Here is a 121,896-nt window from a genome sequence, read left to right as displayed (position 1 = left end):
CAACATATTTTTGGGCTGTGGGAAGAAATTCGTTCATTCATTCATTCATTCATTCAGTTTGCCAGCTGTCATTAGGTGAGCCCCCGATCCCAAGTCGATGACAAGGGCACATATAGAGAAATTCAACCAATCATGGTATAACTAACAAATAAAAGTACAGAAATAAAGGATTTGAGTTAGAGGAGAAAATTATGTTTTCTTTATCTTTTTCTTCTATAGTATGGTCCACTTGGAGCTGCAGCGGGTTGAGTCATATTTCTTGTTTTTCTCAGTGACTAACGGTACATGAAGTATGCTTCACGCGGACGCTTGACGGTACGCTGTCTGGAAGCAATCGCCGAAAAGCTGTTTTTTTTTTTTGTTTTTTTTTTGCCCATCGTGTCCGCACAAGTGGAAAGCTGCTCCCCCCGGGGGGGTCACCGCTTTCTCAAAACCATCCACGCTCTGAAACTAACTTAAGACTCGATCAGCACGATAGCTCTGTCCTGCATCCTGCACCGTTACGCTTACTTGTGAGATCTCTGCCAAGAGGTCGTGTCAGATAATTAAACTGAGGAGCTGAGAGAAATTCAATACACACTCTTTTACAACCATGGGAGTTTTGGACTGGATTGGTCTGAGGCATTCAAAGACTGGATATAACGCTCCAAGAGCTGCTCAGACTTCCACTCCATGTCACAAACTATTTGTTATTGTCGCGCTACATTTCTGCAGCAGTAAAAAAAAAAAAAAAAAAAAGAAGTTTGCGTGTCAAATGACAGGTGAGGCTTTTTCATCCATTTCCCCAAGATTTCCGATCAATATGCAGCCACTCGAGAATGAGATAGGGGCTTTTCGTGAGAGTCCAATTAGCATGATTTCAAACAACTCGGATCTACCGCACCTTTAAATAACGCGTTGCCGGCCGACTGCAAAGATCGCTTAATATTTGATGCATTACCGCGAATAAATTTGAATGATAACTGTTTAAATGTCATGCGTTGCTGTTTTATCCTGACTGGAGCAAAGGCCTCGGGGCATGTCAGTTCACTCCCAGATAAAGTGTATCACTTTGTTTGGGAGAGAAAGATCAAACCGGCAGTCCAGAGGGATGAAGAGTGGCTCTGCTCTCATTTGCAGCCCTGTGGCTTGGGCTTTTTTTTTCTCCAGTCTGTCGCTCACTCGTAGCCTTCTTATTGCACCATACTTCAGAATTATGAATTTTTTCTTCTTTTGGGGGGGACCTCGCAGCTTGGATTGCCGCAATCATGCAGCCTCCTGCTTGCACTTGATGGCTTTTGGAGCTCTTGTCCACACGCGGGCCATCAAACCAGATGCATTCCTGTCACGGTTTCAAGAAGGGCAGCTTAATTTCGCGAACTGGCTGGAGAGCCAGCTCCCACGTCGGTGTTGAATTGTACCAGATCTTAAGCTGAAATATCCACTGTGGGAGACTTCCGGAGCAAGGCTCTGGTCCGGCAAGCCTGCCAGAATTTCTGACCCTATACAGTCCAGCTTCATTCAGGGTGGCCTCTGCTGAACTTGACTGCTGCGCACAGAGTGGGAGACGGACTCTTGACGGCGTCGCTTGTGCGAATCGCATCAAGAGATGGGATAAAATGGTCATTTCCTGTGTCTCTGCATTGAGAGATCAGCTGTCCTGAGGTCAGATGCACCGGCTTTTGGGATTATGAAATTGTGTTTTGGCTTGGACACTACAGTCAGTATCTATCGCAAACCTGCATATTTGGTTGAGATGTGATTTTCAGATATGGATATGATTAGAAGTGACTTAATTTAGCCGATATTGTTATAAAAGATGATACATTCATTCATTCATTACCTAAATGTGCTTCTCCTAGATTCAGGGTTGTAATTGGGCATAAGATTCACCTTGGATCGATCACAGGGACACTTGTAGAGACAGACAACGATTCACTTTTCGACTGAGGGAGAAAAACAACAAACGTATAGGAAACTCAGGCAGACATGAGGAGAATATGCAAACTCCGCACAGAAAGGCCACCTGTCAGATATCGAACCAGGGACCCTCGCGCTGTGAGGAAGGAGCACAAACCGCTATGCAACCGCACAAAAGACGAATGTTTTTTTTTTTTTTTAAAAAAAAAGGAAAATCTCAATTACAACCAAGAAATGACCTTTTTGCTAACTGACAGGCATAAAAAAATGAATTGTTACATTTATTGTTTCTTTTTTTTTTAAGCAGATTGATTTGAAAGCTTTGAAAACAATGATAAATGTATGCCATGAGTCATTTGGTATGAAGTGCCTGATAAATTTGAGGGGAAATTGCATTACATTTAGTTTTGATAGGCTTATTTGTGCGTGTGTGTGTGTGTGTGTGTGTGTGTGTGTGTGTGTTTGCATTTGCTTCCTTCATCCCTCAAGTGTTACCGGAGGAATTCATGATAAATTAATTTGTAGGGTTTCATTAAAAACAAATCCCGGTATCCAGCACAATCATCCCAATATCGAATACTGCTCGTAACACATGCTCGGTCGAAACCAAAATATACATACGGTTAAAATATTTTCAATTATTTTTCATTTAATTATTAAAAAAAAAAAAAAGCCACCGAAGACCGACTGCCAGAAAAGTGACCCGTCCTGCTGTGTTGGCCCCCCGGAGCAGGTCCCCCTCCTGGTGGCCATCGAGTCCAGCCAGTTAATTAACACCACTCAAGTGTGTCAAGAGGGGAAAAGAAAAATTGCTGCTCTTAGTGGTGTCACAGCCCAACCTGGCAGGCCATGAAAGAAAAAGGAGACGCCAGGAGAATAACAATGACACCCTCTAAAACCAACATGACCTATTACAAAGTAACACATGTGTCATAACATGTGACATGAGGACAGGGGAACATGTAGTGTGAAATCCAATATTAGCAACACTATTAATGTTAAAAGAGAATTGGGAGGTTCTAAATCTGTGATTTACGACATGGGGTCTCTTAGCTGTGAATATGAGAGTCGGATAACTTTCCCCTCCACGATACTTGATATACGTATTCTGAAGAAGTAGGGTTTTCTACACGCTTCCCTCTGCGATCCCGGGCGCCATGATTCACTTTGCATCCCAGATGGAAAGTGGATGCTACAAGAGGCCTCCGTTCGTCAAACGCCCGACGGCTCCTGATCCTCAATCCAGTCTTGGGGAAAAGCCCTTCCTGCGAATCAGACATAATATTTACATATCGAGTCCGCCTTGCTGTGAGACTCAAGTCTTCTGCGCAATCTATTTCAGTCCAAATACATGTGACCCAGTTTCACAATCGGCGTCAAGTTATTCAGATTCTTTTATTTATTTTTTTTCTACAAAAATATTTTACATTAGAAAACACATTGAAATATACAATCAACCTCGGAACCATAAAACATAAAAACGAAATAAATGTTCTGGTGTCTGTTTTCAAATTGTAAGTAAATATGCAACAACGAAAAAAAAAAAAAAAAGAAAAAAAAAAGAAAAATAAAGATTCCGGTTTCTTGCTTGCGAGGTTGGCTCGGGACAACGCCAGAAAGAGCTTTTGACGGATGGAAGAAAGTTTTCCAGAAATACCGAGCGAACTCTAATCTGATCAAAGTAATATAGAATCACGGCGCTATCCATATTCATTACAAAAATACAACAAAACTAACCGTGCCTCTGATAAAAGCTGCAGGGGGTGAAAGTCATGAATTCACGCACGAGCAGCAGTTCTGAGGGGATATGGTGGGTTTAAACCGTTAATAAATTTTGATTTTTTTGTCAACTTTCTTAATGACAACATCCCTGCACTTCCTGGTTCCTGGCGATGGCGAGCTGAACCGGATCCTCGTATGCCAGTCATGTCTTGAGTCGGCATCCCGGGAGGCCAGTCATCTGGAAACCTGCCTACGACTTATTCCGGTCTGGCTTTCACCCGTCTGCCGAAATACAGCCCAGGATGGTAGTCAGCCGTCCAGCTCAAGTATCGCTACCCCACATTGCCGTTTGCAGTTTGTGATTTTTTTTTTTTTTTTTTTGGTCTGGCAGTGTGAAATCTGTATCTGTCTGATCAGCCATTTATCCCTCTAGATCACTGACATGAATATAAAAGCAAGTCTCAGCCATTCCCTTGAATAAAACGAGCAGAAACGGTGATTTTGTTGCTCGATTGACATTTGAAAAAAAAAAAAAAAAAAAAAAAACACTTTATGCTCCCTGTAATTTAAAAATAATTTGCAGATTGACCATGGATTTCATTGGGCTTTTAGGGATGAGCTGTCTTCTCCTCGAGTTTAAAGTTTCTACGTGTAACTCAAGGCAAACTCTGTCTCCTAGGAAACAGGGACATCATCTTTTTCTATGTATCTTTGTATTTAATTTTTTTTTTCATAAAATATATTTCCTGTCAGTTTAACAAACACACTTAGCCCTCAGCCCCTCCCCCCAACCCACCACAACACACAAATTCAGACGCCATTCCATCCCACAGTTTTTAAGAGAAGGAAGAGATCCCTATGGCTAATATTTGAATTTTTAAAAATCTATTTGGATAAATAGCACTACAGGTGAGAATTGTATTTGTTTTATTGATTAATGCATTTATTTATGTACGTTATGCATGAGGTTTGCCTCTAAAGAAATACTCGATGCCTTTTGTGGAAATTATTATTTTACACTAGATACCGCTGCCTGGCTTGCACTGAAAAACAAAACATAAACTCTTGAACTCAACATGAAAACTGAAATTTCAAGAGACATCCTACCAAGTTCTTTGAGACATTAAAAAGTTGGCCTGATAATGACATTTTTCTCTTATATTTTGGATTTTTTACTTTAAATTATTACCTACATTAAGACCCATAAACATTTTAGAATGGAAAAAATGCCCTTGGACTTTTATTTTGGTATCACAAGAGATGGCCCAGACGAACCAGCGAGGTCAGGGAAAGCTCTACGGCCTCGTAGGGTGGAAAAATCAAGTGTGTTTACCAGCGATGTCTTCCTAATTAGCATGTGATGCTGTGCGCTGTGAAACATCAGCGGCTGAAGAGCGGATCCACTCAGGTCCGGCAGTTAATATTTCCAAGCTTCCTGATGTTATTCCAAGATGCAGATCCGAACGATGCACGCGTGGAGATAAACGGCGACCCCCGATGTGAAGAACCACCAAATTATCATCACTTTTTAGTTGAGATAAGAAAGTCCCTCGCGCTGCCGTGCGTAATTTAAAGATAATACCACCATGGAGTGAAATGCCCGTGAGAGTAATCGATTATTGAAGCGGCCAGACGAGAGACAGGGATGTGTAGGCGCCGCCTACACCTGAGTTGGGATGGTGTCGATGAAGATCGTCATGACTTGAACCTGATTGAGTGCAGACACAGGCAAACAACCATCTGTCAACCAATCACTTGTATAGCCAACCTGACTACTGACACCGTAAATAAACACATTCACGCACGGGGTTTCTGTATAGTATAGGTATTATAGTACTTTTAAATTCAGGGCTGTATGTTAAGGCTTAACTAATCTTATCTGCCATGACGTATAGGCTGTTTTTGCCGAGCGTGTACGACAAGGGTTCCGCGGCTCTCATCAAATGTAACTTTTGGCAAGAAGGCGTATCTCGGAAAAAAAAAACATCACCTTATTTTCCTACGCTAAAAATAAAACTCTTCTCATTTCAACTCATCTTTGCGGCTGCCTAGATTATGGATGGTTCCTTGTTATTGCTGTAAGCCTGGTGTGCACGAAGGATGTCATTATTGTTAGCGCTGTGTGAATAACTGCCCACTAATGCATGATCAGGCTCACCGGATCACAATCTTTTCCTGAACACAGGTGAGACGGTTGGAAAAAAAAAAAAGATACCAAGATCGAATTTATCTGTAACTTATTTTGCAAAGTGTAGTACTCCCATTTCTGCAAGTACCCGCGGATTGAAGCCTACCGGGCAAACACAAGGATTTAAATGAACTGTATTTACTATACATACTGCAAGGCGCTTTAGATGAGTGTAAAATAAATAACTGAAAAACAAGTGCAAAAACATACCAATTCATATTTATATGAGCAACATTTTCCAGTTTGCGTTTAGACCCGGTTGTCCACTGTCCACCTAAAGCGGAGTCACTCTCTCACAACCGGTTTGAGAACACCGTCCGAAAGTTTTGGCATCATAGCGGCCCGGAGCAGCGGACCGCTGAGAGCGTCCACAGGAGCGGCAGAAGCCAAAGGAGGGACGGCGTAGGGCGCGCGCCTAAAGGCGAGGCGGTGTCAGAGGTGCAGGAGCACACCTCGTATCCGTTCTCGGCGTGGTCCGGATGCTGGTGCACGTTGACTCTGTTCTCGGTGCTTTTGGGCTCCGTGTCCGGAGAGTCCGCTTGCATCTCGCTGCACAGCATCCAGTCCTTGGCGATGAGACGAGGGTATCCCGCCTCCACCTCCATTTCGCTGCCCAGCACCCGCCAGTATTCTTTCCCCTTGAAGAAGTAGGACGAACCTTCACAGGGGCGGATGAAGAGAGATGACACAGGGTTGAAATTTTTTTGTTTTGTTTTTTTTTTTTTTTTTTCCTTTTGACAGTGACGGTAAAATCCGGGGGAAAATGAGGGTGTCATTAAAAGAAAAATAAAATGAAACAAGGTGGACAAGTGGTGTTTGGCCTTGAGGCATACAGAAGCCAAAACGGATACAAATAAGTAATAAAATGCAGCAAAGACAAATGTCAGCAGGATCACTGAGGAAGACAATTGCAATAAAGTGGATGTTCTTTGTTGGTTCCTGTAAGTCTTTTTAGAAACTCCCCTGCGGTGTTTTTCTCATCATGCCATTTCTCTCCTTTCCACCGTCAACATCAACAATTCTCTTTTCTCTCTCATGTCTGTGCCTCACAGTTATCTCCTCACTCTGGGCTTGTGGAAGCAGCCCGAGGGCAGGAAAAAAAAAAGCCGAAAAAAAAAAAAGCTTTGATGTTCCTCACTTTCCCCTGGCCCAAAAATGCACGCGTGTGTGTGTGTGTGTAACTACGGTTGAGTTCATATTGAAATATATAATATAAAGTTAATTTGCAACATTTCTTTTTGAACCGCAACCGCTCTTTTTTTTTTTTTTCCTCGTTTTCGCATTTTCTCTTGTCCCATCACGGAGGTATCGTGGAGATCAGGTCAAGGCTTGGGAAGCTAACAAGTTCAGAAACCCCTCAAACACCCGATGGTTCTAAAAACGAAAAAAAAAAACAAAAAAAAAACAACAGAGATTTGTGCTTCCGCCTTGTTTCTTTGTGTCCCTTTTAACACTTGTCCACTCGAGAGTGATATAAAGTCAATGTAAAAGTTGACTGATGTAACCAATCTCAATTGTCACAGCGCTCAAAAAAGCAACACGCTGGCAAATTAATATCCAAGGATATAGCATGAAAAAAAATGAAAAAGTTCAATTCAATTATAAGGTAGCACAGAATTGTGCAGGTTACCCAGCTGCGTGTTTATGCACGCTACCAAGCAGCTGCTTCTCTTCCCTTATCTCCAAAACATCTACGCATGTTTACGTACGTAAACATCCCCTTTGATTGACTCATTCCTGATCTTATCCATCTCTGTCACTCCCAAAGAAAACCTCAACACCTTCAGCTACCTCCAGCTCTGCTTCCTGCAAGTTACCCAGCAGCATTTTATTATATTACACAACAGTTACTGTACATACTGTACTGTACACAGTCTTTTTGGAGATTTCTATGATTCTGTTTAATTAATATCAGTTTGTGAAAGAGAGCAAATAATATGGCTACGCTGATCGATATGCAGCACGCGATAAGATTTCGCATTTTAGAAATATTGCCGCATAGAAAAATCAACATGTGAGCCGCCACAAATCAATCAAACAGAAATTGTATTGCAGCGCGACGGCATCCGCCTTTCTGCTGACGGCAGATAAATATCCGAGATACCAAACTGAAACTGTGTCGGGGTCAGTTGTGAAGCTGTTTTTTTTTTTCTGTGATCGTGTTTTTAAGTTGGGTGTGGTGTTGCTGCACAACTGGTTATCTCCTTGGCTCACTCCCCCTCCCAATACTATCACACAGATTCTATGGCAAATATATTTATGATTTGATTTTACTGAATCCTGGATGATTTTCAACATTCCACTCAGTGATAGAATCTAGAGGTGACATGAACTTTGGGAGGGATAATTGACATGTTGGGATTTTATAGATACATGTTTTTTTTTGTTAATACATTTTACAATTAAACACAATCACACACACATCTGTGTATCCGAACCATGTGTTTGTATGTGTGTGTGTAAGTGTGTGTGTCACTGTGCACACTCTCAAGCGAGGGCTCTGTGTTAGCGGATGATGGACATTTATGAAGCAAACATCTATCTATCTATCTATCTATCTATCTATCTATCTATCTATCTATCTATCTATCTATCTATCTATCTATCTATCTATCTATCTATCTATCTATCTATCTATCTATCTATCTATCTATCTATCTATCTATCTATCTATCTATCTATCTATCCATCCATCTATCCATCCATCCATCCATCCATCCATCCATCCATCCATCCATCCATCCATCCATCTATATATCTACGTGCATGCAAGTATGTGTATATATATTTGTTTCTATATGTATTGTACATTATACACATATGCATAATCCATCCATGCACACCTGTATGAATGTAAGGATGTTTGGATGGATATTGCAGTATAAAATTTAAATTCCACTGAGTTTAATTACTGTTCTCCTAATGTGACTGTGAGAGCTGAGTTTTAGATTCTACTGAACAATTACATTGCCAAAGACAACACAGAGGTTGTGCCCCCTTTCACATCCTTCTCATTTAACAGCAGCAGAGGACGAGGCTGCAGTTTTCCCATCAGAAAACTCAGAGCCCATGTCCAATATCCTGTGCAATTCACGGATTGCAATGCCCATACAGACTGGAAATGGGGATGGGTGGGTCACTGGTGGTGAAATCGAACATCTTTGATGCCGAAAACATATAAAAACTGTGCAGAGAACGTAGCCGAAAAAAAAAAAAAAAAGATTTGTTGTCAGCAGTGACCGTAAGTTCTTTTTCGCCTGTAAGTATTTCCTTTTCTACAAAACCCTTGCCGCTAAATGCAAATATTGCCTAAGTAGGACAAATACTTTATATCTTCCTCTGTTCTTGTTGGCTTTGGATTTCTTTAAACCAAAAGCAAAGAGACCTGCAGTCCGTTAACTGGTGGATTTAATGAAAAAGAGGACGGATGCTGTTGAGCATTGGCAGTGCTCATGTCCTCCACCACAAAACACAACCCAGGGAGAAACAATTAGGTCAAAATTAACTACACAGTAAAATTTAGACCAAGAAACCGATGGTAACTTTACCCTGAAGCCACATTACTTAAAAGTCAGACCAGGGGATATTCATTTTATTGGCAATTAGTCATTTAAAAACTAGATCAGCTTAAAAGAGGGATAAAATGATTTATTGGCGATTTTTATGCCCCCATTGATCAGAGACAATAAGTTGTGGAAACAAATTGCACAGGTTACTTACACCAAAAGAACGGATTTCACAGCGTTATATCAGCACAAACTTGTGACAATTGAATAATGTCCTTAATTATGTAATAATCAATATCAGTGAATGCATTAAGTGCATAAAATCATTTATCCTCTTGTGCAAAACAGCTATTATTGTAGTCATTTCTTTCAGCAGTACATTTACATAAATTATTCACGTTATTGCAACATGCATTTGAAATGATTGCAAGGGATAATACTGTTCTGCGGGGGAATAATAATACGGGGCCAGCTGCAAGCTTGTATGCCCAAATATTTTGATATATTTTCATTTCGTAAAAGGTACACAACATTTTATAGGGGTTAAAAGAGAAAGAAGGTTGCACCGAGTTTGTAAAGAATAGCGGCAGGAAACATTCAGGCCTGACATGCTCCAGTAATGATAAGATTTCTTCATCGCGGACTATAAACCCTATCAGGGAGCAGAAGGTGTTAGAGGACAGTTATGGAAGAAGAGAAACCAACACACGAGCATGCGTGCACGCGCACACACACACAACTTAGAACTATTTTGACTCAACTCCGGTCTTGAGTCGATCTTTGCTTTATCGACATTTTAAATACACCTTAAACCTTTATGACATCGTACTCAATATCTCAATGTATAGCACATAAATCTGCTTCCACTCAGGTGCTTCTGAATGTCAACATAAATTTATTTTAAGCAAAAGGAGCAATAAAAGTTGTCTCCGAGCACATAGAACTGATTGATATATTAGCCAAATGGTCTCGGAGGTGAGAGGTCTATCTTCATTTGAACCAAAAATCGGGATCGAGGGTCAACACCGATTTGGCGGAAGTTAATGGACACTGGCTTGAAAACCCACGCTATCCTATAAGTGGAGTCATGCATTCACTTCCTACTCTGCTGAACACAAGAATTCATAACTGCAACCAATTTGAAGGTGCTGCCCATAAAATTTAGAGCCATCATTGATAACTGCTGTAATTTGAAAATGTGACTAATTTCAGCGGTTCACGGTAAAAAACGAAAAAAGACATTAGGCTTGTTTTTAATTCTCAAGTTCGATTTCAACATGGTTCTTTGTTGAAGCTCATGCAGTGTGTTGATGTTAGGCGGAATGGTGCGACCAAATGTCCCTGCAGGGCCCCTTTAAACTCGAACGGAGATTTGGGTTTTGCCTTTTTTTTTGCCCTGCACTGAAGCAATTCTTTGTGAGAATTTCCTCGGTTTCCTTAGTTCCCCAAAGTTCCTCTATTCTTAATTACATTTTGCTTTGTGAATGCCAAAAACTTTGAGAGCGCTTCAGCTGCATTGTGGTCATCAAGAACTCTCCTTTTTAGACAGTATCTTAGAGGTCGTTGCTGAGTGCTCACACTGGGCTTGAAGAACCTGAATTTCTATGAAGCTTTGAAAATCGCACCAGCTAACATTTCCTGCTAACAACTGTTGACAGGCCTAACAAGTTAATTAAGCTCCGAAACCTTGCAAGAAGAATTTGTGACTTCAAAGCATTTTACATTCCCGATCCTTGACTCCTGCCTCAATCAGAATTTTCTTTGTGTCGGTAAATTTTCACAACAGGGCACCGGAAGATATCGAAGGTACTGAGTTCTATCTGCAATAGTCTACGATGTCTATTTTATATCTTTATGATAGAGATGAGTTAGGTTAGAAACACATAACCTGGGGCTGCAGGGTGTACAACAAGAGACTCGTGCATGAAAGACTTGTGCAACCTGTTTGCCGAAAACACTCCAAGAGTACGAGACCTAAGCAGGGGAGCAGCTAGGGGTTCAGCGTCTTGCTAAACAACATTTCCTCTGGCCAGAAGGAGTGCGGGAAACGGTTCCAAGGACGATCGCTTTTGAGCTACCAAACTATACAGTGATCCCTCGCTATAACGCGGTTTACTTTTCACGGTTTCGCTACTTCACGGATTTGCATCGTGCATTGTGTTCTGCATTCTGATTGGCTAAAAAGTCACTCCGCTTCTTCTTTACCTGTGCGTCAATAGCGTTGCAGTTTAATATGTACACGTACGTAAAACAGCTTGCCAAATTTACATTACGTACGTGCAAACTCTCATGCAATTTCGAATTTCTCTAAAACCCATAATGTTGACAAAACGCTCTGGACCGACAAAATGCACCTGCGGCAGGGCCCAAAAGGCAGCGGAAGATGCTATCTATTGCAGATAAAGTTAAACTTCTGGACATGCTAAGGGAAGGTAAATGTAGGTCGGCATTACGGAATTAATGAATCTTCCGTTCGTTCCATAAAGACGGAAGAAAAAAACATCAGGAGGACAGCAGCAATGTATAATAGAGTATTTAATAAAAAAAAATAAAGGTTTCTACTTCACGGATTTTGCCTATCACGGGTTCTTTTTGGAACATAACCCCCGCGAAAAACAAGGGTATACTGTATTACGCTTGCGATATTAAATTTCGGTGGTTAGCACTTTTGGCTCACAGCAAGACGGTCCCTGCTTTTCTGTGTGGAGCCTCCATGTTCTCCCTGTATCTGCATGCATCTCCTCTGGGTTCATGGAGATCCTAAATTGTCCAAATGCGGATGAGAGCGCGGCCAGAGGAGTGCAGTGGTTAGCGCTGTCGTCTCACAGCCAGAGGGTGTCTGGTTCAGTTCCAACTGGGGGAGTTTGTTTTCCAAAAACACGCAGTAGTTTAATTGGAGACCCTGAATTGCTGAGATGTGAATGAGAAAGGCTCCTGTCTGCATGTCAAAGTGTCCTTCTGCAAGACACAAAAGTCTCTCCAATTGCTCCTGATGGATCACACTTTGAAACTGTGAGGTGATTAAGGTGCCACAGTCTACAACGTCTATTTTACATCTTTGCGATAAAGATGATTTAGTTTAGGAACCCATAACCTGGGGCTGCAGGGTGAAGAACAAGGACTCGTGCATGAAAGGCTTGTGCAACCTGTTTGCATAAAACACTCCGAGACTACGAGACTTAACAGTAATGTGATTCATATAATAAACTCAGGGGAAGCATTCAGAACCGCTGTGAGGGAAGATGGAGGAAAGCACTTGTTCATCCAATTGGCGCCAGCGCAAGAAACACCAGCAGGAAGTTCTTGTGAAGAAGTTAGCTCAGGAACTGTTACCAGATCTGTTACACTGAAATAAAGAGTGGCACTAAGGTGTATTGGCAAAGGAATGGAAAAGATGTTGTAACGCTTCTCCCTGCTGGCATCGACAGATTATAGATGACGGGTTCTTCCCATCACCTGCCTAAGATCCTTTTGAAAAGGAGCCGCCCTTTTACAAATGGTTAATAAACGCCCTTTCCAGTTGGTTCTGTGTGACGGTCTTAGTGTTTGCACCTCTTGCTATAATAAGGTATTTATAGTAGCGTCTCCATATAACCTTCTTCTTCTTGTTTCGGCTTTTCCCTTCAGGGGTCACCACGGCGAATCAACCCTCTCTATCGAACCCTATGCTCTGTATCCTCCTCCATAAAGCCATGGCTCTAAGATTAGATTAAAATAATAATGCTTTTGATATCACGTCAGAAACATAAGGAAACCCAGGTCAATACGAACATGACAGAAAAGGCAACAAACAGCTTCAATAAACAAAAATTGAACCATAAAGCGGTTGAGCAAAAGGACAAGAAAACAAAAACTTTAAGATGTGGTCGGGGTTGAAACTTTCTGTAATAGAATGAGGGGAGCGATCCACGCCTTCCTGAACAAGTGGAACACGAGATTGTTTGTCGGTGGAAGATCAATTAAGATTTCACCCTGGCATTATGGGTAGACTGTTCAGTGCGAAGAGTCAATAACCAGGGAAGGAAAAGTCCATATCTTGGTGCTCACAAACAAAGAGCGGGGTATTCAACCATACGCTGGAAACTGATTACAGAGATGACATTAGAAAAGCTACCCAGGGAAGGCGGACGACGACGAATCATAAAGTCGTTGCAGGTTTATATGTCATGGGAAATGTCAAGAGATGAAATCTTTGAATCTCCAGCATGACGATGTATCTTTACTTTACTGTTACTTGTATCTTTACTTTAATGTCCTCTATTGTAAGTCGCTTTGGATAAAAGCGTCTGCCAAATGCAATGTAATGGAATATAATATACTTTGCTGGGCTTCGGAAAACATCATGGTTTGGGCAAATGCAGCACAAACCGATTCAGTGCAACTTATTAACAACAACTTACGTCAAGACAACAGTTTTGTAGGTGAAGATGAAGGCAAAAATATCCGAGATCCGAAAACGATTAACTTTTTGGAACCGGTCAAGTGCATGGGATTTTATATTATATCAGTATGTCAGAATGTCTGTTTCACAACTGTAATTTGCAAATTAAAGGTTCATTAATTTATTCATGACATTACTCTCTGTGTGAATCATACTAATTCAGTCTTCAATTAACCTACTGCATCTTTTTGGACCGTTAGAGGAAACCAGAGAAAAGCACACACAGGGGCGGACGGATGTGAGAATTCTTAAAAAGAAAGGCCATTTTGAAAATTGCTATAGCGCTGATGTTTTGTCCTTGGGCGTCTAGTGATTTGCATCGCTAATGCCGAGTTCCTTTTATTTGTTGGCTCACCGGAAAAAAGAAAAGAAAGCGAAACACTAAAGGAGCAGCGAGTCCACAGTTAGGAGAAACAAATATCTATGATTGGTGGTTTCACTACGATAACTGAAAAGTACACAATGACCATTTCAGCCACGTGTCATTCAGACATACCTGGCAGATGGATGTGTCTACCTGTAACTGTTTTACACATATATTGCTTTTCCCTAATGAATACTTTTTTCTAAACTAATTTAAACATATTCTCAAATGCCATGCCTCAAACAGGCAGTGAGCTCAATAGGCCCCTAAGCTTTAAACGATGAAATACAGCGAAATAGGCTGAATATTGTTTTCCAGTGATTAAAAAAAAAAAAAATGTAGAAATGTCGCAACACTCTTCTGACTGTGAGTCATCTGTAAAGAAAAGTTCATAAATCTTAACTTGGTGATTTATGTTCAAAGAAGGTGACGTGTAACGATAGGTTACGGCTTCTGTCTCTTCACCTGTCATTGGTTGACCACGTTACATAAAAGCCATGTTGTATGAATTGGCGGGGGGACAATAGAAGCGTCATCCATCTGGCACGGAAACCTCCTCCTTGACGCGTCTGATAATTTTCCTGGTATTTTGGAACTGGTTGGCTACGTATGAACAGAAGGCAGCGCCATGCTGCCGCGGGGGAAGACACTGATGACAGATGAGCGGGGGTAAAAAAAAAAAAAAAGATTGTCTTGACTGTTGTCACCGTGACACGGAAATAAGGTGAAATCATTCTAATCACTGTCTGGGTCGAATCTGTACTTGGATAAAATACATATTCCATTTCACCGTAACCGCAGCGCCGTACAAGCGCATGAATGACGGGAGTTTCGGATTGGCAAACACACCGTTGTGAGAAGGAAGTGTGAAACCAAACCAAAAGGGACTTTGAGACATTGACTGACTGTGCAGAGGTTAATCCGGGGGGATGTTTTGCTGTCGGACCTCTTTGATTAGATGTGGCATCTTGTCATCTCATTTAAGTGATTCTCAAACGGGGCCTCCTATGATTCCGGTCTTCGATACTGAGCTCACAATCTCAGGGTGGATTAATGAGGGCGGCCGACTAGAGGATTAATAACCACCACGGCAGCAGTCTTCTGTGTTTGCAGTGTAAAGGTCATTGCTGTTGTTGGAAAGCCAAGACGCCAGTCTTTGAAACATCCTCCAGTAGATGGCCTCAGCTTTTGTTGTCTAGAACAAGTTTCTGAAAACATATTGTTTCTGTGTCTTACGTTCAGTAACCACCGCTTGGATTTTACGGATCACTGATTTTTAGTAAATATACACCAATATTTTTTCCGAGGAATCTTTCTCTCTCTCCCTCTCTCTCTTGCTACGTGAGCATAATGTGTTTGAATATTTGCGTTTAGCTAAAACCTTTTCATTTATGGGACGGTAATTGCTTTTAGCATTAGGAAGCGGACGTGTCAGACGAAACTGCAGGGCTGGGAAAACATCAATGTCTTAAAACTCCATGGCGTCCATTACACGACTGTTTTTGTAATCAGCATTTTTTCCTCAGCTGCACGCCTGAAACGTTTATAAGACATACATTCAGACATTTCAGTATTTTATTCAGTTACTTATGAAATTTTAAAAATCTGGCTTAATATTTGATTTGTTTTCTGGAGCCGAAGAAATTAGTTTGTATGTGTTCATAGTTTTGGTACATTTTCTTAACCATTGCTGTTAATCAGAACAGATACAGTACCTAGAATACAATCATGATGCGGCACTTTGGGTACTTAACCTTCACTCTCAAATCCATTAAAGTACTAATGATATTATTATCATCATTATAATTAACAACAATAAAAATAATAATAATAATAATGATAAAAACAATAATAATAATAATAATATATATTTTTAGAACACTTTTGATCAAAGTGATGTACAAGTGAGAGGGGTCAAGAGTAGGACTCAAAAAAGAATACACACTAATTTCCTGTATTCCACCTCTCCTCCACAGGACTGAAAGAGGTTAGAAACTTCCAATGAACCTACTCTTTTCCGACTGTTTCACACATCCTTTGAGAGTGGAGAGGCAGGTCGATCACAGGACAACATATCGACAAACAACATTCACTCCCTCATTCACAGCTCTGGGCAATTTAGGGCCTCCAATGAATCTGCTGCATGTGTTTGGACTGCAGGGGAAAAACCATAAAACCCAAAGAAAAATCCATGCAAAAACAGAGAACATGTAAACACAGAAAGGCAGCTTTGTTGGAATCAAACCGGGAACCCTTGAGGTCACCATGACACTCAGGACTCCTGTGCAGCGGTAAATAGGTGAGCACACTCTCGCCCCGAATGTGTCAACAGCCTGACGAATGTGGTAGATTCTCTTTGCGTCACATACCGACGCACAAGAACCCCCTTCTTGTCATTTTCATGACGAACTTGTAACATCATGTCAACATCTCCATCTATATCTATGCCTACCCTAAATAAAAGTGAGTCTGAGTTTTATTTTCCCGATATATATCTGTTCTAAATGACAAATTGCATTCCTCCACTGACGTCGCACCTGAAAATAGATGCTCGCCTAATGCGACATCTGAGGCAGGCTTGGGAGTGGGAAATTGTTGAGTAGGTGTGTCTTCGGCTTTGCTCCCATGCGTCAACAGAGCAGGCGTTTCCTGATGTCAAGAGGCAGACTGTTCTACAATGTTTGTGCACAAGAAGAAGGGGGTCCAATCACAAAATCTTTTCCCAGACCTTAGGGAGACAAATACAAGAACCCTGGGAGAACAGTGTGCATCCAGGCACACATGACTTCCCCCACATCATACAGCTCTTCTCAGGTAAACTGGATAAGAGAACCGATAAGAGTTACTAAGATGTAGTAAACTCTGGTGACCCTCTTATGTATGGAGGTTGAAAGAAAGTGTCCTGTCAAACACAACAAGGTGTCCAACTCTGTTGTTGCACTGAATAACACCTTTGCCCGAGGTAGCTTATACTCCTTAAAATAAGATGTGATTGGAAATAGACTGCGGCATAAGCCAAGCTGCCTTTGTTGCTGACTGTTGTTACCTTTTTTTGATTATATATTCAAATATCTTCCCAAAAGTACAGAAAAAAAACCAACTGCCAACTACTTAGAAATACCTTTATCGTCACATTTAGTTATACGTCAGCAAAATTTAACCCATCATGGATGAATTATTAGCAGGAGGCAGTGAAAGAGCAGCGCCAGGGGAGCAGTTAGGGGTTCAGTGTCTTGCTCAACAAGACACTGAACAAGACACTCAGAGACACTCAACAAGACACTTCGTCTGGCCAGGGGAAGCGGGAAACTGTTCCGAGGACGACTGCTTTTGAGTTACCAAGCTATATCACGCTTGTGATATTAAATTTTGGTGGTTAGCACTTCCGGCTCACAGCATGACGGTCGCTGATTTGTGGCTTTTCTGTGTGGAGCCTCCATGTTCTCCCTGTATCTGCGTAAATTTCCTCTGGGTTCATGGAGATCCTAAATTGTCCAAATGTGGATGCGAGAGCGGCCACAGGAGTGCAGTGGTTAGCGCTGCCGTCTCACAGCTGGAGGGTCTCTGATTCAGTTCCAACCGGGGGAGTTTGTTTTCCAAAAACATGAATGACCCTGAATTGCTGAGATGTGAATGAGAAAGGCTCCTGTCTGCATGTCAAAGTGTCCTTCTGCAAGACACAAAAGTCTCTCCAATTGCTCCTGACGGATCAGCTAGAGCCTTGCACTGTAGCTCTGCCGCCATAGGTGTGTGAGTTGGTGAATATGATCCAGTGTAAAACACTTAGAAACTGTGAGGTGATTAAGGTGCTATATAAGTGGGAACCATTTAGCAAATGTGTCCCTCTGATGTCCGAGGTGAACCCCACCTCTTGCCATTGCACCTCACCCCAATGACACTACTGTGGGATAAGTGGCATATATAATGACTGATTGGGTATTTGAACATATTTGAGTTCATTATTATGTGTAAACATTTAGGTAGGGAAGGGGGTGTTGCCATGGCAAGTGTTGCTTTTATATGAGATATCCTTCCTTTTCAATAAGATAACGTATTTTCTGCACTATAAGGCGCACCAGATTATAAGGCGCACCTTCAATGAATGGCCTATTTTAAAAAAAAAATCATATATATAAGGCGCATCACATTATAAGGCGCATAGAATAAAAGCTATGGTAGTGGCTGGGGTTTGTGTTATTCATCCAGTAAATGGAGCTGCGCTAAAGGGAATGTCAACAAAACAGTCAGATAAGTCAGACAAACTTATTGATAGAATACAAACCAACGTTCGGACACTCTGTTCTTTCCCAAAACAAGTTAGTGCATTCACAATACAGTACCGTACGTACCGGTAGCTCTTACCGGTATTTGCGCCGCCTTCAATGAAAACAATGCATTTCCAACTCCATTTGAGACAGATCAAAGCTTTTCATAAAACAAAAGCACCAAGAAGGACCGCCTCTAAATTCATTGATGTTAAGTTTGCGTCGTAAGGGTGTCTCTTGAAAGGAACCGTTTTGGGGTCTTCACACACACACACACACACACACACACACACACACACGGAAATGGAAATGCACGCTTCACGCAGTCATATATCCCAGCATGCACTGCGCGCTACTTCTTCTATGGTAGAGAATGGAGACGGCGGCTGCTTCCCGTTGTTGCAAGACCTCTTGCGGCTCAGTATTGATCCATATACAAGGTGCATTGTGTTATAAGGCACACTGTCGGTTTTTGAGAAAGTTAAAGGCTTTTAGATGCACCTTATAGTGCGGAAAATACGGTACATTTGAAAGAATATATCTATGGCCATTTTTGCTTCAGCTTTTAAAAACAGACACCCATGCTTCAGCTGGCTTGGCAGTTGCACGCCTTGAGCTGGAACATGGTGCAACAGTGATGTCACATGGTCTGTGAGGAGCTGAGATTCATCTTGTACCCTGAAAATTTAATAGTATGCAATCTAGGCCTCTAGACCATATGTGTCAAACTCTGGCCCGCGGGCTAAATTTGGCCCGTACTGTAATTATATTTGGCCCGCAAAGCCTTACCAAATGACTATTAGAGCTGGCCCGCCGGTATAGTCTACAGTGCATGTATCACTAATTCTACAAATCCCAGAATTTTCTGCTGGTGTTTTGGCATGAAAATCACAACAGGACACATAAACGCCCTCTCTTCTGTTGACAGTAGTCATAGCGACCTTATGCTAATACCCTAGTACTTAGGTAGAAAACAGGATTTTGCATGTGCGCAATATTAAGTTATATATTGTAAAGTATGTCTTGTATATTAAGCTATGCTTGTTCTATATTTAGTTTTCAAGCAAAACTTGTTTGTATCCATATGAAAAGGTTCATTGATATATCTGGAGGGAGGAAGATTTTTTTCAATAAATATCAATGTTGGCCCGCGACTGTCACAGTTTAGAATTTTGGCCCACTGTGCATTCAAAATCGACACGAAATCCAAGCTTTCAATGGATCGCTCCCTTATTATAATGTCATCAAGTTTGCAGCATTAAGAAATCTTGTAACTACTCACCATCGGACCACCTCATGGCATCGTCAAGATGCGGTGGGAGTCCTTTCCAAAGGGTGCTGTCTTTCGGATAGCCCAGATCCATACGTCTAAGGTGGTCATCATAGCGCCAATAGTGGTTGTCCTTGAAGAAGTAGGTTTTGTCATTGTGGAGCCACACGAAGGCTGCGTCCACACTTTCCATGGGCAGGCCAAAGTCACTGATCGGACGCGGATAACCCTCTTCTACATTATTATCTTTAAAAACCCAATACTTCAGACCTGGAAAGGAGTAAATGAAAAGAGTGATAACCGAGGCCGGGCATCAAGATTTATCTAGACAGATATCTAAAGCAACAAAGACAAATGAATAACTGATGGTAAGTGAGTTTAAGAATTAATCAAAGAAAGCTCCTCGGTTCACCTTTGAAAAAGACTATTTTGTGGTCACCAGGTCTTTCGTAGACGGCATCCACACTGTCCAGATTGGGTGGAAGACCTCTCCAGAAACGATGGATCTGAGCGGGACGAAGAGACACGAGGTGCTTCTCTCTTGTTAGCCGCCAAAAGTACTTCCCTGGAATGAAAAGAAAGAATGACAGCACATAAGGTATCTTTCTTTTTGTACAATATCAGGTAGAAAAATGATATTCTTTCAAAGCGGTGCTTTTGGAGATATGCGTGTCAGTAAGGAGCCTTTCACAGGTCTCGGCCATTCGTCACAATAACATCCGTGACACTGATACCTTTGATTTCTCTATAAACATTATAACGTAACTGGCAAAATCTTGGACACTTGGTGAGTAATCGCAAAGAGCAAAAACAAACAAAAAATATCATTTCAAAGTAAAGCAGTTAATAGGGTCAGACTGATAGTGTGAGCCCACCAGCAGCCTTTTTGTTTAGACTGTAAAATATGTGATGGTGTGTGAGACGAGCCCCGGGTGCAACACATGACATAGTTTTCTATTGATTGCTAAAAGCCACCAATCTGCTCTTAGCTCAGTACCCTGTCCCCTTGCTCTTTTAATTCATCTCTTCTCCATTCACCTGCTTCTCCCTCTTGTCTCTCACTATCTTTGGCTATTCATCTGTCAGCGTGTTTCTCTTGTACGCTCTTCCCCTTTTAGGGGCTGAATACCTTTGAAAAAGAAAGCCTCCCCTCGTATTTGGGCCACTGCATCAAAGTGATTGGTGCATCTGTCCGGGGCATCTCGTACCAGCCTAAGAGTGATGGAGATGAAAGGGGACAAGGAGAGAGAAGGCGGGTAAAGAATCAGAAAAAAAAAAAAAAAGAGGTTGGCAGAAATAGCATTCTTTCTTAATCTAGAAAAAAAAATGCAATTACTGAATGCAAAAATACAACAACAACGCTGTTAATCCGATTTGTTGGTGTTCACGCGCACATAGACATACATACACGCACACCGGAGAATGTGGTAATTACGATTAACCACCGAGAAAAGTCTTGCGCTTGACCACATGAACTTCTTAATTCGGTTTAGGTACACCATCATGCCATAATAGTAAGGGCGATCGATGAATTTCTCCGCGGGGATGTTAAGTGATTTAAAACACCAACGTGGTCTGCTTGCCAATGACCGAGCCGTCGGCACCACAGGGCCGCGACTGTGACCGAGGGGCTCCTCAGCCTTTGTATGGTCAACAATGATCTCCATTCATGACTCTGTCGACACGACGTCGCTACCTAGCGGCCGTTGCTCGTGACCCCTGTCAAGTATGATCCAGATATATGTCATATAAATTCCCGAAAGGGGAGTGGGGTTAGTGATAACGGCAAGAAAAGGGTCATAGTCGTGATAAAAAAAATGCATTTTATTTTGATGCTGCTGAGTTTCGAACAGGAAACGCAATCCCGGAATCGAGACGGAGAAAAGACGGTTGATGTACTAATGTTTAAATGTGGAGTTTACATGTCGTCCCTGTTCCCCTATTGGTTCTTTCCGTGCACTCCTGCTTTCCTTCGACCGGCCAGAGAACACGCTGTTGGTTAATAGAAGATATTAAACCGTCCATAGGAATTACCGGTGATTTCATGACCTATGCTATTTCACCCTTTAGCCAATCTTTACTTTTTAAGTTCCCCAAAGGGTTCAAATGGTACAATTTAAGGCTTGTTTGTTTTTTTTTTTTTTTATCTGGAAAACGGGCATTTATCTCCCTCTCTGCTCCGACATCTTTACTGAGGCAAAAGGGAAAATATAAGCCTGGGGAAACTTTGGAAGAAAAAAAAAAAAAAAAATCAAATCAGCAAGTGTATGCGTGTGTGTTTGAAAGAGTTAGAAAAGCACAGACAAGAGAAACGATGGGATGGAGCGTAATGGGGGGGGGGGGAGTTGATGTAAAACTATTTTATGTGTTTCACAACCAGAATTGTCGAGCTCTTCGGGCTGCACTAAAAAACTGAGACACTGAATTTTGTACTTACAACACCGTAGATCTGTTTTCAGGAAGATCTAACAGGATAGGAGCTTCTGCTGTCTGGGAGGGGCTGCCTGGTTGGGTGGTGTGGGACACGCTGTCTCTGACACCTGAGTACAACATGGGATTGAATCAATCTATGTAGTTAATCAGACACATTAGAAACAAATTATGTACTCACAGCTTAATGAATGAATTACCCGATTCTAAATTTAGCGGTGGACAATTATGATAAATGGTTGGGAAGATCACGAACTGCGTAATTGTATTCAAGAAACGATGATCTAATTACATAACATTTGGGAAGAATAGCACCTTTTTTTTGTGATTTTTTTTTGGAATGTTAAACAGAATGAATCATGTCAAAGGTGTGAATGATTTTTTTTTTGATATAAACATCCATGTGACATAAGTACAACATGACATATCATGTAAGAAATTCTACTTCCTGTCTCTTTGGGCTTTCATTAACTGACTTTTTTTTTATATAAACATCTATGTGACATAAGTACAACATGATATATCATGTATGAAATCCTACTTCCTGTCTCTTTGGGCTTTTATTAAACTGACTTTTTTTATATAAACATCTATGTGACATAAGTACAACATGATATATCATGTATGAAATTCTACTTCCTGTCTCTTTGGGCTTTTAATTAACTGACTTTTTTTTATATAAACATCTATGTGACATAAGTACAACATGATATATCATGTTTGAAATTCTACTTCCTGTCTCTGGGCTTTTATTAAACTGACTTCTGTTCATTACCCATCCCCTTCCCAGCACTTTGCTATTACAATCGCGATCATTATTCTCCCCTCGACACATCACTGCACTCTTTATCAGCAGATGGCCTGATAAGGTCATATTCCATAAAGAGGTCCAATTAACTTCATCCATGTTTTCATTAATCAATAAAGTTGCACTCTGCAGCACAGTCTCTCTCTCCGTCCTGCATAGACGGGCTCACAGAACGGCGGGTGGATTAACGGACGCACCGTAGAGCTGCCAGACGCGGACCTTGTCCTCATAGGGCAAGTCATATTTCAGGGGGTCTCCTACAGGACCCTGGTAGTAGGGTCTCATGATGGATTCAATGGCTGAGGTGTGCACCAGGCCGATGGCGTGACCGAACTCGTGGACGGCGACCGCGAACAAGTCCATTCCGTGGGCGTCTGAAGCGGACAGAAAAAGAAGGGATGAAGATGGATACAGCAAGACGGAGATAGAGAAACAGCATATTGTTTAAGGATGACATCGTTCCAAGTGCTTGGTTTATCCTTTTAATTATATTTGCTGTGTTTGGATACCGGCTTGACGTAAACTCGACATATTTCAGACAATTAACCCTCATATTATGTTAAGGGTCAATTTGACCCATTTCACCCATCGACCCAATGGGTCAAATTGACCCTTAACATAATATGAGGGTTAAGCTTATTTTTGCTCATGTCAATTAACTAAAATAATCCTTTATTTTGTCACATTCAGTTATACATGCAGCAAAACTACATTTAACCCATCGTGGGGAATAATCAGGGATTCTGCTTTGAAAGGCTGGGAGGAGCTCAGGAATTGATCCATAACTTTTTTTTTTTTTTTTTTTATAATATCTGAACCGTACCCTTAGAACTAACGTTACTGATTTAGTGTGTAAATCATTAATACAGAAAAAAAAAAAAAAAAAAAAAAAAAGACATGATGCAAAGGGAGTCAAGCTGAAACACACGCGGCTTCAAGTTTTATGACGTTTGTGGGGCAAACACCAAACCCGCTTACGTGTTTACCCCCTTTGTGAGTGATCTCTACAGGTTATAAGTTGAGAGACATAAAAAGGCGGCTTTGGTGGCCGGGAGGACTGTTGGGCATGTGGTGCAGTGAGATAAATATGGTAATACGGCCTGAGCCCTTGGGCTGCCAGTCAAAACCTAAGTGCGGAAAGACACCTCAAGCGGCTGCAGGCTATTGAAGCATATTTCCCTCCGTGTTCGACTAAAAAGGAAAAGGCAAACCCTCCAAAAACCTCCTTGTCTGGCTTCACCGAGCAAGACAAAACCTGGGGTTTAGAGATTTAGATTTGTAAAATTGAGAGCACCAGTGTGTTGAGCCAAGCTAGCAGAGAAATTCCTGCGAGGAAGTGCTCGGTTCTTTTTGTTAACTCTATGCGTCTTTGACTCGGGTTCCCGCGGCGTGTTCTGTCGGACGACGAAAGGTCGTCCGGGTGACGCGCGCTCGTGCTTACAGCACCCGGGACAAATAGGAGGCAAATGTCAAATCTTCATAACCGCGCGATGCGACGAGGATGCGGATAACAAAAACGGGATCGGGGGGAGGAGAGCCGGGATCCGGGGCAAAATGATGCACCGTGTAATTGTATTTACACTCTATTCGAGGTTCACAGAAAATACCTCACGCCCGCAGACAGAATCAGACCTGTGAGATTTAGGCTAAATGAATGAAATTAAATGAGAGGAAGGGAAGAGACGGAGCAGGGCGAGAGGAAGACAAATAAGGTAGAGAGCTAATAACCGCGCATGGAAAATAGCGCTGGCACGCGGCCCGAGTCGCCTATGGCTATCCCTTTTTAGGTTGTATTGAAATATTGCGAACTTGAGCCACTTACTGGAGAATTAGGCTTTTGCCGAGGGTATTTACTGGAGAAAACTGCCTGGATGAAACAGCATATTTGTTAGTGTGTGAAGGAGTAGAATCCAAAGTCTAGATCTAGATAAAGGGATTCCAGAAAAGAGAAATAAAAAGGACTGGGAACATTTTAGAGGAAAAAACAAACCTGATATGAGTGAAGCTGTTCAGCTACACAATCAATGGAAAGTCAAGAATTGTGTTTTACACGTTATAGTAATATGAAGTCTCAGATTCCACAAGAATTTAGGGAAAACATCAATCTCAGTTGACATCCTTATTGGAGGAAAAACGTCAAGATCCCCTTATATGTATTTACTTATTTAATCTTCATCCATCGCTGAACCTTATATTCGGCTCCAACTGGAAGCTTATATTTGGCGCCTGCGTTGCCTGAGTGGCAGCACTTCTCATCTGTGCCACGTTAATTAAAGCCTTCATTTTATTTTCACGGTCCAGTTGAGCTCGCACAGTAAGCCCTTAAATGTGACGGGGGCTGATCATGACAAGAATATCCCTGGATAGAGATCATCCAGTACGGCAAAGTTCACTTCTGGAGAAATCAATCCGTGCTCGAAGCAACCAATGACTTATGTGACATATTTGCCGGAGGGATGATAATGTAGGTGCTTTTCTATTCAGAAGCCAAATAATTGTGTCAAAGGGCTATTATCAGTTAACTCTGGCACTAATGTACAAGTAATGACAATAATAAAAACAACAACAACAACAACAACAATAATAATGATAGTAATGATAATAATAATGATAATGATAATAATGTATGAAACATGTACATGATACAAGTATTTTTGTATTCATGTTGATCATTTTTAAATCCTGTCCCATGGAGTATTTTCGGAAAATGTTGAAACTGATGAGAGGGAATTAAAAAGATAGAATGGAGTTTACCTTATATACACTAAATTTAATGAATTGGAAACTATAACATGGTAAGTTACACAGCCTCAGAGTCAAAGATTGAACATAGGGCCTGATCATTACTGCTTCCACAGATAATATTCACAAGAAAATGTGCTTGTTGTACACAATTAAAATGTTCTTTTAATGATATAACTATTTCCAAGGAGCTTGCATGAGACAAAATCCGACCGGGAGTGTGACATGCCCACAGACGTGTTCCAGGACGGAGCTATTGTGTCTGACGAAATAATACATTAAAAGGACTGGAAATCTACTTCGGGTCCTTCTGTGAATATCTAATGAGCGCAATTACAGAAACGACAGGACATCTGGAATTGTCACATCACTGGCTGTATATAATTGAAAAGTCAAATAATTTAAGATACTTTTGTGGTTTCAAATGGCGAGAAATGGCAGTACATCAAGCAATATACTTCTCAAGTGCATTATTGTTTTACTAGAGTGTACACAACACAATACACACACACAACACAAATATAACACAATACAAATATAATTAGTTGAACTTGAAGCCCAAAAGCTTTTCATTTTCATGAATTCTTAATCGGATATAAAAGTATTATGCAAATACACCGTTGTGAAGTAATAGAATGCAATATAATGTAATATAATGTAAGGTTAGGTCCATTCAGTATTGATTTTAACCACAACGTGAACGTAGCTCTCAAAGTTATTTCAACTCAAGTCACTGGATGGCACTGTCGGGTCACAGCCGTGATATTTCACCGAGCGCATTCGGGATCCGCTTCCTGTTTATCATGTGGACAACATGTAGGCCACCAAGGGCTGTTCTGACACACGTTGTGTAAATTACTGAGTAAATACACAGTTTCTTGTAAAACATCACAAAAAAAAAAGAAGGACAAATAACTATATGTTGGGATTCTTACATTAAAGGTAAGACCTTTGAGTTTGGCTTCTCAAGCTAGTGATTGCAAGTTGGCATTAAATTAGTGTTTAAGGTCATTTAAATAAGTTCAATTTTATATGAAATAAAGGACATATCAAGCATATCTTGTGATTTTGGTAAAAGTTAAATCTAAGTATTTTTTTTTTTAAATCATTTAGTGTGGTCTGTCAGTAACCACAGCTATTTTTAGGCAGTACTTTATCTATATGACTATATTTAATTTTCCTCAAATATTTTTTTTTGTATTTTAAACACATTCTTAATTCCTGGCTAGAGATTATCCAACCACATGGTTGAATCTAAATTTTAAAAGACGGGAGAACCGATTAAGTTAACCGTTCCCTTGTGATGTCTAATTCCACGGGCTGATATTCATACTCATAACTCTTTCATTAATGATTAGAGCAGATTTAAGAACTTACACTGGTCAAAATATACACCTTATGCATTCTGAATTTAACTTGAAATCACGGGTGTTTAACCCGTTGCTTTATAGTTTTTAGGATTTGATGAGTATACAGGACTGTCTCAGAAAATTTGAATATCGTGATAAAGTTTTTATCTTCTGTCATGCAATTACAAAAACAAAAATGTCATACATTCTGGATTCATTACAAATCTACTGAAGTATTGCAAACCTTTTATTATCTTACTATTGCTGTTTATGGCTTACATCTTAAGAAAACAAAAAAATTCTATCCCAAAATATTAGAATATCATGAAGAAGTACTTTTTTTTTAAAATTGCATTACAGAAGATAAAGAACTTTATCACAATATTCCAATTTTCTGAGACAGTCCTGTAGTATTGTCACCATCCACAACACTGTGGTAAGGCCAAGCACAACTGTGAGAAACCTGGGTGTTGTCCTAGACATTCATTCTCAGCGAACGTCGCAACAGTTGGACGTTCCTGCAGATTCCTCCTCTACAACATCAGGAAAATTTGCAGATTCCTCTCGGAGGATAAGGCACAGATACTCATCCGGGGTCTGGTCATCTCTCGTCTGGACGACTGCAACGCCCTCCTTGCCGGTGCCCCTGCGGTGACTATCAGGTCTCTGGAGCTTATTCAAAAAGCGGCAGCCCGCCTGGTGTTCAACCGTCCCAAATTCTCCCACACAACTCCCCTTCTTATATCCCTACACTGGCTCCCGGTAGCCGTCCGCATCAAGTTCAAGACCCTGGTGCTCGCCTACCAGGCAGCGAATGGGACAACCCCATCTTATCTCCAGGTTATGGTCAAGCCACATGTCCCAACCCGACCCCTCCGATCTGCCAACTCTGGGTGACCGTCCACCCCATCCCTCCGAGCTCCCGATCGAACCGGTCTCGGCTCTTCTCTGTCTTGGCTCCTCGGTGGTAGAACCAACTCCATAAAAAGAACAGCGGGGTCACTGCCCATTTTTTGCCGTAAGCTGAAAACATACCTCTTCACCAAGCACTACCCTACTAATCGCACTTAGCGCCCAACCCCCCGAAAAACAAAACGAAACAAAACAAAAAACGAAGAAATGAATGTATGTATGTATATGGTTCTGAGATGGCTATTTGGTAGCGTGGTCACTTCTTACTTCCGACGACTGGTACTTAAGATCTTCGGTGACTGAATTGCACTTTTTGTAAATCCCTTTGGATAAAAGTGTCTACCAAATGACTGTAATGTAATGTAAATGTATTGTAATGTAATTGTATATATTTTTTGTCAGATAGGGTCAAATGTTTGATAAACTAATCTTCTATAATCAAACACACTCCACAGCACAAACACTGGTTTTACTTTGACTGATTCTCAATTAAACGAGGCTTTGGCAGCTCGTAGGGCGATGATGAAAACGACCAATGAAAGCATCAACAGAGCCGTATTAATGAATGTTCAGTCTTGAGTGAATGAATGAAGTAACCTTGAAAGCAGGAAGACCCAAGATAAGATGATTCACAGCCAGCAAAATTAATCTTGTCAACCTTTTTCACATTGAAGGCTGCCTCATATCAGGTCATTAACTACTTTATGGCAGGAAAACAATTTGAGCTTTTGAGAAATTAACAGGCAAATGACAAGCACAGACCTTGGACCCACCCCTGCAGGTTAAGTCTAGCCTTTGTCTACGCCGATGATGCTGTTAATAACTTCTTGCTTTGTACTTCGAGCCGTCCCTCGACGTATGGTTTAACAGAAGGTACTGAATGGAAGTGAACAAAGGTCAGGGCGTCCAACTTTTTACAAGCTAAATAAAAGCCCTGAATCCATGATGGCTACAAATCTGGACAACAATGACGAGCAAAGGGTGCTTTGCTCATGAAGGGTTATGAGGTTTATATGAAACTTTAAAAAAAGTGAGCGTTATTGCATTATATGGAAAGTTTGCTGCAAACTAAAAAGGTGAGAGCAGGGAAAAGAGAATCATACCGCGGGTTTCCAATGGACACAGTGGTCACTTTATCAGCAGGGCGGCCTTCAATCCCAAAATGATGCATTTGCTTTTTTTTTTTTCATGCTACTTTCTTCACTTTGGAACACAAGGTAGTGGTAGAGGTAGTGTTAAACACAACGTCATACATGAACAGAAAATTAAAATGACTACCATTTAGGTTTATTTCTACATCTATTACTTTCTCATTAACATATTTCAATGTGGCTGCCATCACAGAGAAAACTTCGCTTGCCTCTTTGTCATATTATTTTGTGTGCCGATACTGGCCGGCAGTCAGCATAAGAGTTTTTCCCCGCGGGGAATTGCATCCTTCTCTTTGGTAATTTTCTACAACACTTTTAGCAGCTGTGCCACTTCCATAGGCTATTGCTCACTTTAATGACATAATAACAGAAACACCATTGAGCTGATTGATTCAAAAGGAGAAGAACGTCATTAATGCCTCACATTGCCTTGAATACAAAGAATCGGTTCGCTCCGAAATCGCAAATGTATTAAAAGTTTTGAAGACATTCTGTCAAAGACAGGCCGAGGTCTGGTGAAATTGGAGTCCTGGCACATGACTTTTCACCCAAGTAATTTATTGAAAGTAGAAAGACTGGTAGTAATTTACAAAAGCGGTAACCCTTCCCGTGGAAGATGGCGAGCAGCTTTTACCGAGCAACGAGAGATGAATATTCCGGTGACCATTTTTGCCTTCGTCCCTGGTAATTTTCTGACGATGATTAAAAAGCACTCACTCGTGAGTTCGGCTCCTCTTCCTTTCCAAAACAAAACAAATGAAGTTTTTGTGGTTAAAGCAACCGAATCAAGATTGCTTGTTTATTCGTGGCACTCGCTTGGACTGTCTGGCTTTAAGGGAAAATTACATTCCGGGAAGTCTTACGGCTACTGTCGATAAAATGTGAATTAAGCAATGAGTCATTGGTTGGCTGTTCATCGCTGTCATCCGGGAGGGCTCACTTTTGACAGTCAAAGCAATGCCGTTGAAGTCTGACTCCGATTCAAGATAAAGCACGGCGGGCGACTTCTCTCATCGAGCACCTGCATCGAAATAAACACCGAGGAAATATCGAGACAGAGGCTGGGGAAAGCCCCGTGAGCTAATAGTATAGTTTGAGTTTTTTGGCCCATTTCTGTGTCATTAGTAAACTTCAGCGCTCTTTGCCATGCCAGCTACTCTTCTTTTAGCAACACTTGCCTTGGAGAGCTTTCTGTTCAAAAAGGATCTGAGATGCTTGTTGCTTTGTTAAGGTGTGGCTCTTGACACGAACAAATGTATACACTGGGGTTGACAAATATATTGGAATTTGTATGATTTTTGAGACCGATAGCTACGATCAAATGGCTATCTTCTTTCCTTAGTTTCTGTTCCCTTTTGGCAGTGGTCCCCAAACTACGGCCCGGGGGCCGGATACGGCCCGCCACCACATTTTGCCCGGCCCCCAAACAATAGCATGATTTTATAATCATAATGCAAATAATAATACAAATACAATCATAATGAAATTACTGGGATAAAATCCATTCTACAACCACGCAGGTAGTGAAATGTGCTGTGTTGGTATCAGTTTGGGTTCATTGCCTGCTTGCTTTCTGCTTTTTACAGTGAATTTGATATAAGAGAGCTGCAAACAGTATTGTCTACAAGAAACTTAATGTTCTTTTTTTCTGTGAAAAACTTGAAAAGGGTTATTTGGTTATTATTTTTTTCATTAATAATGTCATCATTTATTTTCAGATTTTTTTTTCCTGTCAAGATCCCAGAAAGAGTTCATTTTTGGTTATGTGTGGCTTTCTGGAACACAATAAATGTTTACGTTTAGACGCCTCTGCCATCGTCACACTTTTTTTCACATACTGGCCCGCCCTCCCGTCAGAGAAGGGAAGTTACTTGGCCCTCGCAGGAAAAAAAGTTTGGGAACCCCTGCCTCAAGGGCCAATCATCTGCCTCCATCTAACCCTCTACTCTCACACCAACTAACATCACATCCGCCGTCACTCCATTCCACGTCCTGCTCAACCACACTTCGGTTCCAAGACAACCCAAACCACGCTGCCCCTTTACTCATCTTTATGTCCTGTATTGTTAAATTTGCTGCTGTGCTATGCCTCCATCTTACCCTCTCCTTTTCTCTCACACCCACTTACTTAATGTCCTTTTCCACTCCATCCATAAATCTCCTCTTCAGTCGTCCTCTAGACCTCCCGCCTGGCAGCTCCAACCTCAGCATCCTTCACTCTCCCTCCTGCGCAAATGTCCAAACCATCTCACTCATTCCTGATCCCATCCATCCTCCTCGCTCCAAAAGAGAACCTGGGCATCTTCATCTCTGCTACCTCCAGCTCTGGCTCCTGTCTTTTCGCAAGTGCTACTGTATCTAATGGCGTGACCTAATTTATTCATTCAGCGGATTCCAAAAATGACTGATGCTGTAAGAACAGATCTGTAATGAGATTTGCCACACTGTAGCGCAGGAAAGAACAAGTTGGAAAAAAACAAAACAAAGAAAAAAAAAAAAAAGAGCCGCAAGTCATGTGAAAAATCAATGCCATGAAATAGATGTGCAAATGGAACAGGAAAAAAAAAGGAGAAAAACAAAACCTTATTGTTTTAAAAATAGACCTCTTCTCGAAATGTGTTTTCAGAAACACGTCTTGTGAATATAATTTTACACGAGATTAGGTTTTTGACACCCCGCTGTTTATGTTACTGTTTGAAATTTGTGAATGGACAGTTTGCGGAGTTGTTTATCCAATTAGCTGTTCCTCCTCGCACATGAAAATGGGCTCTTTTTGTTCCTTTTTTTTTTTATTTTTATACACCACATTCACAGAGAAACTGACTTTTGACATGAAAGCCCTTACAGTTGTATTCTTGTTTTATTGTGTAAATACATTCATTAATCTCTTAACACACCGCTTATGCCGGAACCAGGAGCGCTAACCATTGTGCCACAGTTAAGCCCGAGGAAAATAAAAAAATATGAAAATAAATGTTTTGAGTGGTGCAATTCGCAATCTGTTATATAGAAATTCATGTTAAGAACATATTATTATCTACAACTTTCAGTGTAATTTTGGAAGATCTCAAGAAAATCACATCAAACAGCTAAATATATTTGTTTTAAATCATCTGATCAGTGTATCCAAACAGTTCCACGGCTTGTATTCGTACGTAGACCACAGACATATGTTGACCATACAACAATTCAGAAGTCCAGCGAAGGCAAGTAAACCACTTACTTTATTTACATATATAAAACAGTAAATTATGCCGTTACCTGCATTAGCGTTAGGATGTTACTGATTCTTAAATCAGAAATAAATTATAAGCAAGATATCTTGTTTTTTAGATGATGATCATATGCAAAGTCAATATAAATCAACATGACACGGGACTACAGAAATGGAGTTATCATCGAGTAAATAAACTTTCTTTCGATCTTTCCTGATAGAAATACCTGAGACCAATGTGTATATAACCTAAATAATCATAACAGCCAAATAACTCCTGTCAGAAGAATGACTCCTGGAGAAGAAGTTGGGCGACACCACATAATAATGTGTACAAATATTTTGTTGTGTGGAGGTGTGGTGTGGGCAGAAAATCCCTGACAGTCAACAAATAAAAAAAAAATTCAAATAGTGATAGACTGAATCTATATTACATAATTTGTTCATGGTGGCTGTAGGGAATGCCAAAAACCCCTCACTGCCTTGATCACTCCTCAGCTTTCTTATACCCGATTATTTTGCAAGTCATATTCATAGTTCCGACAAATGAGCACGATGAATAAATATTCATTTTTAGAACCAAGAGGATTAAAACAGAGTCAGCAATCTGTCCGTGGCGGCAATGGAAGCTCATAATATATATATATATCTATCTATCTATATATACAGGACTGTCTCAGAACATTAGAATATTGTGATTAAGAATATTGTGATTAATGCAATTAAAAAAACAAAAATTACTTTTTCATGATATTCTAATATTTTGAGATAGGATTTTTGAGTTTTCTTAAGATGTAAGCCATAATCAGCAATATTAGAATAAATAAAAGGCTTGCAATATTTCTGTTGATTTGTAATGAATCCAGAATGTATGACATTTTTGTTTTTGTAATTGCATTACAGAAGATAAAGAACTTTATCACAATATTCAAATTTTCTGAGACAGTCCTGTATCTCTCTCTCTATATATAGATGTATATATATATTTTTTTTCATTCTTTGGTCCCAAAAACATCTTCGATAAAAACAAGCTCATGTGTCTCATCAATTCCTCTATGGTTAGATTTTGTTCACTCCGGTTTAAACTTTTCCCAATCATACACCTTTTATCACGTGGCCTTCACAGAAGCAGCCTCACTCACCTGGCGATCGAAATGTCCAGGCCTCATCATCGTCGAAGTGTGTGTCCCCTGCTGTGAATCTCTCACCGGGGAAAAAAGCGTGTGCCACGGTGCCCCCGGGGCCGTCGAAGGGATAGCCATCGTTGTGGTCGGCCTTGGTGAAGTCGATCTGAATGTCCGCATCGCTTCCCGCCACCTCGTGGAAGTTAAGCGGCGTGATGTCGCTCCAGACCTTCAGGGCGTAGTACATCAAGGCTCGGACCGTGTCCCTTCCGAGCGTGGCCGAATCCTTCGGGAAGGTCCTCACTCTGGAGGAAGAAAGGGCGAGCGGTAATGTAAAGCGTTCGCGACAACTTTTGCCGTCAGCTACATTTCGGACCTCTGATCCCCGTCTGAGCCGGAGCGGCAGCTGTTCCGGGGTCTAAGCTTGTAATCGCAGGTGACCTGTCAAAGTCAAACTTCTAAACACCTGCCACGGGGCATCAGATCCTTCTAATCGTTTGAATCAAGCCTCGTTTGACTGGTGAAATGTTAAGTGCTGAGTTCTTTTAATCTGCTTCATGCTATCTGTCTCTTTGTTTTTGTCCACTGTTGTTTAGGATTTGTTCATTTATATGTGCCATCCATTCATTTGTTTGTCTGTCTTAACTGCCCCATAAATCTTTCACGTCCTGCTGTACCTCTCAGTGCATTTTTCTTTTTTTCTCCCTTTCTCCTCTTCTACCCTATAAATGTTTCGCTTCTCCTCGTCCTCTATTCCCTTCGTAGAATTTTGCATCTCCCCTTCTAATATCTTAATTTTCCCCTCAAGAGGGCGTGTGATACATTACCTACTGTATACTTACAATATAATATACTTCTCATTTTCTACTGAATATTTAAAACCCAAGCTCAATAAACCTTTGCACCGTACGTACAATGAACTTTAGAATATTACCAGTTATCAGAGTTCAAATTCCAAATTGCTTGTACTTGAAAATAGAGTAATTGGTACTTAAAGCTGCAACTGAGTCACTGGCTGGGTCATTCTCATCTGACTTTGCAATTTGTCTCTGCTCTTTAAAGCATCTGAAACATTGCTTTTGCCCCGACGCCCTTTCTGTCGGTGGCCGCGGCAGTAGCAGGAACCACCGGCTGCAGTTTTCAAGAAAAAATAAAAAAACAAACAAAAAAAACAACTGAATTTCCTAACCAGCATCAGAGAAAATACTAGAAGTCAGTGACAATAATGGGGACTAAAACAGGACAAACCAAAAAAAAAAAAAAATTGGTTGTGTTATCAATGGGAGAGCGAACACAAAAACATGACCGCAAACAGCTGCTGAGAAACCACTCCATTTGAGAGATAAAAAAAAGGCACACTCTGGTATATATTTTATATATATATATGAACCTAGAAGTTAATGATATTCTAATGCTGACTTGTTTCTGCTCCTCCATTGTGGTTAAATATGCCACTTAAGTTTATTGAACTATCAATACCATTGCACTCATTGGGGTTAAGAAATATTTTGCTAGGTTAGAATGTTTTTAGAAAACTTTCCAGTGTTATGTTATCATAAGAGAGTATCAATGAAAGAAAAAGAAAAGTATAGAAGACAGTGGTTAGACCAGCGATGTTGTCCAGTTTAGTGACAATGGAAGCAAATTGGGCATTTTACTTGCATATAACCATTTTTTTAAGCATGCTGTTAACCTTCATTCATCCCACAATATCCCAGACATACAAGAATGAAAACCGCTAGAAAAGCTGTGCAAATATCAGAGACTACAAGAATGCTTTACCTGTATTTAGTTGACATTGTGGGTATATCTGGGTAAAAGAGCTGGAAAGTGATAAGGTGTAGAAGATGGCTGTGACACCAGTGATTTGTAAATGTTTAAAGATGGTAGCATTGGAGGGCGGATAAAAAGTTACGGGAAAGATAAGTTGAAGCTAGACTAGGGCAGAAGTAAGCATATGTATGGTTTCATGCTGCGAAGGAGTACCATGGAGTATTTTTTTTCAAATGTTGATTGAGAAGTACAGAGGGCACTGCATTTTGCTCTAGATCTAGAAAAATTACATGGCAGGGTCCCGAGAGAGGAGCCAGGTTAATGCACGAGGAAGGCTGGAGTGGCAGGGAAGTATGTTGGACCGGAACAGGATATGTACAGAGCTGAAATGCTAGTAAGGTGTGCCGTAGGTGTGAGAGAAGGTGGTGGTGGTGGGACTACATCGGGCACTATATCAGCCCCTTCTTGGGTAGAGGAAAGTGTCAGGGGTAATGTATGCTACAAAAGTATCAGCAAGAACGAAAAGGTCGGAAGATGGAGCTGAGAATAGTAGCGATGTCCGGTTAAAAGACAAGAGGAAGCCAGGAAGCAAGGGTGGGGGTAACAGAGAAGAGATATTTTGGAGATAAGGTTGAAGTGAGAGGGTCTGGACATGTATGTCTGACTCAAGAGGTTTATTGATGGAGTGAATAAGGATATAAAGTTAGCTGGTGTGAGAAAAGAAGATTATCATCACAATAATCAACTAGATGCATTTAAAACTACGAGTAGTTTTCCAATAAGACTCAGTGAGGAAGATGGTCATGTACGATTATCGCAACCACCTTGCCTGTTGTTTACCTGTGTCTATCAGTTTGCTGTATCTTTGGTAGGCAAACTTTTTGTTTCACACACAGGGAAACATAGTGGCAAAAAATTATATAGTATTACCAACTAAGATATTACAATCTGCAGACATTGTTATTGCGGACCTCATGTCAATCACAACTCCAGCAGCTCCAATATCTGGCATGTTTATTAAACCCCTGCAAAAAACAATGATAGCCACAATTTTGATGTTTTGTTTTTTTTTTTTTTTGAGAAAGAGGCTGCGTACATTTGATACATTAGGGGCTGAAAATTAAAAATAATCCTTTAAGTCTCCATCATCATCGCTATTTTGGCCGCTTTAGTTATTATATGGTTGTTTCTAGATAATGAATGTCATTAGAATGACTGCTTTTAGGGACCGCATGCATTTCACCGCAAGCATTTCAATGCACACGTGTTAAGATATTTTGGAAATAAGGTCAGAGAGGCGAGACTGAGATGGTTTGGTCATGTGTACAAAAGAGAGATAGTGAATATATTGCAAGAAGGACCAAAGACAAAATTTATGGAATGTCGTGAAAGAGGACATAAAGTCGGTGTGAGAGGAGGATACAGAGAATAGGGTTAGACGGAGGAGGTTATTCACTGTGGCGAGCCCTGAAAGGGGGCGGCCGAAATGAAAAGAAGAAGAGCGTTTCACTGCCAAGAGTGTTTCCCCGAAAGGTCAATGTCAACAGGTTGTCGAAAGGCACATGGGTAGGATCAACACTTCCAGCCTAAAGGAGAAATGAAGTCACCATTTCAAATTCAATCCCATAAATGTAAAAGTGAATCGTTAAAAAAAAAAAAAAAAAACACTTAGAAATATTACCGGATCTCATTTATGGTGGCGACACCTACACTTTTCTTTCTCTCAGATGGATTTATCCTTAAAAATTGTCTCAGCAAATCACATTTATTCAAAGCGCCTGGCTCGTCTGACCCCGGCTGCTGCATCACAGTTATCCAAGGTCAAAGTAAATAGTTGAACCTCAGCAGACAATTCACCTGTTTATTAGTCTGGATCCAGATGAACGAGAGCGGCTGATTATGAGTGTCTCTGTGTTTGTGTGTCAGAGAATATTGATGAGGGGAGAGCACCGGGGAGGCACAGGGGTTTGTTTTTGTGTGTAAGCATATATGAGCACACAATCCATTGTGTGGGTTGGCTGGCTGATGGTGCGCGCACAAAGTGTGTCCACCAAGGTCAGCGCATTCCTACCCTGCGTCCTGGATGATTTGCAGAGTCCTGGGAAACACTCGCGTTTACATAAGGAAACTACGTCTGCATGATAAATGAGCGGCAAGCCATTTCGCCTTTGTCGGTTCACTTCGTTTTGATCCATTCTGAACACAGCGACGCCGATCCTGTCATTTTGTCAATCTTGCAATCTTAATTTGATGACATTATTGATTATGTTTTAATCAAGCAACACACATCTATCAGATTTTAATGCCTTCTTATTTCGTGCGTTCTCATGAGGTCAATACCGGTATATTTTATAATAATTTTTTCGCTGTTTCTCCGTAAAACTGTATCATCAAAGTATCAGGGATAATTTTTCTCACCACTTTCAGGTTATGTAAATACATGAAAGTAGTAACGCAGCATATGACACTACCGAGGAGGGACTGTTCCTTGTAGTTGCCTAGATACAAGGCGGGGATTGGTGAAACAGACTGCTAACTAAAGATTTGCAAGTCTTCAAAGTGATACAGCAATTAGATGGATGCTGCTCCTTAGATAAAGATGTAGATATAGACATAAATGTATATGCTCTTCATTCCCAGCTAATATCGCAAATTTAGAGCAAATTAATATTCAGAACATGTAACATATTCAAACGTTTTCTTCAAGGTTATTTACCCAAGACTGCCAGTTTGAACAGTATGGCTTTCCTTTTTCCGTTAAGCACATATAACTTTAAACCTCATATGGTAAATGGTAAATGTACTGACACCAAGTTGCAGTCAACCCTGACATTTGAAAAGCCAACCAAAAAAATACTGTCGGTGAAAAACAAACACAACTAGGAGTTTCACCATTTATTATTGATATTTGAGTGAAGTGTAAAGTTTGAGTCCATTTGCATGAATTCTAGTAAATAAACTGTGTTGACAATAGGACAATATTTTAGCATTGGGGTGGAGGGGGCTGTGGCTGCAGAGCGATGTGGGCCTGCAGTGGGAAATGGGGAGGAGAACCACCAGGAACTAATGAATTATCAATTATTTACCAATTATTTTCTAAAACATTTGACTGAAAAGAGGTAAAAGTAAAACTACTAACAAAATTATTGAAAGGGCAGGAAAAAAACAAAACAACAATGAATAATAGGAATTATGATTATATGATAGTGAAAACTAAGTCGAGAAGAAAATGTATTACAATAAAATGTGGGACATTCGTGGCGTAGTTGTCCCAACTTTTCCCTTATGAGTTTAACAGTTCTCTATAAGATGTGGTGCAGGACGTAATAAAATATATCATGCTGCTCAATCAGTATTGTCTGGTTTGATCTGAAATATGCAAGTTGGCTGGTTCTCCCTTTTGGGGTCTCATTTGCATAAAGTAGATTTCAGTTCTGATTATGCAAATTCAAAGAGCATTCAGCACTCACTTAGATGGTATGTGTAAGCTGATTCCGCAATTTCCCCGCATCTCATCGGTATCTAAACCAAGCCCGCGATGCATTTTAGCCATCGGGTTGTAGTCAGGATGCAATGAATCTACAAACAGTCCCGATGAAAACCTTTGTTGATGACAAACAGTGAGAAGCAACTCACCCAGTGATGGGATCTGTTTTACACTGACTTCAGTATCCCATCTGGTTTATTATGTTCCTTATATGGGGCAGAGTTTAACCGCACAGTGAGTTTTTTTTGGGCTTCTGTTCAGAATTTACAAGCATACGACAAATGTAGAGCAATATTATATCTACCTGCATTGCAGGAAAAAAGTTGAGGTGAGAACCCTGAAATACCCATGATATGTTAAGAGAAAAGAACAGAATTACGGTCAACCCTTGTTTACGTCAGCTATATTGATGGAAGCCAAACTGAGAAAATTACCGCAGTGTCTCTATGATGGCTGGATGCACCGAGGACAACAGATAAAGTTAACTAAACCACAGTGTTGTAATCCATGGGGAAACCCGTAGGATCATTACAAGTTGACATTCGACAATGTTGACATTCGACAGAACAAAGTTGGAAACCCAGAGAAAAGAAAAGGGCATATACTCCGATACAGATGTAATGAACTGGTGTCTTACAAAGGGAGGTGGGATGTACGTTGTACAATCCACAATGTGATTCACAATGCGCAATGGGCAGCAGAGAATGTCAAGAAAACTATCATTGGTGTGATGGACCAAGTGCCCGTGACTAATTCAAACGAGCCTTTCCATTCCAGGTTTTTTAAAAAATGTGTCCCTGCTCTGGAGGCGCCTGCAGGGGCAGTTGCATCAAACCTGCAGTACTAACATCTGGAGGGTCGCCGACAAATAAGTGCCTCCGAACAAAAAGGAGCCAAAAACTTTGAAGATCTGACATAGGTACAGGTATGCCAGAAAAAAAAAAAAAACAGAAAACAAAATCAGAAAATGCAGAGGTTTCAAGTTTATCACGCAGGCTCTGCTCAGTGCTACTCTAGAGCTAGTGGTCCCCAACCTTTTTAGCACTGCAGACTGGTCAATGTTTGACAATTTTACACGCACATTGTTTATATTGCGACTATAATAATAAACATGAATCCACACTGTGAACTCGTATGCAACTTTATTAGCAGCTTCCTCGTAAGATTGCGCCAACAACATAACTTGAGTATAATGAAGGCTTCATTGCCTCATTGCAGAGCGGGTTGGTCCGTGGGAATCACTTGTTACAATAAATACACATTTCAAGTAGAATTCCTGGTATTGTCTGTTAAAATCTTCCTTTTTCCTGGAATTTATAGGCTCTCCTTCTGTCTCTTCACTAGACCTTTTCCTGTTTGAAAAGAAACTTTCCGTCAGATGTCTGTTTTTTACTCATTTTGCTAGCTTGTGGGTTACAACTTTGGCGCTCATGTGACCGAGATGTAACCAAGAGATTGCGGTCATTTTTCAAATTACAAGATTTTTCAAAATAAAGATTTTTTAGACTCGGATAATAAATCCAATGGAAATAATTGATAATTTCCACAGACCGGTACTGGTCAGCGATCCGGGGGTAACTAATAACTGTGGTGGTTTGAGTGTTTCAGATACGATAGCCCCTTTACCAATGTACTATAGTTTCAGTTTTCTCAAAGGAATCAAAACTTTTAAAAATGTCTCTTCTTAAGTTTATCCAAGGGTGGCACGAGGGCACAGTGGTGAGTACTTTCCCCTTTCTGTGTGGAGTGTGAATATTCTGCTCGTGCCCATTGGGGTTTCCTACAACAGCCCAAAAACATGGAGAATGTTCACTGGAGACCTCAGATTGCCCAAATGCAGTATCTGAATGAAAGAATGGATGGTTGTGTGTCTCTTTGTGTGATTGACAGCCAATTCAGGGTGAACCTGCCTCTCGCCCAATGACAACTGGGATAGAAACCAGCCTCTCTGTGACCCAGAGTGCAGGATAAGCAGTATATACAGTATAATGAATGACCAAAGTTCACCAACCCAAAATGCATTTCAGCAAATGTACATTTTCTTTCACTATCCTTCTAGCTTGGGATAATTTAACATACTTTTCACCCGGGGTATTTAAGGCCTTACTGTGCCACCATTGTTTTCTGCAGAAAATATCTAATAAGACAAAAAAAAAGGGGGGAAAAAACAACAACTTTAGTCTTTCAGTTTATTTATCCAGTGAGTAATTGAAAACAAACATAATAATTCACCGGTCTCTTGTTGCTCCTGGGATGCTACTTTCCTCTAGAGTTAGAGCCATACTTTTAAGAGTGTTTGGAGAACATCTTGGGTACAATATATTACCAGTTCTCAGGAGTACTTATCTAATATTACTCCATGTATTCAACTTTGATGCTAAATAATGCCAGAGGGCTTACAAATATAGTGGGAAAATGATGAAGAGGGTGATTTTCAAGAATGTCATTTACCAACCAATGACTGCTGCATTTTGGGGGGGGAATTAAATAAGTTTCGCACCTGGCTGAGAACATTTCTCTGCGATAGGAAAGTGTAAGCATGACTTCAATTTGAAGCTGTGACAAACCAACAACTATTTTTCAGGTCAATTTCTCAAAATGATAGCAGCTGCAGAAAAACTAAAATAATGACAAATAACATCTCGGGATTCCCTTCAACACATTACAAAAAAATCTTAATATTAGCTGATGACATACCCTAGGATAATACAAGGTCTCATTAGTCTGAGGAGGAGGTTTTATTAGAATTAAGAAATACTGAGCAGATAATCACTAAGTGGATGATTGTTATAGCTTATAACAGTTAAAAATAAAGGGGGAAAAAAAAAACACAGAACCCAGGGGAAGGATATGCAAACTCCACGTAGAAATGTCCCATGTCAGAATCGAACCGGTGACCAGCTTTCTTAGTCACCGCTCCATCCTGCCACCATCGCAAGATATCCGTACACGAAAGAGGTACCTTCTCAAAAATGAGCAGATAAAATAACAAATTAAGTTAAGATCAAAGTATTTTAGATGTGGCAGATGCACATCAAGCTAATGAAGGGATATTTGGACTCTGAAATATGAAGGAGGAAAGACGTTTTATGTTCCCATGCGTACAAACGGTGTGTGAGTTGACTGGAAAATAGGTTAAATAAAGAATAAAGAGTGAAGATACCAAAGAAATAGCTGCGCTTTGCTTCCCTTTTATCGTACCTTTTACACTTCCAACTATCGTGAGGCAGTTAACAACCCTTTTATAGACTCAATCAGTTCTATTGGCCACGGATAGACTTTTGGTGACTACAGCAGTTTTTATGATGATGTCTTGAGAGGCATGAGAGGCCTTAACCAGAAAAAAGACTCCAGGGCATGACAGGGTTATTTGGCGTCTACAAAATGTCTGATGTACAATTATCTCCTTTTCCAGTTCTGGTCTTCTAAGGACGTGTTGAGACAAACTCTTCCAACAAACTTGACTCACGGTGTTAATCACTCTTCTTCTGATAACCAGGTAACCTTAAGGGAACTGGAGTCTGATCACCCTCTAAAACTAGGATAAAACATTCTAGACACTTTTTTTTCCCAATAGATGTAAACATATTGAGGTCTGATAAGGATGACTCATGAATTCAAACAGTGATGAACTCACATGTAAATGTTTCCGTTGCTTTGGGTTGGCCACTAATAAATTCCTCAATTCAATCATTATCGATGGCATCACTCTGGGTGGAGGTGGGGTTCCTGCTGCACCGGTTGCCGGTCGATCACAGGAACACATGTAGTGGCATCCAATAATTTCCCCTCTCATTCACATGCCATATAGAAACTTAAAAGCATTCACTCACTCATCCACAAACAATTCAGGGGCTCCACTGAAATTATTGCAAGTTTTTGGACTGTGGGTGGGCACTACAATATTATATTATCCCAGAGAAAAACATGCAAACACATCCAGAGACCTGGTGTCTTAATCGAACAAAGAGCCTCATTGCTCCACCCTGCAATAACTTTGTTAATTATTATCATTTGAACATAACCATCTTTGTATGGTTCTTAAAACATGAAGGTATGTTTAATGAAAAAACATCAGCATCTCTTCTACTGCCTCTAACACTTCTGTCTGTATCCTCTTCTTTCACAAAAAATATCAGAATATTATACAACAACGGCGAAAAAATGAACCATCCCTTCTACACATCGCATTATGATAACATGCCGGTGGGTAAATATTACAGAAAAATGCAAAGGTATAAGACATCAATGAAATTTGAGAAAAAAAAAATCAAACCACAATGACTGATTTATTTATTTATTTATTTATTCCAATTGTATTTTTTTTTTTATACATACTTTATCAATCACTTGTAGGAAATTATTTCTCATGGATGAACCATGAGTAGTTGGCGACAGGCTAGGAGGAGCTGGAAATTGAATCAGGAATATTCGGTCCTAAGGACAGGCACTCTAACCCTGAGCCCCCATTATAATAGTAGGAGAACATTTATTACAAAATAATGTTTATATCTGGGCATTCAATTTGGCACTCTGCACTTTTGCTGTGTGCTATTTTATGGCGAAATAGAATTTGGACCGCAAAGTAATGATAAACATGATGTGGAATTGTAACCCTTTATTGTGTCCAAAGTTTCTGTCTTTAATTCTATCATATCAACAAACCTTATTAGAAAAAAAAAACATTTGTTTTCGGCCTCTCTTTCAGACAAACACATACCACCTATTTGTCTTTCATTATAACAATGAAAACATTCTCTATAAAACCAAACAAAAAAATGATTCGAATTTCACTAAGTGTTCACAAATTTGGCACAAATCACTGACATCCTTAAAAGAATGAAGGAATCCGCAATCAAAACATTGCTTTAAGGCATGTTCACCTAAATGCAGTCTCTCTATCTGATGAAATCTGGGCAAAAAACAAAGCAATATTGCCTTGAATGAAAAAACATATTGCCCCTTTTAGTTTCACGATTCTATAATCTGGAGACGGTACAAAAAGACATGCTTTTCAAGAAATTAGCAAAGAAGCTGTATTTACCTTAGATGACTGATTCTTGACAGATAAACTGTCTCTGAATATATACTGTATATCTCAGAAATACTGGAACATCTTTTTGGACTTTACATGAATTACTTTTCTTTTCTTGAGCAGCTTGGAGGTAGAGGGGTTACTTCTACCGCCTTGGTAGAAAAAAAACGTCCCTAGTTTGATCCTGACATGGGGCCTTTCTGTGCCGAGTTTAAGTCCAAAAACACGCAATTGGTTCATTGAAGACCCTAAATTGCATTTGAATGAGTGTGAATGGTTGTTTATTTCTATATGCGGCCCACTGATTGACTGTCAACAGTGAACACCAACTCTTGCCCAATGACAGCTTGGATAGGTTCCAGTCCCCATTTGATCCAGTGTAGGGTAAATGGTTTAAACAATGCACAAATAAATATGGTTCATTATCATTTGAGTCAGCTCTATAAAACATAGCACTGACAATTTGTCTTAGTTTTTGCAATTATTGTGTGTTTTGTTTGTTCAGTTGTATTTCAATTAGCATATAATTGTTTCTTGCTGGATACCAAATCTATATAAACAAGATTAGTGCCTTTCAAAAAAATATGCATTCTTCGCTGTTTCAAAAAAAAAATTACAGAGTAAAAATGTCCGAAACCCAAAAAGTTAAAAGTTTTAAAAGAACGCTTCTGAAGTTTCAAGAGTAATGTTGTAAATATTGAAAGGTCAATGACTGAGGTTGGTTCTATGTTTTATATGTTTAAGAGAAGAGTGTTATTGGACCTGTTGTGTGTGCAAATGTCTCTTCAAAACTTTCTGTATGTCTTTTGAATTTACTTTGTCTTTTTCAATTTATGACCGCTGATGCAGCAAAATGAATAGACAGCTTTCCCAACGTTGGATTCTTCACTTCACTCATCTCGTGTGACACACTCCAGAGCACCTACTAGTGATATCTGGAACACCATTAAAACCGGCTTGTTTTACACATCCTGACACACTAAGTTGCACATTTTCACCATTTTCTTTTTATTGTGTCTTTTTAGTTCTTTTAACTTCTCAGTCATACTTACTATTTAATCCCCATTGCAACCTATACTGACTTTGTTAATAATGTAACAGGCCGTCCCTCTTCTCTGGTTATGCTGAATTATCACACCGTATCACTTTATAAACGGTAAATGATCTCAACTTATAGAGCGCTTTCACACCTTGTGGTTTCAAAGTGGGTTACATTAAATTGCATTCACACACACACACACACACACACACACACACACTAACAAGACGATTACAGCAGAGCTGCCATGCAGGGCGCGAACCAGGCCGTTGGGAGCAACTTGGGTTTCAGTGTCACGCTCAAGGACACTTCAACACACAGGTAGGACGACTCGGGAATCAAACCACTGACTTTCTGACACCTGCTCTATTAACTGTGCCAAAACTCTGAGTTTTTAGAAAACATGTAAACAAAAAAAGGAGACAATTCAGTGGCCGTACTTTTCCAAGACTGACAGTCAGATAAAAGATGCTATCAAGGCTTCTTGACGCTGCAACTTGGACGAAAACATCCGTTATATTAGTGAGTCTACCGACCGCTGGAAACAATTGCGGCCTGGAAAAAGCACGCTGCGCATGAAATTGCATGTCTTGATGAGCCACTCTGGGGTTGGATCTGCTCGTATACATGCGAACCTAGAGATTTAAAAAAAAAAAGTGCAGATATGATAGTTTCAGGGTTTCGAGCGTAAAGTGGGAAACATCAGCGGCGCGGAAGCTTGTTTAATGGCAATGGAGGTCCTGAGTGTTCATCACTGGCTCATAAATAAATATCTGAGAACAGAGTGCACTGTCAGACTTTTCCACATCAATCAAATATAATACCCACATAGAGGAGTGCTTACACCAACGGACACCTTGGCACTACTGAGCAGGCATTCTTGGACAGACCGTGAATCTTTAGCTGAGGTGATTAACGGCATCGCAGATGAGAAAATAGCACAAGAAAGAAGGAAGAGGGTATTGTTACAGGCTGGGTGGAGAAAATGTGAGCACAGAAACAGATTTAGGACTGTCTTGAAATCGTGAGCTTGGACCTGGCACGGGGGATCCATTTTTTTCTCCATTTTTGCTGTTGGTGTTATAAAATTAACCGACCGGTTTGTACTTCTACTTGAAAATTATGCGTGGTTTGCCAATTTCCTACTCATTTTAAGGTCCACACCACCCACACATTAGACCTATTGTCAGTGGTGCGTGTTATTTTAAGGGCACATGGCACACATGGAGACATTCAAATTTTCCCAAATCGACCGTCTTATGTTAAATGCCCCCCCCTTGTCCTGACACATTTTGCAACCGACTTCAAATCGACCTGAAAATCTAAAGACATTTATCAAGGAAGACAGTATGAAAAAATGAATAAAACATTTCCATAAAAGGAGACTATAGACAAGGCCTGGTTTTGACATGAGTGGGGACTTTGTAGATATTGAAATTCCAAACATTGTTGCACAGTCATGAATATCACGTATTGGTTAGTATGATTGTTATATTTTTGCCAATTTCTATTTTTGTCAATTTCTTCAGTTGGCCTTTATATATTAACTACTAACGTCTGCCTCTTCTCTACTAAATAGTATCTTTATTGAGCACAGCCACATGTCACCTTGTCCCTGGACTGTGACCAAACACTTTGCTTTGCCTTATACCCCAAAACTCGCCCTCTTTGTAAAGGGTTTTAGCATAATAATACAGGCTGGCTGGCCAGTAATTATTGGATTACCTGATAAAAAGGTGCAAAAAAGTGCTGGACTGTCACATAGTAATTCAGTACAAATAGAGGACAAAGTGGTGTTTGAAAAACATTTATGCTGGATTCAAGAATGTCCCTCAACACAGCACAAATGGCAACGGCCAAGAGATGATGGTCTTCATTAGGACAACATAAAAAGAGCACAGGAATATGAATTTATCATTTCGCAAATTAAAAGTTGGAAAGTAGATAAATACCAAGGTAAAATAAGGACTGGAACACCTATAATATAATTCATGGTATAAATCTCCATATGTAATCTAATATTTGGCTACTCCAGCAGCCACATGGTGTTGATAATGCAGTAATCAAGGGGCACATTTAACAAAAAATATTCATAAATAACACTGTGTTAATGATTGGCTGTGCAGAATGTAATACAAACTGTCACCGTGGGTAACCACTATTTAAAAGTAGAAAGGACATGGAATCCATAGCAGCAAATGGAAGCATCCCTTATGCTGACCTTGCTATATGCCTAGCAGTGTCATAATAGGGTGCCTGGACAGCAATGTGTAAAACAAAAAAAAAAAACTTTACTAGTTGACAGATTATCTTCAAGCTGTTTAGCAAAGAAAGACTTCAACCCTGCCGAGTTGACGATGAGCTCAACACACAGCGACGTGATGTGAGAGGCCTCACACAAATCAGAAACTGCCTTGAAAACGGCATTGATTTACACATTGAAGCAGAATTGCGTTGAATTCAAGGGTTTTCTGCTTTATTATTTAGAAAGTAACTTTCTGAATAAAATTTAGATGAGCCGGGGACGGTATGGTGGCGCAACGGTTAGATCTTCCTTCTCACAGCAGGAAGTGCCTGGTTCAATTCCAGTTTGCATCATCTCCCCTTGTCTGCATGGGTTTTCAGCCCAAGGTCCAAAAACATGCGGTGGGTTCATTAGAGACCTTGAATTTCCCAGAAATGTGAATGAGAGTGAGTGGTTGTGTGGTCTGTGATTGACCCTGCATCTCGCCTTAATGACATGTCGTAACCCAGAATGCATGATAAGCAGTATAGATGAATGAATTCATCCTCTGAGTGGGACAGAGCATGACAGATAGTCTGGATAGGTGTCAGCATAGGTGTCAAACTCTGGCCTGCGGGCCAAATTTGGGCCAAAATGAGTTTGACACCCCTGATCTATAGCATAGGTGTCAAACTCTGGCCCGCGGGCCAAATTTGGTCCGCACTGTAATTAAATTTGGCCGGCAAAGCCATACCAAATGACTATTAGAGCCGGGCCGCCGGGATAGTCTACAGCGCATGTATCACTGGTTCTACAAATCCCAGAATTTTCTGCTGGTGTTTTGGCACAAAAATCACAACAGGACCCATAAACGCCCTCTCCTCTGAGTACAGTAGTCATAGTGACCTTAAGCTAATACTGGCACCCTGCTACTTAGGCAGAAAACAGAATTTTGCATGTTTGCAATATTAAGTTATATAGTGTATATTAAGCTATGCTATGTATTAAGTATATGTATTTAGTTTTTAAGCAAAACTTGTTTGGGTCCATATGAAAAGGTTCATTGATATATCTGGAGAAAGATTATTTTCAATAAATATCAATGTTGCCCCGCGACTTTGTCCCAGTTTTGAATTTTGGCCCGCCGTGTATTTGAGTTTGACACCCCTGGTGTAGAGTGTAAAACGGGGAGAGGGGCATAGTTTAAATATGTGACTGAACCTAAAGTCAAAGACTTAATATGGTTTACTTTGGTGTGGCAAAGACCAAGGGACTTGGAGAAAAAAAAAAATGGACGAAAAGCATTTCAGCTGGCCAAGATATTTGGTATCTAAGGTAACAGATGGTCAGTCCGACCCTAATATTAGTGGGGTTTCTGAAACAATGTTGTGGTTGCCTATGGATTGCTATCCAATTTAATATGCAAACTTGTTGTGTACTGACACATAAACACGAGTACTGACTTTTCCCTTTGTTATAAATTAATCGGTAGACACTTTTTCGTCCTCTACTTGCACAGTGATGCGGTTTTGGTGTTTGTCGTAGTCGAGTTCATTCAGATGTGGCTACACGCAATACCTCTAAGCAAGAAACCTGACAAGACAATCCTATTCCAAATATCGTGTTGTGAAAGGGAAAAGAGATTTGCAAGAATCAAAATATTAAAACAGCTTCGTCTTTAGTGGGTATCGGCCACACTTTTGACCATCGGCTGAGATTGATGTCTAAATAATGAGGAAATAGGAGGGAAAAGGTAAGTGTGCTTGCAGGAGACCCGAGGCTTCTTGTATCTTGCATCTCTATTCAATAACCGTTTCATAATTGTGAGCCCCCTTTTTATTCTACAGAAGAATAGGTGTTGATACCCTTTCAAATTAACAGATGGAAATTTGGCCTGGCCTTTACTTAATGAAAACCCATCACGCTGTGTGTTTAGGCTCTGCTTTTTGTAGCATCAAAATTGATCCTTGAATGCAGGGGGGCCAAGTTGGCCAGCATACAGAGCCAAAAAACAACACTACACCATCACAAAGAAGCGCACAACAAAACCTGTGCCTGCACCTCCACAGCAGCAATGACTTATATGATTCTCTTAGTTGACAATAGTAACACTTAGCTGAGACTTTTGTTTGCTCTCCAAGGGCTGAGAGAACAGAATGACATTTTTCTTTTGTTTTTGCAGCTTGCTCTTGACACAACCTCTCGGTATAACTGTTTTCTCGTCTGAAAGCTATTGTGTTCTATATGTAGTATAAAGTATGAAAAGGTGCTTGGGCATTGGACACAGAAGAGTTTGCAAAAATTTGCAAAAAATGTTGCAAAATATTGCGGTATCTTGCGTAGATAACGAACGGTGACTCCCAATGTGGAGTGCCCATGATGTATGCTGCAGTGGGCAGGGTCTATGATGACTTTCACGCCAGATCTTCTGAGATTCTCGTGTAGTATGACATATCAAGGCCAGAAAGAACTTTGTTAGTGTTCTAAAAGAGTTTGTAGAGGCCTTGACTGGTATTTTCTTACCTTACACAATTGTGACAATCTCTGAATGATTTGCCAGTTTTTGAAAAGGAATAAGTCTGTTGCTCTCAGTTATATTTCCACAGGTCCACCTTGTATCTCCGATGATTGCTACTTTTGGGAAACTCCTTGTCAATATTAGCATGGGGTGAGCTAAAATGACAACCTTGGCTTGAAATTTTAAAATGTCACAGTGAAGTTTGGTATATGTAACTGAAAGGCTTTCCATTTCACTGCACATAAAATTACAACACCTCCAATTTGGATAAGATTTTCCTGTTCTCCTCTTCATATTTGCTCTTTGCTTCACATTTCCTGGATTCTGCAATTGCAATCCACACAGTGGACTTGGCCGGCGGCTAAGCTACTGCTGTGTTGCACATGATTTAACAGGAACGCCTCCTCAAGTCAGATGTCCAACTCAGAAAGTCAGGCCAACCTCACCAACTGCAATAAGTTTGATAGTATTGGAATATCATTATTTATTATCATTTCTCTATGACTCTATGAAAGTAGAAAACGTCGGAGGACAAGTTTATAATCATAGCAGTGATGGGTGAGGCTCAAGCTGCATGTGGCTCGCAAGCAGCTTGTTGGCAAACCCTGCATTCACATCAAAATTAAAGTTGATAAGATGGTCCTTTATTAGTCCCAGGACAAAGGAGAATTCCCCAGTCCAGAAAGAATGCTAGCGAACAAGCAAACTTACAACAATAAGTCAAATCTTTGAATTTTTTCGAAGCAAAATCTCACATCAATAAAAGGACTTCAGCAATTCCAAGATTCTTCATTTTTTGTTTTTTTATTCTTACGGATGGCAAAAAATTTTAAATTTGTTGTAGTTGTAAAAAATAAAAAAAATAAAAAAACAGCTGTGAAAACTGATTAGAGATTTTATATTTTACTAAAAAAAAACAGATATTGTTATATTTGGTAGCAATTGTTATTCTCCAAGTGGCAAAAGAAAAGCCAAAGACTGGGTTTAAACATGAGTTGTATGCTTAGAAACACAAACAGGTTGCTGGAGTGTTCATTACTTTCAACCAGCCAAATCACAATTAAAATAAAAGATTAAATGAGGGGAAAAAAAAATCAGGAGGTTTTTTTTTCAATCTCAATAAGTTTTACAGCTGAACAAAATGTCACAAACGTAATTTAACAATATGTAATAAAAAGTAGGGAACTGCTTCACTGTGACAGACTCATTGAAAGAATACTTTGTCAGAGTAACTTAGACAAAAAAGAATAGCAACATTCTTTTTAGATTTCCTTGTACAATATCCAAGTCAACCATACTTTTGGTCAGCTGCAGACAAAAAAATACCCTTTGAGGATACAGCTTCCACTTATATAGTGCTTTCACATGATGTGGTTTCAAAACGCAGTTTGGAGGATTTATTGCTGCGCCCAAAGATACCTAGGTATCTGGACATGGAGAACAAGCAATCAAACCAACAAACTTCTGACTGGAGGGACGCCAGCTCTGACAACTAAATATAAAGTACTCAAGTACTAAGTACAAGACCTTCTTTATCTCCCCGTCCTGGTATAATCTAAAGTCAAGCCAGTTTGGGCAAAAGAGGTATCAGTACCTGGATCTGAGTTTACCCTTCAGATCCTGAGAGAAGTGGCCAGTGCTTCTAAGAATTGATTGGAAACACAATACATCCCATCTGACTGGAACATCATTTTTACCCAGCAAAACAAAGACCCGAATAGAGCTTCCATGCACTTAGAAGACGATTTTCCGGACAGTTTCGGCAAAATGCCCGAAAGTCACCTTATGGAAAAGGTGCTGGGGTTCTGTCTGCATGAGTAACTTGGCCATGATCTGTGAACGAATCCAAATATTCGAAAGACACAATTCAGATCTCCACATGGTCTGGCTGATGTTTAAAACAGAGATTGCAAAACATCAGGTTCATTCAGGATATATGCGGAGTGTGATTCAGACATTTAACCATCTAAAACATGAGCAAATTGGTGGGTTACCACAGTTAGGAAGTGCAGGCCCCTAACCTGGGAAAACACTAAAAACATAAACCAAAGCTTCAGAGGAGGAAAGGGCCTTGTTACTGGATACCAAATTAGAGCTGGAAGATGATTGGACAACCCAAGACATCTCCATCAAGAGTACCCCAAGCAAGGCTTACTTTCTTCATCAGGCCCAGGTACATCCCTTTATCCTGTGTCCAGAACATGGACTTACAGCTCTGGTTCTCCTAGAACCCAAGTTTGCAGCATAGTGCAAGGCACTATTGACTTATTAAATATTACTTTTTTTCTGGTGATGCCGAGTCCTGCATATGCTCGAGGACATATTGATGGCTGGAATGCAAAACGTCCTATCTGGAAAAAAAAACAAAACACTTTTTTCAGGAAATGAAAACGTTTCATTTGATTATAGTATGGTCTTTGTTAAAGATATTCAAGAATATTCTATTGTTCACAGACTATATTTCTCTGTTATAATTTGAAAAAACATAACATGTGTTTTGCCACTGACAATGGAGATAAGTGTTTTTTTCCTATTTTTTTCTGCTTCATTGTGCACTTAGGAGTTTTGTCATGTGACAATTATGTCAAAAGAAAGAGCGGGATTATCTTGCAGATAGACTGAAAATGTGGAGCCATCACATTTCTCACCATTCAATGCAAAAACCCCAAATCAAAAAATTTGCAGAAAGGAGGTTTTGCATTCCAGCCATCAATATGTCAGGCACACTTGCTAGCCGGTTTGTCCTGTCACCAGGATTAAGGTGGAACACTGATCTGGTTTAAGTGCCAGTTTAAGTTAACCAATGAGATTTCCACAACCCCCTTACAGCATGACATCGTCATGGAGCATTTGGTGGATAATTCTGCTCCTATGGATAATAAAGCACGGATATCACGGTACCATTTTTTTTTTTCTCAGAAATTAAAGCAATAAATAAAAAAATGATCATAAACGCTAGGGCTCTACTTTGATGTTTTAAAATGTAAAGTCCAACCCTCACAGTGTGTTGGATTTTCATTAAGTACATTTATGACCAAATCCCCTTCTGCTATTTTGAAGAAGCAATATGTTTCGTCTGTGCCAAACACATGTTTGATAGGAAACAATGAGAATTTTCCTAAATCTACTTAGATCCTTCATCCTTTTACGGTTAATTCTCGGTGGTATTTTTTTAGCAGTTTTTATGCCTTTTATTTGGCAAGGGGCCGGTTACGCAGGTCTCTCAACATGATAGCACTGTTACAAGATGCAAGACACTTGCGTCTAAACGGAATTGATACGCTTTAATTCTCTTTTTTATATGCCCTTGAACATCAAAATCATTAAAAAATGCAATTCAACATATGTGGTGTAAAACATGTAATACATCTTTCCCAACATATTCAAACATCAACTTGGAACTTATACATATATAATACACAAATGGTATTTTGTCGTTGTGTAGAAATCATGAAACTTTGATGATCAGTTACGATATCAAAGATCTTGCAAATAGGGATGGGTTAAGTAAGAATGATGATGTTTTGCTAAAATAAGATATATATTTGAGAAGCGGGAATTTGCAGTTTAAAGCAGAGCAACCTATTGACCAAGACATGAATGATTCAGTCTGAAATGAGCAGCGCTGAACATTTCACTGCAAAGTTATTTGCTAAAAAAAAAAAAAAACATTTAAATTGCTAAACAAACAATAAGAACAACCACCCCTATATCACAAATACTATAGAAATCTGTGATTCCCATTTGTCTGCTCATGCTTAGCTAAGACAGAAACCCCAGCATTGTGTAACTGCATCTGCAAACAACATTAAAAAGAAGGTATTCAAGCCATAACAATGCAAACAGCTACAGTAATAAATATTGTGGCAGGAAGAGGAATGATAATGGAAATTAAGTTGAGCTTAAACTTTCTTTCTCAGCTCCTGAACCTACAGTCCTGTCAGGTGAGAGGCACCACCGCAACAATATAAAATATTCGATTATTTAACAAGATAGAAACCATCAGTCACCAAGCTTTGTGACCTCACAGACCTGTTTGGAGTCCTGGGTTTAGAGTCTTCCATTTAAAAAAAAAAAAGTATAACCTCCTTTGAATGTAATTCATTGTGGCTGCATCTGCACAGAAAACTTCATTTGCTATTTCCTCTCTGCTATTGAAGCACCGGCTGTTACCCAACAAAGACACAACAATGAACCTGACATGATGCAGCCTCCTGCTACTGTTCACAAGAAAAGGAAACATTTTCCATAGACGGATGCTCTCGTTCAAAAACATTGCTGGCATCTGCAGTATTTGTGTTCGTTTTTTTTTTCTAAAAAGAAAAAAAATTAAAGACATTCTCGTGGATGCGAAACTATGATGAACTCACAGATCACCTCTTATATTCACGGATTTATCAATATCTTAAAACATTTGGGTAGGTTTTCGACACGGAATGGGATATATTGTCATTGTCATGTTTCATGTTGCATTGGGAGAGAAAAATACACATGACAGGAAAAACTAGACCATCAGTTAACCGCCTTTCCCCTCGCAATGTATCACTATATGCTCATAAATTATACAATAATAACAGAAAGTGTTGGCTGGCCAGTTGGCGGCTTGATTGTTAAGAATTGTTAAGGCAGAGGAAATAAAGCGGGTAAATAAAGCAGGCGAATTGCTGACTTGATCATGACTTTTTGGGGCGTTCTCTTATTTTTTTGGCTTGTTTTGCATGTGGAGTCACTAATATTAGACCCTGACATTGAAATCAATGAAAAACTAAGATAAAATGTCTGACCGAAATTAAGATTAGATACAGTGAAAAAATACTGTGTGTATATATTACACTATGGATGTTGAGTTCCTTAATCTAATAGAAGTGGAATACTAGTATTCCTTTCAGGTCACTACGTATGTGGCTTATTGATTCTCAAACATGGTTTGATAGAGAAATACCATTTTGCTTGGAATAAGATTTCATTTGGTCATCGAGCCGATAATCAAAGGATGCAGAAATGAGAGGGAAATCATGAAACTGGACCTGTATTACCATGAGGTAATAGATTAAACTTGGAGTGAGATGAGCAGGGCTGTACCACACACAAAGCTGAACAGAATTGGGGCTCAGCTTCCATAACCCGATCAGTCAGCCCAAAATGAAATACGCATTGAAATGCTAATAAAACAGTTGGTGTGGACTTGCTGTGTTTGCTGCCTGTTCACTTCACTGGAGTGCTGTTTCCAAATTCTGCTCTTCAAACTGCTGCTAAACTTTCAAGCAACTTAAGCCTTTGGCTATTAATACAAGTAATTACTGCTGTCAGGATAATTGGAATGATTTAATACAATATTCCGTGATGCCTTGAATAATTCAAATACCATATTCATCATCTTTTGAACTATAGATTTCTAGATTCGCCTTCATAAGAAATATTCGATACAAGATAAATGAATGTCATGAGGGTGAGGAAAAAATATCACACTTAAATTTACTTCAAATGTGCATTATAAATATATAATTATCTAAATGTATACATATATACACACACACATATACATATACACATACATGCAAATATACAGATACACAAGTATCAAAAGTTACGTACCGCCATGACAGATGCCGTTTGTTCCACTTGTTTTGAGGGCTGAGGCTTCGTTTCCTGCGGCCCGTTGTCGTTTCGGCCTCCGACATGTCCGGCAGAGAACACCGGGGTGTTTGCATCAGGCCGAGTGTGGCTTGGTCTGCAGAGAAGGGGATAAAGAAAATTTTATAAGAACTAATGGAAGTACAACTAAAACAAAGCTATGAATATCTTGATATGGATAGAAGTCCTGTGGATATTTTCCTTTTTGTGTAACATAAGCTGAGCTCTCCAAAAATCATTGTTTTTTTTGCCATAAACTTTAGTTGTTTGAAAGTGACATTTGCATCCTTCTCTACTTTTATCTCAACTTTTGTATCAGGGATAAACATATACATGCAAAGACAATAATGGACAAATTAAACCATATCGTCCGTCACATTTAAGATGCTATCATATCCGTGATCCGTTTTCAATCTCAAAATAAATCTCTCTCAGATACAAAGGCTATCTAAATACCTCTACAACTAATATACAGAAGCTTTAAATCGAAAGATACACCAACTAACAACTAAGAAGACTGCACTCGGTGCATTGCTTTATTTATGCTATTATGCTGTTACTAAGAGAAATTATAGTGCCCCTTGTATGACTACAGGACTGTCTCAGAAAATTAAAATATTGTGATAAACTTCTTTATCTTCTGTAATGCAATTACAAAAACAAAAATGTCATACATTCTGGATTCATTACAAATCATCTGAAGTATTGCAAGCCTTTTATTTATTTTTATATTGCTGATTATGGCTTACATTGTAAGAAAACTCAAAAATCCTATCTCAAAATATTATAATATGACAAAGTAATTTTTGTTTTTTAATTGCATTGCAGAAGATACAGAACTCTATCACAATATTTTAATTTTCTGCGACAGTCCTGTATTTGTTACTTACATGAACCTACCATTCTACTTTACGCCACACAGCAATTAAATCTATCTTTACAAGGTGATTGTGTAAAGACATTTGGTTAAAAAAGGCATTTCAACACACAAAAATAATACAGCTATTATTCAAGTGCGGTTTAGATGCGCAAACATGAAATTTGGCAATATAAGATGCACTCTACCATTTAATTTTTCATGACTCATAATATACACATGTATATACGTTCACCCGTCAAACACACACAATAGATTGGAAATAAAATTTAATATGTAATAATACAGCGGTCTTTCATTGAGTTTACAACCACACACCCAAAATTCCAGTTTCCTTTAGCCCTCCAAACTTCTGCATTGCTTTGATGGCTTTTGTCAGGGCTTCCCTGGTCTGCAGCTGGCCAGTCACCGGGTCGGGGGGTGGGAGGTAGCCAAACTTGCTCAGCCAGTCCTGGAAGAGAAACAGAAGACTCTGAATCCATTGAAGGCATTTCAAAGACTCAAAACATCCAAAGCTGGACAACTGGACCACTGCACCTGTTCCACTTTGTCCACCTACGCGCAGGTGCTAATTCAGCTTCCGTGAGCGCTTTTTGCCTTTCCCATGTCGCTCTTGTAAACATATTTCTTATGTTGACATTCATAATGTTTGTTTTATGTTTTTAATGTCCCGGTTCCAGGGTTGTGATATCGTCAATATGGTTTTATAGTCAGTCATTTCTTAACAGCAGACGGAAACAGATGTCACGCATGATCCCCACAAGTTGCCGAAGCAAATACAAGTCAAATCTTATAAAGATTACTTTGCAAAGCTCCATTTGGACATTTCGCCACAACATGAATCAATCAGAAATAATTATTCAAGCTTATTTTCAAAGCAGTGGACAAGTATTTTTGTCTAATTTGTCATTCTAAAGCAGCAAGCACCCCATTAATTTGATTAATTTGTGTTCTAATCTGCCACAAGAGCACTGGTAAAAGAGCAAAAAAAAGAAATATAAAATCCTAAAACAAATTACATCTATATTTGAGTTGTTATTTTACTGGCTACAGGGCTTCCCTTTCATTGAAAAAAAAAAGAATTAAAATGAAATGAATGAAAATAATGAAAGAAATAACGATAGTAATTGTTAATTATAATTAAATGTGAATACTCAATTGAGACTGGGGTTCGGACTGTTAAAAACAATTTCTAATTAAATGGAGGACTAAATAGACATTTTTTTAATCTCTGTATTGCTCTTCCAATTAATGTATAAAAAAAGTTAAATAATTGTCATCTATCTTTTTTTAAATGTATAATAATATGTTAATGAATAACTAATAGATATAAAGGAATGGCTTCTGGTTGTGGAATTCCCTACAGAATTTGGTGTTTATACACCAACCAATGATGACATCTTTTCCGCAAATATTCACTTGAATTAAGACAGAGAGATGCTTGTCAAAAGAACTAAGGTATTTTTTTTTTCTTTCCGTAAAAAAGAGCAGCACCCTCAGCCAAATTCTAGGGGACTTTGATGAAACCGATAGTTCTAACTGTAATAGCGACCTTTTTAATATGCAGAAATTTAATATGGAAATACTTTCCGTGTTTTTTCAAAGAGTCCAACACATTATAAGAATTAAAAGCAGCAGCACTATGAATATCGAAAAAATCCGGTGGGACGGGTGGAATAGGTAAATGGAAGTCGGTAACCTTACGCTTGTATTACTTTCAACTGTGCATGTTATTTGCTCACCTCAGCTTTGTGAGGATGACCCATCCATTTAATGGACAACATATTCAGAGTATTTTAACATTTATGTGTTTTACTTGAATACTTCCTTCCATCGTCCGCTTATCGTGTCTTGACCGAGGCCGCGGGTTGTTGAAAAGATGTGAGACGATTATCTTTTCCTTTTTGTTGTTAATATTTCAGGGGAGTTTCAGCAATTTGAAAGTGGAGATCATTACTTTCCCCGCAGATTAATTTTCATTTCGACTCAATTCATTTTGGCCCCAATTACAGAGAAGCCTAATTGAATTGATTCTGGTTTTGTGTCTCTCTCTCCCTTTCACTGCTATTAATGCGCCTCATTCTCCTTCCTCATTCCCCACTCTGCCCTGATCTGATAGCCCGGTAGGACAATAAGATTTTTAATGAATGTGATTGGCGCTTGTCAAAAATGACCATCGTAAATCAATGCTATGAAAAAAAAAAAAAAAAACTTCCTTAATGACAAGAAACTCTATTAACTGAATGACTTGTTCTGTTGAGACCAGCAAAAAACAAAACAAACAAAAAAAAACCATCCCAGATGATACTTGCATTCCTTCCTGTGGAGATGCAGGATAAAACTTTCAGGGTATACATTTAACCGCCTATTAAAAAGTATGGAAATCAAATAAAAACAAAGTGGATGAAATGAGAGTTGATCAAATCTCTGCCTGGTTTTGACGTGTTTTTTTTTTTCTTTCCCCCTTACTTTCTGGCTCTTTTCGCAAGGAAATAACACTCAGCTCCTGCAGGCACACACACCAAAAACTGCATTCCGAGCAGAACCACATAAAAGACCGGTGAGTATAAATAAAACTCGGTTGTGACTTTTGTGTTTTTGTTTTGTGCAGTTTTCAATAAAGTGTGTTAGTCAGTCCACATACACAAAGGGATCGAAATGTATAGCGTATGGATGCATGTTTGGCATCTAGTGAAGCATACACTCATATACACACACCGTGTACTGCATATCGATATTAAAAATAATGGCAAAAAGTTGTAAACAGCAGAGTAGAAGACAAAATCATGTCGGCAAGGAGAACACGGTGGCCAAAAATCAAAAGACTAACTGAGCTTATTAGCCTGTTACAGTCACTCTTCAGGAAGTTTACCGCACATATCGCGAGATCCAGAGACAATCGGTCTTTTTAAAGTTACCTGGTCTTCAGTAAGATAGAAGAGGAGGAGGTTCAGCGTGATGAAGAGCGGAAGATATGCAATCTGGCTAAAGTTACCTGGTACAAGGAAATACCGTCCCAGCTGATCATATATTGAGGTCATTATGGAATTAGTAAATTATGAATGATGTCTAGAACTTTATCCAAGCGTGCATGGTGGCATGGGCCTGTGCTATTCATTATGGTTGAGGAAGCTGTACTGTAATAATAGCTGTACACACCATTATGCTGCAACCGAATTGTCCCGGAATGCCGTTTCCAGTGGCATCTCTGCAAAAACCCCTTGTTTTTATAAGGTAAAAGCCGCTCTGGCTCCCATATTCAGGTTTCTTATGCGCTTCCGCATTTAATACCTATAGAACGAGACAGCGGAAGACATTGGAGCCTGGCCCGGATCTCATACCAACTGTTTGACTGTAACCTGCACATTTTTGATCTTTAATTTTTTCTTTATGGTTTTGGGGTAGTTTGATATGAAACCCCATACCTTTACCTATTCCTATTGCTGTTATAATAGACAAGATAGCGAAGAGAGACTTATTAGCCAACATGTGACCCTGAATCTGCTGATGTTATATGGTCTGGGGTGAACAGCGACTCTTTCTACTCATAACTGATTTTCTTGCAGTTCTATCTACATATGAATGGATCAGCGATACGCCATTGGCCTTATGAAGATACAGCGAAAATCAGCACATCTTAACGTTGCTTAGCTACTCCCACTCAAAATATCTGCTACTTTCAACAGTACAACTGCTCAGCTTTTGGAAAATATGCCGCCCCACCTCCCTCGTGGTCAAGCAACGACTGAAAACATGGCCCACAACAATTGCTGCAATGTTTTATGTTGCCAATGATCTTGGCTCCCTTTCAAATATCCTCACCCCCTCCCACTATTTCACCTCATCCATTTCATGAGAAAGGCCCGTTATTTGTGGATATTTTCAAAAGCTTGGAATTGTTGCTAATGGTGATCAGAAAAGCACAACCACCACAATGAGATTATAAATGACAAAATATATGTTTGTGTGTAATAGGGATATAATATCCAAAATTAGGTGTGACAATTCTCTCAGTATCAAACCCAGTATCATATAGTAACATATATAGTTGTTCTTATTCTTATATCTCTCAGTATCATATCCAGCTGAAATGTTATGTTACGGTGCATCATGAAATGATGTCTGATCATTCAAACAGCACAACTTTTCTGACCCGAACACATAAAGACACTTGTCATCTTTCCACCGCCGCTGTTTCAGCTTGAGGCTTTCAAATGAGGTCAAGGTGTAAAACCGATGAGAATGAAATAGCTTATAATCACACACATAATGATAACATTGAAAAATATCGAAAGGGCAATAATAAAATTAGATGTGCTTTCCTCTGCACTTCCTCCAGAGGTCATAATATACATTTCCAGTTTTCTACAAACAGTAATTGGGTCCATCCATGGAAGAACATGGCAAGCTGATCGTAAGATCTACATCATTTATTGAGCTATTATTTACCTGAATCACTGATGACCGACCATGACACACCAAATGGCTCCAAGGCAATTCCAGGGAAACTTTCCAATTATGTATATGAATAAGTAAACAAGGATATACAAATGGCATTTGCTGTTACTTTGGAAAATAACCTAAGACTACACGTGCAGCTTGATGCATCCCTTTGGGATTTTGTTGAATATATATTCAAGCATTATTTTGCCAGTGTTGTGATTTGTCATTTGCTGCACAATGTTTAATAGGTTGTTAATATATATATATATATATATATATATATATGTAGTGAGTGATTGCTGAGAGTATAATTTTAACATAGGCTCCGGTGTTATGGATATGTATTGTCACAGTTCGGAGCCAATTGCAATAGTGAGAGTAAAATAAATATTGGGTTGTAATTCATTCAGCTTGCCATTAAACTGACAAACCCCCAACCTCCAACCCCTGTCTAATTAACCCTGGATTCACTAAATCCAATTACAATAAATTATCTCAGATGGCCCTGGTATAATACAAGGATTGAGGAATGGCAATGCAGGACATTAGTAAATACAATATGGCTGCCCATGCTGAAGTTGGCGATTAGGCAAACTTTTGAATTACAAGTTTAAATTCTATTACTGCTGAAAAATAACAGAAATGATCTTCTAATGTAGTGACACAACTTGATGCAAACTATATTTATATATATACAGTATAAATGTATATATACATATATATACACATATATACTGTATATATCTTAGAGAGATAATATGTGGGGACGGAGGCTTGTCCAGCAAATTCTAAATTTATAGCACAATTCTTCTATATAGAGAGTCCATATATTCCTCTTTTTCTTTTGGCTGTCCCCTTCAGGGGTCACTACAGCGAATAATTTGCCTCCATCTCACCTTCTCCTCTGCATCATCTTCTCTCGCATAATTTCACGTCCTGTTTCACTCCATCCCTAGATCTCTTCTTTGGTCTTCCCCTAGGCCTCCCGCCTGGTAGCTCCAGGTAACATTACTATTCTCACCACCGTCTTCTACACCTTTTCTTTCATTCTTGCTGATACTCTTTTATCAGACTTTACCTCTGACACTTCTCCACCCAAGGAGGGGCTCAGAGCTGATCCCCGATGCAGTTCCACCTTGAACTTCAGTCACACTTACAGCACACCTCACCAAGGCAGTAGTACATGTCCTGCACCACTCTAACATACTTCATACAGAACCACAGTTCCTCTGTTGGCACCCTGTTGTATGCTTTTTGTAGATGTACAAAGGCACAATGCAGCTCCCACTGACCCTCTCTGTACTGCTCGATCAACATTCTCAAAGAACATACTCTCTCAATATAAAACAATACAACTCACAAATTCTCACCTCTGCCCTCAGTCCAGCCTCCACTACCCTTTCCCACAACTTCATTGTATGGCTCATCAACTTTATTCCTCTGTAGTAAACAAAAAACTGTACATCTTCCTTGTGCTAAAAGTCAGCCCTAGCACACTTCTCCGCTTAGCATCCTCTTAGTCTCACATAAGATCGTGCTGAATGAGCTAGTCAAAATCTCTTCTGCCACCTCTATCCCAGCTGTCAATGGGCTAGTGGCAGGGTTCACCCTGGACCAGTTGCCATTTGATCACAGGGTCACATATACGGACATACAACCTTTCACTCTCTCGTTCTTACATCTGGGCAATTTTAGGGTCTCAAATGGACCTGGGGGAGAACATGGTGACTCTCCATAGAAAGCCCCCCAGTTGGAATTGGAAAAACAACGTTCTTGCTGCGCGGTGAGAGGGCTAACCGCTGTGGCAGCGTGCCGCCAACCATAGCTGCATAGTGTGTATCACTACCAGTGTTTTCTCATGTCCCATTGGTCCAATTAAACTATCTCGGAACAAGCTAAGAACTCGAGTTAAAACACACTCCAGAATGGAACCTGAACTTATCCTGAACCTGCCATCTTCTGCAAAACACGTTTATCCTCAATTGCTCTCCGGACCCACTTTCATGTATTCCAGAAAGAATGCTTTGTGATGCCAAGCAGCAGCATCAAACTGCAGCACAACAAATGAGGACCCCCCCCCCCGAAAAAAAAAAAAAAAGGAGAATAGACAGCTTCCAAGGAACAACCAGTATCAAACAAGTTTTGAAGAAAAAAAAAAAAAAAAAAAGTAAATGACTGTAAACCATCCTCAAACATCCTCTTGGGTGTCCAACAATGGTAGACAAAAGTGAGTACCGTCAGTGAAGAATTAATTTAAACTATTTTCCGTCATCTGTTTCTACTTCCTTCACCTGGTGTTATTTATCTGTTGTTTATCTATTCTTTATTTATCTTTCACTGCAGTTGGAGGATTACGATTAGTGTTCACATGTGGAAAAAAAAAACCTCCGTTCACCTCATTTTAAACCAAGTATTTGAGATAAACTTCCAAAACTTTGAACAAACGCATAGCCTCACAGATCAATGGAGAACAGGATATTGCATATAAAGAAAAAGCTGAAGTGAGAATGATTAGTTGTTTGAGGCCAGCAGAGTAACAACTGAGGAGGAATGACATTACCAGTGGCCTTATTCCTGTTGTCCTCTTGGCCGCTGCAGTTTGGGGATAGTTTTATGCAGATGCGCGGCTGCTGCACACCTGTTTACTATCTTTTGCCATCATTCCTCCATTTTTCAATCTCAACCTCTGGATCACAAATGTTTGGCTACATTTGAGAAGTTTAGATCTCCAAATTAGCATTATATTACATTAGTGAGTTCAGATTTTAATGTTTATATCTGCCTCACAGATTAAATGTATTGATCTGATCATCAGGATAATACAGCTCGGATGGATATTTGCTTCAATGCATAGTTCTTTTTTTTTTCAGTTTGGCATTTTGAGTTCATATTTTCACTCACAAGTGCCCAACTCTTTTGCTCCAAATATTGTCATGTGGAATTCTGATACCACAGAATAACTATAGTCTTTAGAGAAACCATGTGATACGATGTCAATGCCTGGTTATTTTTGACAGTTTTGCAAAAACTGGTTGCATCACTATCAAAATGAAATGTATTTTATGTGCCTACACTTGCTTAACTAGCGCTCCCAGAATCACCGTCATTACTAGCAATCATTGTTAGTGTATTTGAGGAAATGATAAGAAGAGCCAGGTAGTTCTATATTTTGCTCTGGGTCTCCTGGGGAGGTCCATCGGAAGGATGTTTTAACATGATGTCCTGCGGGGACGTTGCCATGGAAGAGCGGTACTCGTCCCCCCCAAAAAAAGATCAAATGCAATAGACTGGCTACCATCACTTACAGAGCACACAAACTGCAGCTTATCATAAATAGAGGGAAGCTGTGGGTGGAAGGGGACAACACAACACAACACGCATTACCCAGTGTTTGCAAACAAAATAGTGTGATGGCTGTTCAAGAAGCGACACCCCCCCCCCACACACACACACCTCCAAAAACACACACACACGGGATCTCCCAAGTACCAATATTCCACACAACCAGTGTCAACACAACCAGCAGCAGCAGAAACAGGCACTGAACACATCCAGGTCCAAACACTGGGGTGTTTTCCTGTAACAAGCAATGGAATATGAAATCCTATAGTGCAAGAAAAAAAAAGAAAAATATATATCTATATATAGATATATATATTTGTGTGAAACGTGAGGGCTTTAATATGAATCACCGTCTAAGGTTAATCATCTCTGTCTCTCTTTCTTTCTCATGGATGGATGGATGGATGGATGGATGGATGGATTGATGGATTGATGGATGGATTGATGGATGGATTGATGGATGGATTGATGGATTGATTGATGGATTGATTGATGGATTGATTGATTGATTGGGCGATTTGTTCCATAAGGGCGATCTGGGTGAAGCACCACCGAATTGTGGAAAAGGAAGGAATTTTTAAAATGGAATTCTACCGCTGCTCCAGTTGTCCTGACCATTGTAGCTGCCTCTGAATGAGCATGCAATGTGGCTCCATGGGGAACTGGCCCTTTTTGGTGATCTTCCGTCAGGTTGAAATTGCCCGGAGTGCTCTCATGGACTCCCATGTGAAATCCTTCTTTTTAAAAAAAACAAAAAAACAAAAACAAACGGGCACTTCGACGCATTCCCCATGGGTTTCGGGAGGGCCTGCACATACTTACTTTCCTCTTTACGTAACCTGTTAAGGATTGTAAAAATCAAACAGGCTTCTCTCTTCACATACAGAGCTATCTGAAGGTAAACTGACAACTTTTCAACAAATTAATGATCAATCCACTCATTGTAGATCATTTTGCTCATGAACAATCTTGATGTACCTTCCTTGTTGCTTATGTAGCTAGAGGGAACAAAAAATTGAACCTTAAAACCCTACCACTTATAACAATGTTCACAACACGGATTCCAAATTGTCATAATTAATTTGTCATTCTATTGTTGCATTAAGGTAAAATTTTCCTTCATCAATGATTTCAAATGGTTTTATTTCGGGTGAGTTGCGGTGTGAGCTGAACACACAGGGGGGAGATAAAACAAAATATGGAAGTTTACCAATATGCCTGTATACCGATGCGTGTCATGTCCGTCGGAGAGTGAGAGAACCAATCTTTTAAACGGAGAGCAATGATGGGAAATGTGGTCCTCAAGTAAAAGCAAAGACGAAGCAGAACGAAATAAGGTGTCCAGAGTCGCGGGGATGGAAGAGGCATTCTGGCTTTAAATAACATTGCCGTAATCTAAAACAGACACATAGTCCAACTCGGTGATCTTCTTTTATTTATTTTTTTCTTTTGCAAAACCAGTGCGGTCTTTGTTTCTACAACTGCAATGAAATAGCTTGTAGCTCTTCAAACATCATGACATCTGGAAGTGCTTCAATTGAGCCGTAGGACCAAGAAGAGAAGAATATAATAAACAAACAATTAGAAATTCAGTCAATAATCAATGCCGGTTTCATGGAAAACCGAAATCGAAAATTGCTGATGTCTTGTAGCAGTTATAAATTGTAATAGTCACTCCGATATCAGTTACACTTCTGCGATTATTCAGCCAACTGAGGAGAATTCTCGGCGAGTACGGCACAAAAGCGACTGATATCTGAAACCCTGCCTGTTTCTGAAGTGAAACTTCCAACAGTGGAAGAAGGAAGCAGCAGGCTCCAGCTCCATATGAAAAAAAAAAAAAAACTGCAGAAGTGACTGAAGTGACAAAGACGGTCTTATAGAAACGGATCAGTAAGTCAGTAGAAGTGAGTCATGGGCAGATTGCGAGTCCTCAGAGATGGCACATAGCAGGGCCTTCTGCGGCAGGCAGCGGGGACCAGCTGCCGATGCGAGGCAGGCTTCTCGGTTTTTGTGAGGCCGGTTCTCTGAACCGAGTCTTCAGATGCTCATTACCCGTTTTTACATAATCCGCATGCAAACTGCTACGTTTTTTTTTTTTTCGAAGTGACGGTGCAGAAACTCGAATGGCTTGAAAGAAAATTGCTGTAGGAGGAGATGGTAACGCAAATCCTAATTTGAGGGATTACGAGCCTGTAACCATTGTGATCGTAAAACGAAACTATTTTAAGAGAGGTAATTCTAGGGTGAATATTCTTACTATATTTGAAATACTGATCACCTTGGCAGTTCTTATCACAGGTGTGATAAAAAATTCATATCAATATTTCAAACTTTGTAAGAATTCAATTCCTACATTTTTATTAATAGTGATAATATGAAAGAACAGAGAAAAGTAGCTTTCGCCAGACAGGTATGGCTGCATCGGCTCCGCTTTAGCTTCCGATTGGGAAAGTGGTTAGCGATTCCTCCAAGTTCAGCAGTTTCCACAGTCCAAATACATGCAGGAGGTTTATTGGAAACACCCTTATAAAATGCAGATTTACCCGTAAGTAGCATTTATGTAGTGAGACCACATCAACCGGCAGCCTTTGTAACACATTGTAGGTTTTTCTTTTTTGGAGGGAGGCGGAGGGGAATTGTTCTGGAGACTCATCTAGACTAGACTTCTGGAGCTTCTACTAAAAGCTCATCTTTCGGTATAAAACAGGAGTCAAGGCCACTGCCACGAGCAAAGTGGGAAACAAATCCTGGGAAAACACCTGCAGCCCATCTGACTGCCGGGGAAAGTGGACCCTAAATTTCAAAGAGACACCTGCAACACAGTAAATGTATCATATACAGTCATAGACTAACAGGAACAGTTATATCTTACTCAATGGAAAATGAAAGCTAGAATAAACAGGAAGAGGCAAAAATGAAATTACTTATGTTAGTATGAGTTTATTTGCTTCTGATAAATAAGATACTGATTCATAGCAAATGAGAGCCGCTTCCAGTGCCGGGGATTAAACGGCCACGGTGTTTTATGCGATAAAGTCGGAAAAGTATTAGTAAGCAGCTTCCTTTTGCTCGATTGCTAGAAATGCCGTGGAAAAGACTGCCTCTGAATGAGAAGAAACACGCTGACCTGCATTTGCATGGAGTCCCTGCACTGCATCTTGATGTTTTTTTTATCGTTTGCCAAAGCAGCCCCTGCAGCGTGTGGTCAGAACTAGTTTCTCTGTCCTCACTAGCTTGACAATGAACTCCTTTTTACGGAAAGTTAAAAGATAAACTTAACGCCTTATTATACGATTTTTAGCATGCTGAGCTCGTGATGATTTTGGTCTTCACCTGCGAGCCGTTGACAGACACGGCTCTTTGTGTTCGCCGCATCCCGACACATGCAACTTTGCCGCCTTTCAGAGAGGAGCGATCCACCGCGCACTTCCGCTGGTCTCGTCAGGTGTTGGATCAAAGAGCAATGAAAGGATTTTTCGTGACTTCACATTCCAATCTGCCAGGAATCAACGTCAGATATGTTCACCTTGCCTTGAACTGCCAGGCCCAAATGACGTTCGGGTCTGACTCAAAACGGCGCGGCTAATACTCGGGCCACATGGTCCTAAACCTTTAGAACGACGGACACATTTGATGGTATTAAAGGAGTAAACGAAGAAGTGAGCAGCGGCGCAGCGTCAGAGAGCAAACATTTCACTCTCTCACTCTGTCTTGCGGAGCCAGAAAGCATTGTGCACGGCAAGGAAAAGCACTGGAGCTCCCTGTGCAAGTTTACACACTAAATCTGTGATTAACTGCAGCGTGAGCTGGCTGACGCAGATGGCTGAGACTCCAGTCTTTAATCATGCATTATTTAAACACACAGACACAGATGACGGCACAAAATTGTCGCACTCCGGTACTACTTATTCTCGTACTTCAAATGAGAGGTATCTATAGAGAAAGCCTTTTGTTGCGCCCGCTGAAAATATTATGAAAACATTTACGGAAAATGTTTTTTTTTTTTTTACTCTTCGCAGTGCGCCACTGCACCGCGGTGTGTTCTACATAACAATGTATGGATTATTTATATTCAGCCTGAAGTAACCAGAAAATCAAGGCTAGTTTAAAGGGGCTAAAATATTTAAAATGCTAACGACATAGGAATTATTCAAACTTTACATGGTCATTATATGTTTGGCGAAATAAACAACCAAAGCAAAAAAAAAAAAAAAAAAAATCATGTGTGCGCACACACACACACACACAAAAGCAAACATATAAAAAAAAAAAAAAAACGCTATCACATCTGTCTTTTCTCAGAGGCCACTTGTTTTCACATGGGAAAGGGAAGCAATGCTACCTGTTATTTTGTTGGTGGTTTGCAGCTGATAGCATTTCCTTATTTGGCTTCCCGATAAGCTGGAAGACATTTAATACGATGCTGCCTTGAGTTCCAAAAGAATTCGCACAAACTTTACAGCAAACAGGTGCTCGCTCGATACTGGGATCGTCAAAGCTGAACCACTTCCTGATGACTGAAGAGTCTATCTTGTCACCTTGGGAAAATTATTTCCTTGGGTACTCAAGTATTCAACTACGCAATGAATTAAAGGAACAAATATGCATATTTTACCTCCTAGATGAATGCAGTCAGCCACATTGCGGTGCATGCAATACCTAATTTCCCTGTTAGCCTAAATTATTATTATTACCGAGCTGCCAACTTATTGTCCTTAATATAATACACTATGTTTAACCTGATTAATTTGCAGCTGATGGAAGAAAGGTTTTCAAATGCTGCTTTAAAGAGAGAGTGAGAAACAAAGACAAGGAGAAAGCCGTTTATTTGCTCACATCCAGCTATTTCTACAAATTTGACCAAAGCATTTAACGCATCACGGATGAACTACGGGCGGCGGACAGTCACTCAGTGGTGGCCGGGGAGCAGTTAGGGGTTCAGTCCTTTTCTAAACAACACTTCGATAAGCATTTCGACCGAGCTTGGGACTCTAACCAGGAACGTACCAAGTCAGCTGCAAGTCAGCTGATCCACGCCGCCCCTGATTGTTATGGATGGAACGGGAGAAAAAGGGCACTGCTTGCAAAATAAACATGTTAAAATGAATCAAAACTGCAAAGCATCCTTTATTAGACAAGTCACCTTTATGTTTTTGGGCAATGTCTTATGTTTGACTGTGAGCTGTGAAGTGCAGCTTTGGTACTTCACCACTACGTATGGAGTAATCGATTACAGTTTCTGGAAAAGAACTGAAGAAGCCTCTCGAATGAGAGGTGACACATATTAAAAAATAAACCCAGCGACTGCAGTTGCTACAACGAGATCATACAATGAGTACCCAGACCCTTGACGACTGAGTGCCTCCACAGAGGCGTTTTTCTCGGCTTCGACATGGCGCTTTTCTCTTTATTAAGCCAACAATGAAAACACACATACACACACAGAACACACAATTTGTATTCCGTACAAGAGCCAGACAAGACATAAAGCCACACAAAACAGTACAGATACACAACAATGCCAGTCATTTTGCAGTCATCTTCACATGAACCTGCCATTTTTCAGCTTGCCAGAGGGTGTTCCCAACTTCACGGTCATTTTCTTCCATTCAGGTCTTCCATACCATGATAAACATCGAGACATAAATGTATGACATTTGTCATGCTGTTTTTTTTTTTTTTTCCCTCTGTAGCCCTTGTTTTCTTGCAATACAGTATTTCGTGGGGGTTACGTTCCAAAAAGAACCCATGATAGGCAAAATCCATGAAGTAGAAACCTTTATATTTTTTACAATTATTATACAATTAAATACTCTATTGTACATTGCTGCTGTCGTCCTTATGTGTTTTTCTTCCTTCTTTATGGACCAAATGGAAGATTCATTCATTCCGTAATGCCGACCTACAGCCGCATAGCTTTTACCTTCCCTTAGCATGTCCAGAAGTTTAACTTTATCTGCGATAGATAGCATCTTCCGCTGCCTTTTGGGCCCTGCCGCAGGTGCTTTTGTCGCTCCACAGTGTTTTGTCAACATTATGGGTTTTAGAGAAACACATCGGCTAGCAAGAGGATTTGCACGTACGTAATGTAAATTTGGCAAGCTGTTTTATGTACGTGTACATATTGAACTGCAACGTTATTGACGCACAGGTAGAGAAGAAGCGGGGTGACTTTTTAGCCAATCAGAATGCAGAACACAATGCAGATCCGTGAAGTAGCGAAACCGTGAAAAGTAAACCGCGTTATAGCGAGGGATCACTGTATGTTGTTGCAAGATCGCTTGTCGCAGGTGACAAAACAAAAAAGACCAAAAAAAAAAAAAAATCCTCAAGTCAACTTGGCTCTAAAAACAAAATTTATCTTTTGTTGATGGACACAGATTTGCTGGTTTGTTAGAATCTGCTTCTGTTGTTGTAGGTCTAGCCAACTAGAAAAAAAAAAAAAAACTTTTTTGTTATTATACATTGCATATTGATCAACTATTAACCAGTTTATTTTCATGGCAGAGTGTGGTGTTTGTGATTTAAAAGGAAATGCATGAGGATAAACATAATAGTTACTTTAAAAAGTCCATCATTAACTTCTGTCAACTTCTGACATCTTTTGTTCTCGTATTTTTTTTTTTTTTGTTAATTTAAATTTTTTTTTTTTTTCTTTTTAGAAAATGCAATGTCACCGTGCCAGTGCACCGGCTTGCTCTACATCGACCAAAAACTCGGTCATCCATCTAACTGTCAGTACGGCCGGCAGCAAAGGGAGAGGTGGTACAGTGACCATGACTGACTGCTGGTAAGCATTACAGAGTGGCTGATATAGATTTAAATCTGTGTTGACAGCATTTCACGATGTTTCCCAGCTGTAACAGTGGTGTGAAAACACCGAAATAAAGTCTAACAGCTCACCTGCAGCCCCGTTCGCAAGGAGAAGAGTGACTTAGGTGAGGTGTTTCGTGCAATAAAATCAGATAGAAGGTTGTACAAGACGGGAGTGAGACCACCAATGTTGTCTGATTCAGAGACAGTGGTGCCGAGGAAAAGACAAGACACAGAGCTGGAAAGTAGCAGAGATGATGGTGTCGAAATTCTCTTTGGGTGTGAGGAGGATGGATGGGATGAGGAATGAGTTCATCAGAGGGACGGCATGCGTTAGAAGTTTTTGAGATAAAGTCAGACTGAGATGGTATTCCACATGTGCAGAGGATCTGGGTAGAACGATGCTGAGGTTGGAAATACCAGGCAGGAGGTCAAGAGGAAGACCGGAGAGGAGATTCATGGACGAAGTAAAAGAAATTAGAAGATGCAGAGGAGAGGGTTTGATGGAGGCAAATGATTTGCCACGGCGACCCCTGAAGGGAGCAGCTCAAAGGAAGGGAAGAAGAAGATGTAGGATTTGTAATTACTTACCGTGAACATAATATGCTAAAACCCCTTGGGAGAGACCTTGTGTGAGAGTGGCTTTTTGAGGTTTAGAAATCCCTCCTTCTCGAGAGTCTTGTAAGCATCAAAGCAAAGCACTTACCAGAAATTCACACACTGTAAGAGAGAGTTTGTATCTCACTTTTCTAAAGATGGATGCATGTAGTTTAAGAACAAAGATGGTTGTGTGACCTGCAGTGATTTGGATCACAAGGCACATATTTCAATTCAAAACGCAGTGTTGTGGGCAGACTGACTAGCAAAGTATAACTATACCCTTCTCAAAGCATTTCCCATGCTTTTCTCACTGAAAAAAAAAAAAAAAAAATCTTTGAAATAGAATACAGTTTAAATGACAAATTAAAGCTTCCCGTAACTGCCCTCGTCGGATAAGTATGCGGTGCTCCGGCAATGAAAGGAACACCGCAGGACACTGTGGTTTCTCCTTTCCTGTTCACCTCATGCACGTCTTGACTTTTGTTAGAATGCCAAGTCATGCCATCTACAGAGCTTTTTTTGTTGTCTGCAGTTTTTGGGTGTATAAGATTATCGGGGTTGAGTCGGAGCTGCGGCCAGAGTGCAAGTACCCGGGGTTCGGTATCAGCAAAAAGCTGTGTGGCAAGACAGTGGAGATCTTCTTCCAGCCTGTTGCAGCTACGCTCCTTTTCTTTGCTGCTGCCCACTTGGGAAGCTGAAAGGACACCCTAACACTCAATATAATTATGAAGAAGGTTTTCTCCGTGATTGGTCTCCGGTCTGAGAACTTTGAGCCCATGGTAGCGAGAATACATTGAGCAAACCTTTATCTTTTATGAAAAACCCTGAGCAACCAACCGCCCACCGCACACTTGACAGACAGCCGAGCACTTTCACCTTCAGAGAACCGTCCAACCGACGGACGCAAGACTGCTTTTCTGCCACGGGAAAGGATATCTTCCTTTATATAGTTCTTTTCAAAATTCACAACGCTGGATTTGTTGATATTTTTTCTGCTCTGCTGCTGTTACACAAATTTTCCCAGCCTGTGATCATTAAAGAAATTCTATTCTATTCTATAACCGATGGTGAACGGCTTGGGATTTGCAAAATGGTTGGTTATCAAAATAAAGGGAGGGGGGCCAGATGGATCAGCAGGGTGAAATGAAATTGGAAGTTGCGTGCCAGGCTATTACATGATGCCAGCACCAAATTGCCCATTGTGTACGGTTTTAAAATTGGCTCATCTGCTTAATGTATTTCAAAATCAGAAGCACTAATGATGAATCAGAAAAGGAAATCAAATACGAGACATATTTCAATCCAACTGGAAAATTACAGCTGCAACAACAAGATTTTCCAACAACAACCATGACCTGATGACTGAGAACCCCCCCAAAGACACATCAAAAAACAAGAATAAATAAGTAAAATAAAAAGAAAAGAATGGATAGATGATTATTGAGAATATGCTGAAGTATTGAGAATATTGAGGGGAAAATGAAAGATAAAAGTTTCAATTTATTTCACTGGATGGAAGCCGGTCTGATAGTAGCCGCTTATTCCCGGACAATGAGACCGTAATTTCCGGACTATAAGCCGCTGCTGTTTTCATTCGCTTTCAGTACTGCGGCTTAAACAATGATATACCTAATTTATGGATATTTTGGAGCCAACGAGCTTCATGCCGCCAAAACATTTGGCCCTGTCACATCGGACCAATGAAATTACCATGAATTTCTGAGGCTGATCCGACATTGAAGAGGACGACTTGTTAGACGACGATGCAGTCGTCTATCAAGGGGAGATAGCGATAGCTGCGGTTGGAAAAAGCGGGGATGGAAAATGGATGGACTTTTCCTTGTGTTTTATTTATTATTACGTATTTGTGGATGTTTCAGGTATGTATTTAATTGACAGTTTAAAAAAAAATATTTCCTTGTAAATATTACAACGTGGACATCTGCGGCTTATGGACAAGTGCAGCTTACACATGTACACATATATTTATTTTTGGGAGATGCAAAAAATTATATTCAGGTGCGCTCAATAGTCTGGAAAATACGGTGATATTGAAGCCAGGAACAAAACAGCAGGACTTTCAGATTAATAAAGACAGAAATTGATGTTTCTTTTTTATATTTTAAAATGATCTTTTTGGAAAAGGGGGAAACATTCTGTAACAGGCATTCTCACAAAACAAAAATATCAAATTTTTTACTTATTTGTATTCTCCTGATATTTGTTTTTAAAATGACCAAACTTTTAAATGCATTTGTGGCATAAATGATTAAAATATAGCCAATTGTTTTCTATTTCTATCACTCCTGTCACCTGCTTCCAACTCTTGATCTATTTTTCATATCATGACAAGAGGATGATCAGTGATGATCTAGATTAAACTCAAAGGAAGAAGAAAGAAGGGAAACAACAACATAAAGGAGAGCAGTGACAAACGATGAGCTGTTTCCTGTCAGTCAAAGAGTCAGAACCACAAGGGTCAGAAAGAGGAAGGTTTGACGAACAAAGGGACTCGAAGTTGATTTCATTGGACGTGACATGCACAATTGCTGAGACTCGCTGTGTGTGAACGTTGATTAAGATGAATCTGAAACTGAGTGTCGACTTAAAGGTGATCAGCTCAACTATATGTTTTACATAACACGGATAATATTTCCTTGCGGTGTGAGTAATTGCATATTAGTGCAATTTGGGAGATCAATCACTCTGGGTTTCGCTATGCATGAGTGTGAATGTCAGTCATGTCCTCATTTTTTTTTTTTTTTTGTTGACTTTGTGGAGACCCCCGAGCCAGACGCATGACTCTTGCCTTAGATATGTTTGATTTTTAAAAATAAAACCAATAAATAAAATAACAGCTAAAAGAAAACCAAAACCATAAATAAATAAATAACAACGAAAATGAGAAATGGATCTCATCCTCTTTTTTTAAAGCATGGTCAAGAAGAAAAAATTTGAAAAGTGTATAATAAACAGAATTAATAGAGCAGATAAAATGTCCTTCTCATTCAGTGAAAATTGTTGAAATAAATATCTTTTTTCAAGCTGTCGAGAGGTTTTGTAATGTCACTTCTGCAGTTCAGTTGGTCAGTAAATCCTATTTCAGAAAACCAATGGATACTCTGTATCAAATTGCACCCCCCACTCACACACACACACACACGTATACATTATATATTAATGCATGCTCAACTAGAAAGAATGTCTTTACACCAGTTTTTAGACTAGTTGGAAGGTTATACAGAGATAATTTATGAGGGTAAGGACAAGGGGTGAATGTTAACATCGTAAGTCAAGAACGTAGATTACTGTGCTCGCCGCTGATGATATTGATTATTTAATACTACATTTACTTTTTCTAGCGGAACCATTCAGCGATTCATGGCTGATACACTCTTAATTATGAAATGCTATTAAGCGCATGGCTTTGAGACATTGCTATATTGTACGACATACGTTGCTGTGTGAAAGCTCCACAGCAGAGCTAGATGATGTTGTAATGCCAGTGCCTTGGGCTCACTGAGCGAAATGTCACATCCTTTGAAGGTCCATAAGCTCTGATGATTGAAGTATTCTGTGATGCACACAATATATATGAGTGCATTTTATGCTTTTTTTGTGATGTAATTCATTTCACCAGTGTTGCAACAATGAATGGGCTAGTTTTGGGGGAATGTCATTTACAAGGTAAATTTTGTCAAGCCCCTTTGAGTTCTATTTGTCACCGGTAGGTAACAGCATTGTGTTGTGCAACTTTCACAAACTTTCTACGCAGACGGTGTCTTGTTGCTCCACAATCAGCTGAGAGAAGCCACAACAAATTAAACCCATTACTGCCTTTCTTGTTCTGTATTGTATTTTATACTTTGGTGCTTCAGTGCATCCAACGCAGCCTCAGGGTGGCACATACCAGTGTCTCCCCAGGCCAGCCCCAAACCCGGATAGATGCAGAAGGTTGCGTAAGGAAGAGCATCTGGCATAAAACTTTTGTCAAAACCAAACATGCAAATCAAACCTAATAATCTCATATCTGATCAGTCGAGGCCGGGGTGAACAACGACTGCAATTGGTATCAATGACCTACAGGGTATCAGTGGAAATTGGGTGACTGTGGGTCAAAGAAGGAAAGGAGGAAGGCGTGTTTGGAACCAGAGAGAGAAGAGGGAAGACAAGAGTCTGGGACTGAGAGTAGAACTTTGAATGTCGGGACGATGGCAAGAAAAGGTAGAGAGTTGGTGGACATGTTGCAGAGAAGGAGAGTGGATATACTGTGTGTCCAGGAGACCAGGTGGAAAGGTGGTAAGGCAAGAAACTTAGGTGCAGGCTTTAAGTTGTACTATTATGGTACTGACAGGAAGAGAAATGGAGTAGGAGTTATCTTGAAGGAAGAGTTTGTTAGGATTGTTCTGGAGGTGAAAATAATGTCAGATAGACTTATGAGTCTGAAACTGGAAATTGAAGGTGTGATGCTCAATGTTTTTAGTGGCTATGCCCTGCAGGTGGGATGTGAGTTAGAGGAGAAGTGAGTTAGATGAAGTGATGCAGAACATCCCCAGAGATGAGAGAGTGGTAATTGGTGCAGACTTCAGTGGATATGTTGGTGCGGGCAATGCAGGTGATGAAGAAGGGACGGGCAGATTTGGTATCCAGGATAGGAATTCAGGGGGACAGAGGGCGGTAGACTTTCCAAAAAGGATGGAAATGGATGTATGAATACTTTTTTCCGGAAAAGACGCAAGTAGACTACATCTTGTATTGATGAGGTAACCTGAAAGAGAACAGTGACGGCAAAGTAGATGTAGGAGAGAGTGTAGCCAGACAGCATAGCATGGTGGTTTGTAGAATGACTCTTGTGACATGGAAGATCAAGAGGACAGAGGCAGCACAGAGGACAAAGTGGTGAAAGTTGAAAAGGGAGGAATATTGACAAAACAGAGAGATAGAGATGGAAAGAATGTACAACAGGTTCGGGTGATTAAGGATATGGGAAATGTATTGACAGATGCTAGAAGAGTGAAGGGACGATGGAAAGAGTACTTTGAAGAGCTGACAAACTAGGAAAATGAAAGAGAGGCAGGGGTAGAGGCGGTGACTATTGTAAACCACAAAGTAGCATAGATTAGTAAAGGTGAAGTGGGGAAAGCATTGAAGAGGATGAAGAGTGGAAAGGCAGTTGGTCCTGATGATATACCTGTGGAGGTCTGGAAGTGTCTAAGAGAGGCAGCAGTAGAGTTTCTGGATAGATTATTCAACAGGATTTTAGAGAGTCAGAAGATGCCTGAGGAATGGAGAAGAAGTATGATGGTGCGCATTTTTAAGAAAAAGAGGGATGCGTAGAATTGCGGCAACTATAGAGGGATACATTTGATTAGCCATACAATAAAGTTATGGGAAAGTGTAGTGGAAACTAGACTGAGAGCAGAAGTTAGCACTTGTGAACAGCAGTATGGCTGCATGCCTAGAAAGAGGACTACAGATGCAATATTTGCTTTGAGAATGCTAATAGAGGAGTACAGAGAAGGCCAGAGGGAGCTGCATTGCGTTTTTGTGGAAATAGAAAAAGGACAGGACAGGGTGCCAAGAGAGGAACTCTGGTATTGTATGAGGAAATCTGGAGTAGCAGAGAAGTATGTTAGACTGGTGCAGGACATGTATGCTTGCTGTGAGAAAGTGGTGAGTTGTGCTGTAGGTGTAACAGAGAAGTTCAAGGTGGAGGTGTGACTCCATCAGGGATCACCTCTGGGCCCCTTCTTGTTTGCAGTAGTATTGGACAAGCTGACACATGAGGTTAGAAAGGAATCTCCATGGATCATGATGTTTACAGATGACACTGTGATCTCTAGTGAGAGCAGAGAACAGGTTGTGGTATATCTAGAGAGGTGGAGGTATGCTCAGGAAAGGAGAGGAATGACGGTTGGTCGCAGCAAGACTTGAAAATTTTTTCCTGTCTCACTAGACTTATCAGCTTTGTTTCTTCAAACATCTAATTTTATGCTCTACGAATCATAATTTAGCAGAGATATGTTTCATTTCTCCCCTCATACCGGACACTGGAATCACAAGCTTTTACTAATTTTTTGCTCAAAAAGTCTGGAACTCTTGCTCATAATAGATTTTTATTTCACCCAATTTTGTCAAGTTATTTTCTTTCCACTGCCCTCTTCCTTGAGTGCCCCAAAGACGACTTGGTTGAATCACACAGAAATTGCATTGATAAAATTTAAATCTTTGTGCCATCATTCATTTATAATCTGCCCCGCATATATCCTGCACCCAGAGTTGCACAGAGGAGGAGCCTATCCCAGTTGTCATTGGGCGAGAGATTCACCATGGACAAGTTGCCAGTCAATGTCAGGCCACATTTAGAGACATTTGCATGCCTGGGCAACTTGGGGTCTCCAATGAAGCTAAAGCATGATTTGGACTGTGGAAGGAAATAGGGGAACCCACAGGGAACCCAAGCTGACACAAGGAAAAGTAAACACAACGGACAGAAAGGACTCCTGTTGGAATCCAACCAGGGATCCTCATTCTGTGAGCTTAAAGCGCCAACCACTACACCACAATGCTGCATATGCGGTCACGTGAAAACAAAATGCGGTGGTTTTTTTCCCCATTGGAGGGAGCGAAACACAAATGGCTGACCTTGATTTAGTTTTATAATATATGTTTTTTGGATGTGCGTCTTATTAAGGTTCTTTTCTCAACAGTGAATGCATTATACATCCCGATACCCCGAAGGCAAGCCATCGCCAGTAACAAAGCCTCTTCAACAATTCCTGAACGCAGACCTTGAGGAATCACTTGCCGTGATTTAAAGAAGAAACGTTCCATGACTGCACTTCTGCATTATCCATATTTTATTAAACTCGCAAATTTGTGGGAGGTTTCACTCCTTCTGTAGCAGTGGTGGTTTCCATTGTGCACCCTGTATATCCTGATACACAAGTTATTAAACATCCATCATAAAATTCTGTCTCCATGACAGTCTGTGTTATCAGTGCAAACTCTGGCACAATTCAATCTCTGCCGACAGGTTTAGTCTGATCCGGGCTCGGGGGCCCAAACGTGAAAGCTTTAATAAACGCGTCTGGAAAATACCAAACAACTGCCAAGGCATCATCCTCGAAATCACAACGTGAAACTTTTACTCGGCTCAAGAAAAAAAATAGCATTCGATTTACACCTCATCCACCTTTAATAGTCAAAGCTGAACACCGATGCTCATAATGCTCACAATGAAGTAGTTTATCAGCTTCTAATCCTCGCTCACAAACTTGTCCAAGGTCATCTGAGTATGCTTTATATAATATAAATAAGAGAGTTGGTTGCTTTACTCTGTGCAATCCCTGGGCTTAAATTGCAATCTCTGAGATCTTGGGTTCTGGTCACATAAATCCTATTATACAATAAGAACTATGTTGTATCTACTTTTCATCTTTCTGTCTTTCTGCCTTTCAACTTGTTTTTCCTCAACCTTTTTTTTTTTTTCCACGCAGACACCCTGCTCTTATTCCCAGCTGGAGTGATGCATCAAACTAAATTGTTTTGATAAGAAATCAGAGTGATTGAACCTAAAAAAAACCCAAAAAACATGAAACGTGTGAGAGGAAAGAGAATACAATCGATTGTGAACAGGCAACTTAAAATAGCGATGTCTATTTACCCTCTCCTCATCATATACAGTTACATCTACTGTCAATGTCTCATCTATCGCCTAAAGGTCAAATTTCCCTCTGTCATGCCCAGACAGTTTATATCAGGGGTCTCCAAACTTTTCCCTTCTCTGATGGGGGGCCAGGCTAGTCTGTGACAAAAAGTGTGACGATCGCAGAGGCGTCTAAAAGTAAACATTCATTGTTTTCCAGAAAGCCAAACATAACCAAAAATTATCCCTTTCTGGGTTCTTGACAGGAAAAAAAAACAAAAAACAAAACAGAAAATAAAAAACATTATTATATATATAATATTAAAAAACAATATTAATGAAATAAATAACACCATTTATGAAATGAATAATATCCAAATAACCTTTTTTCAAGTTTTTCTCAGAAAAAAAAGACCACGGAACATTAACTTTCTTGTAGACACAACTGTTTGCAGCGCTTTCATATTAAATTCACTGTGAAAACCAGAAAGCAAGCAGGCTATGAAACCCCAACTGATACCAACACAACACATTTCACCACCAGTTTGGTTGCAGAATGGAGTTTATCCCGTAGATTTTACTATGATTATATTTGTATTATTATTTGCATCATGATTATAGAATCATAATGCATCTCTGGTATTGTTCGGGGCCGGGCAAAATGTGGAGGTGGGCCTTATCTGGCCCCCGGGCCGTAGTTTGGGGACCACTAGTCTATATAAGGCCTGGCAAATTCCATCCGCCCTTCATCCAGCGAGAAAGCTACAGTGGCTGATTTTTTCCAGAAGCCTTATGAACAAGGACCACAATGTTTAAAACCTTGATCATACTCGTCTCAAAAACTTCTGTTGTGTCGGAGGGGGCAATTAAGTGTTTCAACTTAGTTCCTTAATTGTTTGTTCTCTTCTATGGAATAGGTTCAAAAGATGAGGCGCTAACAGAAAGCAGATGACGGTTTGAAACCTGAAGAAAATAAAAATGACATAATAACTCATGGAAAAAAAAAATGTAGCGTCTGACATGCAACCACTGAAATATTTTTTTAATTATGTCTATATTCAAGTTCTATACAAAGCGAACAAATGTGTGAAATTATGTGTTGGGATCATTTTTAAGATTTGCTTGACAAGTGAAAAATGATGAGTCACAAATTAAGACTTACCCTATCGCTGCCTCATTATTTAATCCTTGTTCGTTTGCAAAGGGATTTCAAGTTACCATATTTCTATGGAGCATGTTAAAGGAAAGGACACATGAGCTTTTATTTGCAAGGATTATCTTCAAATAAGCGCATGTGTTTTCTACGTAAAAGCCTTGAAAAGCAAACAAAATGAAAAACCAAAAGCAATTTAAGTGTTATTTTAACATTTATGAGCTTCTTCTTCATCATATTTTCTGCTTTGCCCTCACTGCTCATTGTCAATGAAACGGTTTTAATACATTCTTAAAAAAATGCATATCTTTTTTAAATCTATATATTAATTCAATTGGATTTGGTTTATTTATTATCTTTTATTCATGATTTACTCCTTTTAGTTTTATTAATGTGTGAAGGACAGAAGAGCCTCGACATATGAGGGGTATGCTAGGGTGTCTGTTAGTAGCACGAACTGCAAAAATGCACTGTTTAGTGACGTGTAAAAGATGAATTCAAAACTTTGTTTTCAGTTAAAAAACATCTCAGAGATATGGTATTGGAAAAAAAAAAAAAAAAGAAAAGTAAAACCGTTCTGGTTAATGCTCAGTTCCATCAGATACTGAGTCATATTTATAGAAGTATAAAAAAAAACAAACAAGTTCGGGATATTACATAGTTTCATTCACGATTTTGAATGGAAAATACACAATTTCTTATTTGAGAAACAAGTAAACGCGCAGCCTTAAAACATTTCTGATTCATTCACATGAATCATCTCCCCCAAGGTTTCTTCTAAGTGCTCCCTCTAACAGCACCGACAATACAATCATTTCCAAAACCAGGAGCAGCTGTCCATTTCATATCACCGAGGAAATGCAAAAGTACGAAGCTAGCATGATACCAGGCGGGAGGTGGCAACTTGTGCGTTTGAGCAAGCGGCGCCCCGTAGACACACAACTACCCGAGGAAACGCAGCTTCCCAAGGAAATCAGGATGCTGGTATTACCTGTGCAAATGCGGCGAGGTGAAACAAACAAGCGTCAGGGAGCGGCGGGAGAGAGAAACTGCAGGTGACATGCAGGGATGATTGCATTGCCCCTTGATCACATAAAAACTCTGACCGGATCAGCAGCCGGCGAAATGTGAGAATTAAACCCAAGCCTGGATGTTATCCTTTTTTTGACTGCTGCGTTTTCCTTGCCTGTTGTTTCACTCCCCATGAAATAAAACACAATTTTGTAGTTTTTGTTGTTGTTGTTGTTGTTTTCACAAGGAAGCCGAGCCCTCTCATCTAAGAAAGATGAACTGCTGACGAGGAGGAACAGACCGGGATCCTGCAAATAACTTCTGCTTTGACTACAGGCTGAGGGGAGGAACGCGGCGTAATGGTGTAATGATGAACCTCCGAAAGCAATCATCATTTAGCGAATACGGAAACTCCGCCACCTGTCCTTATGCAGTGGAGATTAAAAAATGAAATGTTCCGCAAATAATATGGTGCCTGGAAGAACTTCTTTATTTCTTCTCTTGGTGTTCATGCTTATTATTTTGAAGCCTCAACAGAAGTGTGCAGAATTTAAGGGCCAGAACTCAAAACCGACTTTAAAAAAACGGTCATGCAGACAGTTTTGTGTCTACAACGCATTAACTCATTTGGCAAATTTATCATAAACCCTGTGCAGATGTAAAGCTGTTTATCTAACATTAATCATGCACTGTTTAGGCAAAAGAAGGCGAATGACTTAAAACTAGCTTTTACGGAGAGTATTATAAGCATGATTACCTGATGAAGTTGATCCTGAATTTAAATGAATGCTTTCATAAAAGCGTGAACAGCAAACAAAGGCGGATTGACTTTATCATCTTATGTTGGGAAACAGAATTCATTATATTGAATTATAACTCTCACACTGGCGTAATGTTTCTGAAGTGCAATTCCAGTGAACTTTAAGTGCCTTTTCAAAAGACTATGTTATCATCAAAAATTTCTGCATCTTTTCTCTTGGGGAAAGCTAAATATTTAATCTCCATCGAACCACCAGCATCACATGAACTTTAACCTACAGGTATAGTTTATAGATCATAATACTGTGTTGAATTTGGATATTTAAGCCTGCATAATAGACACTGTGAGACCCGCACTGCTTATTATAGTCAGTTATGGTTTGGTTTCTCAGCTGCCCCCAGTGCAATTTTCCAATTAATAAAACCACCGCAGGGCTTCCAATACTCTTTACCAAATACAACTTGTTTGACAGAGCTTACAAGCTACACGAGACAAAAAAAAAAAAAAGGTCAACTCTTTAAACCGTGGTATAAATGAACTCCAACTGAAGCGCATGAGTCCCGAGGGATTTCGGGCCATTGAAGTATAAGCCGATGTCGATGAGCCGGTGTTTGTTGCGTGAAACCTATGAAATTATACAAAGTGCGATGGTTGACTGACACATAAAAACTGTGAGGTTTTATCAGGCAACAGCTGAGCAGCTTAAAACAAGTCATGCCCCCTACAAAACATCAAGAAAAGCCATATGACATTACCTTGTAGCATCAATGTTCCCTGATGTAGAGAGATACAATATGAAGCTGCATATAAAGGCAGATTTTACTTATTAATAACATATTTGAATGGTTTTAAAGAGTTAAGCGTTGAGGATTATAGCGGCCGTCCTTGGAACCCAACGTTCCCGGTTTGATTCCCGCACTCCTCCTCGCCAGGTGAGGTGTTGCTGAGCGAGACGCTGGTTCATCCATTATAGCTTAAATGCAGCGGTCAAATTTTGCTGACGTTGTGCTGTGTGTATAACCGAATGTGACAAAGATATTTCTTTCTTCCTTAAAAAAGAAACGTATCGGTTTCTACTCTGCGAATCTTCAACAAATTGTCGCAGCAGGTTTTCATTACTTAAAAGGTTGGGTCAAATCACCCTCTGCAACTCTTGAGATTTAATACATCGTTACCGTGCTTGGAGCGAGGTTCATCTTACGCGCTTTCCTTGATTCATGGCCGCGTTTTGGAGATTGCGTGGGCAAAAAATAAATTAAAAAACACCATGGGGTTCACCTCTCATGCTCTTAAAGATGCTAGAAAAGCAGATGCCTGAAAAGTCCCCGGTAGGTACCCTTTAAGTTGCAATTCCCTTTTGGCTTACAAAGGAAGGGACAATAAAACCAATATGAAAACTTTTGGAGGAGGTGTGTACCACGTACATCACCCTCTCGCATACACAAGATCAGGAAAAGAAACTTAAAAAAGTAATCCTTTTAGTTCTATCCTGCTCTTAATCCTGACTCATCAATGTCCATGACATCTGATCATCCTGTCTCGAATTCAACCAACCATTCATGACAACCCTGGTTGAAGAAAATAAAATAATTTATGAATAAAATAAATTCAAAATGCCAGGGGGGGTGAACATTTGCATGAAGAAAAGGTGTTTTGCAACAATGTTTTATGACTCATTAGACAAATCCCTTTATAGATAAAAGCATAATATGAGTCTTTCTGTCTGGCTGCCACATGTGAATTTAGTGAAAAAGTGATTCGGTTTGTCGAGGGAAAAGTAGTCCTTGCGAGTGCACTACACTGGAAGCATATGTTGACCAAAAGGTCAGCCTTAATCTGAGATTTTCCCACACTATGTGTCCGCGTTTGTGCGCGGACACACGCAAACGTGCAATGTTCGCACTCGAAAGTGTGACGTCAAAGGGGGGCAAGAAGGACGAGTTGAATGGAGTCTTGGAGAGCAGATTTATTTCTAATCAAAGATGATATGCGTCATTGGGGATCCAGGGCGAGCACAAAGAGAATAAATTAGGATGCATTGAAAAGATTGCACTGTACGAGGTAGCCGCAATTCAGTCAAATTGCAGGAAAAATAAGTGATTCCATAAATAAGTCACAAGATATAATAATCGAGAAAAAAAAAAAGTCTTTTATATTAAGTCCTATTATTTTGATGTATCATCCAGCTCTGCATCTCCCCTGACCTCAATAGAGTTCATGACTCCTGCAGCAGTCGCACATTGGTTTTCATCATCAATGTGAGTAAGGCAACAGAAGTCAGCAATTTCCAAGAAAACAATCAACAGCGGTCATCCAATTTATTGTGTTTCAGCCCAAGTCTGGTGAGAGGCTAATAGCTTATATAGAAAGCGTCTACGACTGCTAAACTACAGTATGCACACGCACACACACACACAAAAAAAAATATATATATGCGCATATATTTGATTAGATGTGCAATTACGATCCATTACGTGAAGCATCAATATAACATAGAAACAACTGAAAAATCACACAAAACCCTTGGGCCGCTTCGTCGCTCCAACAGTCGCAAGACAATTGCAAATCTACATAACCTAAATCTAAGCTCCATCAGTCCATTGTACTAATGTTCCCAACAGTTTGTGGAAAAAAAAAAAAGATGGACAAAAGACGGATTAATAAAGAATTAATATGTATAAAAGAATTTTTTTTCAAAAATTCTTTTGATTTCTTTTTTAAATTTGTAAAGAAGAAATCAAAAGAATTTTTGAAAAAAAAAATTCTTTTGATTTCTTTTTTAAATTTATCTTTACTTGCAATTCCTATGTCCTCTGAAAAGTTTTTAAAAATTTACAAAAACTGTTTCCTTAAATCCTTAAACAGTATTTGTCACCTGTACGAAGGCCATTGACATAAAACCCACCCACGAAAAAAAATGTCATTATATAAAAATTTTAAAAAACCTCACCTATCAAGTGTTTTTGGCAAACTAAACTAACATAACTATAAATCTATTCTTTTGTTCTTGGGAGTTTTCTTGGGAGTTTGTAGAGGAACAGAGAGAGAGCAAAGTGAAAATGTAATGTTTAAAAGGAGGTTAGAAAGTACATATAATGGAGTGATTTGGATCAAGAATGAACTCCTTTCAAAAGTCATACTTTCCGCACATGCTTACTTCCTCTAGCACTTCCTGTCTGCAAGGAAGAAATGGTTTCTTTCTGATTTCCCATTCCATATACGCAAAAGAAAGAATGACTCATCAAAACAATTATTCTTAAGCTTGTCTTGTAGAGAGAAAATATAAAATCAAGAAAGTCCTTTGAGATTAAACAGAAGGGGGTACGTGATTAAGTGACACCCCACCATGGGCTGTGGATTGAGCTTTTATTGAGAAATCCATCGGTCCTGATTTCAATCGTTAACTGTCATGTAATCTTTTAATAAATTTAGACTGTGCGCGGCTTAAATTAGACCCCCTGCATGTTCGGACTTTTGGTGAGACAAAGATATTTCCGATGCGCACGGCAAGCACAATTCAAATGTTGAGATCCCGCATAACTCTGTTCATGCTATGAAAATAAAAGCATAACAGTATACCATTTTAGAACGCATCACCTTGAATTATGCATCATTCATTATGTATATTCCCTACAATCGTCATCATCATCAATTTTAATTACAGTACATCCGTATAATATAAATTTAATTAACTTAATTGTCAGAGGGTAGTTTAAATGCAAAATGCATCTTCTGTCGGCTTCCTCACCCTCTAAAGTCCCATTGTTTGGGCTGTTCTTTGCTCCCTCATGCAGTTGTTATGGAGAAAAGCGTCCAATCTTGGGGGGGCAAGTAGAGTTCACACCCCATCCATGCAACCACGGCACACACACATCATCCATTTCTTGTCTGTTTCTGGTGCGTTGACCAATCTCTTGTGTTCTCTTGGCTGCAAGATGCATCCATAAAATTTTAAATCAAACAATATCTTTATTCGACAGTTCTTTGTGTGGTTTCTGCAGATGCTTCTTTCATAAAATGAAGCAGGTGGTGTCATTTCTTGGTCTGGGCTTATCGAGATTAAAAAAAAATTTGCAGCTAAGACTTTAACCACAGGAAAAAAATGTGTATTTAGTTATTGAATTTATTTTAAACAATGCCATTATTGACACTGTGGCTTCATGATTGATTCTTCCTTCTAAATTCTCCAGTCAGGTTATTTTCTTATTGTCCATGTGGTATGAACATCTGCTACTGATGTTTCAGCAAACTAGCCTGTTTGATAAACATGAGGTCAGTTCAGGTGCCACTAAAAATTAAGCTTCGCGAAAATCTTAAAACAACACTTTAAACCTTAATGTAAAGACTGTGTTAAACATTATCTTTTGTGATAACTGTATTTGGCCACTCATGTTGCCACATGTTGATAATCTACATCAGGGGTATCAAACATACGGCCCGCGGGCCGCAACCGGCCCGCAGGGAGGCTCGATCAGGCCCGCAGGATAATTTGGAAGTGAAAAAATGCATAAAGACAAGGATTTCATTTTTTTAATTAAATGCAATTCAAGACTTTTCCTCAAGTAGGCACACTATTTTGGTCAGAGTAGAAGACAATCTGCATCGCTGAGACGGACCAATCAGCAGACGTTAGCAATGCGCCATCTGCTGCTTGTTACGATGTTGTTTCTACCCTGTTATCTACCTCCCCGCTACTCCTTCATTAGCTAAATGTCACTATCAAAACAGAGAAAAGTAGATAGAGAGTGTAGAATTTTCAAAGAAAAATGGACTACATCTTATTTATTTACGGAGATGCACGGGAAACTTTTGTGCTCGGTGTGTTTGCAACAAGTTTCGGTATTTAAGGAATATGATATTGGTGCCACTACGAGACTCATTACAGCGAGAAATATGACAGCTTGCAAGGACAACTGAGAAGAGATAAGATCGACGAATTGCTGGCGGGTCTGAGGAAACAGCGGTCCACTTTCACCCATAGCCCAGAAATCAGTGAGGCAGCGGTAAAAGCCAGCTAGTGCAAATGTGCAATTTAATGTTAGTCACCAGCTTCACTACAAAAAAGTGTGGTGGAATTCTACTGTTCATGCAACTCCAGACATTTTCAGTATGTATTGTATGTGTTTGCATGTTCCATGGATGAAGTTTACACAGTTACAGGAGAAGTGAATACTTTCTTCCTTGCACATTTAAAAGCACTCTTATTAGTTTGTAGGGTGTAGGCAGGGATTCAATTTAGATTTTATATGCACATGTGGTTTAATGGTTTAAAAATCCCTTTCTTTATAAGTCTCATTTAATCTTAAAGTGCATTACTATATTTTTCAATACCAATTACTTGTCAAAGTTTTGTGCCTTTGTACAATCATTGGGATCAGTTGCAATGCACACATGTGAATAATACATGTGTGATAAAAGTAAATTAAACGTTTGTCTAAGGAAATATGAGCTGTTTCATGAAATGTTTTGTAAAAGGATTGTTCATTAAATTCCAAGATTTTCCTAATGTTCTTGTACTTCTTTACACCAAAACAGAGGACGGACATGATATTTTGGTTATTTATTGCTGAGTATGCTATAATTTTAGTGGTCCGGCCCACTTGACATCTATGTGGGCTGCGATGAGAAATGAGTTTGGCACCCCTGATCTATAGCATAGGTGTCAAACTCTGGTCCGCGGGCCAAAATTGGCCCGCACTGTAATTATATTAGGCCCGCAAAGCCTTACCAAATGACTTTTAGAGCTGTCCCGCCAGGATAGTCTACAGTGCATGTATCACTAATTCTACAAATCCCAGAATTTTCTGCTGGTGTTTTGGCACGCAAATCATTACAGGACCCATAAACGCCCTCTCCTCTATTGACAGTAGTCATAGCGACCTTATGCCAATACTAGCACCCTGCAGAAAACAGGATTTTGCATGTGAGCATATTAAGTTATATATTGTATAGTATTAAGCTATGCTTGTTCCGTATTTAGTTTTAAAGCAAAACTTGTTTGGGTCCATATGAAAAGGTTCATTGTTATATCTGGAGAAAGACTTTTTTCAATAAATATCAATGTTTGCCCGCGACTTTGTCCCAGTTTTGAATTTTGGCCCTCTGTGTATTTGAGTGTGACGCCCCTGATCCATAGTGAATGAATGAAGAGGGTTCTCCAGTTTCCTCCCAGGAGCCGATACGTGCATTAGATCGCTTGACGGTTCTAAAATTATCCAGGCATGTGAGTGAGAGAGTAAATGGTTGTATGTCTCTAAATGACATGTGAATGGTTGTATTTCTCAAGATGTTTTCCCTGTGATTGACTGATAAGACCAAGCGCAAGATAAGCGGTATAGATACTGAACGAATGATTAATGTAAAGTGTAAAGGAAATGTAAAGGAAAAGTTAATGTTGAGATAAGGGATTTCCATTATTAGTTATTGACTTTGTGAAATTAGTCATTTAGATTCCATGCCGGGACCAACATATCTATAAAATACACACTTTTACAAGAGGAACTGCTATAAGTATAGAGCATGAGACAAGACATAAAGACTGAGTGCAGTGGTGGGGGTGGGAGTGGGAGCGGGAGTGGGAGTGGGGGTGGGGAGTGTCTTTTTGTGCACCGATTGTATAAATCAGGTTTGTGTCTCCACAGGCCACTCTCGGGTCAACCATAATTTTTACAGATGCCGGGTTTTGTTTATGGTGAACAAAGCACAAGGGCACGGACGAGACTTATTGCAGTGATTTATGTCCTTTATCCCACCAGCATTAATAATCATTGAGACGAACAGAACACAACCTTCTAATTCTGTTAATGCTGGGTTCGATAAAAATAGATAGTAATTAAAAGAACAGTCATGTTGTTCCTTTAAATGCTGAAAAGGTTGTGGGTTTGACCCGCGGCTGCAGGTGGTAGAGTTTTATACGTAGATACATCTCCGTCTTAAGTCACGGCCACTGAGATTTGTTATGACCGCGCTTTGAACTCAACAGACAGACAAACAAATATGCATCATTATGCATTTCTGTATGTTTATGCATATACATGCATATCAGTGACAGAAAAGGATAGAAAAAAATGCAAAATGAAAAAATAAATTAAATGGTTATATTTATTCAGTGATTTGTACTATACAGTTATTTTCCACGTAGCTTCACCATTTTCAGTTTTTTTTTTTCGAAACTCACAAAAAAAAATCACATTTACCGTTCAAATATTAAGAAGAGACGTGCGGCGATGACGACAGTGCCTCACCAGCCGTGAACCTCACTGCACGTCACTGATGCATATACATAAAATGTATTTGTGTGTGTCTATACAGATGTAATGTATTTGCCATTTTGAAAATAAATAAATGATAAATAAATATATATCAAGTGTCCATTCAGTCTGCCAGATGTAGTCTAACAATTAAGATAATCCACAGAAAGTCCAACCACGAAGTTAAAGCCAGGTATCTCACTCTCTCAAAAGGGACCTGAATAGAGCTTATTTTTGTATTAATTTATTTATCCGTTCTTTCTGAATAATTAATTTCTCCTACTCCCACTCTGCAGTATGATGTATATAGATGTGCCCATGTACTTTATCACTAAAATGCCAAAGGATCGCTCGATCAAAAATGAGGTCCTGATTGTTTTTTTCTAACAAAGCCGTCTTGTTTTCCCCTCGAAAAACCAAGGGAGAAACAGACAGAATTCACCACTATTGCAGATATATAACTGGTTAAGGAAGGGTTGATGAAGTGAGGGGATTTTACATAAATCTAAGCTCAGTCCAAGCTGATGTGTTTTCAGTATATCTAGTTACAACTATTTTTTTTTTTTTTTCCAAGGCATGGCAATACCGGCTGCTTCAGATCCGCTACGCCGATTCAGTTGTGTCATCTTACTTTACCGCGCCGACTCATCGACACACACCGCGATGACCCGCTTCTGCTCCCGAGTTGGCTGCTGCAGTATGTGGCATCGAAGCAAGACACGGCGAAGACCACATGAATGCTATTTTTCCCTCTGGCGGAGAAAAGAATCATCATTCTTTCATCCCTTCCACTGTTTTTTGTATCAAATGTCTGTCAGAAAATTACGGGTTTAGTCATATAATATCCTCCGTGCGGCATAGAAAATCAAGAGCCATACGAGCTGGCACGTTCAATAGCTCATATTGAATTAAGCAAAAAGCAAATGCATAGATTGAGAGTGAGCACGGAAAGAAACCATAAATAAGTACGAGCACCGCGACACGGAAAGCCATCATCACTAAGAGGCAATATGTGACTATTTATCTCCCTCCTCCAGAGGATAGAGGGCTTTTTGAAGCAAACACAGTTATCTTCTTGTTTTCTATACCTAACATACGGTTAACAATTATTGATGACTGATATACTCGCTCTCATTATGAGGTGTGGAATACTAAAATAGTAAAAAGAGGGCTTATCCAGTAAATTCACACTGTCCATTGGTTTCTCGGTCTGGATCCCTCAGGAGTCGACTAAATCCTTTGTATGAAATGAGAGCGGGTAATTTTACATCTTTTCAGAAATGATTACCACATTAGGGGGGTGGAAATTATGCCGGTCAAACAAGTAGAGCCCCTTGCAGGGCATCTTGAGACCAAAAGTAACAAGAACGGATTCCGAAGTCGGTTTTTAAACAGGGGAATGGAGACTGACCAAAGCTAAGTGCTGCAAATACAACTAAGCCGGACTTCTATTCACACATTTAAGCAACCCATACATATAGAGACTTTGAAAACCATCGGAAAAGATTTGCGTAAAACTATCATCTCCCAGACTTGAAACAATCGTATTGTCTCAATGCGTAAACCCCAGGAAGAAGAAAAGAGCGAACTACGACTAATCGCTAAGAGTTGAGATTGGAACTTAACAACCGCAACAACGGGAGCGTGCTGCGACTCCAGTAACACTTTTAACATTTCCTCCCAACTTTCAGTTTTAAGACTGCGGCTGTAAAAACAATAAGCTATAAGCCCGGCGTGAGCAGAACCGTTGGGCTGAAGTCTCCCTGGAGACGAAAAAAACGGCAACGGGAGGCTTGAAAGGTAACAGACGACCACTTCCAGAAGTCCCATTCACCTTCTGACTTTTAGCATTTCCTTTTCAAACAACATTATGCATTTTAAAATAGCCCTAGAAAGGAGAGCACAGAATAATATTGATTATGGAGTGTGTGTTAACAATCTGCAATCCCGTTTCCCTGCAATGGTTGGATACCAACAAACAGGCTCACAATTGAACAGCATTCACTGAAAATGGCTAAAAGTTGGCTCTGGGCATGTGGAATTATTCAAGGCATGAGAACGATATCACTGTTCCTGTTTTATTTGCGAGGAATTACTGAAATAAACTTGACAAGCTTGTTGAGACTATTTAATTCTTGACTCAGCAGGCTGATCTTTTTCACTTTGAAATAAAATTACCAGCAATTCGAACATGCCAGCAGGTGTAACAGGCCTAAATGGACAAATAAAGAAGAGAAAAGAAATACAACGTCAAGTGCAATTAGAGTGGAAGCAGATGGCATGATTCTGTTGTAGGCTAGAAAGTTTATCATTGGCAGCTTTTGAACAACAATGAATAAAAATGATTGCTATATAAGGACAGAGTAAGCTATCATCAGTTTGGCTTTGCTAGTAATATAGTGAAGTTTGGATCATCCTAGATTAGCAGGGGAAAACACTGCTTCTCTGTTGAAAAAATGAGTTGTTCTTGACCCAAGGCTGTTTTTAATAGATTCAAAGAATCATTCATTGGTATGTATGTTCGTGACACTGATGCAATCACAGGCAAAGACAAGAAAAGAGCTTCTCAAACTGGGATCATGCAAGTATTTCTATTCTATTCTCTTCTGTGCAAATGATCAGGTACTCTCACTCCAGAAATATCTAATATGCATTTATGTCAAATTATTTTTGTAATTCTCATGAATCTGGAAAGGTGGATTAATTGATCAACACTCATCTTTTTGTATTGGATAGTGAGAAAAGGTATCTTGGTGGGATCCCTCGTGGATATGCAAACAGACCGTCACCATATTTCCTTTAGTAAGCATTGAAGACATCTTAAGAATTGATGTTTTGACTTTGGTCCTGTAAGGGTGACAGCCGTACGTCAGTGTCTTGTCTGTCACAGCGAAAAGCTTTAGCCTGTCTGGTGCTATTGAAGCATGATTGTACAGAGCAAAATAAATCTGGCATCTGCTGCCCTTTGTTTGGGTCGTTTTTTTTTGGACAGCGTGCCACCGACTCCTGTCATTTTACCGCACTTTAAACATGCATTGAGCACAATCATTAGCAATTGTAGCAAATGTACTTGTACTTTTCAGTGTGCTACCGATATGAAAGTTAACTACTGTTGGTGCGGAGAAAATTGAAACACTGTTAATCAAAATACACGTGCTAATCTGCATCTTAAGAAAATTCTATTCTGAATCAAAATAAAAAAAATATGCACATGTGTTTATCTGTGGATTAGAATATATTTCAGCTTTGTAATAGTTATAATTTCTGGTGAAAACATATCATTGGACCCTTCACTCCCTTCTGTGCTATGAATGATTCTCCAGCTTTGTAAAGTAGGTTATATATCTCTATTGTCTTTTTATTCGTGTGCGGAGCATCGAATACCGGGGCCGGGAATGATGGACCGAGTGAATTTTTGTTTGTTCTTTCAATAAAGACCTTCTGATGACACCGTTTTCTACCGCTGATGTGCTATTTGTGCATTTATTTAATTCCAACTGCCTTCCCTTCCCAGTGTTTGCTTGCTCCGTCTCCCTGCATTACGTTGGCATCCGAGGAACAATTGAAACCGCAGGTCCAAGTAAACCATTGTGTGGAAAACAGTTGGATAGAAACGCCATTTAAATCACGCTCGGCTCTCTTTTCAAACGTGTTCATCCCGTCGCCGATTAGATCCACAGTGACCCGGAGCCTCTTTTTAAATAGTTTGTAAATTAAAACGTGACCCTACATAATATCTTACGACGCGAGTGGATATTAAGTGTCACTTTGCAGCGGATACTTTTTAGACCTGATCGACCGTCACCGCCGTGTTCTTCCTTGCTCAGTCAACTAGGAGGGCGGGGGAGTGCATTTATGGAGCTACGCTACAATTATGACGAGAGCTAACTAATCTCTTTCAATTCCTTTGATTGAACGTCTTGCTCATCCACTATTAAATAACATCCCCAGTGCCTGACACTCCGTCGTAGCACGCGCAATGAATTGTTTCGGGGTGCCTCTGTGCAGTGTCTGCACCCGGGGTCCCGTCTGGTGTCAGAGGCCCAACCCTTTGTTGCCCCGTTGCTAAGCGCCTGTTATTACACCGCCATCGTCGACGCTGGACGTCTCGCATTATTTATTTCTCGATCTGGTTGTCATGTAGAATCTCTTTGTGGTGATCCGGCAAAGGGAGTTCAACCCTACAGAGAACAACAGTGGGGATACTGCATCACCTTAGGACATGCAGTACCATGGTAACTTGAGTTTTTTTTTTTTTTTTTTTTTTTTTTTAAACAAACCCACGAGTTCTTAATGAGGCACTGTGTTGGTAGTTGTACATTTCAGGCAAATATTTTAACAAGTCGATGATGCTTGGATTCCCGGATATTGCTACCAATTTCTTTTTCGACCCTTTCCATGCATTGGAGCTTGTGCTTTATACAGAACATGGGCCTAATTTATCAACTGTGCGTAAAAAAAGGTTTTAAAATCTTTTGTACGACTGAAATTTAGAATGCGTATAAGTACCAAAAAATCCTAATTTATCAATGTGGGGACACCGGTCATAAAAACATTCGTAAGTAACCCGTGTTGATAAATTCCGTTATACATGATAAATCAAATTTATGCAGGTTCTTACTCACAAATATAGGATGATAAATCCTACACTTTGTGTGGAAATGTTCATACAAACTCTTTTCACACACTCCTGTGCGCACGCACGGTTGATAAATGAGGCCCCGCTCTTCATCTTTTCGCAAACAAAGGAAAGGAGACAGACAATGAGAGAATGTTGTCATTCAGGTATTGATGTTGCATCTCATTTAAAAGATAGATGGGTGTACGGCACTGAGATTTCTCCCGATGCCGGCTGAAATTTGCTTTTATAATTGGAAGAATGAGACCTCAACTGAATCAGGTGTCTTACTTTAGTCTCAGCCAGATCGCCCGGTCCTAAAACAGAAAAAATGTCATCTAATGTGGAATTGCGGAATAGCGGGAGTCTCCGCGCTGCAAGCAGATGGCCCACGACCGCGGCCCGACGAAGCACGCGCTCACCTCATTAGACAAGTGCTTTCTTACAATGTCCTTATAATGGAACACACGGCTGGCTTGTTTTTAGGATACATTTTATTGGATACACTCGCCGTCGCACTCAGAACAAAATGTCAGCGTTTAATTACATATATCTAACTCTTCGATGTAATCAAATATAATTCAATTTAGTGGACCCGCGAGAAGCAACCAAGTGTTCGTATATGTGTCTCAGACCAAGTGTGTTTCAGAGAGGATTAAAATGCGGCTGGTAAATGAATCATTTAATCCCTGGCTTAGAGACAGCTGGTTCTACAGAGAGCTGAGACACAACTCCTGTCTGTTGACTGAAGGAGCAGAGGAGAGAACAAGAGCGAGACAAAGTGTAGGAGGGAGAGATTTTAAAAGGTAACCCTCTTCAAGATCTCCAACACTAAGTAACCTAGACATGTCGGGCTAATGGATGCTGCCAATTGTTCAATCCTGTTAAATATTGGTCTGCGAAAGAGGGAGGGATGGATGGATTGAGGGACAATGGGTAATGGAGGGAATTGATCTGAAAGGCATCGGAGCTGAAGGTAACCAGAAGAGACACCGATGTAATGCGATTCAAGAATGAGTCGAGTGAGTGCAAAGGGGTAGGGTGACCCAAAAGCGGCAAAGCATCACGCCGCATAACATGTTACCGGTTCGAAGTCCTGTTTTGGTGTGTTAAATACGCTATGTTTCGCACGTTTGTGTGTCCTCGGCGGTGAATAGACTGCTCGTCCGAGACGTGAGGTAAAAAAACGCATCAACGAGGCTTTTTGGGTGTCTTCCGATGTGACGTTCGTCTTCGTTGAGAACTCTGACGTGGCGCTCGCTTTTGATTTTCCGTTTATTGTTTATCGATGTTTTAATAAACGGTAGAGGCTTCGCCGTTGTTGCTGGAGTTTGCCAGAGGACTCCGTGTTGTTGGGGAATATTTAGGTTAAGAAAAAATAAATAAATGAAAAAAATACAGTAGTATAAACCAGTAACGGATAGAGAAGAAAAATGAGTAAAATCCACCTGGTGACATTCTCAAGACATTAAAATTGCTTTGATTTTGATCTCAGTGTAAAAACTACCCGGATGTGTGTTGCAGGCCAGTTTTTTTTTATAAGCTGCAGTAACACTGCAGGCCAAGAGGAGTCATAAAATGTTTCCATGAGTCAGTGGCTTATATAAGTCCAGTTTTATAGAAAAACCAAGTGTCTGGACCCTCTCTACTTTCAGAATATTAATTGAGTTAAACAACCTCTTTGCCATAAAATTGCAAACTCAAGAGTTTTATTTCTAGTATAAAGGAGAAGCGTTCTCTCCTTTTGTTACTTGTTTGCAGCAAACAAAATGTTATTGGCTTTTATTTGAATTCCGTGGCATCGCTTGCATTTTGTTCGCTGTGTATGAAACAATGCACAATACCGTGTATTAAACTGAAACGCCGCATTCAGCAACAAGAACTTTTAATTAATCCCTAATCACAGCCGAGTCAAAAAGTGCGTGTTTACGTGTCGTCCCTTTTTTTGAAACCGGCTGCGAAAAGTTCGGCGGACTTGGGAAGAACAAAAGAGCCGAGTAAACAACATGTGTCATATTTTGTGGTTCGCTCAGAAGGAAACTCACAAGACGAAACACAGTAAAAATAAACAAACTTATAGCGCCGATTACAACGTGACCCCCCATCTGTGGTTTCTCTTTACAGGCAAAAGACACTGCAGTGGCTCTACTCAAGGAAAAAGCCCCCAAACCTTCTCTGAAGTTCATCTTCATGTGGGTGGTAACATTGCGCGGCAGCCAGATGAAGCCCACAAGCACACGGATTGGCTAAGGGCTGCCTTGTGTCCCTGCTGTTCTATCCATCCCATATGTCAAACACATACAAACGCGCACACACACACACACACACACACAGTTGCTCGCACATCATTATGTGACAGATCTGCCTGACAGTCACTTATGCAATCCCCTGCCAAGAATAATCCCCGGCTTTTCAGTGCGTGTCAGAAACGACGAATATCTGAGTACGCTTCACTATGCGAAAGACTTTTTATATGGCAATCACAATAACCACCAAAAGAGACAAAAAAAAAAGATAGGTTTGTGTTTTCTAACGAGATCTAATTGTGGGTTTGGTGATTCGCATTTTATTCGTTCATTTTGCATCGACTTCAAACAAGCACTCGGATTATATTCGTAGGTCTATCTACGGGTCATGTGAAATGACATACATGTGACATGTGTGTGTCATATATAGTCCTGACAGTTTAACTTTGTGGCTAACACACACTGCAAACTGGTGACAACTGGTTTCTCTCTCTCTCTCTCTCTCGCACTCTATCTATCTTTATCTGTCTCTCTGATGATAAATAACATTAACATGCAAACACACACACACATATCCATTTCCTTCCACTTTAAAAAGGTCATTGTGTAACATCGACGTAGCTGCATCTATGAAAAGTTAAAACAAATACCGAAACACAACTCACTGCATAAAATAAACAAGGGTTCTTTCCAAAACAGTGAACTGCCGTGTCTATAATCCAAATAGCTGGAAATGTGACAGTGGAGTAGAGTAGAAACAATTTAAGATGAAAACCTGTGCAAGTTAAAATGACAGAAAAGATGTGGCACTTTCAATTGGGAAATCAAAGTTTATTTGTTTTCTCATTAATTCACAGAGGCCGCAGTCGGCTTTGGCCACTAAGATACAGCGCGAGTGTCGGGCTTTCAGTCGCTGGTGTTTCCGCCTCTAGTCAACCCCGACAAAAACCCATCAAGCAAATCGTAAAAGTTGTTTGTGTTTCACCCCGACTCACAATATTCATTTATTTTGAATATTTCAAGCATCTGCCACCTTAGTTTGGACTCAAACTTAATAAAGTTGTCATCACAATTTGTCCTTTCTTTCTTTAGCATTAATCTTTAGCAACCTCTTTATAAATCCAAAAAAAAAAAAAAAGATTTTCAAATTTGTTTGTTAAATTGATGAAGCTCAACTTTAGCAAAAAAACAAGAATTGAGAATAGCAAAGCAAAAAGTAAAAGTTTATTTATTTATTTTGAATACTTTGAGGATTTGCCACCTTAGATTGGACTCAAACTTAATAAAGTTGTCATTTCCTTTCTTTCTTTAGCATCTAATAACCTCTTCATAAATCTGAAAAAAAAGAAAAAAAAAAAAAAATTACACTTTTCAAATTTGTTTGTGAAATTGATGAAGCTCAACTTTAGCAAAAAAAAAGATTGAGAATAGCATTAAAATTACAAACAAGCAGACAGACAAAACACTTGAGGGGAGTGAGACTGTGGTGATTTATACATGTATAGTGATATATATATATATATATATATATATATATATATACATATATATAGCGACATAGCAACACTTTGACAAGACAACTTCAAACTGTTGTCTAAAATTACAACACAACGCCACCTGGCATATGCCATTTGTCTACCTTAAGTTTATGACTGTATTTACAAGTCTGTATTTACATGATAACTCATTTGCAGATCTCACAATGCCACAATACTCCTCAAGCTGCCAAACAAACCTTTCACGCCTAAAAGGCTTAGTTCAGTTTTGCACACAAACAGTTTTGCCCTTCAGCAAAACAAAGTAATTTCCTGAAATGTTGCACCTGTACCTAAAAAAGCCAGAGCAACAAAGATATTTTCATCTAGAAAGCCTTACAGCAAACTGTTGGAAAAAAAAACAAAAAAAAAAAAACAAAAACGCAGCAGCGCCCAGACCACTGGGTGATGAGCAGTTATTGTGACATCCCTAGGAGTTATTCGAGTCGAGAGGAATAGCACCAGAAAAGGGGTGTTTGCGAGTGTCACCTGCGGTACGACACAAACGTTGTGATCATTTCGTTTTGCTCGCGAAGGAACGCGAGAGGAGATGAAGCGGACCAACAAGAATCTACCTGGCGGCTATGAAATGACAGCCACGCTGATGATCATCCGATTTCCTGCAAAACACAATTCCGACCTACAACAAGAAGGTCTAAATTCGAGAAACGGTGAGTTGAATTGGACAAAACGAGGTGCCTGGGGAACTCATCTGCTTGCTTTGCTATCTGATACAGCGGCTATTTGGGAAACTGGGTCAAAGTTCAAACTTTAGCAAAACTTTGTCGGCCACGGGAGGAGGGGATGGGACGGGGATGCGAAGCGGCATATTGACATGTCCTCGCTCAGTTAGGCAGATTTACCACGTTTCCAAATGTGTGCACGGACACATATAATACGAATGGTATCATTTTACACAGCTTGTACACTTAGTGCCCTTAGTGTATGTTTGTGTGTGTTCATGTGTGCATGTTTCAATTTGATTCCTTCGAGTAAAGCTGTGATATCATGTAATAGGAGGATGCTTGTCTGTCAGAGGGCCCATAAAAACTGTCATTACACTTCAGGAGCAACACTGAGGAGGAGCTGATGTTATCCCGATTGCAGTATAGTTGGCAACAGGGAAAGAGATGTATTTTTATTCCAACTTCCTATTTTTTAATGAAAAAAATTATGAGGGTTAGTCGGCAATTTCACAGTCCTGGCAATACATCCAGTCTTGATACATCAATGTTTACTGTAAGCCTGCACCGTCTCTTCATAATTCAATATAATTATAATTTTCTCACCAAGGAAATAATACACGATTTCATCACGGAAGACGACAGTTACCAAAGTAAAGTGACTGTATCTTTAATCGCATCCAAATTAACCAACACAAATCAATGACTATGCAATACAACATCTAATTCCCTCATCAACAGCCACATGGGTTACTCTCTATTATTCAAAGATAGATGGATGGATGGATGGATGGATGGATAGATGGATAGATAGATATACATATACATCTATATGTACATATATATCTATATAGAGAGAGAGATATATCTTTATATATACACATATATATGCATATCTATGTGCATGTATATGTATATATGTATCTACATATATGTATGTATGTATGTATGTATGTATGTATGTATATATATATATATATATATATATACACACACACATACACATATACATCTAAAAATATATATGTACATCTATAGATATAGATATGTGTATATATATACGTATTTATATATATATATATATATATATATATATATATATATAGATATATATCTATCTATATCTATTTGCTGGTTTAAGTAGAGGCAACCATAATGCAGGAAGGTCTATAGAAACACACAGTTGAGCCATTTACATGCTCTTAGATGCACAGTTCCAACAAGACTGCTTCTTTTGCATTTCTATTTGGAATAACACCTGATGCCAGGTACTTTTTGTGCTACATGTTCCAAGCAAGCCGACGCAACACTAAAATGTGACATCGATATAAACCAGAACCTGCAAGAGTGCAACATGCAAGTATGGTTGCCGCAGGGGTTTTTTTTCCACCTGAAGCCTTCTCTGGCTTGCTTCTCTCGCATTGTGTGCAACATAAAGCTACGGACCAAGCAGGTGTAGAATATCGCTTACATTTCCTCCTTATTTTTTTTGTGTTTATTGTCGTGTAGAAAAAAGACCCCCTGGCAGTTTCATGCCGTCGTGCTACGAGGACCCCAGAAATCACCCAAACTGAGTCGAGTTGAGTCACTTGCGGCGTAAGACTTGTAGGTGGAAAAGTAACCATTACAGTCTGAACTGTGCCTTGCTCAATTCCACCAGTTTTATCTGAACCGAAGCGATCCTGCTTAAGTACCTTCCTCAAGTGGCACCTTTGTAAGAGTCATGAGGGAGGGTTGTCATGTTTCCCTGTCAGCGCAGTCACTCTGATTGCTAGCATGGCTACAAAAACTCCTGGAAGCAAAGTCTTACTTCTCAAATATTGCTGTTTCATTCACTTTCTTGTAATATTTGTCATGTAGATATGAGCAGTAGTGTTTGTGGGGCAGTGGAGATAGGGTTGATTTACACGTTATCACTTAAGGCTAATTTAAGATCTACGATAAATATGTTTACTGACAGAGCCCTCTGTCCGTACTCTCCATTCTTTTTGGGAAAAATTTTGTATGTCTCCAGGGAGCTTGTGGATATGTAGCGAAACTCAGCAAAATGGCAGTAGCACTGGAAGTCGCAGGAGGCAGTGCAGCGCAGGAAGCTAAAGAGCGACCAGCGAAAGGAACAGGGAGCAAACACATGACAACAGGGAAAATTTTAGACCCACATGCTGCCATGTTTAAAGGCTGTGCAGACGGTCTACTGCACCCAGAATGTATATTATCACGAATTCCTCTGCTGTCGTCATTTTTGAAACGCAGAACTAGGAACTCTAGTGGAAGTATTGCTTGACAACCAAGAACAGGGGTTCCCAAAACTTTTTCCGGCGAGGGCCGAATAACTTTTCCCTTCTCTGACAGAGGGCTGGGCCAGTTTTGAACAAAAAGTGTGACTAGTCTAGAGGTGTCTCAACGTAAACATTTATTGTTTTCCAGAAAGCCACAAATAATCAAAAATCAAGCCTTTCTGGGTTCTTGACAGAAAAAAAAAAAAAAAAAAACAGAAAATAAATAACACTATTAATGAAATAAATAATAACCAAATAATCCTTTTCAAGTTTTTCAATTATAAAAAGACCAAAGAACTTTAACTTTCTTGTAGACGCAACTGTTTGCAGCTCTCATACCAAATTCACTGTGAAAAGCAGAAAGCAAGCAGGCTATGAAACCCAACTGATACCAACACCTGCATTCTGAATCTATTTTTCTCTTACCTAATCTTGAAGCCATTATTCGGTATTATTTGACAGGGGTGTGTCCAGGATTTTTTTTTTTTTTTTTAGGGAGGGGTTTCAGATAAGGCACAGACTGCAGAAAGGTTGAATAAGAATGTTACGTTCAATGCATGTACAAGTCACAATTACGTGTCCAGAATGAAAAAAAAAAAAAAAAAATCATAATGCATCTCTGGTATTGTTCAGAGGCCGGGCAAAATGTGGCGGCGGGCCATATCCGGCCCCCGGGCCGTAGTTTGGGGACCACTGACAAAGAAGCACGCAGGCAATGATGTTTGACAGTATTTGCAACGGACATACCTTTTTGAATAACGTTATGTGAGCCTAATTAAGGCTTCAAGATATAAAGTGCTAATCATTATCACTAAAAATTTGTTCATTATCTACCACTAATCCAGAGGGTATGTCATTGGATAAGACAGAAGGTGCACTGGGGGAACGGTCAATCACAGGGCCACATACGGACACAAACAGCCATTCACTCAGTCATTCACACATTCATTTTACAATTTTTACAATTAACCTTCTGCGAACCTTTGGACACTGGGAGGAAACAGAAAACCTACAGATATGGAGAGAACGCACAAACACGACATAGAAAAGCCCCCTGTGGGAATCAAACCAGGGTCCTTCTTGCTGTCGTGAACCACTCAACAGTTAGGCGGAAATTATAACCAAAATGTGAACACTACTGGGTGATAGTCTACGTGCCTGCATGATGCCACACTTAACTTTCTAATAAAAACCTCTCACTGGGGTTGTGTGGGACAAAGGTGTGGCAAAAAGCAAAGCTCTGTAAATCCTCTTGACTGCACGCTGGTTTTGCCAGAATATTTTAACACCTGGACGGTAAGACTGATGAATCAGCTAGAGTACTTAGAAAAGACATATGTAGAAAGGCGGATAGACGTCTAGAAAAAAAAAAAACCAGAGGATTTGAAATACTATGACTGTTTGCTATCGTGGGGGAAAAATCCAATAAGACATTCAGATAACAGTTTGAAAAGACGCAGGAGCTAAATGGGTATGACTGATTTTGTGATTCTGTGCTGCTGGGTTTCTCTTTACCTTCGCTGTATTTCAAATGAATGGAAGGTAAACACTTGGATTAGTTGGCCAATTAATCAATTAGCTGGCTGGGAGAGTGTCGAAGTTTTTCTCTTTGTTTATTGGTCAATTTATCCACTTAAAAAAACAAAAGGGCTTGAATACAACACACTGCCACTGTTAGATATGTGTGTAAATCACTTAAACAGGGAGGCACACCATGTTAATCGTTAGACAGTGCACAACTTCTCTGTCTCGTACACGCCGATCCACCGTTATTGCGTTTATATTCATTCATTCATTCATTCATTCATTCATTCATTCATCCATTCATTCATTAATTCGTTCATTATTTTGCAGTCAGCCTCGCAGGTCCCAGCTGTCATTGGGCGAAATGATTCATTCTTGATCAGTTGCCGGTCGACCACAGGGCCACTTGTAGAGACAAACAACTGTTTATTCATTCATTCACTCATGCAAACTCTGCACAGACAGGCCCCCTGCCAGAATCCAACCAGGGACCTTCTTGCTGTGGTCGCTAACCACGGTGCCATAGCGCCACACGTGTGCATATATAGAAAAAAATTAAGTAGAAAAAACGACACATTTATGAATTTTTTTTATGTTTCCAGCAGTAACACTGTTACCTGTAAAAATCTGAAAGAACTCTTTTTTTTCACTCCTACTGTTTTGCTGCAGGTGCTGGTGCAGGTGTGGACACACAGAAACCATTTTTTTTTTTTTTCATTAAAAGGACATCAGTATACAGTTTGCCATTAGTAGCACTTATCATATATGTTTTTTTTCTTAGAAACTCCATACAAATAAATATGTACCTTTATGATGTTTAGCTTAATAAAATTAATACATAATGGGATATTTCTATAGATCAAATTTGCATCATCACATCTGCATTATTAAAATTTCCAACTTTTAATTCCTCTGATAATATCAAATTAGGAAAACAAAAAAGAAATCGTGTCATGTTTGCCAGTGCGTGTCACAGAATCAGATTAAATGTATGAATTAAGAAAAATGGAAACAGGAGTTAAATGGCGCAAGATTAAAGTACGATAGACTTTCATGTGTCATTAATCAATATCTATTTCAGTAAACTTTTTGAGCTATAAAGTAGTTTTAAATATTAATAACAACAATATTCCCGTGCCCCATGCTACAAATCTAAACAAAATAAGAGTTGTCATGTACCATGTATCCGATCAATGATACATGAAGCATACGCGTGTTCAAGCCATGGTACTCCAGAGAGTCCAGTATAGAGAAAACCACTGTATCTAACTGTCCTAGACACTTGCAAAAGCAAGGGAATTCAAAATAAGCTGAGTTCAATGTGTGGAAAGAATCAAAAAATGATTCAGAACCTATGAACACAGCACAAATAAAACATTCATGAATGCAAACAAGAAGAGAGAAACTGTTGCACTGGTATTCCCTTTTGCTGTGCTTTACATTCTTCTTCAGTAGATGTCATCTAATGAAAGATATCTTTAAACAAATGGAGGAGGCTTTTGGCACTTCATAGCATGTTGTGTTTTTCTTGGAAGGAGAGACGTTTCGGTAAATGGCTTAAGCAGTCCTCGAAAACATTTGACCCTAATCTGGCGGTGGAGACAAGGTGCGTGCCCTTCCTCTTTGTGTCACCGGCAATGACAAAAGAATTTTAAAAAAAGAGCCTGGATTTAAAATCATGTTTGTTACAGTGAGACCATTTCGAAACCGCTAAATGAAAATTCCGCACTTACAGTTATTTATCATCAGGAAGGAAACGGTTATTTTCATAACAAGTTAACATCATCCAAGTTGCGAGGATGTTAAGACTAATAAATATAGACGGAATAAAACATGAACGCACTCGCGTTCTCGCAGTTATGTCAACAGTTTCTAGCAGGAAAGCGATGTTCTGTCACCGCGCTCGCTGGGATTTCCACTGCACATCGATGTTTGACAGAAACTCTGAGGCTTGTTGTCTCGCGGAATTCAAATCGGAGCCGATATGACGGTGTGTCGTTGAACGTCGTCTCGCATCAGCTATTATAGTTGATTGGATTCATTTGTTTTCGAAAACAACGGCGCCAATGCAGAGGCCTCTGTTTATTTTCAATCAGTAACACGTCGAGCAGCGTATTCGCCGATTCGCTAAAGTACAAGGGTTTGTCAGATGACGTGTCGAACTGCTGGCTCGCTTGATTTTTTTTTGCTCTGGGTTTTAAAATCACAAAAACCGTTTCTCCTGAGCCTCTTTGAGAAAAACTCAAATTAAATATTTGGGTTTATCGTGGACTTCTTGATTGAAACAAATGACTGAAATGATGTCACATTGTTTTAATCTCTTCAACATCATCAACTCTATTTATATAGCAGTTTAAAAAGCAGGAGTCTGACCAAGACGAAAAAAACAAAAACAAACAATAAATCAAAAATATCAGTAAAAACAGCAAGTCAACAACAAGTCTCACTCATTCAATAAGATCAAGCTGGGTCAAAGGCCAAGGAATAATTGTAATACTATTATTATGATTATATCTTCCCTCAGCTGCAGGGAATCTTCAACCTTTGTAGTTACTGCTAACAGTTAAGACAATTCATATTTCATTATATTTCTTATTCTTCCTCCTTTCTACTATTATCTATTACTGTTATGTTTTTTACTTGAAACTCTGGCACAACAATTTCCTTCGGGATTAATAAAGTGTTCTCATCTCATCTCATCATATTCTTGAATATTATTTACCTCTCTATCTTGTAATTTATGTGACTCTGTCCGGTTTGATTTATAGAAAAAAAAAAACACTTTAAAAAAAAAGGAAGTAAAGAAAGAGAGAGAGATAGGAAAAGAGAGAGGCACAATCGTGTTATTTTTTTTCTGACACTGCCCTGGTTTGGTCAAACTACATGAAGGCGCAGTGAGACTTCAGCGACATTAATTAGCTGAATCGCATCCGTAACATAGAGCCGAGTCCCAGAAGAGTGATGTGTTTCGTTCAAGGATATTAGAGTTTGGAGAAGAGCCACGCTTCAAAATGAAAGGAACGCTGGATACATTAAGAAGATGCCAAAAAAGTAACATCCTTATTCACGCTCATATGACATTCATCAGGATCAGCGAATGACCTTGTCACATCCAAAAGAAAATAAGACATTTCTTGCAAATGGTGCTCGGGAAGTAATACGAATTTGTGATCGAAGCGTTTTCTCCAGTGATATACTTATTGATGAAACTAGAATCTAAACCTGCGCCTTGGAAAGTATAACACAACAGCTTTATCAATGACCCCTCTCATCGGTTAGAGCACATGATGTTACAGCTTAAGACTCCATTGTTTACGAACGTACCGTCACGACCCTCGAGGTTTATCTGCCGATTCCGGTCTCCTCATGCGAGTAAACATTTTCTATAACCGATGATTAAGAATGACATGATCTCTCTCTGTGTAAATTATATGGTTTTTACATTATTTGGTTCATTTTTCTTGAGTTTGACAGTTAAAGAAATGAAATAAAATGTAAGTAAATGAGTTTGCACAGGAGGGACTGAGGCGCTTTGAATGCGTGTTGGGCAGTTAGTTATCACTCTAACTGACTGCAGATACAGATAAAGTCTACGCCAAACAACTCTTTGGAAATTTTGTGACCATCAGCTATTTAATCTTAGAAGAAATTTGTCATGCTGCAATTACACCTAGTGGGCAGCGATCCACATAGAGGATTCTGATTTTTGTGATCACTGCAATTAATACAACATAATCAAATTGTTTGCGGCTTTGCCATTTAATAACATAAAACAGATCCTGCAATAACTCTGCAGAACAGTGAAAGAGGATTGATATTAATAGGCTTGATGTGAATTGTAGAATGACACACTGACGCACACATTCAGATAAAAAAAAAAACAAACAAAAAAACAAAAACAAGAGGATCAAGAAAGCAAAGAACATCTGAAGTGGTGGAGACGGACTCAAACTAGAGAAAGGGAACTAACGAAATGAACGTTCTGCATTGGACGCAGTCAATCCAATTTTGTCTGTCACTTTTTACCACACAAATCACTGTGATTAATTAAAGGTACTTGATTCTTGCCAGGCCGGACTAATCAGAATTTAAATATATGAAGATTTCGCCCGCAGAAATTCACAAATCGTCTTCGTCCTACACTGGTGAAAATCATGCTCCGTTTCACATACGATTCCAAATGCCATATTACAATGCTTAAACAGCGAGAAATACATGAATAAATAAAAGATAACAACAACTTCATCTCATGGTTTCACCTTAAAATGCAACTCATTCTTTACTCATTTTGGGGGGAAATTAAGTGTCCAAAGACCACTTAGTTTCTCACACATACGCATACAATAAATATCTGATATACGTAATTTAACATGTGTCTGTGATGAGTTTATGCAAATCTGAACCTTGATATTATGATATTAGTATCACGTGTGAGTTGATTTCATATTTTTTTCTTGTGATGTTGGTTATATTACTGCCATACAAATATTCACCTTGAAGATTTCTAATTCAAAGTTGGGAATGGTAGATGACGAAATTAAAAGCTTAATTCATCCACTGCAAACTACATGTTTAGTTTGAAAGGTCAAATGGTAAACTTTTTGCAACAGTCCAAAAAACTTTACTGATATAACAAGGAAATATGTCACCGAAATGTAACATTTTAAAAGCAAAACAAACTAAAATACAGATGATCAATGACTTTTTTAATGCCCGCTTGGTGAGAAAAGTAGCTGATCAATGCACTTTTACAAGAAACCAATGACAACAATTGTAAAGTTTAATAAACTGATGTGCAGTGCTCGCCCCCAATGTATTATTAATGTTTCAGACCATAAAGTTCTTGGCTCCTGAAAATTATTTGTAAGGCTGTAGCATACTGAACAGCACGATACAAAATAAAATAACTAAACAAACAAATAAATAAATAATAAATGAATGACAAAAAGCTGCCAGCAGAGGGACTACTTACAGTATGTCACTCTTCTAGGGAATAGGGGTATATAAAAGCAAAGACTTATCTATTAAATTACCTGATCAAAGTCTGGAAAAAAAAAAATAAATAAAAAATAAAACAACTAATCCATTGAAATGTTCAGTAACAGCGGCAGATAAAAAATAGCAGGGCGATGTGAAGCCGGTGAAGCTGGCTTGTTTGAGTCTGTAGGTTTGGGAAATGATACCTAAAACTATAAACAAATTGAGAAAAAAGTAAATCAATTAAAGTTATATCTCAGTTCTGAGTGTTTTTTTAGTTCATTCATAGTTTAGATGTCATTTAAGTTACACGTATAAAGGTTTAAGTACTTGGAAAAAAAACTGATCATCTAATTTCCTAATATCTTGGTTGAAGATACAAGATGAGTTCATTTGGGCCTTAAGTGAAGACATCATGTGAAATAACTCTTTCTGTATTGTCTTCGATGCGCCGTGTGGGGAAAATGGTAAATCCCTCAATTAAAAAGGATAATTACAGCAAAGTTCCAAACTTGACTGGAGCAGTCATTGTCTAAATTAATAAGGCTCTGATTCATAATGCACAGCAAAGTTATTCTAACCCCTGAGCCACTGTTTGACTCGCATGCAACCCTTTGTTATAATGTCTACAAATGTATTATTACACTCACAGATATGGGCGAACCAGCGAACGACTCCCAAATGTGCCCTCTGTCTCTGTCTGTCACGCCCTCTCTTCATTTCATTCAGACATACAGAGCAGACATTCTGAGAGGCTCCAGCTCTGGACAGTAATTCCAAAGCGCCAATCCAACACACCCTCGGAGACCACTTTGCTTTTCCAGCTTAACGATTTTTCGGGGGGTAGAAAGTCTGCCCCTGGAGTGTGGCACTATTGGGCCGGAAGATCGCTGTGCTCCTTACTCCTGGGCTGGTATCAGAAAGGGAAAATTAGAATGCCGGTTGCCCCGGGCTTTTTTTTCTTATCTTTACAAGCATACAAGCGTACTTCATACAAAGTTTATTTAATGATATCGGGACCTTGTGCTGTTGTGGGGGTCATACAGAATTGCAGAGTGTTTCAAAGTGAAAATACAAATAGCAACCTCTGAGAAACAACGACAAACTTCAAGATCTGGTCGTCTGAACAACATTTGCAAGTAAAACCTTGAAGTGGCTTAGTGGAGTTGGGGATCCTTCTCTTGAAACAGGACACCCACATGGAGCTAATTTGGGGCTCAATCCGTCAAGGAGCCTGGGGTCGACCCGGCTAACTTCTAACCCAGGACACCGAGTGAAAAGAAAACAAAACTTGAGAACAGAAGAGAGCTTTGAAGGAGAAGTTCCATGTCAGTTACACAGTCCTGACAGCGAGCAACTTATTTTTATATTCACTCTTCGCCAAGATAATAAGGCGAAATATGAGCAGAACGTTTGGGATTAAATCATTCTGGGATTAAATCAACTACATCAATCAGTAAGTAGAACCCCCTGATATGGATTTCTTTGGTATAATAACAAAAAAAAAAATGTCCTAAAAGTTGCTCTTGCATCCGACGCGCTCTGAGCGACTGGCGTGATCCCGCTCTTTGCAATGCCCTCTTTATGTACGGGACGGATTATAAAACTGACATTTCTCTGTCTTTAAAAGAGAGCAGAAAAAAAAAAAAACTGGCTGAATAATGACTTATTTGGATGATGGTTGAGAATACTCACAAAATATAATCCATAAGACACTGATTGATGAACTCGGGCTGCACGGCACGTATTCATTTTGTTTGACACGCAGGTGCCTCTGCATGAGCTGTTTGCTTTACCTCGTGACGTTGCAGAATTTAAAAGATCCCCAAGATCATGCAAAACTCCATCTTCCGTCAAGTTTTGGTGCATGTTAACGGTGGTGGCTAGCGTTATATCATCAAATATAAAAATAAAGAAATATTATAATATATAATGATGTAATACGTCAAATATTAAATCAGAAATGGATAGCATTTATTGCAAAAATAAGTGCAAAAAACGACACTAAAAATATTCTCTGACATCGGAGGTCATTGAAAAAGGTAGATGGTTCATTTGCAGTTCACCTGTGGAGTGTTGCTTTGAAAAGCGCAGCCTACTCCTTTATATAATTCTATTCTGGGTTATTTGATGTCATTAACTATCCGCTATACCAGACTTAATATCGGTTTAAAATGGGAATAAGTGCTTATCAAAGTTTCACCCATTGTACGAATGCGGTTTTCGTGCCATGCACAACAAGATCGGTACAAATGATGCATGAATTGAGAGAACCAGGGTTTTAACCTCTTCTGCACGACTGCTATACATCTTTACATTGAGCATTTCCATATTTTTTTCTTCCCGGGTTACTGTTAAGTATGCAGTATGTGCGTTCATAAGATTATATTTAACCCCCTTTTTATGCATTAACTATCAAAAGGAAAATCCGACTACGGATATGCACTGTGAAGATCTTTCTGAAAATCTGAATCTACATACATACATCTCGAAGCCGCCTCAAATTGGGCTCGCTGTCATGTGACAGCAGCAGCCGGCGAGACGCCTTGAGACCGTTCGGGACGCGGTTATGAAGAAAATCAAAAACCCATTGGCGATGCTGAAACCGTTCCTAAGAACCGGCAGCTCTCAGGGGGGCTCGACGGGACCGAGGTGACGGATCGCGTAGGTGCTGATTGAGGGACAGGTATGATTTTTCACGGGAAGCCGAGAATATGCCGCTCGGTATAGGACGCGCTAAATATCAACTCTGTCAGTCTTCATGAAGAAATATGCTCCCCCAGAATTTCAAGTTCTTTCACGCATAACATTGTTACGGAAATAATCTCCTTGCCCTGAATATGACTCCCATGATGCATTTCTACAGACAGGAGGTCACACCACTGGATGGAAATGGGACAGCGGAGCTAAAACCATCCTAATGATCTGGGCTGAGTGTGTAATAACAGATTTACATGGATGCCGACACTTTTCTTGGTGAGAGCTAAAGCCAGCTAACCCATTCATACCCGTGCAATAATCAGCGATAAAATAAATAAAAGATTCAAAGGTGCAATCATCTGCCTCAGAAGATCTGATAAGCAAATATAATTGATTCATGTTTGCTTTGGCTTTTTTTTTTTCCTCTTCATTTTGCTTTTTTTTTTTTCTTGACCCATATTTTGTTCGGTGCATGTATTCCACCATTCTACCATTCATTCCAAAAAAAAAGTATTTTGAGCCCCCTCTGTCCTTGGGCCTTTTGCAGTAATCAAAAACACCACAATTCCTCAGAAAAGAAAAGACAGGAGACATAAAAAACAATGAAAGAAAAGAGAATAACAGCAAATGAAGCCTGTAGAAAGCAAACAATTAGAACAATAAGCCAATAATACCGGCTAAAATATTAGGAAGGAACAAGCCTTGGAGCTCAAAACATCAGTTGTTCCGCAACCATTCCTTCATTACCAATATCTACACTCGCGGTTTAAGGGATCCGATTGGAGTCGATTCGAAATGTCATTATTGTCAAACAAACAATTGTTCACTCTCTCGAACCTCCTGCATGTTTTTGGACTGTGGGAAGGAAATTGGAGAACCCGAAGGAAACTCACGCAGAACCTTCAGACTTAAAGGCACCCTGTTGGAAATGTACTTGGATCCTTCCTGCTGTGAGGCAGAAACACTTGCCACTGTGCCGTTCGGTATTTAAAACCAAATTAACAAAGTGATTTTTTCCCCATCATATGCACAAACCCCTCACTGGTGGCTTATTAATATTCACTAAGTAGCAGACAAGGGACTAATAGCATCAAAATAAAAACAACAACAAAAGAACAGGGAATAATAAGGATCTGAAACAGCAGAAAGAGGATATGGTTATGAATACTCCCTAGTTTAATTCCTTGATAAACAGATTTAGGGCGCTCTGCGGTGACTGGTAAGAAATCTGGAACACAATTGGCTGTTTCAAAACTTAAAAGCAGAAGCTTTTATACTGAAAATACCAAAGAAGCCGAGGACATTTCAAATAATAACTCCAACAGCAATGGCCGCGACCAGCCTGCCGCTCGGCAGAAAAATAACAGTGTCCTTTTCGGAGAAAGCTCAGATAGCTCAACGACGACAGCCCACTTTTGTCTCTGTTTCCAAAAAAATACTTCCACTATTCAGTTTCCATTCCATCGATTATGCCGGAATAATAAAAGGCCTTTAGCTCGGAACCAAGGCAACAAGGTGGCACATGAAGACACAAGATGTATAGTTTTGGTCATAGTGGCAGGAACGCGACTATGTTTACGATTACAAAAAGAGCAAACTCGACCAAACTGGCACTGCTGATGCTCTTAAATACTGTGGATAATTTACTCCTCCTGACATCTATTTCAAACTGCTTTTTTGAGAATATGAAAATATAATATGGGATGTTGGCTTTTAAAGGTGCAGATCCCATCATTTCACCCATTGTTCTTGCTCAGAGTGTTCACCTTGGTTGTTTACTATGTCTCATAATCTAGTAATAATAATCTAATAATCTCATAATCATAATAGATGGCTCATAATGAGGATTTGAATGGACAAAATGAATAATTGGAGTTTTATTTCACGCGTATGAGAGGATAAGTGGATAGAGAGAGACAGAACCATATGAATCCTCACCCAATCAGATCTTTTGGTCTTCAATTGCAGAATCGTTATTTCTATAGTAGAGGAAGCTATGTCACTGAGCTACATTAAGGAAAGTGAGGATAATTTCTAACACCTTAATATAAGAAACTATCTGTTACTGAGGGTCTATGAAGGTTTTCAATCATCCAGGGTTCATCAAACGGGAGACATGTCTTAAGAAGTCCAGTTGCTACGACCACTTCCTGTTATTTTTCACTAAAATGCTCAATTAGTCTTGAAAGAAGCTTTTTGGCACAACTGTAAACTAATTTGCAACACTTTCTCAGTGGAAATCAGGATTGTTTTTCGCTGTAAATGAACATCTTCGCACATCCAGGTAGGGGGTACGTCACAAACAAAATGGCATTACGGTAAATGAGAGCGGAATGGTAAAATTAAGACTAGGTCGGTACGGCTCGCTTCTGGGATGCTGCCAAAATTACCCGCGGCACTCCTGGTGAAATCTATAACAGAGGTAATCACTTCCAGCAATCATGTTGGAGGCGCAATTTGGCACGGACAAAACCTGGATGAGAAAAGGTAACATCAATGCGATATAACTAATAGAAAAGCCGCATTTTATCGCTTCATGGGATATCATTCATTCATTCATTTATTATTCACACCTCGTGCGCTGAAACCAATTCCAGCTGTCGGGCGAGAAATAAGGTTCACCCTATTTTGGTTGTCAGCTGATCACGGGACCACCTATAGAGACGCAAACAATTCACTCTCTCATTCATACATCTGAGCAAGTCTCCGATGAACCCGCTGCATATTTTTTTGACTTGTTCATCCATCTATTATTTATATCCCTATTCTGCACTCAGGGTTGCAGGACGGCTTGAGCCGATCTCAGCTGTCACTGGGCAAAGTTCACCCCGAACCGGTTGCCAGTCACACTCAGAGCCACATTCAAACGTTCACCCTCATTTACAAGTCTGGGGAATTTTTGATTCTCCGGTTAACCTCTTGTATGTTTTTGTAACGCGGGAGGACTTCGGGAGATCCCAGCGGAAAACCTACGGAGGGAATATGTAAGAATTCCACACAGAAAACTCCCATCGGGATCGAACCCGGTTGCTTGCCATCGAGGTCCGCTATAATCCATCACATCCACCGGAGTCCACAGGGCTACTTGGAACTAATCCCTAATAAAAGAGATTAGTTCCAATTTTTTATTTAATTTTTTTGGGGTCAGGCTCATCCAACTTTAAGGTGAAATTGTTATTTTCAATTAAGTAAAATTAAAATAAAAAAAATTGACTTTAAAAAAAGAGCCAAAACAGAAAAAGGGACACCTCTCGCCAAGGGTTAATTTGTAAGAATAGTAAGACAAAAGACTTGTGAAAATCCAAATTGCATTTTTTTTTTTTTTTTTTTTTTTTTTGCTTTTAATCACTTTACCTTCATTTTAAATTCAATTTCACCCTAATATTCTTTGGATAAAGATAATCAGTTTTTTGTTGGCGCTCCTTGAAGCGGTTTCAAAAACTGATGGGATCTCATCATTTTCTAGCAGGGTGGGGAGGTGAGAGGAATAAAAGCAGAGGCTGGGGGACGACGGTCGGGAGGTGGGGGGGGCCGCCCACTGCTCAAGAGGAAATTATGCCAGATGGTGTTCTCATTGAAGAAATTAAACGACAAAATGAGAGTAAGAAATGGACTGGTGGGCTGTGGCTGTTCTTCAAGGCACATATGTGCGCACACACACACACACACACACACACACACACGCATGCATGAAAGATGCAGCACTGTAAAGCACTTGGAAAACCACAAGGTAGAGACAGTGCTGTACAAATGAAGTCCTTCTCGCGTAAATAAGCACACATACAAACCCATATATTCACGAGCGCGCGCCCACATACGCACTCTTGCATGCCATGTGCACATAAAATAAATGACGCCATCAATTCAGAGCACATTATATCGACTTATACTTTTTTTTTTTCCAGGAGTCACCACTAACCCAAGAATATGATGCATCCGGCTAATTCCGATTCTCTCTCTCGTCAATTTCATAAGCTTTGTGACATTCAAGGTTCTTGATATAAAAAAAAAAATTAAAAAAAAACAGCATTTAGAGGGATTTATGATTTCAAAATGTTATTCCAAAATAATGAGCCCAGGCAGGTGGTTAAATGTCTGCGATTAAGTCAATTTATCACCGTTGAATCTGGACAGCTCTGTTGCTCATCAAAAGAAAAGAGGTTGGTTTCCCGAGGTTAGTTGATGGTTCCTTGAGGATGACTGGCCCATTTGGTTTCAATGGAAAACGTATTCCGCATAAGCAAGAAATGTGATAGGCAGAGCCCCCCCCTTAAAAAAATATATAGGCATTGCATTTTTGTTTTTTTCTGCTCGGATTGCAAATTTTCGCTCATACTGCAGGGCAAATGGCAATGAAGCCCTAACACATCTCTGATCTGCGGTGGAGCCCGCACTTTCTCACTCAGTGTGCAGTTAATATGAAGGTGCAGCGCACACGTGAAATTTATAGCCTCCATGCTCTGTGATATGCAGAATCAGATTAAAAAAAAAACTTTATTTGCCCCCCGGGCGCAACATATAGCAACATATATAACATAGAATTAGGGATACAGATGATACAGATTTTATAGTTTCATTTTGAAATGGAGACCAGATACATTACCTTTACTGTAAGCACAGTGGGAATATTCATGTTATACCATATACTCTTTAGTGACTGTTTTTTTTTTGACTGACTGCCTGATATAAAGCGACACAATGACAACAGTCGCAAGAATTCACTTTTATTCACTAGTAGTGAATATACTTCACTATTAGATTTACGCCAGAAATGTTGGTCCTCAAAGTTACTTTAAGAGAAACCTGATGGTGTTGGAGGGCCAAAACCAACGACGGCGGAAAAGAAACCCATTTGCATAACATGAACGGACTAAAATATTTTTCATTTGTGTGCTGATTGACCTCACGTGGGCCACACAGGGATTACCCAAAGGGCATTGTTTTTTTTTTTTTATGCCATAACTACGCCAGAAAAATCCAGCATCTTGTGAAATTAGTATTTGTTCCCTGCTGTTATTTGTATTAAGTGAAGGAGTCCAAAAAATACATAAAATGTACAGAGAACATCCGCCACACAGAGCTTTTACCACATTCATATATTTTGCTTGCGGTCCAGTTTGGACTCTTACTTTTGTGTTTTACACTTCTTCTTTAGGTTTATTGTCCGCTGCTGACAGCTTTAGTATTGTTTTTGCATCACTGCCAGTTTTCTCACAGCCTGAGAGCAGTCAGAAAGAGGCTGCTAGTTTAGGTCCTGTGTGTGCCCTATATTTCCGCAAATTCCGCCTTTTTTTTTTTTCCCCGCTGTCCGTTCTACAGTTTCTGTGCGTCTACCCTCTCACAGGCCTGTCTTTACACCATACAGTGCCGCTGATCAGAGCACGATTGATTTGATCGCTTTGTTTATCTATTTATTCATTCATTCATTATCTACCAAATATCCTGCGCTTCGGGTCGCAGGGAAGCTGGAGACGTGAGGTCCAACCCTGGACGGTTCGCCAGTGGATTGTTCAGCCACATACGAAGTCAAACAACCGCTCGCTCTCTCATTGACGCATTTGGCCAATTCCCCAAATTTTCCAATTAATCCGCTGTATCGTTTTGGACTGCGGGAGAAAACCGAAGGAGCCGAAGGAAAGCCATGCAGACACAGGGAGAAAATGCAAACGTCACACAGAAACGTCCTTCGTTCTGTGAGGCCGAAGCGCTAAACACTGAGCCAACTTGTGTCCCTGTACTTTTTATGATTTAATTAATTTTAACAACAAAAATTATGTAATAATAATGATTATTTTATCATTATTTCCAGATCTATTGTTATTGGTATTGAATTATTACTTTTAATAATACAAAAAATAATAATAATTTAATAATAATGAAGATAACGATGATGATAATAAAAAATAATGGTATTTTTATCCATTTGCCTTTTTTTTTTCCCCCCCATTGTAACGCAGCCTGGATGAGAAATATTTTTTTCTTGTTTCAGTTTCAGTTTCAGGCTTCATTCATTGCTAGAAATAAATCTGACATGAATCAAATGTCTGACAGCGTGTCTGTCATCTAAGCTGACTGAGCCCATATTCTCAGTCACCATGCATCAATGAAAATGTGAAAGTTTCATATTTTAATAACATAGTGCTCATAGGACCATTCATGCTCAAAGGTGAAGAAAACAGTAATTGTTCAATTCCTTCAAGGGATAAAGCAGATCTGTAATATTAATATTACAAACGCTTGAAATTGAGTCATTTCTTCAATAATTGTTTTTCTTTGTCTCCATGCACGCGGATATTATGGGCATATAAATGTCGATAATTAAATACGATGTATCACAACAAAAGATACCACCGGCCGTTGAAAATAACAGATGTAAAACAACATGGGAGCAGGGCATAAAGACCTGTAGTGTAAATAAAGCCTCGTCGATGTCCCCGGTTTCTTTACTTCGGTTTGGTGTGTTAGTTTTCCCTTAAGAATGGATTTGGACGGAAATCTGCCTACGGTTTGTTGTTTAGTTCCACAAATAATCGGACGCCTCAAGTCTTGGCGCCGACGGACGCCGACCAACTGACGATTCCCCTGCTCTCTTCAGGACGCGGGTTGAAGCGGGCAGTACGGCCACCGGATTGCGCTCTGTGAAAACCGGAAAATACCAGACCGTTTCCCGGTACCGGCTGGTGCAGTTGGAAGACCATTCCGTATCCCTAATTATAAAAGCTGGTCAAGCTCTGTGATTGGCTGAAAAGGAAAAGTTGAAAGGCACTTTCATGTCTTTGCATTTTCCAGAAGCAGAACATCCCTTCATTTCTACCTTTTCAAGGTAGACCTTAAGAGTACGGCGTATATCTTCCCACTTTGATAAGCTAAAAAAAGGCACCTTCCTCCAAGAGAATCTATATTATGTGCGTTACATAGGCAGCATACCGGCAGAAGCAATTAAATACGGCAGGAGAGAAGTTTGAAAAGTTTCTTTCTTGTCAGAGGCTCACTCCGCAGCTTCCCTTCTCGGAAGACGGACCGATAAAAAAAAAAAAGTCATTGTACATATAAAAACAATTACAAAATCAATTTCCACAGAACAAGACGGCTATATGGATAATCAGCAGGGCAGATTACTTCAAACCAACAAACATGTCATTCACAGACTTAAGAATTCAAAACTTCTCAGACAGTGTATGAATGACCGATGGGGTTCTAGATAATATCCAGAACATGTTTCACTCCAATCCCGGCATCCTTCGACCAACATATTGGCCATCCCTCCTTTGTACAAGATCAAACCATCTCAGTCTGGCGTCTCTGACCTTCTCTCCCAAACATCTAACACGTCCCGTCCCTCAAATACTCATTCCTGATCCTGCCCATCCTCATCACTTCCAAAGGGAACCTCAAGACCTCCAGCTTCACTTCCTGTCTTTTCTCCAATGCCACTTCCTCCAAATCATACAGCATCACTGTCTTGTACACATTAACCTTCATATTATTTCTCTATCTAAGAGACCCTGACGTTTTTCTCCACCCATTCCAACCTGCTTGTACCGGTTTCTTCAGCATTATTTTTAGAAATAACATTATTGCTACATATAAAACTGAATCACGAACACAGCTGTGTTTTTCAACTGGCTATTGTATGTGTGATTTACACGTCTATAAGGATATTTTTTCTTTTTCCAATTTCTAAAATGGGTGGAAAGAAACCGTCCAAAATCAGCAAAGCTTCCACCTGCACCTTTTCGGCCAAGGTAAATTTGTTTGGGGAATTTGATGAATTAATCACAGTTTATTTCTGTTTAAATCGTATGTGAATATATTGTTGTTGATTTATGTATGTTAAAAAAGCAAACGTGAACTCGCTAGACTCGACCAAAGTAAACTAAACCATACAAGTCTGCGCCAGTGTCGGATACAAAAATCTTGATTTACCGGAGTTACAGTTTTCTGAGCCCAGACACTCGGAGCAGAACAGATGATCTGTTTGACAACTAGAAAATAAAAGAAGGCCAGAACTTGGGGTTCAAGGGATAAAGGAGATTTCTCTTAATGTATGAAAGATTTTCTCTTGCAACCTTGTGGCCAAAGCTGTATATCAAAAACAAATAGCTTGATCTTAAATTTTAAAAGCAGCTAAAACAAGCTGGAGCTAAAATTCTCCCCGTATTGACTTCGCAGGCGTCACCCTCCAACATCACTCTAACAGAAAGTGCGGATGATGTAAGTTTACCAGGCGTGTTGTGCAGCTTTCTACAAAGATCACGTTACATCAACACACGTCCCACATTCCTAATCTTGTGTCTGGGTGTTCTGTCCAAACAGCGGTACAGTGATCCCTCGCTATAACGCGGTTTACTTTTCACGGTTTCGCTACTTCACGGATTTGCATCGTGCATTGTGTTCTGCATTCTGATTGGCTAAAAAGTCACTCCGCTTCCTCTCTACCTGTGCGTCGATTACGTTGCAGTTTAATATGTACACGTACGTAAAACAGCTTGCCAAATTTACATGATGCACGTGCAAATTCTCTTGCAATTTCGAGTTTCTCTAAAACCCATAACGTTGACAAAACGCTCTGGACGGGCAAAAGCACCTGCGGCAGGGCCCAAAAGGCGGCGGAAGATGCTAACTATCGCAGATAAAGTTAAACTTCTGGACATGCTAAGGGAAGGTAAAAGCTATGCGGCTGTAGGTTGGCATTACGGAATGAATGAATCTTCCGTTCGTTCCATAAAGAAGGAAGAAAAAAACATAAGGACGACAATAATAATTGTAAAAAAAAAATAAAGGTTTCTACTTCACGGATTTTGCCTATCACGGGTTCTTTTTGAAACGTAACCCCCGCGAAAAACAGGGTATACTGTAGCTCAAACCCTCCTCAACACCCTGAGGCAAAGACACGCTGCACCCCAAGGACAGAACACCCAGACACAAGACCGCAAATGTGGTGTCTGCTGTCAAGTGCAATGAGGATCGGAATGGCCTCTATATCGGAGAGATGAAGAAAGCTCCGCACAAACGGACGACCCAACACAGGAGGACGACCTCTTCAGGACCGAGCTACAGGGTCCACTTACGCCCGTAGGACAAGTGCCACTTCTTCCAAGACAGCGATGTCAGGATTCTGGCTAGAGAGAGGAATCGAAAAGGCCGTGTTTGTCGAATCTGGAAAGCGTCTCCGAATAGACAAGGGGGTCTCGGACGCAACCTTTCACCTACATACGACGCCGTGCTGAGATCGGCATACAACGACTCCGTCCCCAAACCACACCGAAAAAAACGACACCCAAACCGGACCCCTGGGGATTCCCGTCCGAGCCTCAGCCGAAGTGATCTAATGGGTTTCTATTGTTTTTACACAAAATACACATTAGCCGTGCACATTAGCTATTCAGATTCCAACTCAGGTGAGTCCTTGGAATTCATACCTTTGTTCCCCAAACAACAAACACATTAACACAACAACCCTGATCAACCGAGTTGCTGCAAAGCGACTGAGTCATTAGCATAACAAGCCTTCTCAACTTGGACTAATGCCCAACGGTGGCAGCAGTTATGTACGGGAAACTCCCCACGGTCTAGTGGAACTGAAGGAACTGAAGGTGGAACATCTTTAAGAGGAAAAAAATAAAATCCAGTTGCCACGACACGACGATTATAGATCCTGCACGGATGCACGCGCGGCTCGGTCGGGCGGCGGTTCGCACTTCTTCCCGACAGCAAGAAGGTACCTGGTTTGAAACTAAAAAAAGGGTGGATTTCTGTGTGGATTTTCCATCTCCTTCCCTTGTCTGCATTGGTTTCCTTTGGGTTCACTCCCTTCCTCATACGGTCAAAAAAAACACGCAACATTTGAGGCCTTAAATCGCCCAGGTGTGTGAATGAAGGAGTGAATGGGAGTGAACATCCTACATATGTCAGCGTTCAAATTTAACGTTAACTAGTCTTAGCTGGATTCAAAATGACGGCCTCAGAGGATTCACATAAAAGTGTTCACTATGTCAAAACATAGATAAATAAAAAGAAAGGAAAAAGTGACACCGCAAGGTGACAGGATAGAAAAAGGGAAAAACACTTAAGTGCGAAATGGATCCTTTTTTGGGGGGTTGTTTTAAGTCTTTGTAAAGAAAAAAAAAAAAAAAGCTGTCCCCAAGCGAGGGTTTATGAAAGAACCCTCTCCTCTAAGGGAAGAGAAGTTTGGATGAGCAGCGAGATAAACTTATTTTGCCCAGAGCACCAAAACCGGAGAAGAATTCAGCTTCACTGAGGGTGAAATTACAACAAAGAAAATCTGCTTTTTTTTTTTTTTTTTTTCACAGAAAATGGGAACCACACAGCAACTATTTTACACACAGCAACGTCTTTTTATATATTTATTTTCTTGTTTATTTCTCATCTCTGGATAATTGCAAGAATATATATATATATATATATATATATGTACTCTAAGCAAGTTCCTCTTTTAAGTCAGTTTTAAGTGCGCGCCTCTCATGTTGGACTGTTATGGTTCCCCTCGCGCTGTGTGGGGGCGTTCAGAAATCACTTTGTTCATTTACAGCGGATACATGGCAGATAAAAAAAGTCTTTTTAATTTTTTTTCATCGCATACAATCGAACTCGATCCGATACAAGCGCTATAAAATCTGCCTTTGCGGAGCTGATGATTCCCCTTTGTAACGGGAGCCTTCGAAAGGCTGTTAATTTTGCGTGAAAGCCAAAACAGGCTTATTCAATGGTGGAAAACAACCCTCTAACAAATGCTGACTTTTAAAAAAAGATGCTCTGCTCTGATTGATGCCGTCTTGGGTAGTTGTTAGACAAGTGAAATGATGTGGATTGCTTTATATCCTTAGAGGTAATGTAACTGTGCCATGTGATGAAAGGACCAGCTAGTTTATTACCTCGCGGTCTTTATTTGACATCTTCTGACAATTAACAAGCTCATGAACACATCGGATACCAGATTTAATATAACAGCTTTGCCAATATTTCCTCTGACAAGCAAGTCTGAGCCCGAATCCACTAACTCCCTTCCAAAAAAAAAAATAGGGGTTTTAGTTCATTTTTCGCACTGGAAACAGCAAAATCGGAAGCCGTCCGTCTGAACTTGGGGAGAGAAATGTCTTGACTTATGGGCTTCTACTTCGGCGGCGCGAGAACACTGCACACCTTGGGAGAGCTCGGTGGGGAGATCACGCAAGGGCAAACACCCCTTCACGCATGCATTTATTCATAAGCACCAATGTCTCTTGTTATTTTGTTATTCTTTTTTTTTTTTATAATGATCATTACATTGTTATAACACTATTTCTGACCGTGCTCCTGAGCTGCTTTTAACATTCAGATCAAGTCACATTTCATCCTGAAGCCTGAAAACATCACTTGCGCTTCTTCTGGACGTTTAATCCAAAAAAAATAAAAATAAAAAAATAAAGATCTCGGACAGAGCTTTTGGACGTCACTGATCCACAGAATGGTGGGGCATGCCACACACACACACACACACATATACCCCCCCCCCCTCCTCACACACACACACACACACATTTAGAGTCGTTGGTAGGTGGAGAATAAAAACTTGGGATCCCCTTAATAATAAGGAGGAAAGGGACGCAACTTACCATCCCCATGTCCAGCTGCTCGGTGGTCACATAAGGAGCAGCTCCTGTCAGAGGTAGGAACCAGAGCATCGGCACCAGGAGCAGCATCTCCGAAGACATATTCCTCATCCACTTGTGAAGAACCGGCGTGAACCTCATGCCCGGTGACGGGCTGGTCCGGCGGGCATCGGACGCCGAACCGACATCCACGGGATCATTGACGCGCACCGCAAAAAGTCCGCCTCACTGTTGAGCGCAAACACGTTAAACACATGAAAACAGGCGTCGGAAAGCAGCGGAAAGCGTCAGAGCACTTTGACATCAAACACAATTTGTATTTGTCACTGATACCTAAGTGGTTGCGGAGAGAGAAGCTGCATATTACGGTGTTATAACAAGTCCGCCGGAGGTAATAACCCCGGAGCGCGGCGCGCCAGCTCGCCTCTCCGCCGGTCTGTCGAGAGCTCTGGAAAATGAACGCGTCTGCGAGGCGGAAAGCAGGATCAGCCTCATTAACTACTGCACTTCCGGATATTTTTACCAAAATAAAAGCTTTTTTTTTTTTTTTTTAGAAGCCTTTTTTCTCTCCAGCTTTTCATACAAGTCACATTTCTTTCTTTTTCTTCTTTTTTTTAAATTCTTATTTCTGTGCGCACCAGAGACACGATAGGAGTTACTTGAGAAGGACTAGCAAAATAAATTCTTTAAATAAATAGCAAACGTGACGGTTCTTGGTATTTGGCTG

General features: G+C 39.8%; 1 protein-coding gene across 1 annotated transcript; it reads right to left on the bottom strand.

Annotated features, from left to right (window-relative positions):
* Positions 1 to 4,769: 4,769 nt before the first annotated feature.
* Positions 4,770 to 121,345, bottom strand: mmp17a (matrix metallopeptidase 17a). Its single transcript, XM_086152510.1, has 10 exons — positions 121,173 to 121,345; positions 56,291 to 56,423; positions 55,057 to 55,192; positions 33,404 to 33,690; positions 23,091 to 23,267; positions 22,093 to 22,195; positions 20,785 to 20,867; positions 20,068 to 20,220; positions 19,668 to 19,925; positions 4,770 to 6,467 (listed from the first exon to the last, which is right to left on the bottom strand). The coding sequence occupies exons 1-10, from the start codon at positions 121,308 to 121,310 to the stop codon at positions 6,142 to 6,144; spliced, it is 1,794 nt and encodes a 597-aa protein (XP_086008636.1). The 5' UTR covers positions 121,311 to 121,345; the 3' UTR covers positions 4,770 to 6,141.
* Positions 121,346 to 121,896: the final 551 nt, after the last annotated feature.

This window comes from Fistularia commersonii, chromosome 9 (assembly GCF_037954325.1).
Source record: "Fistularia commersonii isolate RoL2024-O1a breed Wild chromosome 9, RoL_Fcom_v1.0, whole genome shotgun sequence".
In the NCBI taxonomy this organism is placed as follows: Eukaryota; Metazoa; Chordata; class Actinopteri; order Syngnathiformes; family Fistulariidae; genus Fistularia; species Fistularia commersonii.
The sequence above is the reverse complement of the archived record's forward strand: the minus strand, read 5'-3'. Positions and strand labels throughout refer to the sequence as shown.

What these genes read in the sequence shown, in the direction of transcription:
- mmp17a (XM_086152510.1), bottom strand. Translation starts at nt 121,310, where the DNA reads ATGAGGTTCACGCCGGTTCTTCACAAGTGGATGAGGAATATGTCTTCG. An exon ending in AGCAGCTGGACATGGGGATG is followed by an intron (nt 56,424 to 121,172) that starts GTAAGTTGCGTC and finishes TTTCTCTTCCAG; the next exon opens with GACTGGCTGAGCAAGTTTGG. An exon ending in GGAGGCTTTCTTTTTCAAAG is followed by an intron (nt 20,221 to 20,784) that starts GTATTCAGCCCC and finishes TTTTCATTCCAG; the next exon opens with GGAAGTACTTTTGGCGGCTA.